The 132404-nt window shown below is 49.7% G+C and overlaps 13 protein-coding genes, 1 long non-coding RNA gene and 1 other non-coding gene across 42 annotated transcripts; 9 read left to right on the top strand and 6 right to left on the bottom strand.

Moving 5' to 3' along the window:
- Positions 1-7: 7 nt before the first annotated feature.
- On the top strand, positions 8-1657 carry CUTA (cutA divalent cation tolerance homolog). 6 transcript variants are annotated; one of them, XM_045193273.3, is made up of 6 exons: positions 20-117; positions 524-732; positions 900-959; positions 1070-1115; positions 1236-1285; positions 1382-1594. In XM_045193273.3, exons 2-6 carry the CDS (start codon positions 551-553, stop codon positions 1506-1508), a joined length of 465 nt encoding a protein of 154 aa, XP_045049208.1. In that variant the 5' UTR covers positions 20-117; positions 524-550; the 3' UTR covers positions 1509-1594. The 6 variants fall into 6 exon arrangements, with proteins under 6 accessions (XP_071075782.1, XP_045049208.1, XP_071075780.1 ...); XM_045193271.3 differs by having other exon boundaries at positions 82-324; XM_024558097.4 differs by having other exon boundaries at positions 86-252.
- A 28-nt stretch (positions 1658-1685) lies between these two features.
- PHF1 (PHD finger protein 1) lies at positions 1686-6868 on the bottom strand. Of its 2 annotated transcripts, none has more exons than XM_024557909.3 (15): positions 6628-6868; positions 5721-5895; positions 5547-5628; positions 5324-5419; positions 4812-4912; positions 4564-4712; positions 4294-4389; positions 4019-4087; positions 3766-3889; positions 3587-3654; positions 3315-3419; positions 3003-3189; positions 2821-2915; positions 2471-2548; positions 1686-2330 (listed from the first exon to the last, which is right to left on the bottom strand). In XM_024557909.3, the coding sequence occupies exons 2-15, from the start codon at positions 5877-5879 to the stop codon at positions 2042-2044; spliced, it is 1698 nt and encodes a 565-aa protein (XP_024413677.1). In that variant the 5' UTR covers positions 5880-5895; positions 6628-6868; the 3' UTR covers positions 1686-2041. The 2 variants fall into 2 exon arrangements, with proteins under 2 accessions (XP_024413677.1, XP_024413676.1); XM_024557908.4 differs by having other exon boundaries at positions 2471-2551; positions 6628-6858.
- A 961-nt stretch (positions 6869-7829) lies between these two features.
- Positions 7830-19056, bottom strand: KIFC1 (kinesin family member C1). Of its 3 annotated transcripts, none has more exons than XM_045193462.2 (11): positions 18882-19056; positions 14452-14592; positions 14228-14327; positions 13669-13722; positions 13497-13547; positions 12896-13296; positions 11527-12306; positions 10579-10869; positions 10418-10491; positions 10211-10286; positions 7830-8013 (listed from the first exon to the last, which is right to left on the bottom strand). In XM_045193462.2, exons 1-11 carry the CDS (start codon positions 18891-18893, stop codon positions 7969-7971), a joined length of 2025 nt encoding a protein of 674 aa, XP_045049397.1. In that variant the 5' UTR covers positions 18894-19056; the 3' UTR covers positions 7830-7968. The 3 variants fall into 3 exon arrangements, with proteins under 3 accessions (XP_045049397.1, XP_045049398.1, XP_024413866.2); XM_045193463.2 differs by having other exon boundaries at positions 12896-13293; XM_024558098.3 differs by having other exon boundaries at positions 14452-14589.
- Positions 19057-19395: 339 nt separating this feature from the next.
- On the top strand, positions 19396-22194 carry LOC123479501 (uncharacterized). Its single transcript, XR_006655142.2, has 5 exons — positions 19396-19729; positions 20088-20202; positions 20301-20383; positions 20585-20714; positions 20853-22194. It is a non-coding gene; the product is annotated as an uncharacterized lncRNA (long non-coding RNA).
- A 20590-nt stretch (positions 22195-42784) lies between these two features.
- On the top strand, positions 42785-44635 carry SMIM40 (small integral membrane protein 40). Of its 2 annotated transcripts, XR_006655104.2 has the most exons (3): positions 42785-43199; positions 43907-43965; positions 44591-44635. XR_006655104.2 is itself a non-coding variant. In XM_045193249.2 (2 exons), exon 1 carries the CDS (start codon positions 42918-42920, stop codon positions 43158-43160), a length of 243 nt encoding a protein of 80 aa, XP_045049184.1. In that variant the 5' UTR covers positions 42785-42917; the 3' UTR covers positions 43161-43199; positions 43907-43988. The 2 variants fall into 2 exon arrangements, 1 of the variants encoding a protein (XP_045049184.1); XM_045193249.2 differs by lacking the exon at positions 44591-44635 and having other exon boundaries at positions 43907-43988.
- Positions 44636-44640: 5 nt separating this feature from the next.
- On the top strand, positions 44641-49565 carry DAXX (death domain associated protein). Of its 5 annotated transcripts, none has more exons than XM_053914115.2 (8): positions 44641-44775; positions 46343-46601; positions 46756-47587; positions 47710-47927; positions 48083-48284; positions 48446-48920; positions 49066-49288; positions 49491-49565. In XM_053914115.2, exons 2-8 carry the CDS (start codon positions 46395-46397, stop codon positions 49548-49550), a joined length of 2217 nt encoding a protein of 738 aa, XP_053770090.1. In that variant the 5' UTR covers positions 44641-44775; positions 46343-46394; the 3' UTR covers positions 49551-49565. The 5 variants fall into 5 exon arrangements, with proteins under 5 accessions (XP_053770090.1, XP_053770091.1, XP_053770089.1 ...); XM_053914116.2 differs by having other exon boundaries at positions 44647-44775; positions 46346-46601; XM_053914114.2 differs by lacking the exon at positions 44641-44775 and adding an exon at positions 44972-45481 and having other exon boundaries at positions 46346-46601.
- Positions 49566-50082: 517 nt separating this feature from the next.
- ZBTB22 (zinc finger and BTB domain containing 22) lies at positions 50083-53640 on the top strand. Of its 2 annotated transcripts, none has more exons than XM_053914118.1 (2): positions 50083-50208; positions 51088-53640. In XM_053914118.1, exons 1-2 carry the CDS (start codon positions 50150-50152, stop codon positions 53045-53047), a joined length of 2019 nt encoding a protein of 672 aa, XP_053770093.1. In that variant the 5' UTR covers positions 50083-50149; the 3' UTR covers positions 53048-53640. The 2 variants fall into 2 exon arrangements, with proteins under 2 accessions (XP_053770093.1, XP_071075804.1); XM_071219703.1 differs by lacking the exon at positions 50083-50208 and adding an exon at positions 50348-50433 and having other exon boundaries at positions 51086-53640.
- A 154-nt stretch (positions 53641-53794) lies between these two features.
- Positions 53795-64441, top strand: TAPBP (TAP binding protein). Of its 2 annotated transcripts, XM_024557643.4 has the most exons (8): positions 53796-54052; positions 54167-54337; positions 54530-54790; positions 60347-60745; positions 61140-61481; positions 61560-61649; positions 61763-61800; positions 63297-64441. In XM_024557643.4, exons 1-8 carry the CDS (start codon positions 54016-54018, stop codon positions 63306-63308), a joined length of 1350 nt encoding a protein of 449 aa, XP_024413411.2. In that variant the 5' UTR covers positions 53796-54015; the 3' UTR covers positions 63309-64441. The 2 variants fall into 2 exon arrangements, with proteins under 2 accessions (XP_024413410.2, XP_024413411.2); XM_024557642.4 differs by lacking the exon at positions 61763-61800 and having other exon boundaries at positions 53795-54052.
- A 636-nt stretch (positions 64442-65077) lies between these two features.
- On the top strand, positions 65078-72121 carry RGL2 (ral guanine nucleotide dissociation stimulator like 2). Of its 9 annotated transcripts, none has more exons than XR_008425583.1 (18): positions 65078-65209; positions 65419-65612; positions 66872-66955; positions 67201-67379; positions 67510-67560; positions 67647-67944; positions 68187-68438; positions 68523-68626; positions 68719-68803; positions 68882-68950; positions 69145-69219; positions 69754-69822; positions 69944-70065; positions 70161-70256; positions 70338-70449; positions 70558-70871; positions 71225-71339; positions 71456-71478. XR_008425583.1 is itself a non-coding variant. In XM_024557635.3 (18 exons), exons 2-18 carry the CDS (start codon positions 65454-65456, stop codon positions 71665-71667), a joined length of 2337 nt encoding a protein of 778 aa, XP_024413403.1. In that variant the 5' UTR covers positions 65078-65209; positions 65419-65453; the 3' UTR covers positions 71668-72121. The 9 variants fall into 9 exon arrangements, 8 of the variants coding, with proteins under 8 accessions (XP_024413403.1, XP_053770081.1, XP_053770084.1 ...); XM_024557635.3 differs by having other exon boundaries at positions 69790-69822; positions 70558-70848; positions 71456-72121; XM_053914106.1 differs by having other exon boundaries at positions 70558-70848; positions 71456-72121.
- A 911-nt stretch (positions 72122-73032) lies between these two features.
- PFDN6 (prefoldin subunit 6) lies at positions 73033-74475 on the bottom strand. Its single transcript, XM_024557883.4, has 5 exons — positions 74252-74475; positions 73958-74105; positions 73671-73741; positions 73468-73592; positions 73033-73255 (listed from the first exon to the last, which is right to left on the bottom strand). The coding sequence occupies exons 2-5, from the start codon at positions 74019-74021 to the stop codon at positions 73126-73128; spliced, it is 390 nt and encodes a 129-aa protein (XP_024413651.1). The 5' UTR covers positions 74022-74105; positions 74252-74475; the 3' UTR covers positions 73033-73125.
- A 133-nt stretch (positions 74476-74608) lies between these two features.
- Positions 74609-82292, top strand: WDR46 (WD repeat domain 46). The gene is made up of 15 exons (XM_024557969.4): positions 74609-74766; positions 74863-75075; positions 75186-75266; positions 75400-75512; positions 75622-75709; positions 75829-75890; positions 76132-76236; positions 76341-76491; positions 76603-76738; positions 76930-77029; positions 80656-80969; positions 81119-81213; positions 81348-81443; positions 81578-81691; positions 81801-82292. The coding sequence occupies exons 1-15, from the start codon at positions 74698-74700 to the stop codon at positions 81900-81902; spliced, it is 1839 nt and encodes a 612-aa protein (XP_024413737.1). The 5' UTR covers positions 74609-74697; the 3' UTR covers positions 81903-82292.
- Positions 77854-77958, bottom strand: LOC112302504 (U6 spliceosomal RNA). The gene has a single exon (XR_002974561.2). It is a non-coding gene; the product is annotated as a U6 spliceosomal RNA (small nuclear RNA).
- A 223-nt stretch (positions 82293-82515) lies between the features above and the next one.
- B3GALT4 (beta-1,3-galactosyltransferase 4) lies at positions 82516-84517 on the bottom strand. Of its 2 annotated transcripts, none has more exons than XM_053914120.1 (2): positions 84501-84517; positions 82516-83945 (listed from the first exon to the last, which is right to left on the bottom strand). In XM_053914120.1, the coding sequence occupies exon 2, from the start codon at positions 83920-83922 to the stop codon at positions 82789-82791; it is 1134 nt and encodes a 377-aa protein (XP_053770095.1). In that variant the 5' UTR covers positions 83923-83945; positions 84501-84517; the 3' UTR covers positions 82516-82788. The 2 variants fall into 2 exon arrangements, with proteins under 2 accessions (XP_053770095.1, XP_024413691.1); XM_024557923.3 differs by lacking the exon at positions 84501-84517 and adding an exon at positions 84131-84207.
- A 281-nt stretch (positions 84518-84798) lies between these two features.
- On the bottom strand, positions 84799-90208 carry RPS18 (ribosomal protein S18). Its single transcript, XM_024557976.3, has 6 exons — positions 90088-90208; positions 89511-89609; positions 85440-85526; positions 85256-85357; positions 85052-85143; positions 84799-84915 (listed from the first exon to the last, which is right to left on the bottom strand). The coding sequence occupies exons 1-6, from the start codon at positions 90088-90090 to the stop codon at positions 84840-84842; spliced, it is 459 nt and encodes a 152-aa protein (XP_024413744.1). The 5' UTR covers positions 90091-90208; the 3' UTR covers positions 84799-84839.
- A 36-nt stretch (positions 90209-90244) lies between these two features.
- On the top strand, positions 90245-107978 carry VPS52 (VPS52 subunit of GARP complex). 4 transcript variants are annotated; one of them, XM_024557809.4, is made up of 20 exons: positions 90250-90575; positions 91379-91463; positions 91613-91665; positions 91854-91929; positions 92119-92186; positions 92876-93051; positions 93403-93553; positions 93838-93938; positions 94037-94169; positions 94309-94366; positions 94699-94832; positions 95518-95673; positions 96155-96273; positions 96609-96732; positions 97010-97105; positions 97191-97298; positions 97518-97583; positions 106590-106701; positions 106938-107056; positions 107258-107978. In XM_024557809.4, the coding sequence occupies exons 1-20, from the start codon at positions 90504-90506 to the stop codon at positions 107402-107404; spliced, it is 2154 nt and encodes a 717-aa protein (XP_024413577.2). In that variant the 5' UTR covers positions 90250-90503; the 3' UTR covers positions 107405-107978. The 4 variants fall into 4 exon arrangements, with proteins under 4 accessions (XP_053769758.1, XP_045049031.1, XP_024413577.2 ...); XM_053913783.2 differs by lacking the exons at positions 106590-106701; positions 106938-107056; positions 107258-107978 and adding an exon at positions 106252-106465 and having other exon boundaries at positions 90245-90575; XM_045193096.3 differs by lacking the exons at positions 106590-106701; positions 106938-107056; positions 107258-107978 and adding an exon at positions 102646-102772 and having other exon boundaries at positions 90246-90575.
- Positions 107979-132404: the final 24426 nt, after the last annotated feature.

Here is a 132404-nt window from a genome sequence, read left to right as displayed (position 1 = left end):
GAGGCAGGGCAAACGGCCACGTTAGGGCCGGGATTGGCTGGCTCTAGAGGCTCCTGTGGTGCCTCTCCTCCAGTCACGTGGTATGCGTTGTTTTCTTATCACGTGGCTGCCGCCCAGGTAAGAAGAGGCCGCTCTTCCTGGGTTTGGGGTCCTATCTCGGCGTTACGTGTGGCCTTTGATATTCAGCCCTCCTCTAGCAGCGTAGGCTGCATGAGGGGGGTGCGGGCTCCGGCAGTCCTGCTCGGCGGAGGGGTGAGTGACCAGCCCCGCCCCTTCTGGACCTCCAGGCCTGGACCACCACCACCCGTACCCAAAACCCCAGAGGTTGGCCCCTGAGGAGGGAGTAAAAACCGAGCCTTTGCCTTAATTTTTTTAGGTCTCTCTCTCAGCTTCAGGGACCTTCTCCTTCGGGGTGCGTAAGAGGGAGGGCAAAAGCCGAGTGTCTAATCCAAGCGAGGGGTTTCTGGGGAGCAGTTGCCTGGGGCATTTGTGGGGAGACACCAAATTCACCGCCTGCCCCCAGGCTGCTCTGCTCCTGTCGCTGCTTTGGATGCCGGCGCTGCTCTCTGTGGCCTCCCGCCTTTTGTTGCTGCCCCGAGCCCTGCTGTCAATGGCTTCAGGAAGCCCCCCTCCCCAGTCCTCGCCGGCCTCTGACTCCGGCTATGTTCCTGGTTCGGTCTCTGCAGCCTTTGTCACCTGCCCCAATGAGAAGGTCGCCAAGGAGATCGCCAGGTGGGGACTCCAGTGTGGAGAGAGGGTGATCTTGAAGGGAGAGTTGGGGTGTCAGAGTGACCGCCCGCTGCTTTCAGCCTGCTCCAGCTTTGGAAACCCGTCTCTGGGCTGGCAGTGCCGAGGCCTGGCCACGGGCCGCTCTGAATGGGGCTGTCTCCCCCCCTCAGGGCCGTGGTGGAGAAGCGCCTGGCAGCCTGCGTCAACCTCGTCCCTCAGATTACATCCATGTGAGTCCCGGGAGCTCGCGGTTGACCTAACTCGGGGGGCCGCCTGCGCGCTTTTTCCCCGGGGGAAGAAAATCCCTGCTCCCGTAACACTCTTTCCCCGGCCTTCACAGCTACGAGTGGAAAGGAAAGATTGAGGAAGACAGTGAGGTGCTGATGGTGAGAGTCATTTCCCCACCTGCAGAACTTCAGTTCTCGGTTCCCTCTGACCCCTTGCCCTCAAGAGCTCACGAGACACCCCCACCCTGGGGCTCATTCAACCTTGTCCTCGCCCCTTAGATGATTAAAACCCGAAGTTCCCTGGTTCCAGCTTTGACAGATTTTGTTCGGTGAGAGCTTTGCGGTGGCCGGGGTGAGGGTGGCCGCCGTGGGGTGGGCTCCTTTGAGTAGGTCTTTGAGTGACCCCGTCCCCCATCTCTCTGCAGCTCGGTGCACCCTTACGAAGTGGCCGAGGTGATCGCGCTGCCTGTGGAGCAGGGGAACTCCCCGTACCTGCACTGGGTGCGCCAGGTGACAGAGTCGGTTTCCAGCCCCGACGCAGCCCTGCCGTGATGCCTGCCGCCCTGTGCCCTCCTACACTTCCGCGCTCTGCCTTCCAGAGGACTGGGCTCCTAATAAATCCCGTCTTTGGTTCTTTCTGCCTTTTGCCTTTTCTTGTCAACATGTGTGAATTTGGTTGGGAAGGTAAGAAGTGCTTCTAGTACCTGTGCTCTCATCTTTCAGAATGACTCAGCTGCTAGATTTGTTTATCTTTATTTCAATCATACAGAACCCGGGATCCTTTACCATCCCTCCCCTCCTCTGTCTCTGTCCCCAGGGATTAAATAATTTTTAAAAATATTTTAAAAGCTGTAACAAAATAACATCAAAGGAAATGGGAAAGGGGGGTGGGGGGAAGCTCAGGAATCATGAAGGGAGTAGAGAAGAGAGAAGCTCTTCTCCACTCCCCAACCTGGATTCCGCCTGGGCAGTAGGGAGAACGACCCCCCACCTCCCCAGGTACATCCCAGCTGCAGGTGAGGTCAGAGGTCAGGGTATGAAAGTGCCGGTGTGTGTGAATGGGGAGGTGGGCAGAGGCAGGCTGTTCAGAAGATGCCCCCACCTCCCCACTCAACCAGGTACTGCACGGAACCATCAGGCCGTACTCTCCGAGCGAGGACCCTCACGGGGTCCCCTCGGGACAGGTAGCCGACCCCACCTCTGGCTCCTCCCCCAGTCCCAGGAGACAAACTGCGGCACAGGGGAGAAGAGGTTGCTAAGCGTCTAGGAAGACCTGGGGAGGGAGCTGGGACTGAGGAAGATGAGGCAGTCATCAAGTGGGGGGCACTTTTAGGAATATCTGTGGGGAAACCAATGTGAAGCTCCAGGGGTGACCTAGGGAGAGAAGACAATTGTGAGTCCAGCCACACAGAGGTAATTGCTGACCAGAAATGGAGACTAGACGTGGATCAGAGAAATGAAATAGTTGGAGACTGAGGCCGAGGGGTGTCACAGGTAAAGGGGTAAAACCTCACCTGTCTGGGGGTTCACCATCCCCAGAGGTCCCTGCAGTGTTGGCAGAGGGGTGGAAGGAAGCGAACATCCTGATGGGACTGCTGGGGTTGGGGAGGGAGAGAAGTCAGGACCTAAAGCAGGGGAACAGGACATTCTACCCAAGGACAGAGCTCAAACACTGCCCCTGAGGAATCCCCGTCCCCAGGACACAGGGGGTCAGACATTGGTTCTAGAAGTCTCTCTAGGACAAGAAGTGGGTAGCCAAGGGGTAAAGCGAAAAGAATTCTGGGTGAGAGAGTCCGGAGGATACATGGATTGGAGGAGAGGTTCTCCGGGAGCAGATCTGGTTGGAGTGGGTAGGAGCACTGACCTGGGCAGGCAGCGGGCGTCTGTGGGCCGGAAGTTGTAGCCGCTGCTGCCCTGGTAACTCTGGTTAGGGCTGGGGGGTGGTGGAGACACTGAGGCCTAGAGGTAGGAGCAAAGGACTGAGAGAGAATCCTTGATTCCTTCCCCTACCAGCATTTGCCCCATGGGATTCCCCAGTCTCTGTACCTGCAGTGCTTTCTGCAGAGAGGCCCGCTCCCTCCGCTCCTGGGGCTCTGACTGACTGCGCGCTGCTGAAGGTGGCCCCAGCTCCTCCATCTTCTCCTTCTGCCTCTTCAGGGGCTCTGGCTCCAGCCTCCGGCGCTTCCCCAGGGGACGTGGAACCCCTCCCCCTGGGCCCTGCCCTGAAGGGAAGCTGTAAGAGGCCTCCTTATCCCCCCAGCCCCCTCCCGGACCACCCCAAAGCCCTCCCCATCTTCATATATATTTACCCCCAGATTAATACCCTGAGAATTTCCCCATGCCCCCTGGACCAGTGACCTGGTAGGGGCTCCATCTCCAGTAGGGGGCTCCACAGGAGGAGGGATGCGAACATGGAGACCAAACAAACACTTCCTCTTCTTAATCTCCCTCCCTGAAATGAAACTGGGGTGAGGAGAGAAATGATACAGGTCAGTACTGTAGAAAACGGCCCCTCTTTTGCCATTCCTCAGTCTTTTCCGGAGATGACCTTCCAGGCGGATTGCAGCACCTCCCTTCCCAGGCTTCCATATCCACATCTGCGAACCTTTCTAAGCCTCGCTCCAACTTACCGGTCCTTGTGGCTGTTGAGCGCAGAGAGGAGCTTGGAAGAACGTTCTCCCTTGGGGGTGTCTGAGAGCTGGAGAAGAGAAGGGAAAGTAGGGTCAAGGAAGCAGTGTGATCCCTCCGCGCCCCTTTTCTTCACATCTCCTTATTTCACCATAACCCCCAAAGCTTCACTCCCCCTTACCTCCCCGAGGAGCAAACTGTCCCAGTTCTCAGAGGTGAAGGGGAGGATCTCACGGTCAAAATCAAAGTATTTTTTCTTACAGCAAACACTGAGGTGATACAGGACAAGATGGGCCACATCCACCCTGGAGAAGCATTGAGTTGTCAAGGTTGTGGAAGCATTACAGAAGCCAAGGGCGTCCAGAGTGGGAGGTTGGGCAGGTACAGTGAAAAACAGGGTGTTGAGAGAAGGGTTACACTGAGGTCATGCTCACCAGCGAAGCTGTAGTCTCCTGACCTTCTCAGGCCCCCCCCGACACACACAGCATTCAAACTCATAGAACCTGGGTGTGAGCAAGAGGGAGAAAACACATCAAACAGGAAAATGGTGTCGTGCCATGGAGGACTCACAAAGCAAGGGTAGGATGAACTGGTGAGGAACACTTCAGAGGCTGGGAAGAGAACGGATGAGACAGGCAGATACGGGGGGAGAGAGTAGGGCAGATCAAGAGGGCTCCCTGGGCTCCTGGAGAGCCGGCCCTGGGCTCACCTGTCCCCATAGAGGAGGGGCTTGCTCAGACATTGGGTGCAGGCCTCATGGAACCACTGCAAGCAGCTCCGGCACTGCAGCATTTTCAGGTTCCACCTGATGGGGCACGCAGGACTAGTGACCTCCAGATACTCGCTCCCTTAGCAGCCCCAAACCCTGATCCTTACCTACTGCCATACCCTTCCCTGTTCTTTCTCTTCCATTCCCTGGGATTTCCCATATCACCGCACCGCACTCCTCGTTCCTCAACCCCCACCCCTCATTACTCACTCCCCAGGACCACCACAGTAACAGTAGCTCTGCTGCCGGTTGCTCAGATGTCCAGCGTCCCAGTCCAGCCCCTTTAGTCCATATGGCAGAGATAGCTTCATACCCAGCATGGCCCGGGCATAGGGGCCCTTCTTCAATGCACCGCCCCTCTGCAGAAATAGAACAGGCAGGCCACCTCAGAGGGTGGGTAGAGGAAAGGCTTGGAGAGGGGTTGTGGGTGGGAGACTCCCATAGGAAGGTGCCTTTACCTTGGTGGCGATGGCAAAGACGCACTGGCGGCAGACCCAAGACGTGCCCTCTCCCTCTCCAGGGGCTGGGGCCCTTGGCACATGGCAGTCCTGGTGATAAGCTGAATAATGATATTGATGGTAGAGCACTTACTGAATTTACACCTGTGTACTAGGAATTGGGAGGAGAAGAGTCTTCTCTACCTCATTTAATCCTTGCTCATGGTACTGTTTGGGGGTGAGGTTATTACCCTTATTTTACAAGTGAGAGAACAAGGCTCCTAGTACGTCAGAGACTTGCCCAAAGTCATATGCTTAAGAAAGAGTATTTGAACCACCCTCTGCCTGCGAGGTTCACACAGCCCCATCCCCATCCCATGGCTGCCTCTCCCTGTGTTGAAGAGGAAGTAAGGTTACAGGGTTGAGGAGACTGGTCAGAGCAGTGGTGTGGGGACCAGTACTAGTGGGCAGGGTCAGAGGCAGCCTGTAATGTCCAGAACAAGCTGGACCATTCGGATATCCTGCCCTCTCACCGTGGCGACACTTCTCACAGCTGACCAGCCGGTTCCCAGGGACCACAGTCTCAGAGCGACAGACACAGCAGAGGAGCTCCTCCCCGGGGAGGGCAGCTATGAGGGAACACAGTGTTAGGGTGGGGGGTAGGGGGATGGAGTCTGTTCTTAAGCCCCTTTCTGTCCCCCAAGTCAGGTTTCTATTTCCCATGGGATGCACACTCTCAGGGCTCTGGGGTCTCACCAGGGCTAATGTCTTTCCATAGAACCAGGAACTGGGAGTCATCCTCAAACTGGACCAGACACACCTCCCGAGCACTGTCCACCTGGAATGGGTGAGGGCAGAGTATAAAAATGGGAATCAGAACTAGATAAGGGGAATGGGGGAAGGTGATGGGTCAGAGATCAAAGGTCTTACCTTCTTGATGGTCCCCAAGTATAACAGCCCATCTGTCCATCTGGCCAGCACATCTTGACCCTCCCAAAGTCGAGGCCTGGGGCCAGAGGTGGTAGCAGGGGAAGCTGGATCCCAAAGTGGGGGGGCACCAGAGCGGCTCAGCCGGGGGGGCTGTGCCATTGCATCCTGGGGGGGCCTAGCCAGGAGTGGAATGGGAGGTTATGAAAGCTGAAAAACACTCATTTTCTTTGCTTATTTTTCTGTCAAGGACTCAAGCAGCTGTGGCCCCAGTCTCCAAATCCCTGAGACACCTGGATAGGAAACCGCTCAACACCCTTTCTGAGCTTCCTGACTCCATCTCTCCCAACTATGGTGACTGGGTCTCCTCTCCTTAACAACCGCCCTCCTTTAGTTTCCCAGCTTCTAGAGCTCCCCTGGGTGTTACATCCTGGCCTTGAGATTTTAACAGAAACGGTGGTTGCAGAAGCAAAGGTTACTACTCAGTTTCTACTATCACCTTCTCCTGCTGTTTAAAAGGTATCATCATCGGGGTGCTCTGTTACCCAGAGATGTATTTTGGGAGCTTTTCTGGAGATGTTTTCCAGAGTAGAAACAGCTACCTTCCCGGGCCCGCGTGTCTCATTCAGAACAATCATCCGGGTGCCAGGTTATGTCGGGTCACCCTCAAATTCGGGGCTCCCTGCCCTCGGGTTAGATAACTTCCCTGAGAGCCTCGGGAGGGGGGCGTGTCCCAGTCGCGGTCTCTACTACCCATGACCGCGAGTCCAATACGGGACTTGAAGCGGCCCAGCCCGACCCGTCGCCAGGGCGGGGAGGCTCTCCCGCCCGCGCTCTGCGCGCTGACCCCGGGCTCCCAGCCGCACCACCCCCCCACCCCCACAAGGAGCACCTCCCGCCGCTTCCTTACCAGTGACAGCTGGGGCCGCCGGGAGCCGGGCAGAGGCAGACCTGGGACACCGAGGCAAAACCCCAGCGCAGGGGAGGACGTCTGGGCGTCGGGGCTGTGCAGGCAGAGGCCGGGGGGTCCCCAGGCCCAGCCCCTTCGTCCCGACGGCTCTGGGGCGTATGACGCAGCAGCCAAAGCAGCGGCAGCGGCAGGAGGAGGAGGCGGCCGGGGGAAGGAGGGGAGAAGAGGGGAGGGACAAACCGGCTCAGGGGGAGGGTGGTGGGAGGGGAGGACTGGGGAGGAGGAGCCGGAGGGGGGTTGGGGGTGGCGCGGGCAGCACCTCACCCCACTTCCCTCACCTCCGACAGGCTTGGAGGGCGCCGGGCCAGCGGCGGCCTGCCTGCGGTTGGGTGGGCAGACAGTCGGACCCGGCTGGAAAGGGAATCCCTGAAGCCCCTTCCTCCTAAGGGAGACCTGCCCTGGCGGCAGGAGGGAATTCACCCCTCGCGGCAGCTCGTCTCCAGACTGGTTCCCGCCCCACCCCTTAACTGTGCCCCCAACCTTCATGGTCACTCTTAAGTCCCACCCCCCAACCCCCTGCCACCCCAGTCCACGACCCCATCCTCCATTCACCATTCCCTTTGCCCCTGCCACGCCCTCCTCTGCCCCGGCCCCACCCTCCTGGTGGCAAGTCAGCCCTGGGCTTCTGCGCACGCGTGACCCCTCCCGCGCGTGGAACCTAGGAAGACCGAACCCCTCCTTTCTGGGGAGGTGGCCTTTGTCGGTTGGCGGGAGGGGCTCAGCAGGCATGATTCCGGCCCTGCGCTTGCAGGGCAGGGGCGCGGACCAGGAGGGCAAGCAGCGAAGCTGTGACGCCACCGAGAACCAGCCAATGGACAGCGGGCAGGGCCAGCCCTGGCCGTTCGAACGGGAAGGCAGGGAAAGGGCGGGAGGAAAGAGCCGTCAGTTAGTGGGAGGGGAGTGAGTCTGGTCCTTGGGCTCTGGTTTCCGCTTTTCCTGGGTTGGGATAGTCTGCGGCAAGAGGGAGAGCTAAGGGTCACACCTCCTACAAGTGGACGACAGGGATATGGCAGCTGAAGGCCACCCAGACTATAGGGGACGGCTTGTCAGGAGAAAAGAGGCTGTAGCTCTGCAAAACACAAATGCTGGGTAGAGTGACAGTTCCCATCTTTACAAGTAGAAAAAAAACTTTCTTGGGCAACTGCTAACGAAATCTTTATTAAAAAAACAAAAAAGAAAAACGTTTATTTGCTGGGCCCAGGTAACACAGTACACCCTCCGCCCACCCCAAAAACATCCCCCAGCCCCAACATTGTCGCCCCCGAGGATCCGGATCTGTCTTCATTTCCTGTTGGCCTGGGCAGTACCAATAACACATTGGTTCACCTGCGGGCAGGGGGTGCAGACAAGATAAAAACGTTTTCGGAGTAACCAAGAGGCTCCGTTTCCAAAGATCACCTCCCAGCCCCCAATATTAGGGTTGTACCCAGAGAATACTGACACAAGGGCTCTGAAGACAGGTTCATGCTGGTCTCAGTTATAGTTAGCTCTCCTATGCTCACTAGACACACTAGGTCTGCAAGAGGTGAAAAGGCCTGAGTAGGGATGAAGACCAGCACAGAAGCAGAGACAGAAGGAGCTTTCATTTCTAGCAATATCATGGACTAGAAACCTCAAAGCCCTCCCACCACTAATGTTTAATAAACTAAATGGGGACCAGTCCAAAGGACACAAGAGCTAAGATGAAAGAGTGCCCCACTGGACAAAGATAGAGCAATTTAAGCATACATAACCATCTGTAAAATGATAACACCTAATGAAAACTCACTGGTCACCTTTGGAAGTTGCCAGGGTATCAATTTATAATACTGAAAATTGATCAAGAATTCAGCACTTATCCTGCCTTTCCCATATGGACTGAATTTCAGAGTAACCAAATAGATGAAAAGGGGAAGTATTTTATAGAACCTGGACTAATAAATATAGAACATAGAAAATTAGAAAAATCAACATTTTAACACTCCCTGATGCAATAACAGACCTGGGTATAATCTGCTTGATAAAATCACCAGGTGAAAAAGTTGATAGGTAGTTTTTTAATGGATAGATCAGGCTGACAACCCCCAAATCCAATGATTAATATTTGTATCATTAAACATGAAAAAACTAGATATTAGTTGCCTCCTGATACGATGCAATAGAAAAGTGTACCACCCTGTGTAGTTTTCTTGCCAAGAAATTTAAACCTGGTTCAAATCTAATCAACAAAGGCAACAAAAATTATAAAGAGGAAGCAAAATCCAGAATGATTATTCTATAGGACAAATGATCCTATTTCTTTAACAAATAAAGGCCAAAGGGGGTGGGGTTATTATGGATTAAGAGATATTTAAGAGATAATTTCAATTTAATAATATGGGTGGCCCTTGCTTTGATACTGATCAGAACAAGCCTAATGTATAAACGACATTTCTGAGATAATCGGGTGAAATGTATAAACTGGATATTAAAGAATTCATGTTGTTTGGTGTTAATGGTGTTAATATAACTTTAATTGAATTGCCAGGTAGCAGGGGAAGTCCTGATCAAAGTAGAAGGCCAGGTAAGGGTGCCAAGGTGGCTGACTGCTTCCACAGCACAACAAAGGCTCAAGTCCCAATGTAGCAGAAGGGCACATCTGATCAGAGACCCTGAATAAAGCCAGAACCCATCATGAGGCTATAGCCTCAGGAAAATGAGTAACCAGAGAGAAAAAATTACCTTTCAGAGGCAGACAGTAAAGAAACTTAGTTCTAGTGGAGGGAGCATTAAGTCTCCTAGAGAATTCACGGCCATGGCCACAGCTGACCCTCATGAGGTTTGGAGCCTGAACTCACACTATGTGGAATGGCGTGAAAAACCTCTAAGTCTCTTTTGATCCAGCAATCCCATTTCAAGGAATCCTTTCCTAGATAGTTAGATGTAACTAACAAATAGAAAATGATATACATACAAGGTCAGTCAACATGGCCTTGTTTGTAACAGAAAAAGGATGGAAGGAATTCAAGGGTCCAGTAGGGGGAACTGCTGAATAAACTTGGGTCCATCCACACAGTGGAGTCCCAGGCAGATATAAAAACAATTGGATGATCTCTGTGTGCTAGTGGGCAGTAATCCTGAGGCAGTCTTGTTAAGCAAAACAAAATGCAGAATAACATATATGTAAAACAGGGGGAGAGACGTCTTTTATATAAGGAGGAGGAGAATAAGCACATGCATATTGCTTATATTCACAAAAGGAAACATTAGAATTAGTAAAATGATAAATGATAAAAATGACAGGTGGGGAGGAAAGTGGATAGGGGTGTATAGCTCTTTATGTAATTTTGACCTTTTAACTACCTATTTTTAATAACTTGATTGAAAATCCCCAAAAGCCAATAGTTAAAAATCAGTCTAGGTGGGTTTGTGCTGCAGATGACTGGCCAGTGTAAATCCTTTCTGGATGAATGTGCCCCTGGCCTAAAGGACAGAAGGAGTTGGGATGGAAAAACCCATAGTCACCCGGCGTCCCAACAGGGCCTGGGCTTGGTGGTACCCGCACCTTGGAGGCGAAGCGCAGGGAGTTGAGAGACTCAGAGGCGTTCTCTTCTAGGGGGGAAATGTTCACAAACATGAGCCTGTGGAGAGAGGAGAGGGGGCCAAACTCTGGCCTTAGTGGCCAGGTGGGACCTGGACCACGTCTGAGCCCACCCCTGACCCCAACATTACAGTTCCCACACAACCCCTTCCACCTATTCCTTTCACTCACATCTTAGCACTGCCACCTAGAGAGTTCTGCAGCAGATAGGTGAGTTTGCTGTTCCGGTATGGCACGTGTGACTCCTACAAGGTTGGGGGGACAGTGATTATGATTGGACAGGGTTCAGCACGGTTAGCCCCAGTTCCTACCTACCCCAACCCCATTCCCACCTTGTTGCTCAAAGCCATGATGACGAGCCCCAGTGTGGACAGGCTGCTGTTAATGGCCTGTGTTTCCCGAAGACGTTCCCGCTCCCCAGGACCAAGGGCTAAGCCAGGGTCTAGCCGTTCGCTCCCAGCCAGGTCCACAAAATTGAGGGGGGCCCCACACTGTAGGCCTCGTCCAGCATGCTCCCCGGAGATCTGCAGCTGGAACACACTGTGGCTGCGTGATGACCGCTCATTCTGGGCTGTGCGGGCTACAGCCCGGTTCCGGCGGGCCAGATGGAGCAGAGCCTTCACCTATGGAGGGGGAATAGCAAGGGGTATAGGTAGGCAGGAAGTCAGTACAGAGCAATGTCAGGAATGGCAATGAATGAGAGTCAGCTCCTGCCCTCTGGGAGCTTTCTTTCTAGCCAGCAAAGAGACAAATAAGTAAAATACACATGTCTGATAGTACTAAAGGGTAAAATAAAACAGAAAAATAAGGAGTATGTGAGGATGAGGTGAGGGTTGCAATTTTAGACAGGATGGCCAGATCTTAAGGCAGCAAGGGAGCAAACAATTCCAGAAGACAATCATCTAGGCAAAAAGAAGTAGCAAGCAAAGGCCCTGATACAAGACAAGAGTATGAATAGCAGGTTGAAGAACAAACCAGGGAGCCACATGGCTAGAGTGTAGTGAGCAAGGAGCATAGTAGGAAATGAGGGCTGAGAGGCAGTGGGCAGGGGGCCAGCACAGCCCTGCATTAGCAGATGCCTCTCTCCTCCCCATTCCCCAGTTATTAAGGCAGATCTACCTCACAGTTCCCAAGGCCAAACTGAATGTGGCAACTGATCCTCACATCTCCCCTTCCTTTCATCCTCCAACATTCTCCTGCTCCCTACTCCATCCACCTCCATCTCATGTCAGCCTGTCCACTCCTCCCCACTTTCCAGTCACAGTGCCATCAGTGCTTACCTCTTTCTCACAGGAGACAGGAACATAGCGGGCATTGGTGACAGTAAGCTCCTCGCTCCCTGGCCCTGCCCTGCGAATCTCACAATCACCCCCCTGTCCCTTCCGAGTCCCAGTGGCCAGGAGGTCTCGAACAGTCTCATTGTAGATCTCCACGTAGCTTGCTACAAAGCTGTAGGTCCAGCCCTGGCTGCTCAGCTCCTGGGCCACAGAGAACAGGTGCCGCAGGGCCCTGGGGATCAGCCCCTCCACCTGTGGGTCTCCCCCAGGCCCACCCTCCATTGTGAAGGTCTTGCCGCTTCCTGTCTGGCCATAGGCAAAGATGCATACTGGGTAGCCATCCAGGGCTGACTGGACAAGCATGGCAATCTCCTCAAACACTTCGTCCTGTCCACTCCCTGGTGGGAATACCCGGTCAAAGGAGAAGTCATAGCGGGTAGGGGAGGCTGGCATCCCACTCAGGGTCCCACGCCGCTCATCAGACCGAAGGAGGCTGAGGTGGGCTGGAGGATCAGAGGGCCCACCAGGGCCAGAGGGAAACAGGAGGAAACCAGGGGGTGGAGTGGGTTCCCCTGGAAGGACAGGGCGGACCCGACAGAAAACACGGATGTTGCCTTTGAGCTCCTGTAACTGGTTGTGTAGTTGCCGGCGCTCCATCTCTAGCCAATGGAGACGTTCTCCTCGCTCAGCTAGTAAGGCCACCTGGGCTGCAGCCTCCTTGCGTAGAGATGCCACCTCTGCTTGGCTGCCTGACAGAGCTGCTTCTGATGCCTGAAGCCTCTTCTGCCCAGAACAAAACAGACACAGAGGGCAAGATGCAACCAAGAATCAGAACAGGTCATGATGGGGTGGGAGGGGTAGAGGTGGGGTGGTCCATGCCTCCAAGGACTTCACAGTCTGCTAAAAAAAGATTTAAGAAAAGAGGAATCATGGTATTCGAATAGGGAGGGCAATGGGCCTATCCAGAAGGTGCATGGGAAGGTAATATCTACGCTGACACCCAAAAGGATAGGAGTAAACCAAGGGAAGGATGCACTATAGAAAGAACGTTCCACAAAGACGAAAGCGCATATGCAAAACTCCCTGAGTGAGAATTGAGTCACTTCAGACAAGTGAATTTGAGTAATTCAATCCAGTTGGTGCTCACCAAGGATTTGAATGGACATGAGAAGAGTGAGAGAGAATGCTTGGGGGTTTTTGATCCAGAAAGACAAAGAGAGAGGGTGGAGGAGCAGAGGAGACACAGACTGGGGGAACTACAAAAATGGACGGGTGAAGGAGGGTCGAGGAGAGAGGTGTGCTGCTGGACAGAGGAGGTCAGGGATTCTAAGCCCAAACCTAGAGCAGCGTTTGGTGAGAAGCTGGCCCTTACCTCCTGCTCCTCTAGCCGGGTGGCCAGTCCCCTCCGCTCCTCCTGCAACCCCAATTGTTCTTGCTGGAGCTCCTCCACCAAGCTCTCCTGTGTACTCAGGCGCTCCTCCAGCTCCAAGACATGGGCACTCAGGTTCCCTAGCTCCTGCTGGCTGTGCTCAGCCTGGGCCCGTACCCTGGACAACTCCCCTTCTAGTGTCCTGCGTTCTGCCCCCAGGGCCATGGCCTGCTGCTGGGCCTCCCTGAGCTGGTCCCGTAGCTGTTGGTTCTCCTGGTCCAAAGTCTGAGTCTTCTCACGGCAGCATTTCAGCTCTGCGTTTAGGTCACATAACTGACCCTTTAAGTCCCAGGCTGGACGTTTGCTGGGCTTCTTCCCTCCGAGCTTGGGAGGAGCAGCTGCTGCTAAGATGGGCACAGAAAGGACAAAAGTCAAGGGAGTCATGGTTCCCTATTTCTCTTCCCTCCTAGCCTTCAGGGCCTCCACACCTGATGCTGCATCCCCTTCTCCAGATAGGGAAGAGACCAAACGGATTCTCCTGGGTGCTTGCCACCTTCTCTTCCCTGTCCCAGCCTCTCCCCCAATAGTTATGTTTGTCACCTACTGCCAGGCTTCTGGGCAGGAGCAGCAGGGCCTGGCTTCTGATTCTTCAACACTAGAATATTGGGGAATTGACATCAGGAATTATAGCACAGTGACCTTCCGCTTCCACCATTCTCCCTTTGTACGCACCTCAAACCCCTTCCCAGCCCAGCTCTCGAAGACTGCCTAATTACCTGTGGCAACAGCTGTGGAACATCGGAGTCCTGTCTTCTTGGGAAGTTTTGGAGCTGTCGGGAAACGGGAGAGAGGTAAAAGGACCATCACTCTCAGGACGGCAGGTACTCAGGCCAGGGGCAAAGGAGTTTTTACTGAGGATTAGAAATAAGAAAACTTCCCTCTTCCCCTAGCTCCTAAAGATATCCTGTCTTAGGAACAGAAATTATTGAACATGCCAAGAAACAAGCTGGACCAAGAGAAGCAAAAAGAGCAGGGGTCAGGACCATATGAAAAATGCTTCTGTGTAAAAAAGAAAAATGCTGGGGAACATGTCATACTTGCTTGAATGGATACCCACAGAACATTCCTGAAAGGACTCACAGCAGTCCCTGGGGAGGGAAACTGGGTGGCTGGGGGACAGCGGTGGGAGGGAAACTTTTCAAAAGTATAACAACTTTTGTGCCTTTGAAATTCTGAAATAAGTGAAACATATTACCTGTTCAAAATAAGCTAAAATTGAACGAAAAGCAAAAGTGCGCTGGAGAGCACTGGTCTCTGTCCGCCCCCGGAGCCCACCTGCAGTCTGGCCTTGCGTCTGTGCCGCTGCCGTGTGGACGGGCGCTCTGGGTTGGGATGCCGCAAATCTGGAAGCTGTGCCCAGGCCTCGTGTCCTTTTCTAGGGAAACACAAGGAGTCCGTAGTTATCCTTCCTGATTGGTTTACACACACCATCTCCCCCTGCCCCCCACCCCCTTATCCCCACACACGTGTACCTGTACAGCTATCCAAACCCAGCTCACCTTCTCAGGCTCCAAGACATCCTCCATCTGGTCACGCCCCCTCTTAAAACTGCTTCCTGGGAGAGGCAGCCGGGAATGGGCCTTGACCAGGGGTCTCTTCAACTCTATGTTCCCCTTCACTTCCAACAAGGGGGACCTCTGCTGGGAAAAGACAGACACTTAAGACAACACTCTGGAGCCCAAATGTCCAAAGAACTCCTCTTTGTGGTCCTCCCCAGCTTAATTCTCAACATCACCAACAGGCATTAACTTTGTACCTCTTGTGCCACAGATTATGTGCCAACCAAAAAGCATGGAGAAGTGGGACACAATGCAAAACTGGGAGCAATCTCTAAGGGAGAAGCTGAACAGACATCTATCTGACTTCAGCTAACTCCAACAGTAGTACTTAAACAAACAGAGAGTCCTGACTGGTGTGGTCAATGGGCTGGGTGCAAACTGAAAGGTCTCTGGTTCAATTCCCAGTCAGGGCACATGCCTGGGTTGTGGGCCAGCCAGGTCCCCGGTTGCGGGCATGCGAGAGGCAGCCAATGGATATTTCTCTCACACATCCATGTTTCTCTCCCTCCTTTCCCCTCTCTCTAAAAATAAGTAAATAAAATCTTAATTAAAAAAAAAACAAGCAGAGAGAAATGGACACCCCTTTTAGAAGGTGAAAACTCTAGCACACTCGTACTATGGCTGTGAAATTAATAGGCCCTTTTGGCTAGAGCTGAGATTAATAAATAAGGGAGAGGGTGGAGGCTTCCAATAGATAAGGCTGAAGACTGGGCTGGAGGAGCAAGTAACATTTACTAGGAACTGTTTTAAATGCTTTATCTGTTATCAAATTAATCCTACAGCAGCCCAGAGGAGGTGCTATTATTGGCCTCATTTTGCAGAGGAGGGAAGGTACTGAGAGATTAAATAGCTAGTCTAAAGTCATCAGCCAGCAAAAGGCAGAGCCAGGGTTAGAACTTAGATAGTCTGTTCTGAGGGCCATGTTTTAACCATTAGGCAACACTGCCTTATAAGGCTTTGATGCCAAGCTAAGGGAGAGTTTAGGCTTTAGCCCTGCATACACAGAGAGCTAGACACAGTTTCTGATTAGGCATGTGAAAAATATTCAACTGGGGTGGGTAGGGCGGGAGAAAGAGGTGGTGGGAGAATGGAGACAACTACTCGAACATCAATTAAAAAAATAATAATAAAAAGAGAAAAATATGCAAAAGAGCCTATTGTAAGGAATGAGTTGTAAGTAGACTGACTTGAATGGGGAAAACTAGGTGGTTGCATGACCAACTTGGGGACCACTGAAGTAGAGGTATGAGACGGGGACAGCGGGAAAGAAAGAGCGCCTTTCCTGTAAGCAGTGCAATTCAGTGCCTGGGGATTATGTCCGCCCCATGGTTACCAGCCATTCTGATTTGACCAGAAATGAGGGGTTTCTTAGAACACAGAGATGTCAGTGCTAAAACCAGATCATTCCCACCCAAACGGGACAATTAGTCATCCCACTCCTACCCCACCACCAGGAAACCACCATGTATAGATCAACTTCTGATTTTCACCAGGGGTAGCTTAATTCCAAAGCCAGCCTCTGTCTTCCCTTCAGTTTACTTCATTCGATCAACGTGCACTAAGTGCCTTCTAAGTGCCAGGAAACGATCTGAGTCCTGGAGTAGCAGCTGTGGTCCGTGCCCTCAAGATGCTCATGGGACACTGGGGAAGGGAAGCACTTAAAGAAATGATTAAAATTTTACTTCCTAGTATCCTAAAAGGGTCCCAGAAGATGGGGTGTCCATCTAGTTGAAATGGGGAGAGTGTCAGAGAACACTTCTAAAAAGTGTTTTTAGGAGGAGTCTTGAGGCTGAGAAAGAGTAGGCTTGATGGGTTTGGGCCAAGCGTATTCCAGGTAAAAAGCAAGGAAGAGTGCATTCAACAAATGACAAATTGTTCCGTTCAGCTGAACACAGGGAACTGCATAGGGAGTGGGGAGATGAGGACAGAGGCAGAAGAAAAAAGACTGAGGTGGTCGGTATGCCACGATAGACTCCAGAGTTTACTGAAGGCAAGAGGGACCTTGTTGACTCTTAACCAGGAGAAAAATACGACTAGATTTGTACTGAAAAAGTGAACTATCCACAAAGTATGAATATAAGTAGAAGATGAGGGCTATCAGAGGCAGAGACTGCATCACTCATTCATTTAGCCAACAAGGACTTTTGCATTAAGATTTGTTGGAAGACAGCTCTGTAACAGATGCCCTTCTAGGTACTGGAGAGTAATGAACATGAAGTCTCTGCTTTCCCGGAGCTTATTTTCGAAGGCAGCCTTTCCCAAAATGGGGCACCACAAGAGACCTAAGCCCTGCGATCTATTTTCTCAGTTCTCCCAAAGATGTATACAGCTCTTAACATTCTAGGTGCCTAGGAGAGAAGTTAATTCACTAGATACTAAGGATGCCTTAGGGCATTAGAGTTTAGTCAGTCACCACAGAACTCAGTTGAGAGGGGCTGTTCTAAGAGTTCAGGGGCTAAGCAGAAATCCCTCTGAGAGAAGGCCAAAGAGGGGCTGGACTACACCGAACCAAGCAGAGTAGTTCCCTCCTTATCTGCATATCTTCCTAGATCCCTAGTGGATGCCTAAAACCTCAGAGTACTGAACCCTATACATAACGTTTTTTCCTACACCTACACAACATGAATAAAGTTTAATTTGGAGATTAATAACCATAACCAATAAAACAGAACGCTTTTAAGAATATATTAACTTTGGAGTCATTACTGAGTGAAATAAGGGTTACTTGAACACAAGCACTACAATACCCTGACTGTTGATTGAACTGAGAGGGCTACTAAGTGACTGACAGGCAGGTGGCGCACACAGCATGGATAGGCTGGACAAAGGGGTGATCATGTACCAGGCTGGACAGAATGAAATGCAACTTAAAACTTACGAATTGTTTATTTCTGGAATTTTCCATGTAATAGTTTTGGACCACCGTTGATTGTGAGTGACTGAAACCACGAAAAGCAAAACTTCGGATAAGAGGGACCACTGTGTGGACCTAAGTGCCTGGGGGCAGGGAGACAGAGGGCAGGCAGGGCGGAGATGGAGGAGTCCAGGCTGACTCCAAAATACCTGCCATGGTTCCATTAATTAGGGTCACGGGAGGAAGGGCTGGTTTGGGGTTTTTAATTAAGCTTGTTAAAATAATTGCAAATTCACATGCAGTTGTAAGAAATAATACAGAGAGATCTGAGAGTACCTGAGGCTAGTTGGGGAAGTTCAGCTTTGGGAAAGTGACTTTGGGCAACCCGTGATACAAACAGATATAATCAAGGATGTTCCCGAAGCATTACTATAGAGGAAATCTGAAACAACTTGACACTCTGGCTTCTTACATGTTGGTTTATTGGTTTACTGTCTATCCTTGTATTAGATTATGGGCATCATATGAACACATCTGTTTGGCTCACAACTCTATAACCCGAGAGCCTAGTACAATGTCTGCTACGTGGTAGGACTCAATACATTTTTAAAGGAATAAAGATGTCCATCAGTGGGAGAGTAATTAAACTGTAATACATCCAAACCGCTGGCTTCTATACAAATAAAAGGGGAGAGGGAGGGGTCATATTTTCCCCCTGCCACCTGCAGAAATGTGCACGAGGAATGCTTATTTCAATTTAATTTAATCAAATGTAGTGTGAAAACCAATTTTTTTATTTAAATGTTCCAAGGTCAAACACTGGATTTTTTTAAATAACCCATGTCCTGCAGTCTCTTTATACCACCATAGCGCGTCCACTAAAGACCTACCACCATGGAATTTGTGTGGGTTCAGAAAATGTGTTCAGAAGTTTGTTTTTATTCGGGACAACTCCAAGCGTACAGTAGTTCTTCTTCTCCCATCTATAAAGCTAGACACCATGCCTCCCAACTTTGCACAATCACCGTAAGCCCTTAGCCTATAAAAATGGGTATTCATCCGACCCCTCCTACACCCACTTCCCTGCCCCTAAAGCAACGTCTCCGTGCGCAAGAGATCCACCCCTTCCCCTACTCACGAACTTCGGCGATCCTTCCTTCTCTGCTCTCTCCTCTCCATCGCCGACCTTTCACCCTCCCCCGGTTCGTTCCAATCAGTGTGCCGCGCACGCTGTTCACTTCTCCCACCCTAAGAGTTCCCTGGCTCTGCTTTCCCTGCCAGCTACCGCCTTCATTCTGTGTTGCCCTCTGCAGCAAAACGCCTCAAAAGTGTTGCCCACGCAGTACTCACTGCGTCCAATTTCTCCCCTGAGCCATCCCACCCGGGCTTCCACTCGGGGGCGCACCGACTTCGCCCTCCGAGCAGGCTGGAGCTAGGCGGGCCGGGAGTCCGGGGGCGGGGGGCCCGCAGTGGTCTCCGCTCTCCGGGGCAGGAGACCCGCGCCGACCCTACTCACCTGCGACTCCATGTCCAGCTCCGCGCCACACGTGTCCGGGAGGTTCAGTGGGGGAGGACGGGGTGCCTCGGCTCCCGGGCCCCGCGTTCTCTAGCCCGCTCGCGACGCAGACCCCGAGCGCCCCAGGATCCCGCGGCCGCCACCTCCGAGCCACACCCGCCACTTTTGAATTCCAACGGCTGCCACCACACTCACCTCGCCCCGCACGCAGGGACCAATCGTCGCGGTCGCCACAACTGAGGGCCAATCGCAGCGCCCTCCGCCTCCCCGAGGCCACACCCGCCGGCCCGCTCCGTCCCCCGGCGGCCAGGCCGGCGCGCGCGGCGGCGGGCGGCTTGGCCACACTTCCGGCCTCGCTCCCCTCGCTCCCCGCGGCACGCTGGCCTTCCGCTCCGCTCCAGCCGCCGCCCGCTCCCTCAGGAAATGCCGGAATAAGCCCGCGAGCGCGACCGCTGCCGTGGGCGGGGCGCTGGAGGGAAGTAACCACGCGTGCGCAGACCGGGACCTGCGGGGCTAGGGTCGGGACGAGCGCCCCCTAGCGACCGCAGCAGGGAGCGCACCCGTCCCGCTCGAGGGATTGCGGTTCCATTCCGTGGCGTCTCCCCGCGGAGTGGAACCGGCGCCCTCGCGAGTTTGGGAGGGTGGCGGCGTCAGCCCAGTCCCGGGTTGTTGGGGCGTTTCTTAGAAAATGTGGGTACTTTTGGTGCAGATTGACGCTTCACGGAAGCTCGTCAGTGCGGGTTCGAGGCCCAAGGAACACCTCCGTACCTGGACGCCGTTTACTGGTGCTAGAGAACCGGTTTAGGGCCCTCAGTGCCCCGAACCCACAGAGGCTTTACTGCTTCCATGTATGGGGTATTTCATGCTTTTTTTCAGACGAATCTGCACGTGCATTATCTCGGTGTAATCGTCGCTAAATTAAGTGCTTTTCATATCTTATTTGCAAGCTAGATGAAGGTTAAGAAAGGTAAAGTACGCCAACTTGAAAAAAGTTAATTGAAGAGTCAAGCGTTTATTTGGGAATCTAAAAGTTCCAATTCCTGAAGCACAGGTTCAGGCAGAAACCCAAATAGTATCCTAATTACATGGGGAAAGCAAGGGATTTTCTTCATGAGAGAAAAGGAATAATTATATAAAAAGAAAAACTCTTACAAGCTGAGTACTCTTGGCCATACAGAATGGCTTACTGGTTCTCCCTTCAGATAGGCCTGTAAATCATCAGCCCTTGTGATCAGCACGGCCGCTTTCCTGCTGACTCCATGTTCCAGGGGTGTCCAGCCCCCTGCCCAGGATTGCTATGAGTGGGGCCCAACACAAAATTGTACGTTTACTTAAAACTTTTTTTTTTTTTTTACTCATCAGTTTTCGTTAGTGTTTGGGTATTTAATGTGTGGTTCAAGACAACTTTTCTTTTTCCAGTGTGGCCCAGAGACGCCAAAAGGTTGGACATCCATGCTTAAAACAATTGGGATTTAGCCCAGTCCGAAGTTTCAAGGAACAGGGTGAGCAATGCAGGTCCTCTAGAATGATTGCTCTGACTCCATTTAAAAATGGCTCCACAACAAACAAAAAGTGCTCAGGAGGATGTGGAGCAAGGGGAACCCTTGTGTGCTGTTGGTGGGAATGCAGATTGGTGCAGCAATTATGGAAAATAGTATGGAGTTTCATAAAAGAATTAAAAATGAAATTCCCTTTTGACCCAGCAATTCCAGTTCTGGGAATTTATCTGAAGAAACCAAAAACACTAATTCGAAAGAATGTATGTACCCCTATGTTCTTTGCGGCATTATTTACAACAGCCAAGATTTGGAAGCAGCCCTTGTCCACGCACAGGTGAGTGGATAAAACATCAATGGCACATTTACACAATGGAATACTACTCGGCCATAAAACAAGAAAATTTTACAACATCCTTTGGTATTAAAGAAAAAACCCATAATCTAAAAAAGTATCTCTTCAAAAATCCTACAGCACACATCACAATACTGGTGAAACGTGGAAAGCATTCCTCTTCAATGAAGAACAAGTCAAAGAAGCCTGCTCTCAATAATGCTAGTCAATACAATAATGGAAATTTTAGCCAGTCCACGAAATGACAACAAAAATATATAAGGATTGGAAAGAAACAAGAATATCAGTATTTGCAGATGAAATTATTGCATGTATAGTAACCCCCAAAGAATATTCAGATAAAATTGATAAGTGAGTTTAGCAAGGTTGCTGGGTACAAAATAAATATACAAAATATAATGCATTTCTATTAGCACCCATCAGTTAGAAAGTATAACTTTAAAAAAATATATTTACCATTTGGTTACATGAATATACTAATATACATATATGAAAGTCAACCTGTACACTGAATTTGTGCACTTTATGTTATACTGCAATAAAAAGTTTTAATAAATATACCACTTGCAATAGCAACAAAATATGAAGTACTTAGTAATAATTTTAACAATAGGTGTTCAAACCCTTTGAATGATAAAGCTTTACTGAAAGATATTAAAGAGAATGTAAACTAACAGAAACATAGACTATGTACTTGCAGAGAAAGGCTCGATATTGTAGAAATGTCACTTCTCTCCAAGACCTTGGTGTTGGGTTGAAGAGGATAGTAGAGTTCTTAATGCCTGGTCTGGCTAGAGACTCTCATCTGCCCATCTCAGGAGCAGGTTGAGTGGGACAGAGATCTTTTTCTCCAACCCAGAGATCCCTCCTACAAGCCTGAGAAGATTTTTTACCTTGGAAGTAATATTCCTGAACGTTGTGTGTCCCACCCCCCACCCCTGGTTTTCTCCCTGGCTTCTCTGGCAGATTCCTTTTCTCCTGCCCAATCTTTTGCAGGCTTTTCCACAGGTGGCAAGGCGTGCAATGAAGTTACCTTGATTATGTATGAAGGACATCAACCCTTCATCCCCCCATCTCACTCGACAACATCTTGTGTCCACTCTTGTGGAAGATGTCACTTAGGCTCTAGTCCTTGCAGGGTTTGGGCTTCTTCTACCTTCTCCCACAAAGTTGATTCTCACTGCCTTGGCCCTCAGGCCCCTTAATCTCAAAGTAGGAAAGCATTATCCAGTTTGGGGGCTCCTCTCCCCAGCCTGGGACATAGGATTTAGAAAGATTTGCACACTTCTCCCAGCCCAACTGATCCTTGATGAACTAGAGCATCTTCCTCCCAAGTCTCTCTCGTAGACCCGTTTGGAAGTTCACACAAAGACACCTTTGCACATTTACACGTTTCTTAGCTTATAGGGCTATTTTTCAAAAATTATTTTAGAGCAGGCCCTGGCTGGTGTAGTTCAGTGGATTTGAGTGCGGGCCTGTGAACCAGAGTGTCACTGGTTCGATTCCCAGTCAGGGCACATGCCTGGGTTGCAGGCCAGGTCCTCAGTAGAGGGTGTGCAAGAGGCAACCACACATTGATGTTTCACTTCTCTTTCTCCCCTCCCTTTCCCTCTCTTTAAAAATAAATAAAATCTTTTTTTAAAAATCTGGAAAAAAAATTATTTTAGAGCAAATCCCAGAGATTGTATACTTTGCCTAGAAATCCCTGGCTGATGTGGTTTAGTGGATTGAGCGTCAACCTGCGAACCAAAGCATTGCCAGTTCAGTTCTCCAGATCAGGGAACATGTCTGAGTTGTGAGCCAGGTTCCACCACACATTGATGTTTCTCTCCCTCTCTCTTTCTCCCTCCTTTCCCCTCTATCTAAAAAGAAATAAAATCTTTAAAAAAAAAAAAGAATTTTAATTAATCTGGAAAATACATATTTATGATATACATACATATATAATGGTATTGTGAATGGATATACGTATATACCATTATTATATATTATATACCAGCAAAATGAACAGAAATTCCTCAATATCACCTAGTAACCAGTCAGAGTTTAATTTTTCCTAATTGTCCCCAACTATTTGGGGGGGGGGGGTTGCTTTACAATAAGGATCTGAACAAGACCCACAGATGACGTTCGATTGGTTTGTTTCTTCCATCTCTTTGTCACAGCACCCCCCAACCCTGCCCCACTACTTAAAAATTTAAAATGTCTCTTATTTATTGAATAAATAATGCATTGTATTGTGCTACTTTCTGAGTTGAATCTATTGTAATTTTGTGGTGTCATTTAATGCACTCTCCTCTGGGAATTCAATTGCATCTCCGCGCTTCTCCATCAGCCTTTTATCCCCTAAGGAAAGAAGTATTTGGGATGAGAGAAAAGCCTCCAGAGTGTCTGAGCGGAGCAGACAGTGAAGACCAACTCAGCATGGTGACCACACAACTCGAAGTGTCAAGGCAGAGGGGAGTGTTTACATTTTGAACCATGTGAACATATTACACAATAACACAAATAGAATTAAAAGGAAACGAGAAGAATGAAATATGTATCCCCATCAAATTGGTACTCCCATACATTGTTGCTGATAGTATAAATTGGTATTTCTTTCCTAGAAGTTTAGGAAACTTGAAAGAACCAACACCTGTTAACAGAGCATTCAAATTTAAGAATTTAGTTTCAGGGAATAACCATAAATGTGTATGAAAATTTACAAAAGTAAAGTACTGGAAACAATCAAAATTTCCACCAATGGATGGAAGATGGAAGGTAACAAAACTGTGTTACATAATGCAAATTTAATTCATGTATATTTATAATATCACATATATGACATCTTGTATATAACGTAACTAAGGAGATACATGTACACACACACAACACATCTGCAGTTGGTGATTCAACCAGGAGCCAAAACTTACATGGCCCTCCCCTTAGGGAACTTACAGTCAAATGATGAGACAAAGAGTAAACACACAGCCACAACATGCAGTGTACAGTTGTGAAGTGAGACGTATTCCTTGAAAGAAAGGCATTTGAGAACATGTGGAACGATGCAGCCCCTGAAATTAGTGATTTTACAGACTCCATAGTAACATATGTGGCACAAAAATAATTAGAAATTTAAGAAGAATGCACTTAAACCTTGGTTCAAATCAGTTATAAATCATGATGATATCTCATGGGAAATGTGGCAAGAAAAGAAATTTGTAGACATGAGTTCTTTCAATGCAGGGTGGGTACGGGAACAGGTATAGATACTATGTATCATTATAGACTCCGGGTCAAAATGGACCAACATTTGGTCAAAGAGAAGAAGCTTTTTTAGGAATTGGTTTATGCGCCCTGGCTGGTGTGGTTCAGTGGATTGAGTGCCGACCTCAGAACCAAGGAGTTGCTGGTTCAATTCCCAGTCTAGGGCACATGCCTGGGTTGCAGGCCAGGTCCCAGCACACATTGATGTTTTTCTCCGCCTCTTTCTCCCTCCCTTCCTCTCTCTGAAAATAAAAAATTAATTTAAAACAATTGTCTTAGGCATGCTCCGTCTATCGTAAAGGTAACTACCATTTCATTTAAAAACGTGGAATAAAGTCAAGTAACCTCTGTGAAAGGCTACTTCTAACTCCAGAAATTATAGCCTGAAGTGTAAGGCTTTGATTATTTGTTATAGGAACTTTCATTTGTGAGAATTTTTTTATAGCAAATTGTGTTTGCTCACTTCAAGTTAAGACTACGCAGTATTTGTTATATGAAGTTACACTAATGTAGCAACCTTATATTTATAACCCACTATTTAGGACCTCACTGATCTGGCTAAAATTAATCATATCTGTGTATTATCTTGCTAAGTTAGATTCCAAATCTAGAGTTTCCCTCCTTGAGGGTTGTACAATTTTAAAAAAGGTATTGTTTTCTTTGTTTGCTTTCAAAAACACACTACTACAGGCTTTGGGTCAAGATGGCAGAGTAGGTAACTATGATACTCACCTCGTCCCACAGCCACATCAAAATTACAACCTACCTGTGGAACAACAATCATTCAGAACTGCCTGAAATCTAGCTGAATAGAAGTCCTCTAACTAAGGTTATAAAAAAGAAGGCACATCGAGACTGGTGGACTCCAAACAGGCTGGCTCCATAGCCACGCGTGGCAGTTTTTTATTGTCTTGTTGAAAAATCCTATTTTTGAATTCCAATAGACTTATATTAGCTCTTGTCTTCTCTTTATATTCCTCTGAAACAATCCTAATCTCCTCACAAGATGCCCACTTCCACCTGACTTCCTCACTCCAAAGTCCAGGGAATTTTTATCTAGTCCTTTAAGTGTGTGTGTGCACACGTGTGTCGGTGTGCATGTATGTATATGTGGGAGTATGTATGTGTGCGTGTGACATATTGAGAAAAATGAACTCTCCAATTATTCTTCCAAAGCTGTTTTCTTATGTCATGAGTCTTTGGCTTTTAAAATCCCAGAGTCAAATGTTTGACTCATTTGTAGTTGGGATTCTACTATGTCATTCCTTTCTTGAGATAGTAGAGCCAGACCCTGTTTTCCTGTGATGAGAATAGGGACAGGGTTGCAGGATATATAGGATGATAGGTAACTATTTAAAAATCTGTATTTCCAGGAGCTAAGTCTAAGATAGAAAAGAGGACAGTGAGAGTGACCCACCCAAACTGCCCCTGAGCTGTCCCAGCGGCTGGCTCCCCCTTCGACTTTGAGTCATCACCCTGGCTCTGAGAACCTCCAAAGGCAGGAAAATGAAGCCAAGATATTTCTGAGTCTCAGCCATATGGCCAAAAATATGTTTTGTACTTTCATATACATTACCTCATTTTATTCTCAAAGCAGTCCTTGAGGGTAGGTATTAACATTCTTACTCCTTAATAATGAAAGATCACAGACTGAAACAGGTTGCATAACTCCTCCAAAGCCTCACAGCTAAAACCTGAAAGAAGGGGGATTCAAACCCTGTCCCCGGTGATTACCAGCCTCACTATCCTTTCCCTACAAGGTGCCTCTTGAAAGAACGTGCCAGCACTATGTGGGGAGGACTCCGTAACGAGGAGTGTCTTTTCCTTTAGGAATTTATTTTGAAACAAGCTTAAAATAAGTTTACCTAACCTAGCATAAACTAAAGGGGGGTCAGATTGAAGTTCTTCCCAAGAAATATCACTATTTTTGTGAGAGTGAGGCCCTGCTCCCCTGCCAAGTGTTACCAGGAGCTCAGCCTGGGATGGGCCTAGAACCCAATCTGGAGGCACTATTTGGGGCATTTCCCACTCTTACCTTTAAACTTAGGCTTCCGAAGGCTGTAACAATGGATAACTAAAACAATGTCTATGGTTCGTATTTTTAAAAGAATTTTAATAGTTCTAAAATGCACATTTTCTTTTGTATCAGCATCTGGTTTTAGCCCCCTGCACGTTTAGCTCTTTTCAAGCACAGTAAAAATGACACCAGGCCTCCCCGGTCCATTGAGGGAACACCTCAAACACCGAGAACCTAGAGTTCCTCTTTTGGTTCAGTTTGGGGTACCTGTGGATGCAAACAGATGGCCCCAAAACTCAGTGTCTTAAAAGGTAACCATTGTGTCGTTTCTCACAATTCAGCGGGTCAGGAACTCTGGTAGGTGATGTCCACTGGGCTGGATGTCACTCATGTGTCTAGAGCCTCAGCTGAGAAGGCTCGAGTAAAACTGCTCAACTGAGCTCACATGTCCTGGGCTTCGTTCTTTGTCATGAAATCTCAGGGTCTTTCCTGCCCTGTGGCCTCTCCATGCAGTCACTCCCACAGGATGGACAGACTTCTTACTTGAACACTCCAAGTTCCCAAGAGAGGAAAAATGGACACTCCCAGGGTTTCTTAGGCTCAGAACTGGCATATAGTCATGTCCGCTGTACTTAATGGTTAAATTGGGTGACAGGATCAGCGCAGATTCGAGGAGAGGGGACTACACAAGGTTGTGAATATTGGGAGGCATCCGTCAGGGGTTCCTAATGTAACAGACGACCACAGGTCTCAAACCGCATCAGCCAGCCCCGCAGGAGTTTCTCTGCCCTGGTTCTAGACAAGCCCACACGAGGCCTTACATGTGTTCATACACATCAGCTGTACCTACCATGAAGTATCTGCCACGTTCCTCCTCCCCTGTTCTGGTTCAACACCCATAGTTCTCAAAGCTGCTCAAGGAAGCTTTGCTGTTCCCGCAACTGAAACCTACAGAAGATGCCATCAGCCAGTCCTTAGAGTATTACATTAGTGCTTGGATCTGTGACAAATTTGGACAATAAACCACACCTTGGGAGCTGGGCCCCACAGCATTGTGGGGACTTGTGTCTGGAGTCCCTGACATCTCTCAACAAATAGCTCCTTCTAGTGATGAACACCGGCCTCCTAACCACTGGCACTCAAACCCATACTACAGCCTGGGGTGGTGCTGAGAAGACATCATGTTATCCCATAACATGTAAATCTCTTTCCCATACGTGTAAGTCAGAAGGTCAGTGCTCTCAAGCTTCTAAAGCAATACAAGCAGAAGGTGGAAGGGGCAGATGTCTTCGCCAGCCAGAAAAATGCCCTGTTACTCAAAATAATTGTGTGACAATCTTTTTCTGACAAATTATCGAAATGGCATTCTCCCAAGCTGTTAGAGCTGGAGATTAAATGTCACAAATGTCTGTGATAACGTAGCAGGTCATGAAAGAATGCAGAGGGAATCTTGATGAGGAACTTTTTCCTTTTATTTTTTTAAATACATTTTATTGATGATGCTCTTACAGTTGTCCTAATTTTTCTCCCTTTGCCCCCCTCCACCCAGTACCTCCCACTCCCTTAGGCAGTCCCCACACCATTGTTCATGTCCACGGGTCATGCGTGTAAATTCTTTGGCTACTCCATGTCCTACACTGCACTTTACATCCCCAGGGCTATTCTGTAACTACCTATTTGTACTTCTTACTCCCCTCCCCTCTTCACCCGTTCCCCCAACACCTCCTCCCGTCTGGCAACCATCAAAATTCTCTCCGTATCCGTGATTCTGCCTCTGTTCTTCTTGTTTGCTTAGTTTGTTTTTTAGATTCAGTTGTTGATAGATGTGTATTTATTGCCATTTTATTGTTCAAAGTCATGAAAAGCAGGGGCCTACAGCCAAGATTGCTCTAACCAGAAAATATATCATCTAGAATTGAGGGGCAGATAAAGAGCTTCCCAGACAAGAAAAAACTAAAGGAGTTCATCATCACCAAATCATTATTATATGAAATGTTAAATTTAAGAAAAAGAAGAAGCTCAAAATTATGAACAATAAAATGGCAATAAATACACATCTATCAACAACTGAATCTAAAAAACGAAGTAAACAAACAAGAAGAGCAGAGACAGAATCATGGATACCGAGAGGGTTTTGATGGTGCCAGATGAAAGGGGGTGTGGGGGAAGGGGTGAAGAGGGGAGGGGAGTAAGAAGTACAAATAGGTAGTTACAGAATAGCCCTGGGGCTGTAATGTACAGTACAGGAAATGGAGTAGCCAAAGAACTTATACTCATGACCCATGGACATGAACAGTGGTGTGGGGATTGGCTGAGGGAGTGGGGGGAGCTGGATGGAGGGGGGACAAAGTGGGAAAAATTAAGACAACTGTAATAGCATAGTCAATAAAATATAATTTAAAAAATGAAAAAAAGAAAGCTGAAAAGCAAATGTAACTAACTGAGTAGGTCAGAGAAAGCTGAGGAAAACAAAGAAGCAACGAGGTTTACAACACAGAAGCTGCAAAAGAAACTAGTGACCCTCGTCACCCATGGAGGTGAGGATGGAGCTAAACACTGAATATTTGATTGAGAGTCTACTTAAGAAGTAGTTAAACGTCAGGTAGCTCTCCTCTGAGAGCAGGTGTGTGACTTCCCCTCTTGCACCAGAAGAAGTCTGAGAATTTTTACCCTTGAAGGTGCCAGTTAGAGAGCCTGTGGGTTGGGGGACGCCAAAGAGCAGGGGTGTCCTGAACTAGGAGGGTGAAGCGAAAACAAAGTTCCCCACTGAAAGTTGAGATTCCCAGCCTCTCCTCTCACTTAGCTCACAGAACCCTGGCAGCCACATTGGAACCCTTCAGACAAGTGGCTGTCTGGAAAACATGAGAAAGACAAAAAGAAAAGGCCTCAGAGTACAGATGGGAGTTCCCAAGTAACAGTCCCACTAAGTGGCTGTAGCAGACATCACTCTCCCCCGCCCCATATCTCCTGGGCAGTCCCACGTCAGTGTATTCCTGCTGACTTCCAACTGCCGGTATCTGAGTCTCTTGCCTCAAGTTTCTCTCCAAAGACAGGGAAAGCTACTCTGCCCAGGCATCAGCCAGACTGAGTGCTAGAGAATGAACACCCTCCTCCCCAGGAGCAGCTCTCAACCAATGACTGTCGGTATTTGATGCATAAATACCTCAGCCACCTTGTCCTTGCATGCAATAACTCTGAAGTGTGTGTTTGCACCACTTTCCAAAAATCTTTCCGTAGGATTAAGCCTTAGTCATTCTCAGTCCTACTTAGCATTATGACTGCCTTCTCTGCTTGCCTCACTTCTCTGCTCCCTGACCTTTGTTTCTCTGAGTACTTCCATTCAAATACATGTCTCAGGTTCTATTTTAGGGGAACCCAAGTTAAGACAATCAAGTTGGAATTCCAAAGCCCCACACAAGTGAACAGAGCTTGTAAACAGCCTTTTAGTTCCCCACTCTTAGGTAGAAGCAGACAGCCAAGGGCCACCAAAAATTTAAGAAAAAAAATTTAACTTGAAATCTAGAGATCAAATAAAACAAAGATAAAGGAATAATTTGGAGGAAATAGAGACTACAAAGGGAGAAGAAAACTTACAAAAAATCTATTAGTAATATCTTCCAGAGAGTCGATATTACATTTAAGAAATATGAAAGGAATACTATAAAAATAATATTCAGAGGACAGCCCTGGCTGGTGTGGCTCAGTGGATTGAGTGACAGCCTATGAACTGAAAGGTCACTGGTTTGATTCCCAGTCAGGGCACATGCCTGGGTTGCAGGCCAGGTCCCTAGTTAGAAGAGTGTGAGAGGTGACCTATCGATGTTTCTCTTATACATCGATGTTTCTCTCCCTCTCTTCCTCCCTCCCTTCCCCTCTCTCTAAGAAAAAATAAATAGAATCTTAAACAAAATAAAAATAAAAAAATATTCAGAAAACAAAACAGCCTTGAAAACTAAAAAATAACATATGACAGCAGAAATTAAAACATGCTAGAAGATTTGGAAGATAAAGTTAATGAAATCTCCCAGAAAATAGAGCAAAAAGAAAATAATAAGGAACATGGGAGAAAAAGAGGATTAGAAAATTTAGAGAGTGAGTTCAAGAGGTCCAATATCTGATTTGGGAAGTTATGTAAAGAGAGAATGAATAAAGAAGTTGAAAGGATATTATAAAAAATATAATTTAAGGTCCTGGCTGGTGTGGCTCAGTGGATTGAGCACTGGCCTGCACACCAGAGGGTCACCAGTTCAAGTCCCAGTCAGGGCACATGCCTGGGGGGCAGGCCGGGTCCCTGGTTCAGGGAGTGTGAGAAACGACCAGTCGATGCATCTCACCTACTGTTGTTTCTCTCCCTCTCTTTCTCTCTCCCTTTCCATCTCTCTAAAAATAAATAAATAAAATCTTTTTTCAAAAAATAAAAATATATATAATTTAAGAAAATTTCCCAGAACTGATATTTCTAGAGTTGAAAAGGCCCAGCACACTGAATAAAAATATGCTAGTTCCACAGTTCCATCATTTTGAAATTTCACCAGTGAGGACAAAGAGAAGATTCTAAAAACTTCTGGGATGAAACTGGTTTTATGTAAAGGATCAAGAGCCAGAATGTCATACACGGAAAGCAGGTGCACGTGGAACAATGCCTTCAAATTCCTGAGGAAATTTTTTTTTAATCTAGGATTCTACACTAAACAATACTATTAATTCAGTATAAGAATAGAATAAATACATTTTCAGACATGCAAGAACTCAAAGCATTTACTTCCCATGTACCTTTTCTCAGGAAGTTTTTAGAGGATGTCCTGTGGCGCAACAAGGAGATAAACAAAAAGGATGACTTGATATGTGTGAAACAGAGGGCCAGCACAGGAGAGCAGGGAGAGAATTCCCAGGAAGACGGTGAAGGGAAACCCCAAGGACCACGGCGGTTCAGCGGGCCGGAGGGCAGCCAGTGCCCCTGGAGCTGGTCAGAGGCGTCAAGAGGGAATTTCATTCCGATGTGACAGACTGTATCATGTGTTTGAACAAACTGAGAAGAGATACATAGTGGGGGATATCTGGGGGTTGAATTAATGGTAAAAAACATAGAAACGGTCCACACATAGGCAATTATCAGACCCAGGGGAAATGAGAGTTTACGCAGTAACATTTGTGCAGTCATCACAGGCAAACGATGAATGTCCATCTAACCAAAATGAGTTTTGTTGGACTGACAGGGAGAGGAGAAGGGGGCAGATGAGGCAGTGGGGGAGGGGTATGTTTCTTTTCATAACAAGCCCCATAGAATTATGTAAATCTTTAAACTACAGCCTCGGCTGGGTGGTTCGGCTGGCTGGAGCATCATTGCATACACCAAAAGGTTTCAGGTTTGATCCCCAGTCAGGGCACACACCTAGGTTGCGGGGGGTGTGTGTGTGTGTGTGTGTGTGTGTGTGTGTGTGTGTGTGTGGTGGGGAGGTTCTATCCCCAGTTGGGGTGCATACTGGAGGCAATTGATCAGATGTTTCTCTCACATCTCTTTCTCTCTCCCTCTCCCCGCTCCCTTTCTCTCTCTCTAAAAGCAATAGACATATCCTTGCGTGAGGATTAAAAATAAATAAATAAATAATAAACCATGTGCCTGAATAACTTTGATAAAATAACAAAATTGTGGGATTAATAGCAAAATAAACAGCTAAGTAAAATAAAGGCCAGAACCCCTAAACAGGAATGGGGGTGAAAATAGGGGTCAGTGGCCTGTTGCGTTTTATAAAACAGCCTCATTAAATTATGTGACTCTTTGTTTTTCAGGTTCTTCGTCGAGACTTTTTTATTGACATGCAGCATGCGTGCCTACAGTGTACATGTCATAAACATACAGCTTGGTTTTTTTCACGAACTGAACTACTACCCAGATCAAGAAACAGAATGTCGCCCTTGTTGGCCAGCACCATTTACTTCTTTCCAGTCACTACTCACAAGGGTACCCCTGCCTGACTCCAACATTGTATCAATAGATTGAGCTTGATGATTTTGCATTCTCTATCATCGGAGTCCCACAGTATGCCATCTTTTACGTCTCACTTCCCCATTCAACATTATGTCAAGGAGACCCATCTAGTTGTTGTCTGCAGCTATAGTTCATCCGCTCTCGTTTCTATCGTATCCCTCTGTGAGAACATGCCACAGTTTATCCATTCTACTCTTAACTGCATCTGCGTAGTTTCCAGTCTAACGCTACTATAAACAGTGCTACCAAGAATATTTTAGTAGATATTTTGATAGATATTATAGACATATTTTTGTTGGGTATACATACCTAAGGCTGGAATTGCTTGGTCATAGGAAATATGTATGCTCAAATTTATGTAATGCCAGAAAGTTGTCCAAAGTTGTTGCACCAATTTTCACTCCCACCGTCAGTGTGTGAGAGCTTCAGTCGATCCGCATCCTTGCCAATTGTCGCTATCGTTAACCTTTTTCATTTTAGTTCATCTGGAGATATGCAGTGGTATTATTGTGTTGTGGTTTTAATTAAAATTTCTCTGATGACTAATGGAGTACTTTTTCATAGGTTTATTGGCCATTTGAATATCATCTTTCATGAAGTGTCTCTCCAAGTTGTTTGCTCAATTTTTCTATTGTGTTTTCTTCCTCTTATTGGTTTGTAAAATTTTTTCACTTATTTTCCTATCGGTCTCTTGTTGTCTATACATATTGTAAATGTTTTCTCTGATGCTTTGGGTTGCCTGTTTTACTTTTGAACTATGTTACACAAATAAAAGCAAGAACCAAAATATACACCCTCTACAATTGAGGTTCAAAGTAAAGGATGCAAAAAGACAAATTATGTAAGTACTAAACAAAAGAAAACAGAGGAGCTATATTAATACCAAACTAGACTTAACAATAAGGACTATCACAAGGGATAAATAGGAACAGAATGATAAAGAAATCAATTCATGAAGAACACATAACAGTTGGAATATTTATGCAACAAACACAGGTTCAAAATACTTACAACAAAACTTATAGAACTAAAAGGCAAAATAGGTAAATCCACAAACTATCATTTAGAGATTTCGACACTCCTGTCTCAGTGATTGATAAAACAAGTGTACAGAAAATCAGCCAAGATATAGAGACCTGAACACATTGTCAACAAATTTGAGCTTCTGGTCAAGATGGCAGCATAGTAAATATGGTATTTGCTTCCTCCACGAGCACATCAAAATTACAGCTAAACTACAAAACAACCTGGCTAAGTGGAAGTCCTGCAACTAGGGAGTTAAAGAAGTCAAATAGAGACTGGTCGGAAGGGTATAGATGGAGAACAGGCTGCTCTCACACCTATGTGTGGTGGGTAAAAATCAGGAGGGTTATCTTGGCTGCAGAGGTCCCCCTGAGGTGCGAGGGATCCCAGCCCCACACCAGGCCCCCCAGCCCAGGGTTCCAGTGACAGGAAAAGAAGTCCTCAAAACTTCTGGTTGTGAAAACCAGCAGGGATTGAGGCTAAGTGAGACAGGGGGTTTCTGGAGTCCCAGGAAGATCATCTTAAAGGGCTGGTTCATGGACTTACTCAGACTCACTGAGAGCTCCAGTGCTAAGGCAGCAGCTCAAAAGGCACCAGAGATATATGGGGAGTCCAGCATCAGGGCGAGAGCTGGGGGATGGCTTTCGCCCAGACAGAAGTACTGGCAGAGGCCATTGTTCCTTTGATGAGCCCTCCCCCCACAAAGTCAGCAGATGGGCACCACGTTAGAGACACCATGAATCTGGCTCACACTGTTTTCCCTGCCCTGATTCCTTGAAGCCCCGCCCCACCCCACCCAACATTCAGGCCCACCCAAGCTGTCCACAGTGACGCTTCTATACAAATAGCCTGTCTTGGCTCAAGCGTCAGATTTTCCTAACATCTATCAAACCAGCAGCATCTGCCCTCTGCAAGCCCTATACCTCTCACTAAGTGGCCTCAGGCCTGGCACTAGCAGTAGTCAGCCTTGGTTCACAGCTCGGCCGCTCCCGGATACCTCTAAGCCAAGCACAAGCAGCAACCATCTGCAGATTGCTTTGTAGCTCATGCTGGGTGGTCCCAGGCAGAACACAGGCAGCAGCTGACCTTGACCTGTACCTCCCTGGAGGTCCCAGAGCCAGTACACCCAGTGGACAGCTTCAGATCACATCAGAGCGGCACCCAACTACCTCTACAAGTGACACACTCAGGGAGCAGACTCAGCAGGAACCAGAGCCCTGCCAAAGTAAACCCTGCACTGTGGGGTGGGTCCCTGCACAGCTGGTTGTTGGTCAAAGCCATCCTTGCAGCTGATCAGCCTGGGGACAAATCACTTCCACTGTTACGCCAACAGCAATCAAGGCTCAACTATAAGAGGAAGGTGTATACAGCCCGTGAGGGTGCCCACCTCCAGTGCCCGGTTTGGGTGATCGGAGAGGCTGTGCCATCGAACCCTACAGAACACCTACTACATACGGGCACTCTACCAAGGCAGCGAGACATAGCAGCTCTACCTGTACATAGAAACAAACACAGGGAAGCAGCCAAAATGAGGACACAAAGAAACATGCCCCAAATGAAAGAACAGAACAAAACTCCAGAAAAAGAACTAAACAAGATGGAGACAAGCAAGCTACTAGATGCAGAGTTCAAAACACTGGTGATCAGGATGCTCAGTGCACTGAAGGGAAGAGCAGATGAACTCAGAGAGAACTTCAAAAAAGAGGGGAGAAACATAAAAGCAGATCTAGGAAGCGTAAAAAGGTACCAGTCAAAATGAAGAATACATTAATTGAAATGAAGACTACATTACAGGGAATCAACAATGGAGTATAATGAAGCAGAGGATCAAATCATAGATGGTGAAGATAAGGAAGCAGAAAACACTCAATCAGAACAGCAAAAAGAAAAAAAGAATATGCTCCAGCTGGTGTGGCTCAGTGGATCGAGTGCCGGCCTTCGAACCAAAGGGTTGCCAGTTCCATTCCCACTCAGGGCACATGCCAACAACAAATTTAAAAACAAAAAATAACCAGAACTGCCAGAAAAACCTTGCAGGCAAGAAGGGGCTGGAAAGAAGTATTCAAAGTCATGAAAGGCAAGGACCTACATTCAAGATTACTCTATCCAGCAAAGCTATCATGTAGAATGAAAGGGCAGATAAAGTGCTTCCCAGATGAGGTCAAGCTAAAGGAGTCCATCATCACCAAGCCCTTATTATATGAAATGTTAAAGGGATGTATCTATGAATAGTAAAGTGACAACAAACTCACAACTATCAACAACTGAATCTAACCCCCCCCCCAAACCAAAAGAAACTAAGCAAACAACTAGAACAGGAACAGAATTACGGAAATGGAGATCACACGGAGGGTTATCAGTGGGGAGGGGGTCGGGGAGAATGAGGGGAAAGGTACAGGGAATCAAGGAATAAGAAGCATAAATGGTAGATACAGAATAGACTGGGGGATGGGTAAGAATAGTGTAGGAAATGTAGAAGCCAAAGAACTTCTATGTACGACCTATGGACGTGAACTAAAGGGTGGGGATGGAGGGGGTGGGATGCTGGTTGGGGGTGGTGCAGGGCAGAGGGGAATGAAGGGGAGAAAAAAAATGGGACAACTGTAGTATAATCAATAAAATATATAAAAGAAGAAGAAGAAAAGAAAATTAAAAATATGAATAAAAATTGCGATGAATACATTATCTGTCAACCATTGAATCTAAAAAACAAAATAAAGCAGAACAGGAATAGGCTCACAGGTACAGAGAACATTTTGATGGTTGTTAGATGGGAGGGGTTTGGGAGGCTGGGTGAAAAAGTGAGGGAATTAATAAGTACAAATTTGTTGTTACAGAGTAGTCATGGGGATGTAAAGTATGGCGTGGGGAACATCGTCAGTAATATTCTAACAACTAGGTATGGTGTCAGATGGGTGTGAGATTTATTGACATGATCACTTAGGAATCTGTGTAATGTTTAATCACTGGGGTGTACACCTGAAATTAATATAATAATGTATGTCAACTGTAATTTAAAAATGTAAAATATTTTTAAAATACAAAATAAATTTAACCTAGTTGACATTTATATACCATGCCACCCAACAACAAACCAACGTTCTTTCCAAGGACACATGGAGCATTCATCAAGATCATCTTATGGGCCATAAAACAAGCCTCAATGAATTTAAAGTAATTGAAATAATCAAAAGTGTGTTCTCTGACCACAACTGAATATAACTAGAAATCAATAATGAAGCAATATCAGGAATATCTCCCAAAATATTTGCAAATTATACAACACGCTTCTAAATAATCCCTGGGTCAAAGAGGAAGTCACAAAGGAAATTAGACAATATTTTAAATTGAATAAAAATGAAAGCGCCATGTATCAGAATTTGTAGGACACAGCCAAAGCTGTGCTTACGTGGAGATTTAAAAATTAAATTAGAGCCCTGGATGGTGGGGCTCGGTGGACTGAGCGCCAGCCTGCGAACCGAAGGGTCGTTTGTTCAGTTCCCAGTCAGGGCACGTGCCTGGGTTACAGGCCAGGTCCCCAGCTGGGGGCGTGAGAGAGGCAACTAGTGGATGTATCTCTTGCACATCAATGTTTCTCTCCCTCTCTTTCTCCCTCCCTTCCCCTCTCTCTAAAAATAAATAAAATCTTTACAAAATTAAACTAGAAAACAAGAAAAGCTTTAAATTGGTAGTTTAATCTTCCATTTTAAGAAATCAGAACAAAAACAGATTAAATCCAAAGTAAACAAGGAAGGAAATAAGAAAGATTAGAACATAAATCATCTAGTTGAAAACAGAAAGACAATAGAAAAAAAATCAATGAAACCAATAGCAGGTTCTTTAAAAATATTAAAATCAGTAAACCTCTAGACAAACACAATAAAAAAAATTTCTGCCTTGGGACTTCCCACTAGCTACCCCCTCTGCCTGAAACGCTTCGACTGGTTCATCTTCTTACTTCAAGTTACGCTCCCGAGGCCTCTCCAGGCCACTCCATCAGGCGACTCAGTGTCTTCCTACTTTCTCTCTCTCTCTCCTGCTGTTTATTACTGCAATCTGTCATTTTTTACCTTTTTTTTTTTTTTTTAAAAAAGGGGGGTAAGTTTCTTTTTTAACAAAGATTTTATTTATTTATTTTTAGAGAGGGGGGGGAGAGGGAGAGAAACATTAATGGGTTGCTTCTAACATGGACCAAAATCAGACCCGACCCCCAACCCAGGCATGCGCCCTGACTGGAATGGAACCCACAGCTCTTCATTTTGCAGGACTACGCTCAAGCAACTGAGCCACACCAGTCAGAGCTGTCATTTTTTACTTTGGAGGCTGTGTATCTGTGGACTTGTAGATTGTAATCAGGTAACAGTTTTCCTCTTTCCCAAACTGCCCCTTGGCATCTGCCCTGTGGGCTGGTTCTTCCACTGCCTCTCAGTCCTCAGCAAGGCCACAGTGCATTTGCTGCTCAATCTCTGGAATAAAAAGTTCTGCAGACTTTGTTTTAAATTCAGTTTCTTCTCTCTGCCAGCAAAGACTGGCTTGACATGGAAAGCTGTGATACAGAAGCAGTGAGGCTGGCTTATCAGAGGGTTCTTTCCAGCCTCCCTCGGTGTCCTGTCCTTCACATCGGAGCCAGGTGCAAGGAAGTAAGAGGGTAAACATTTAACCAGCACAGACCAGAAGTAGTTTCAGTTCCTCTGGCTGTTGCAGGTGTTCAGATTGGCTCTTGCTCTTGCAGGATGTTTGTGGGTGACAGAGAGCCCCCAATTGCTGGCTCTCTCTCACCTGCACTCTGTATTCCAAACCTTGCCTTTGTCTACCTGTTGAATTGGCTGCAATTCTCTACCACTTTATGTAATCCTAGCCCTTTGCCACGTGCCTTGGCAGCTACTCCATCAAAAGGTGGGGTTTGTTTCTACACTCTCCAGCCTGGATTGGCCCTGACTTGCTTTGGTCAATAGAACAAGGTGGAAGCAGTTGTGTGCCAACTCTTGGCCTCAGGACACCTTGTACACTGCTCTCAATCCTGGGAGCCTGCCAACAAACAAGCTCAGGCTAGTTTTCTGGATGACAAGACGTGGCCAGGCACCTCTTACCATCCCAGCAGCTGGTCACGAACATATGAGTGAGCCTTGCCGAAATGAAAAGAATTGCATACATGAGCCCAGCTCATAGTGCTAATTCACAGAATTGCAAGTAATTAAATGGTGGTTGTTTAGACACCGAATTTTGGGATAGTGTGACACACAGCAATTAGCTAATTAATACAGTCTATAAGAAGTTATCTGTGCCAGCTGGATTCTGGTCATAATGTACATGACTTTGTTTTAAATTTTTTGTGTGTCTTTATGGTTATTTTTTTAAAGCCAAATAACAGGACATCATTATTTGTTTGGTCTTCCATGCTGACTTTTTCTTGGCATGAGCTCTTTGACTCCTACCTTGTAAGGTGAAGATTATTATTATCCTATTCTTATAGTTAATTGAGTCAAAACATCACCCAGCTAGCAAGAGGCAGTGTTGGAATGGGGACTCAGCCTGGTTCCTCAGCTGACGCTATGAAACACCAACTACTCTGCCCCCTGTCACACTGAGAAATATTTCCTGGGATATATGTAAGCCAGGCTGAGGAGCGTCAGTTTAAAATAAGGTATCTATATACCATGCCTCTAGCCTTTACTTCCCCGAAGTTATTTATACGTAAGAGGCAGCACTTTCCAATGTACAAAAAGATCTTTCAAATCAATAAGAATAAGACTGACAACTGAAAGAAATTGGGCAAAGGACATAAATTGTTTATAAGAAAAGAAATTCAAATGGTTTTTCAATCACTTGATTGAAATTGAAACGTGCTCAATTTTATTCATAACTTATTAAATGTAAATAAAAATAACAGTGGCATAGTATTATTCGCCCATCAGACAGGCAAAGATAAAAACGTTTGCTAACACACTCAGTGGGCAGGGGTGGGAGGAGGAGTTGGTGTTGTCACACATTGTTGGGAGGGGACACTAGTGTAACCTTTACAGATGGCAATTTTACAACAGCTACCAAGATTAAATATTTACACATTCGTTCATCTAGCAGTTCTACTTCCAAGACATACATCTACACTGATATTTTTAAGAATCCTGAGGGAGCCAAGTATAAACAAGGCCAACCGAGATATCTGCACATACAGTCGTTCTGACCATAAGGTATATACAACAATATTCATTGCAGCATTACGTGTATTGGTAAAACATTGGAAATAACTCAACTATTCATCAATACATGAATGGTTAAATAAAAGTGTCATTTATCCTTACAATAGAGCAACATGATGGTTAAAAGGAGACAACTCTGTAAATATTGGTTTCAAAATATAAAGTATAAAAAAATAAGGCAGAGAACAATGAGTATGGCATATAACTATTTATGCATTTTTCAAAAGTATATATGAATACTGCTTGTATATGAAGATGCTATTGCTGGGAGCATGAAAGATCCATGTGTTGGGGACCCTGAAACTTATACAATTGAGGTGGCCCTCTTTGAAAATAAAAACAAAAAGCACAAACACAAAATTAGGTACAAGGCCTGGGAAGGAGTCTGAGCGAGTGAGCAACTATCGTGTAGAAGCATCATTGGTATCACAGTCAATTGCCTCTATCTGGAAAGATGCAGGAGAAACCTGTACAGAATTTGGCTTCTGGAAGGTGAACTGGGTAGCTGGGGAACAGGGAAAAACAAGGGATGTGACTTTATACTTTTGGGGCTTGGCACATTTGGAGAGAGCAAGGAATTTCAAACCTATTTTAAAAAATAATGTTGCCCTGGCTGGTGTGGCTCAGTGCATTTAGTGCTGACCTGAGAACCAAAGGGTTCGATTCCCAGTGAGGGCACATGCCTGGGTTGTGGGCCAGGTCCCCAGCAGGGGGCACGTGAGAGGCAACCATACATTGATGCTTCTCTCCCTCTTTTTCTCCCTCCCTTCCCCTCTAAAAATAAATAAATAAAATCTTAAAAAAATAAAATGGCAAAGGTTAAAGACAAAGAGAATCTTAAAAGCAGCACAAGGACTTACTTACCTACAAGGGAGTTCCCATAGACTATCAGCTGATTTCTCAACAGAAGATTTTCAGGCCAGAAAGACTGGCAAGAAATACTCAAAGTTATGAAAAGCAAGGACCTACAACCAAAATTACTCTACCCAGCAAAACTATCATTTAGCATCAAAGGACAGCCCTAGCCAGGTAGCTCAGTTGGTTAGCGTGTTGTCCCAATACACCAAGGTTGTAGGTTTGATCCCCAGTTAGGGAACATACAAGAAGCAACCAGGGAATGCATAAATAAGTGGAACAACAAATCAGTGTTTCTGTCTCTCTCCCTTCCTCTCTCTCTCAAATCAATAAATTAAAAATTTAAATAACCAAAGTACAGACAAAGAGCTTCCCACAGAAGAAAAAGCTTAAGGAGTTCGTCATCACTAAACCAGTATTATCAGAAATGATAAAGTGTCTTATTTAAGAAAAAGAAGAAAAAAGATAAAAATATGGATAATAAAGTGACAATACATATCTATCAATAATTCTTTAAAAGTAAATGGATTAAATGCTCTAACTAAAAGATACATGGAGGCGGAATGGATAACAAAACAAGACCCTTACATATGCTGTCTATAACAAATCAACTTCGGATCAAAAACACATACAGACTGAAAGTTTTAAAGGGATAAAAAAAGATATTTCATGACAAAGGAAACAAACAAACAAACAAGAAGCTAGGGTAGCAATACCTATACCAGACAAAAATAGCCTTTAAAACAAAAGCTATATAACAAGAGACAAAGAAGGACCTAGCAATTCCACTTCTAGGGTATTTATCCAAAGAAACCCAAAACACTAAATAGAAAAGATACACATATCCAAGTGTTCATAGCAGCATTATTTACAATAGCAAACATATGGAAGCAACTTAAGTGTCCATCAATAGACGACTGGATAAAGAAGAATTGGTGCACATATATGATAGAATATGACTCAGCCATAAAAAAAAGAATGAAATCTTGCCATCTGCAACAGCATGGATGGACCTGAAGGGTACTGTGCTGAATGGAATAAGTCAGAGGAAGACAAATGCCATACGATTTTACTTATTTGAGGAATCTAAATAACAAAATTAATGAACACACAGAAGAGGAACAGACTCATAGTTACAGAAAACATCTTGAGGGGTGTCAGATGTGTGGGGGTTCAGGGATGAGTGGGTGATGAAAAATGTGAAGGGATTAAGAAGTACAAATTGGTAGTTACAGAGTAGTCATGGGGATGTAAAGTAGAGTTTAGGGAATGTAGTCAATAATTTGTAATAACTATGTATGGTGTCAGATGGGTACTAGATATATTGGGGTGATCACTTACTAAATTATATAATCTCTAATCACTAGCTTGTACACCTGAAACTAATATAACATTATAAGTAAACTGTAATTTTAAAACAAAAATTATTTAAAGTAAAAGAAAAAAAAAAGAACCACAAGAGGAATACATATTGATTAAAAAGCCTCAATAGTGGGACTTCTGGCCATGATGGAGGTGTGGGCAGATACATTTTGCCTCCTCACACAACCAAAAAAAAGGACAACCAATTTAAAAACAAAAAATCACCAGAATGGCCAGAAAATTGAGTTGTATGGAATCTGACAACCAAGGAGTTGAAGAAGAAACATTCATCCAGACTGGTAGATTATTTCAGGCAAGGTCATCTTTTCTTAGGGGAAAGAAGGGGGTCTCATCAGGCAGATTACCACCTTACTAGTGTGACCAGGAAATTCCAGACTGATTCATTTAAAATTCCATTCCTGGGAGAGACTGAAACTGCAGTTAAATTAGGTATTAATTCTTGGTGGGGATGAGCAAAAGTGACTCCATTTTGGGTCTGGTTCTTTTTAATAAGAGCTATCTCAATATAATGGCCTCTTTGTTTAACTTAACACAACTAATAAATTATTAGTTTGGACCCTGATCCTAGGTTTTTTGTTTCATAATGTGAACCCCTGTGGACACAGCAAATGATGAGTTGACTCTAAAACAAAATTGTGACATCATTTGTACCATTTTGGGTCAACAAAATCCACCCAAGTAAACAAGATCTTCCTGTTAAGGTCAAAATGAAGTTTAGTAGGAGACCCTAAAAGATCCAGGTTTGAAGTCCACTACCACATACACACTGCCTCTGATGTCTGCTCCACCACCACCACTTATCCCAGGGGCCCCAGGCTTCCATTTCTCTCACCGAACTTCTGGCCAGTGCCTGGGGAACAGGGTCCAGAAAAAGCCTTCAATCCCTGTTCTAAGACAACTTCTTGGGGAATATTTCCCAAAACAACTCTCAGACCAGGACCTCTCACGGAAAAATCTCTCTCTTCTTTCTTGGCCCAACTGGTAAGTCCCAATCATACACTCTTGCTCTGCTGACCAATCATGGTCTTTGTTTCTTTCTCCTTCTTCCCCCCTCTCCCCCCTTCTCCTTTTTCTTCTTCCTTTTTTTTTTTTTTTTTTTGTTTAGTGTTTATAAACCTCCCCTTGGATTCCCGCAGCTGCTTGTTCCCACCAGCCTCTTTAGGAGAGTCCCACCCACCAATCCTGACCACCGACTGTTAATCTGGAATGGACTTAGATCTTTGACTGACAGCGCCTCAAGGTAGCCAACCAGATCGTTTACATTGCATTGGATAATTACATGATTGTTCCAAAGGCTCAGAGGCTCTACTCTCCAGTTTCCCTCCCACTGTCTCTCTCTCTCAGGAATTAGGGTCAAGCCAGGCAGGTGCAGGACTTGCAGCCACCGCATCCCTTAATCCTGGCATTGCTGAGCAAGGGCTTCCATCCCAGCCTCCCTGATCCAGCCAGGGGCCAGACCATAAGTTAGGATGGCAGAGGAGGAAGGTGGTGTGGACGAGGAGGATGTGTTCCTGGCTTTTGCCCAGCGTCCTACTCCTCCCAGGGGCACCCTACGTCGGGCCTTGGACCAGGCCTTCTTTATCTTCCTGGCCATTTTTCTGACACTACTGATGCTGGAGGCTCTTTATAAGCTGCTGTGGTGTCTACCATGGGCAATGTTTGGGGACTGGCTCCTGGGAACACCTCAGAAGGAGGAGGAGCTGGAATTGTGACCACCTTTTCTGAAAACATCCTCTTACCCTGCTATGGAGGTGAGAGGGGAGATGGGGGCAAGTAAGACTGTTGGGGACTTCGGGGGGCACATTTGGATAGCTTGGAGCAGCCTATCCTCCAGGAAACAATTTAGAGGAAATTTGTACTCCTCACATATTTTTAAGGAAGCACCTAAATTTTTTTCATCATAAACTGAAATTATTTCAAGGATGTAATTCCTGGCATATTAAAAATATTCACATTTTTAAATAAAACAATTAAATCACACTTTTGAATATCCAGGGGAACTGAAATATCAGAGTGAGTTGACACCTACTATCATCGGTTGAAAAATACATAAATATGTTCTGAACAATTGGGAATCGTTCTTTTTCTTCTTTTTCTCCTTTCTCTTTGAACTCCTCTTACCATCCACTTCCCCAGAAGCAATTTGATGCTTCTATACTTGAAAGTCTCAGGTGAAAAATATTTTTCTTTCTTGTGACCAAAACTCTAGTTTTAAAAAAATTTCTTCAGGGTTATCATTACAATGATTATGACAGCAGAACTGATCAAATAGCATGAAGATTGCACACAATTTTTATAATTGTTAAAAATAAAAAAAAAACATTTTTAATGAGTAGACGAGGTGGTGTTTATGGTGCCTTGGGGAAAGAAATAGGCTACATATCTGTTTATTTAAGACAAGGTGAGATTATTTCCAGATCTCATGGCTGAGAACGGCACTTTTTCTTTTTTTCAACAGGGAGAAAATGTACGGTAGATGAGAAAAGGAAGAAAAGGTGCCCTGAACCCCTAGGGCAGGTATTTACTCAGGAAGACTATTTGGGGAAAGTTGAGGATCTGGAAATTCAACCCCTCCCATGTCCCAAGCCCCAGTGCTCTTTGGCGAGTGCGCCCTGTCCCCGCTTTGAGGCGGCAGGTCTAGACGACCGGGGAGGAGCGGGGAGGAACTCTAACTGGACGGGAGGCCCAGGTGCCGGTCTGCGGGGCCTGGGGCTGTGGGGGTCTCTGCAGACCCAGCAGGTGCCGAGAGGCCCTCCAGCTGAGGCCGGCGCACGGGCCCAGGAGGCGGGGAATCTCGGCCCGGAGCCGTCGCAGCCGCTCCGCCTTCTCCACCCGCCCACCTTCCGAGCCAGCCTCGCCCGCTCGAGGCCCCGCGGCCTCCGCAACCGGGCCGAGCTGGGGAGCAGGTGGGCGGGCGTCAACGTAGGCTCCGGCCGGCAGCTCAGCGGGTGGGGGCGTGACCCGCAAACGCCGGGGTTCAGGGCTTCATCCCCAGTCAAGGCACGTGGAAGAGCCAACAAAATCTCTCTCTTTAACATCAATAAACAAAAGGGGCGGGGGCGGGGAGAGAAAATGTCCAAGTGTTTCTAAAACAAGCGAACCGAAACCGAAGCCGGCTTCTTCTCTCGTCGTCTTTCCTCAGCTCCCCCAACGGCACAGGAGACGAGACCCGACGTTCTTCCCGAGGCTGAGGTCGTCCCGCGGCGCTCACATCGGCAGTTCGCGCAGATCCCCGCAAGGTCCCCCCACGCGGCCGGTCGGCAGTTCCGTGGGAGAGCACGCCGTCAGCAGCCATAATAATAGCACCACCGTGTTCAGCGCGCCGACGTGTGTGCCTGGGTTTCGATTTCGCGGTTGGGAGGCGCAGGCCCCGCTAAGCAGACGCAGCAAGGGCGCGGGCGGCCGGGCGAGGGCGGGAAGGGCCGGCGCCGTCGAAGAGGCGCTGGAACCCGGGACCGGGGCAGGCGGGAAGGCAGCTCGGGAGAGCTCGCCGACGGTCCGTCGGAAGGAAAGGGTTCCAGTCCCCTCACAAGTGAGTCCCGCCCTGCGGCGCGCCGGGCGCAGCTTCGCAGGGCCCAACTCCTCAACGGCCCCGCTTCCCGCCCCTCGCCTACTAGCAAACGGGGCTCGGCCCTCCCGGCACGCGGCCCGGCGGCGGTTGGCTGCTTGAGAGGAGCTTCCCCGGCGGCGCCCTGGGCTCCGGCTGTCGGTGCCGTACGGCAAGATGGCGGCCCCCAGGTGCTTCAGGACGCGCCGAGGGAAGCGGCCCGTCCCGCACAGGCCGGGCGGGGAAGAGCCTAACACGGTGAAGGCGGCGGTGGAGGGGCTCAGAGGCCCGGCGCGCGTCAGTTCCGGCCGCGGTGGGGCCCGGGCTCCGTACGACAACATGGCCGCCCTTAGGGTCCCGCAGGCGGAAACTCTGCAGCTTCCGGCCCAGAGCAGGGCCTGCGGTAGGAGGGGGAAGGAAAGAGGAGGGAACCATGCGAGCTTCTGATGTCCGCGATGAGGGGCGCCTCGAGAGGCCGATTCTGAGGTGCGGGCCGGACGGGGCGGGGGTCGACGGCGGGGGCGGGGATGACAAGGGAGAGGTGCTGGGGGGCCCCGGGCGCTACGTCTGAGGGGCCGGCTGACGTGCTCTGTCCCCCTGTCCCTCGAGGGGAGAGGGGCGGGCGGGGGCCGGCCTGGGGGAGGGGACTTGGCGGGAAGCTCTCGGTGGGGAAGGGGCCAGACCGAGGGCCGGGGCCCGAGAGGACCCGGGGGAGCCCGTGGCGGGGCGCACGGTCAGTTACCGGTCAGGAGAGAGAATGGGGACGGTCAGGGTGGGGTTGAGGTGAGACGCCGCCGGCCCGAGTCCGCCGTCTGCGAGCCGTCGGGGCGGGACGTGCAGATAACCCAGACGGGGCAGCGTGTCGTTAGGAGGGAGTCTGGCTCACTCGGGGAGCCCGGGAGTCGGGGTGCTCTTCGGGCCGGGGTGAAGGTGTGACTTTGACGTGCTCGAGAGCCAAAGGGGGAAACACGTGCGGCGGCGCTGACGGGCGGTAGTGTCGGGGCCCGTGCGGGGCGACGTCCGCGAAATCTGGGGTGCAGGTGAGAAGCGGGCCCGGGGCCGGGAGGGGAAGTCAACTTGCCGGCCGGGGCAGCGCTGCGGAAACCGCGGATGAAAGGCCGGATGCACCGAGGGGTGGAGCTGGCGGTGGGGACTTCAGGCTCCGGGTGCCTCGGGCTCCCGCGCAGGGGCCCAGAAGACGCGGTGCTGATAGTCGCCGGAGATAGGCAGTGAGGACTGTCGGGCAGGGCGGGGTGTTGCTGAGACCCGAGAAGATGGGGAATGTGTGAGAGGAAGGGATGGGGCTCTGCTGGAGGGGGCCCTTTCTAAGGCCCCATCCCCTTCTAGCAGGAATTACGAAATCCCCAACACTTGCTCCCTCTGGGGGATTTGATCCCCCATGGCCACCGATAACAGCATCATTGTGCTGGATGATGATGACGAAGATGAAGCAGCTGTTCAGCCAGGGCCCTCCCACCCACTCCCCAATCCGACCTCACCCCGGGCAGAAGCCCCTGGCTCCTCTCAGTCCCATGGGGCTGGAGGGAACAGTAGTTCGGGCGGCAAGAAATGCTACAAGTTGGAGAATGAGAAGCTGTTTGAAGAGGTGAGCTTTAGGGGAGAGGCTTCTTGGACCCCAGGGAGAGGGGTGGCTGACTGGCTCTGCTGTCCTTTCTTCCCCACTAATCCCACCTTGCCTTCTTTCTCTCAACCCCTCCCCTTATCTCTTTCCCCCTCCCTTCTTGCCCTGAACCCTCCAGTTCCTTGAACTGTGCAAGGCGCAGACAGCAGACCACCCTGATGTGGTCCCATTCCTCTATAAACGGCAGCAGCGTGCCCACCCACTGTTCTTGGCGTCAGCGGAGTTCTGCAACATCCTCACCCGGGTCCTGTCTCGGGCCCAGAGCCGGCCAGCTAAGCTCTATGTGCACATTAATGAGCTCTGCACTGTTCTCAAGGCTCACTCAGCCAAGAAAAAGCTGAACCTGGCCCCCGCTGCCACCGCCTCTAGTGAGTCCTCTGGGGATAACCCTCCTGCAGACCCCTCCTCGGACGCCACAAATGCTGAGACCACTGGCTCCGAGGCCCCAAGGACCCGTGGTTCCCGGCGGCAGATCCAGCGCCTGGAGCAGCTGTTAGCACTGTATGTGGCCGAGATTCGGCGGCTGCAGGAAAAGGAACTGGATCTCAAAGAATTGGATGACCCAGACTCCACATACCTGCAGGAGGCAAGGTTGAAGAGGAAGCTGATCCGCCTCTTTGGGAGGCTGTGTGAGCTGAAAGACTGCTCCTCACTGACAGGCCGCGTCATAGAACAGCGCATTCCCTACCGTGGCACCCGCTACCCAGAGGTTAACAGGCACATCGAGCGGCTCATCAACAAGCCGGGGCCTGATACCTTCCCTGACTATGGAGATGTGCTGCGGGCCGTGGAAAAGGCGGCTGCTCGCCACAGCCTTGGCCTCCCCCGACAGCAGCTCCAGCTCATGGCTCAAGATGCCTTCCGAGATGTGGGCATCAGGCTCCAGGAGCGACGCCACCTTGATCTCATCTACAACTTTGGCTGTCACCTCACAGATGACTATAGGCCAGGTAGGGATTAGTGAGATGCCCATCAGTAACTCCTATATGTCAGATGTGCAGTAGAGGGGGCATCTCTCTGGTCCCTTCTAGGGTTTGGACTGAGTACTCTGACTTTATATCTTCCCACACAGGCATTGACCCCGCACTGTCAGATCCCACCCTAGCCCGGCGCCTGCGGGAAAACCGGAGCTTGGCTATGAGCCGGCTGGATGAAGTCATCTCCAAATATGCGATGATGCAAGATAAGAGTGAGGAGAGCGAGAGACAGAAGAGAAAAGCCCGGCTCCCCCAAGCCACCTCTTCCCACTCTGCAGACCCCCTCCCCAAAGTCTCCTTGGATTCTGGTGAGGTGTGGAAGGGAAACACTCTTCAGAGAAACCCTGTTTTTCCCATGCACTGGCCAGCGGGGAGTCCAGGGTGACTGATGGGGGAGTTTGTGGGAGGAACGCAGAAGTGGACCCTCTGGGGCAAGGGATTACTTAAAGGAACTCCTTTGTCCCTCAGGGCCCTAGTGGAATGGTATCCCAGGAATGCCCTGCCTCCTCCAAGGCTGAGACAGATGACGAAGAAGATGAGGAAAGTGATGAAGAGGAAGAGGAAGAAGAAGAGGAGGAGGATGAAGAGGAGGTCACAGATTCTGAAGAAGAGGATCTAGAACCAATTCAGGAAGGTCAGGAGGATGATGAAGAGGAGGAGGAGAAAGGAGGTATGTCAAGGAAAGTCTCCTCATGTGTCAGTTCCCTCTGCTCTTTGGGCACGAGGCACCTCTTTGAGACCCTTCCTTTCCTCCTCTTATGCCAAGTGTTTTCTCAGCAGCACTCTTCCCTTAGTTCTCATGCTACCCCTCCCCTCTTTCTACTTTTCCAGGTAAAGATGGAGGCAAAAGCCCCATGTCCCCACCACAGATCTCCCCTGAAAAGAACCTGGAACCTAGCAAAGGGATCGGGATGTCTTCGGGGGATCAGCAAAACAAAGGACTCATAGCATCAGCATCTTCACTGTCAGAAGAGCCCCTGGCCCCTTCCAGTATAGATGCTGAAAGCAACGGAGAATACCTCGAGGAGTTGCCCCTGGAGAAAGAGAGCCCCGTGTCTCAGGTCTTTGAGCTGGAGATTGAAGCCTTGACTGTGGATAACACCCCGTCCCCTGAGGAAGGGGACACTTCCTCCTCCAGGAAGCAATCAGAGGACCCCCTTACCACTGTCTTGGAAAATGGTGCAGCCATAGTCACCTCTACTTCCTTCAATGGAGGTGTCTCGCCTCACACCTGGGGAGATTCTAGTCCCCCCTGCAAGAAATTTCGGAAGGAGAGGCAAACAGGAGCAGGGCCATTAGGAAACAGGTAATAACAAGGAAGAAGAAGAGGGAAGCCCAGGAGGGACCGCAGGGGGCTTTCTGAGCGGAGTACGGAGGAACTGAGTCTGCTGGGAGAGACTGACACTCCCCCTCCAGCCTCACGCTCCCTACACTTATGTCTCTGTCCCTAGCCGTGTGGAAGGACAAAGGGCAGTGCGTGAGAAGACTGGGAAGAAGACACATACCCTGCCCAGCCCACCTTCCCCTTTGGCTTCCATGGCCCCAGTCGCCGATTCCTCAACAAGGGTGGACTCTCCCAGCCATGGCCTGGTGACCAGTTCCCTCTGTAGCCCATCTCCAACCCAGTTGCCCCTAAACCCCCAGTTAAAACCATCCAGGCCTGGTACTTACAAGGTAAGAGGGTACTTACAAGGTTTTTTCTCACTCCATTCTCTTTCACTGTCTGTTAATTTTCAGCTGCTCTGTCTGAACATTGCACTCACCGCATCCTCCCTTCCTTTTTCCCACCCTAGTCTTTAATCCGATGAGGCCTTCCCTCTGCTTCTCCCCCCATGTGCCAGACCTCTCTGACTCTCTGTCTCTCACCACCTTGCAGATGAGCGTGGCCACACAGTGCGACCCAGAAGAGATCATCGTGCTTTCAGACTCTGATTAGCTGCCTCCCCACCACCCCCGACTCCAAAATGTTTGGGGATAGTATTTGGAGGGTGGTGGGAAGCAGATGACTGAGGAAGGGATGGATTGAGCTAATTAATTCCCTTTGGGTGGTGTTTCTTTAAAAAAAAAAAAAAAAACTTAAGTTTTACACAAAACATTAATAAACAATAAAGTTCTTATTGTAATCCTGTCTTGTCTTTGTCCTTCTCCTCTTCCGGATTGACACCAGCTGTTCCCTGGCTCAGGGTTAGCCGGCCCCAGGGTAGCCCTGGGTGCTCCCTTTCTAGCTCGCCTGTAGCCCCGCTGTCCCGGAGTTTCCTTGCCCTCAGGCTTTCCCCTTGCTAGGCACTAAAAAAAATGCTTCAGCGCTTTACTTTCTCACTTTGAGCGGTGGGAGTAAAAAGGCCAATCAGGAGCCGAGTCAAGGTTACTCGGCCAATCGTAGGCCTGGAAAAAGAGGGCGGGGCTTCTGGGGTACTGTCAGGAGCTGGGAGATTTGGGCGATTAGATCCTGTAAACCCGCTGATGGCCACAGCTCCAAGGCCAAGACCCAACACTAATGGAAAGAGGCAGGCTTACAGAATTAAAGGGGAATAAATGCTTCGGCCAAACCAAGTGCTGAGTCCTCAGCGGCGAGGAGACCTGGTACCTTTAAGGTGGAATGAACCGACTATTTTTTAAAGGAGAAGTGGTCGAGTCTGCCGAGTATTGCCCAGCGGCACGGGCGGGGTGCCTGACTGTGCCTTTAAAGCCGGAGAAGTAGGAGGTGGAGCGGAGGCGGAGGGAGGAGGGAGTCGGCGCAAGATGGCGGCGGGAGGGGCTCAGGCTGCGGCTCTGGTGGCCGAGTGAGGGGCGGGGGGGGCCCGGGGGCGCGCGGCCCGGTAAGCGGAGACGCGCGGGGTTGTGGGGCGCCTTCCGGGTGGGAGAGAAGGTCGAAGTAGCTCTTGGGGCGGAGCAGAGGGGGGCGGGGGTAGGCAAGGGGCGGGGCCGAAAAGCTACAGAGGCGGGTCTTGAAAGGGGCGGGGCCGAAAGGGCTTGGGGGCGGGTCTTGATGGGGGCGAGGCTAGAGTTAAGCTGGGGGCAATGGGGCGTGACCGGCGAAAGAGCCCGAGGCATATAGCCTAAAAGGCACTGGACAGAGGGTGGTTTTAGGTAACAGAGCAGAACCCCCCTGCCAAGAAAAGGGTGCAAAACATCAAAAAGGTAAATTTTGGAAAATCAGGCTCTCTGGCATATTGGAAATTCCAAGAGGAGGCACCCCATTTCCAAAGAACACCTATTTCCCTAACCTCCAAAGAAACCTCCACTGAATTTGGAGTCAGGACACCTGAGCTTGCTGGTGCTGCCACTTACTGGCTGTGACCATGAATAATCTCTTTGTCTTTCTTAGCCTCAGTTTCCTCATCTACAAATGGGGTTGAGAGGAACGACAGCATTGTGGGAGTTACTGAAATAATGGGTGTGAACACATTTTTTAAACTGTAAAGGGCTGTTTCATTATGAAATGTTCTCTTCTCTTTTTTTTCTTCCCAGAGACCCCCCCCCCCCCAGCCGCCCTCCTTCTTCCCTTGTTCCTGTGGCTGGGGGGGTACTCCCTCCCTCCACACCATGGAACCATCTCCTTTGTCTCCAAGTGGGGCAGCACTTCCCCTGCCTCTGTCGCTGGCCCCGCCCCCACTGCCCCTGCCTGCAGCTGCAGTGGTACACGTGTCCTTCCCTGAGGTAACCAGTGCCCTCCTGGAGTCACTCAATCAGCAGCGGCTTCAGGGCCAGCTCTGCGATGTGTCCATCCGAGTGCAGGGCAGGGAGTTCAGGGCTCATCGTGCTGTCCTGGCTGCCTCCTCCCCTTACTTCCACGACCAGGTCCTACTCAAGGGTATGACCTCCATCTCGCTGCCCAGCGTCATGGACCCAGGCGCCTTCGAGACTGTCTTAGCTTCAGCTTACACTGGTCGCCTCAGCATGGCCGCTGCTGACATTGTCAACTTCCTCACAGTGGGTTCTGTGCTCCAAATGTGGCACATTGTGGACAAATGCACTGAACTCCTTCGCCAAGGCCAGGCCTCGGCCACCAGCACGACTGCTGCAGCCACCTCGGTCACTGTCCCTGGTGCTGGGGTCCCCTCAGGAAGTGGGGGTACTGTGGCCTCTGCCACCATGGGCTCTGTGCGCTCCCATGCCTCTAGTCGGACCAGTGAGAACCAATCACCCAGCAGCAGCAACTACTTCAGCCCCCGAGAGTCCACTGACTTCTCATCTTCCTCCCAAGAGGTGTTTGCAGCTTCTGCAGTGGGCAGCAGGGAGCGGCGAGGAAGTGGCCCTACATTCCCAGCCCCTGTGGTTGGCAGTGGGGGGGCTACGTCTGGGAAGCTGCTGCTGGAGGCAGATGAGCTGTGCGATGACAGTGGGGATGGGAGGGGTGCAGTGGCCCCTGGGGCTGGGCTCCGGAGACCCACCTATGCACCCCCTAGCATCATGCCACAGAAACACTGGATATATGTGAAACGGGGTGGAAACTGCCAAGCACCAGTGCCCCTGGTTCCCCAAGACCAAGATCTGGAAGAGGATGAGGAGGAGGAAGACCTGGTTTTGACCTGTGAGGATGATGAAGATGAAGAGCTAGGGGGTGGCTCTGGGGCTGCAGTGGGGGGAGGACCTGAGGCTACCCTTAGCATAAGTGATGTCCGGACCCTGACTGAGCCTCCGGGCAAGGGAGAGGAACAGGTCAATTTCTGTGAGTCCTCCAATGACTTTGGCACCTATGAGGGTGGGGGTCCTGGGACAGGGCTTGATGATTCGGGGGGGCCTACCCCTTCCTCCTATGCCCCCTCCCACCCACCAAGGCCCCTGCTTCCTGTAGACATGCAGGGCAACCAGATCCTAGTCTTCCCATCTTCTTCGTCATCCTCCTCCTCACAGGCTCCGGGCCAGCCGCCAGGGAATCAAGCTCAACACGGGGCTGTGACCCTGTCTGGCACATCTGCAGGGGGCCTGGGTGTCCCAGCTGGTGCTGGAGGGACAGGCAGCGGGGATGGCAATAAGATCTTTCTGTGCCACTGCGGGAAGGCCTTCTCCCACAAGAGCATGCGAGACCGGCATGTGAACATGCACCTCAACCTTCGGCCCTTTGACTGCCCCGTGTGTAACAAGAAGTTCAAGATGAAGCACCACTTGACCGAGCACATGAAGACTCACACAGGCCTCAAGCCCTACGAATGCGGCGTCTGCGCCAAGAAGTTCATGTGGCGAGACAGCTTCATGCGCCACCGAGGACATTGTGAGCGCCGGCACCGCCTGGGTGGCGGTGTGGCTGGGCCAGGACCAGGAGGGCCCACAGGGCCAGCTTTGCCACCCAGAAGAGAGTCCCCTGGGGTGGGTGTGGGCAACAGCGAGGAGGTGAGTGGGGCCACGCCTCCGTCCAGCCGTCGGGTGTGGTCCCCACCCAGTGTCCACAAAGTAGAGATGGGCTACAGTGGGGGCGGAGGAGCAAACTGAAGGGGCAGGCTACTGGGAGTGGTTTTCAGGTAAGCGAAGACAGGGAGCAGCAGCCGGGGGCGCTGCGGCTCTCAGGGGACCTCCCACCACAGTTCCTGTCTTCCTCATCTCTGTGGACTTGTACATATTACGGAGGGGGAGCCGCACTGAGCCGTCCACCATCTATTCCACTCCTCAGCCTCTGCCCCTCACAGATTCCCAATGAGCCCTGCCTCCCCCTCAGAGGTGTACACTGAAGCCCCAGCTCCAGAATAGGGCGCATGTGGTGGGGGAGGGAGAGGACGCCTGTTGAGCCTCCTGGGGCCACAGGGTCCAGGGTCAGGTGGTCGTAGTTCGTATCTGTGTTTGTGTTGTTGTGGGGACCAGGCCTGGGAGCCCCGCCCTTGTCCTAGAACCCACCCCGCACCCTCCCCCAATGATGTGCCCCTAATGTCTACCCTAATCCCTCCTCCCCTTCCTTGGGGTCCCTCAACTCTGTTATTGGGGAAGGAGTGGAGATAGGGAGGGAGGAAGTCGTAGGAATACAAGGTTTTTATTTTAAATCTTATTTTTTTTAAACAGTGATTAAAATATTTATTGGTCATTTCACTTGGCTTCCCGACAACCCCTGTGTGTTTGCTGGGGACCGGGCGCAAGCGGGGGAACGCGGAGGAAAGCGGAGCAATGGTTCTGGCAGAAGTGGATCTGGGGGGAGGAGGCAGGAGGAGGAGCCTGGAGCTGGGGGGGGCGGGGCTCTGCACCCCGGGCGCTGGGTGGTGGTTCAGGAGGGTGCGGCGCGCAGAGGTCGTCAGACCAGAACGCGAGGATGTTCCGGCGTCTGGAGGGGCACCCGTGGAGGAAGCGCCTACCGACCGCACGCCCTCACCTAAGCCAGGCGGGGGTTTCCTCCGCCTCTGCTGCGGGCCTTTGAGGAAAGTGAAAGTGAAAGCAGAGAGGCGAGGCTTCAGGGCCGAGGAGATCGTGGCGCCATGAAGCTCCTGTCTCTCCTCCTCGCTGCGGCTTTAGGTGAGCCAGCCCCGCGGGGGAGTGGGGGGAGATGGAACCGGCCGAGCGCCCCGCTCGGCGGTGGGAGGAGATCCGGTCGGCTGACCTCTGAGCCTCCCCTTCGCTCTCACCCAGGCTCGGTGACCGTGGTCTCCGCGGGGCCGGCAGTGATGGAGTGCTGGTTGGTGGAGGATGGCGAAGGGGGCCGCCTGACCAAGAGACCCGCTGCGTTGCTGCTGCGCCAAGGCCCTGGGGAGCCACCTCTGCGGCCAGACCTCGACCCTGAGCTCTACCTCAAAGTGCACGGTGAGTCTTCCCGGGCTCGCCCCCGGCCGTCAGCCTCCGCGAAGCCTCTCCCGCGTCAGCTCGCGCAGTGACCTGGGCCTCGGTTTCCCCTGTCAGATGCATCTGGATTGCTTCAGAATCTTTCCCTAACGGGCTGCGTGCGCATCTGACGCTCCCCGCTCTGCAGCTGCAACCCTTCCCGCTCACTCGCAGATCCCACGGGCGCCCTCCAGGCGGCGCTCGGGCGGTACCCTCCGGGGGCCCCTGCACCGCACTGTGAGATGAGCTACTACCTCCCTCTCCCCGCCTCGGCGACCTGGGCAGGCGGCCTGAACCCGCAGCACAGCTGCCCGCGGGCCCTGGATGGGACTTGGCTCATGGTCAGCATGTCCAGCCGGGTCATCAGCCTCTCCAGCCTCCTGCGACGACAGTTGGAGTCTCAGAGGGACCCTGCATTCATCACCATGGCAACAGGTAGCTGGAGGTGGACAGTGGAGCTGAAGGGGTGGCTTCTAAGCATCTAGGCTCGCCGGCGACTGCAGTGTGGACTTGAGCGAGTTCTGTTTCCTTATTTGCAAAGCGAGTGGGTTCCAGTAGAAGGAAACTATCTCTACCGAGTCTTCTAGCCCCAACCAGTTAAAAAACCAAAACCAAAACCAAAAAAACCACCTGAGGTTTGGGGCGGGGCTTTGAAGAGAGGCGGGGTTTCCAAGGACCTGACTTTGTAAAGCAACACTGTTGGGAGGGGCTCAGAGCAGAAACGATTTTCTCTTTCCTCAGATTTGTATCAGTAGCTCTCTCCAGTGTGAGGAGTATCTCCCAGAGCTGCTGGCTTCACTGGGGTGGGGCAAGAATTTCCTTATCTCTCGAGTCTGTTTTTCCAGCTGTAAAATGTGGATGCTGTTTCCCATCTGCCTTTACGTTGTTGTGACTATTCAAGGGACATCCTTTCTTAATTTATCAGTGATTCAGTAAATACTTATTAGCACCAAGAACCCAGTAGTTCTCAGTCCAGGTCCAGGCTGCAAATAGAAATCCTCTTGGACGTTTCTAAAATACACTGTAACCTGAGTCGCACTCCAGACAAATCAGAATCTCTGGGATGGCCCTGGGCCCTGTATGGGTCACAACAGTGATAGGATGTAGATTCTGCTCTCAAGAAGGTTCTAGGCAGATTTGTCCTGGATAATTGTAGAGTAGGAAGTCACTTGGACCCTGAAAGAAGTGCAGCCAGGGGAATGCCCAGGTCTTTGCATCTCACACCCACTGGAGGGAGAAACTAGTTGCTGTGCCTCACCTGCCCTTTCAAGCACTTCTGCTTCATTAGAGATTTAAGACCATGAAATTTGTTGTTTTAATGCAAAATTAAAAATGGAATCTTTCCAGGGTCACAGATCATTGATAATTTTGCTAATGTGTATTTATACATTTCTTACCAAATATAGGATATTTTTATTTTATGTGTTTTTTAAGATTCTATTTATTTTTAGAGAGAGGGGAAGAGAGGGAGAGAAACGTCCTTGTGGTTGCACCCCCACTGGGGACCTGGCCACACAGCCCAGGCCTGGGCCCTTTCAGCTCGCAGGCTGGTGCTCAATCCACTGGGCCACACCAGCCAGGGCAAATATAGGATACTTTAAAATGTTTGTTGACAAATATACCTTATTAGCATATATTGAATGACATTGAATTCTCATCATTCTTTTAAAACATTGTTAATGGTGATGTTTCTCCCTTCTCTCTCAAATCTTTTTTTTTAAACTTTTTAATTTAATTTATTTTTAGAGAGTAGAAGAGAGAGAGAAAAAGAGGGAGAGAAACATCAATGTGTGATTGCCTCTTATACACCCCCTAACCCTGGGGACCTGGCCTGTGACCCAGGCCTTGTGCTCTGACTAGGAATTGAACTGGTGACTGTCTGGTTCACATGCCAGCACTCAATCCACTAAGCCACACCAGCCAGGGCTTTCTTTAAAATCACTAAAACATATCCTCAGTTGAGGATTTAAAAAAAAAAAACATTGTTACAGAAAATCTCAAAGATACACAACAGTACAAAGAATAGTATAATGAACTCATGGGCCTATCACCCACTTGCAGAGTTGTTACATTTTGCCAGTTGTTTCACTGATCTTCCCCCACCTTTTCTTTTTTTTTTTTTAAAGTGTTTTAAAGAAGATTCCAGGCATTATATTAAAAATTTTACTCATAAGTAATTCAGAAAGCATCTTTTTCTCATGAATTTTTCTTCTTTGTTCAACCCCTTCACCCCCCAGCTTCCTCCACTACAGCTGTCAGTCTGCTTTCTGTCTATGAATCTGTTTATATTCTGCTTCTTAGTTCATTTTGCTCATTGGACTCCACACACGAGTGAAGTCATATGGTGCTTGTCTTTCTCTGACTGGCTTATTTTACTGAGCATAATGTTCTCTACGTCCGTCCATACTGTCACAGAGCTTATGATTTCCTTTTTTATCATACCTAACAGAATAAACAATATAATTCCTTAATATCATTTAATTCCTAGCCCATATTAAAAATTTCCTAATTGTCTAAATGATGTTATTTTATAGTTTATTTGCTCAAATCAGAATCAAAGACAGGTCCATGTATTATATTTTGTTGTTGTATCTGCTCAGGCTTAAACAACAAATTCATTTCCTCACAGTTCTGGAGGCTAGAAGTCTAAGGTCAAGTCAAAGGTCAAGGTGCTGGCAGGGTTGGTGTCTGGTGAGAGCTGGCCCTTTGTGGCTGTGCCCTCACAGGAGAAAGAGACATCTCTGGTGTTTCTCCTCTTACGAGGACACCAGCTTCGTCAGATTAGGGCCTTGATTTTTACCTCATTTACCCTTTCTCACCTCACAGCCTCTGTCTCCAAATATGGTCACGTTTTGAGTTAAGCCTTCAACATGTGAATTTGGGAACCAGGGAGACCAGAGACATTCAGTCCGTAACAGTTTTGTTTCTTAAATCTCTTCTAGTCTGTAATTACACCCTCTCCCCTTTTAAATGCTATTGATTTGTCATTTGTTCTATAGAATGTTTCCCACATTCTATATCTGGTCAATCATTTCCTCACTGTGTCATTTCCCTTGTTCCTTTTTCTCCGTAGTTCCTTTGGAGAAACTGATAGATCTAGAGGCTTGATTACTGGATTTTCAGTAATATTTAAATTTTTAAAAAGATTTTATTTATTCAGTTTCAGAGAGAGAGAGGGAGAGAAACATCAACGTGTGGTTACCTCTTGCGCTCCCTCCACTGGGAGTCCCAGCCCACAACCCAGGCATGTGCCCTGACTGGGAATCGAACCGGCAACCCTTTGGTTTGCAGGCTGGCAGTCAACCCACTAAGCCACACCAGCCAGGGCTTCAGTAATACTTTATAATAGTTGTTACCATTCACTTTTTTTTTTTTTTTAAACAGAAAAGCAAAAAACCTACGTAATACAGGTTACAAAAACGGAAATTTTCTTACTGCCCTGGCTCTGCTGTACTTACATTGGCAGTTTTGCAGAGTGCAGTGTGCGGGCTGCAGATCTAAAACTGCTTCAGTACCTCCACTGAAAGAGCAGCTACCGTGCGGATTAAACTCTGAAGCCTCTAGCTTTTGTTACTAACCCCGTGGCTTGTTCTTAACAATTCAAAAGTATGTTTCTGGATTTTGACAAACTAAGTGACATTGTCTACTTTTGTTTATTCTGTTGAATGAAAGTAATTCCATGAGGTTAAGAGAAGTTTACCCTTGTAGGCCCCAGAAACTAGGATTGAAAATCACATACAGATAATCACGAGGGAAAAATATTACTTCTACCTGGAAGACCCAAACATTTCTGGGAGGAAGTAGCAGTGGAACCTTGAGGGACACGGAGCTATAGATGTTTGGGAGCAAATGAGGAGGGACGTTGGAAACTGAAGGAATCCTATGACCAAAGTAAAGAAATTCCCAATGATTAGAGTTCTACTAGTTGCAAGAAAGGGATTCCGTGTGGCTAGTTCTTAGGGTGCAATAGAAGCCTTGAAAGGTAGGTTGGGGGTTGAATTATCAAGTACCCTAAACGCTAGGCTTCACTGGTGATGGAGAAGCACCAGAAGGTTGTATGTGTATGTGTGTGTGTGTGTACACCATTTTTCCACAGAGCCTGTTATTTTACTTGATTCTTACAAAAGCTAGGCAAGGATCAGATCATTGGAGTAACGAGGAAAATATAGATCGACTAGTTTCCCCAAGATACCCAGTTCGTGATGATAGTAATGGAAGTAGTAACAGCTAACGTTCATCGAGCATTTTCTATATGCCAGGTCTTGTTCTAAGCACTTTTTAGGCATAATCTCAGTTATTTCTCTCAGTTGCCATGGGAACTACATACTTATGTGGTCACATGTCACAGATGAAGTATGAGACATAGGGCAGTTAGGTAATTTACACACAGCTTGTAAGAAGTGGGGCAGAAATTGAACCCGGGCCATTTAGTGCCAGCCTATGACTTTAGTTGGCTTCCACGGTAGCTGGGGTTTTAAACAAGCAAGTGACCAGGTCAGACTTGTAGCCACAGTGGCTACAGCGCAGAGGATGAACTGAAGGAGAGAAATACAGGCTAGAGAGACCGAAGAGGGGGCTACTGTAACTGTCCGAATGTACGCTGATGAGAACTTGAGTTAGGAACAGATCTGTTCAGGAGACAGAACTGGGGCCTGGTGGGGACAGCACATAGCATATTATGCTTGGCAGTTAGCTCATCTGTCTCCCTTATTAAACTGTAAGCAATTTGAGAGCAGGGACTGCCCACCTTGTATACCAGTCTGCCTTCTACCTGAACATCCTAAGTGCTCAATAAATACTAGTCGAATGAATAAAAGGAAGGTGTCTTGTGACTCCAAGTGTTGATCTTTCATCAAGGCAGGAAAGACGGACCTTGGAGCAGGGTGGGGAATATTGCAGAGATGCTGTTGAGTTGGGCCCTGTTAAGTCTGGCAGTTGGTTCGAGGCAATCACAGCAAATACCTTTGTAGACTTACTGTGTTCCAGGCACTGTGCTGAGTGCCTTTCCTATATAGGTGTCTTTGTTATCCAGAGTCAGGGACTGAATGTAGCTGGGTAGCAAGAGTGATTAAATTATTTAACCCTCTGTACCACCCCATGAAATAGGTACTGTCATCATCACTGTTATTTTTATTTGGAAGATTAGGAAGCAGAGCCATGGAAAAGTGAAGTAACTGGCCCAAGGCCCCATAAATAGCTTCAGAGCTGGGATTAAACAGGGCAGCCAGGCTCTAGGCACTTAATCATCACAGTTGCTTCAGTAGAGCAGAGGTCTGTTTTCAGGTCTAGGCCAGTACCAGAACCTTCCAACCTTGGTAAGTACTCTTTATAGCACCATAGGATCAACAGTCAGGAATCATCATTGTCTTTACTAGCAAACCAAGAAAGGCCTGGATCTTTTAAGGTTGGTGCTGGAGACTGGGCTGATCCAGGCTGTGTCAGAAATGCACTCAGCCCTGGCTGATGTGGCTCAGTGGATTGAGTGCCAGCCTGTGAACCTAAAGGTTGCCGGTTCGATTCCCAGTCAGGGCACATGCCTTGGTCTCCAGGTCCCTAGTTGGGGGTGTGCAAGAGGCAACTAATTGACGTATCTCTTGCATGTCCATGTTTCTCTCCCTTTCTTTCTACCTCCCCCTTCCCCTCTCACTAAAAATAAATTAAAAAGAAAAAAGAAAAAAAGAAATGCACTCAGATCCTATTGTCCCTAGAGCTCAAGAGTACTGTGTTCAGAGCAGCCTGCAAGGGCTGTGCTTAATTTCCTGTCCCGATTCACCTCTAAACCTCTCTGCTCACCTTCAGCCTCACTGGGTCCCACCCAGTCCCAGAGCAAAGGCTATTTGCAGAGATGGCTGGGAGATGGTGAGTCTCAGAAAAGGTGTCTTCTGAGGGGCGGGTAAATTGGAGTTCAATCCACCCTATAACCATTTCTCTATTTTTTTTCCTCCTTTCTCTCATGCCCCTCCCACTCCCTTCTCTCCCCATCTGCCCCAGCTGTGCTGACTGTTGTCTCCCACACCCCTACCACTCACATCCGACTGGGTCAAGATGCTCTGCTGGACTTGAGCTTTGCCTACATGCCCCCCACCCCAGAGACTACTGCATCTCTGGCCCCAGGCCCTCCCCCCTTTGGGCTGGAATGGAGACACCAGCACCTGGGTAAGGGGCACCTGGTCCTGGCTGCAACTCCTGGGCTAAGAGGGCAAATGCCAGCTTCCCGAGATGGCGCAGTGGCATTTGCCACTTGGGATGATAATGAGCCATGGGGTCCCTGGACCGGAAATGGAACCCTGTGGCTGCCTTCAGTGCGGCCCATCCAGGAGGGCTCTTACCTGGCTACCATACATCTGCCATACGTACAAGTGCAGGTCACCGTGGAGCTTGCTGTACAGAGTAAGTTGGGGTCCTCATGGATAGAGGGTGGGCATTGGGATTGTGGAGACACTGTGTAGGGGGAGGGGTGGTGAAGGGGATGCAGGGTGAGCAGGGGTAGATAGATTGGGGTCCCTGGGAGCTAGAGGCGCAATGGGTGGAGGCTCCCTGAGAATCTGAGGGGCTTTGGGATAAAAGTTCCCAAATCTGAGGGAATATGGGTCCTTGAGAACCAAGGCTTTGACTTGAGAAGTCCTGTGATGTACTGGTGGGGAGACAGTGGCTCCCCTGTCCTGGGAGACAAAGATCTACCCTCCCCCTTAATTTTGGGGAAGCCAGAGGGCAAACTGAGGGACTCTGAAGCAGGACAATGTAGACTGATTCACTCCATGCTCCTTTCTTTCTGTCATCCCAGAGCCCCCCAAAGTGTCCCTGACGCCAGCACCTCTTGTATGGGCTGCCCCTGGGGAGGTACCCCCAGAACTGGTCTGCTTCGTGTCCCATTTTTACCCCCCCGAGGGCCTGGAGGTGGAGTGGGAACTCCGAGGTGGCCCGGAGGACAGCTTTCAGAAGGCCAAGGGACAAAGCTGGCTGTCAGCCCTGCGCCACCACTCAGATGGCTCTGTCAGTCTCTCAGCGCACCTGCAGCCGCCCCCTGCCACTGCTGCTCAGCATGGGGCCCGCTATGCCTGTCGCGTCCACCATCCCAGCCTGCCTGTCTTGGGGCGCAGTGCTGAAGTCACTCTTGAGGTGGCAGGTAACAGCCAAAGCGATCAAGAAGGGGGTGGGGTGCTGGGGAAGATATGGGGGAGCTTACTCTTGCCCTTCCCACCAGGTCTCTCTGGACCCTCCCTGGAGGATGGCATAGGCCTCTTCCTTTCTGCCTTTCTGCTCCTAGGACTCTTCAAAGCACTGGGCTGGGCAGGTAAGTGTGAGCTGACACTGGAAGTCATTTCCTGCTTACTCCCAGAAACCTCACACCCATCCCTCTGCCCGCCCTACCACTCCCCATCCCATCCCTTCTCCATCTCTCCACAGCTGCCTGCCTGTCTACTTCTAAGGAGTCAAAGGAGAAGGTAATAGCCTCCGCCTTAGCCTAATCTTTCCCTTCTCATTTCATCCCCTTCCCCCTACTCCTCACTCATGGGGGGAGACTGCTGGCATGGTGGGCAGCACCCTGCCTTGGAATTCACAGACTTGGGTTAAATTTTGCCACCTTAAACATGCTACTTAACCAACATCTATGTTTCCTTGGGTGTAGGTATTTTTAAAAAGTAGGCAGTGCTGTCTGATAGAAATACAATGCAGTACTCTGGGGTGGCTCAGTGGGTCGGGCGTCATCCCACAAACTGAAAGGTTGGTGGTTCAATTCCTAGGGACATGCCTGGGTTGCCAGCCAGGCCCACTGATCGATGTTTCTCTGACATCAATGTTGCTCTTTCCCTTCCCCTCTCTCTAAAAATAAATTTAAAAAAATACATAATGTAAGCCACATCTGTAAATTGAAACAATCTAGTAGTCACATGGAAAGGAGTTGATGTAGAAAGCATCCAAACCTGTAGAGAATCTTTATGAGTTTGTTTGAACCAATACTGACAATTGCCAGGGAGCAAGATCTCAAATACTCCTCAAAATGAGTTTGCAGCTTCTTTTAAGCATTTGAAATTGAGGGAATATATGAGGAAGATTACCCAAAAGTAGGAGAAAGTAAGGTGGGATTGTATTACAGGATAGTTAACAAGACTACGTGCTCTCTTGAGGGTGGTTATTATTTCATTGCCTGCTAACCCAGATGCACAAAAGCAATGGACAGGGCTGGCTTAAGGCAAAGGTAAGCCTTTTACTGAAGACATTATGTGTGGGGCCTGACCATCCACCATGACCTGCCCACTTAGAAATTCATGATTAGATCACCCTGTGAGGCTACTTCCCATAGGACTTCTTTTTTGTCCAGAAAGTAAAAAAGAAACAGGTAAAATTAATTTTAGTAATATACTTTTTCAACATGTAATCAGTATAAGAAATTGTAGTGTTTGTTTTCATTCTAAGTCTTCAAAAACGTGGGTTTTTTTTTAAATCCTCATCCAAGGATGTGTTCACTGATTTTTAGAGAGTGAGGAAGGGAGAGAGAAACATCTATTGGTTGCTTCCCACATGCATCCTGGCTGGAATCAAACCCACAACCTTCTGGAGCACAGGAGGACGCTCTAACCAACCGAGCCACCTGGCCGGGGCAACAGGTGTTTGGTTTAAACTCAGCCCATATCAATCCGATCTAGCCACTTTCAGATGCTCAGGAGACACCTGTGGGTAGTGGCTGCTGCATTGGACAGCGGAGCCTTCGGAACGCTTTTGGGAGGATTGGAGGAGACAGTGCATCTGCTTTGGGAGACGCAGGAGCATGATGAGCATTTGGCACAGTGTCTGCCAGGCAGAGAACAGAAAATGTTAGCTTCATTATTCTCCCTCCGTCTGTGCCCATGATGGCTCCTTTCTCTCTGGATCAACCATGAGCACTTCATCCTAATTTCTAAAACCCTAATTCTTCACCTCGGTTTTACTTCTTTTCCAGAAAGCACAGTGAGGGCACTCACCACCATCCTGGGGAAGCCACCGTCATGTCTGGCCTGAGCTACCGTGGTAGTTCCCCCGCCGCCCCCCAGACATGCCATCACCTGCTCCTACTCCTTCCAATCTTTCTCCACTGAGCTGCCAGAATGTTTTGTTTTGTTGCTGCTGTTGTTTTTTACAGACACAAATCAATGGCATTCACCTTCTTAGAGTTCTAGAGCAGTGGTTCTCAAAATTTTTGGTCTCAGGAGTTCTTAAAAATTACCAAGGACTCTAAAGAACTTTTGCTTATGTGGGTTATAAACTAGAGACATTTATCATACTGAAACTTAAAACAAAAGAGTTTAAAACAATGCACAAGCACATTCCATTAGCTGTGAGGGGGATGCATGTAAATATACATCATGTCGCTTCTGGAGAACTCCACAGTACATTTTTGAGGCGGGTGTGAAAAAGGCAAATAACATCTTAGTATTATTATGAAAACCGTGTTAACTTCGTATACTCTGTGAAATAGTCTCAGGGACCTCTGAGACAGGGCCCACACTTGGAGAATCTGTGCTTTAGAGGCCAAATCCATTCTTCTTGCCCTTAGCGCACGCATTTTCCGCTGCAGCCACTGCTAACCTCTTCAACCCCGCCTGGTACCCTCCAGTCCTCTCTCAAGCCTCACCACACCCAAGGGCTATTCCTTTCCTCCAATGGTCTCCTACCCACCCTCCCTGGGTCCAAGAGCTTCGCTCCCTTCCCCTGGTCCACCCTCGCCTTCCCTGGGCTCCAGGCCAGGCCAGCCTCGTCTTCCCCTCAGACCCCCGCGTGTCCTATTGGTGCGGTTCACCACCTTTGTATTGAAGTCGTTGTTAAAGCCTGTCTCCCCTCCCGGACTCTGCTCCCGCAAGGCAGGAACGAGTCTGCTCACTGCGGTATCCCGGGCGCTGGACCTGGGTCTGGGGTCCACGGGAGGGCGCTCGGTATAAGATTCCTTTTCGTTCTAAGTATTCAAAAACAGGTCTTGGGTGAAATAACTACTGGACGAAGGATGCTGCGGCTCGACTCGAGGACCTCCGAGGGGCAGGGTGGTGGGCCAGACCTATGGGGGAGGGGGTCTAATCCAGGGAAATAAAGTTGTGTTTTGATGCTTCAAAAGGCATGACTCTTCCAGTCACTTCTGGTACTTTCCAATTACCCCGACCTCCCGTGGACACCCAACCCGCTCGCAAAACACTGTGGGGTCGGCGCCACTATTGGCGGACCGGACGCCCCCAAGCAGCAGGCCTTACCGAAAGAGCGGAGAGCCGGGGCGGGAGGCGCTGGAGCGCCCATCCTGGAACCGGATACAGCGGCTTCCTGGTCCGCCCCCTGGCGGCGGGGGGGCGGGCTCCGAGGGCTCTCCGGAAGACCCGGAGTAGATTCGGGCCAAGACACGCGTGGGTGGGCAGTATAACCCCGCGGGGTGGAGTAACTGGGTCTCACCCGCCTAAAACGCGTCCCGCGGGAGTTTTAATCTTATCCGGGGAGGGGAATGTCAGATTCTGCTCCGGCTCCTCCCCAGGGCTGGAGACTACACTATACTCATCCAGTGAGGGCGACACGGGTTCCAGGATCCCAGAGTCGGAGGTGGGGCTGGGCGGGGGAAGGGGGGGCGCAGGACGGCGGAGCTGGGGCCCCGGGCTCCTGGACGTCCAGCGCTCCTCTAGTCCGCGGCCCTGACTCCTGTCCTCACTTCCTTCCCTTTTTGGCTCCTGCACTCAGAGCGGACGGACGTAGGGGGGAGCGGAAAGGGCGGGAGGGCCGGGAGCCTGGAGGGGGGAGTACAGGGGCGTCCGAAAAGCCGGGGAGGGGACTCGGCTGGGGGCCGGAGACCGACGGAGACAGCGGCCCGGGACCTGCGCTGCCCCCACCCCTCCCGAGCAGGTCAGAGCCAGAGCACCTTGTGACCCTGCCTGTTCCCGTACTCGTGACCCCCTCCACCCCCAGATGCACCAGGGCCCTGCACCCCTGTGTTGCCCCATCCCTAGCCTCCCAGAAGGACGCCCATCGGATCACCTGGACACCCACCCGCCTCTTCCCCCGCTCCCCAGCACCCACCAGACCCCATCGGTCTCCCTCCTGTCTCTCCCCAGGCGCTCCATGGCCCAATTCCGCTGACTCCCCGGCCATGCTCCCGCGGCCCCTGCGGCTGCTTTGGGACACGAGTCCCCCCGGGGCAGTGGTGCTGAGCAGCTTCAGGAGCCGAGACCCCGAAGAGGGTGGGAGCCCAAGTGGCCGAAGCGTGGGCGAGGGGCAGGAGGAAGAGGAGGAGGAGGGAGAAGGCGAGGTGAGATGCGGGTGATGGGAGGTTGGGGGTTGTATTTCGGAGACTCCACCTTTCTCTCCGTGTCTGTGTCCCTGAATTTCTTCCTCCCTGCATCATTTATTTCCGCCCCTCATGCTGGTGTCCGCCTGTCCCCAGCTGCCGGGAGCCCCGGCATTTCTGTGGTTCTCCGAGGCAGTGTGACTGAGGGCCTCGCCGCGCTGTTACTGCCAGGAGCGCCGGGCCGGTTGTCCTGCGGGACTCTGGCCCTCTACGCCTACGCTACCTAGAGTGTGCCAGCCTCTCTGGCTGTGCCGTCGCGGTCCCTGTCTCCCTCGTTGGTTTTGTTTGGCGGGGAGGGGTTTGTTTCCACAGTAACCGGCTCCTCTGACTCTGGGATTGGGGAGGGAACCCTTCGATTTCTTGACCCCTCCCGCCCTCCCTCCCGGCGCTGGGTGGAGGCGGGAAGCCAAGGTTCTTGGATCTTGGAGGGACTATCCCAGGCTGAGCTGGGGGTGGTCACTTGCTTTCCTCCGGGACTAATACTGGTGACCAGGAGCAGAATTTGGGGATTCAGGAGGGACCAGAAGTTGGATTTGGGACCCCGAGGTCCAGAGGCTGGGTGAGGGCAGAGTGACTGGCAGGGCTAGTTTTTCGGGATTGGTTGGGGGAGGGCCTGGGGCCACGTGACTCTCAAGAGTCTACCACACCCCCCGCCCCCCGTCGTCCCCACTTCCCCTTCTCCTTTCTGTACTGGGATAGGAGCCGCCACCTTGCGGGGGACGGGGGGTTCCCTGGGGATCAGGGGAAAGAGGGCTAAGGGAGAAAGGGAACTCTTGGGGCTTGGCCGGTTCCTCGGGGAAGGGCGGGGCACACGGCTGTGCCTGTGACTGAGGTTTCAGCTTCTCAAGGTCTCTGCCTCTGGTTTTCTGTCGCTCTCCGTTCCCCCTCCTACTCTTTGCACTTTGCTTCTCTGCTAGGTTAGGGTGCGGCTCTGGGGGGAAGGGGCTACGGTGGTCTCCAGGATCAGGGTTCCTGCATTCTACCCCCCATCGCCCCCTCACTGCAACCCCCTCGACTCCAACAAGCTCTGAAGTGTTTTGGGTGGGGCTGTCTGGGCCTCAGCGGGGGAGACCTGGGGTCACCAGCCCCCCGGGCCCCTCGTACTCGCTGGTACTGTCCCCTGCCGCCACAGGTTAGGGGCACCGAGGACCTGGGGGTGAGGGCCGGGGCAATGGGAGGTGGTGTGGACCTGTCTGACCTTCCCTTCCTTGCTCCTGCAGGCCCCTGTGTGTGTCTGGGATGAGGAGGAGGATGGTGCCACCTTTACTGTCACGAGCCGCCAGTACCAGCCTCTTGATCCCTTGGTGAGATCATAACTTTGGCTTCTCAGCTTTGACCCATCATGGGCAGAATGGCCAACTTTCTGGCCTGAGTGCTAAGCTACAGGTCTGAGAATCCGAGCTCTGCTGTGTGGCTTTGGTCAAGTCTTTTGCCCTCTCTGAATATTAATACAGTGATCCTGGGTCATCTCCTGAGTCTGGGGTTTCCCCCAGAGATCTAAGGGCAGAGCTGAAGAAAGGGGCAGTGACTGGCCCTCTGTCTCCCCCAGGCCCCGACACCTCCCCCACGTTTGTTCCGAAGGCTTCGAGCTGGCACTCTGGAGGCTCTGGTCAGACACCTGCTGGATGTCCGGACATCAGAGGCTGATGTGACCTTCACAGCAACCTTCCTGGCCACCCACCGGGCCTTCACCTCCACACCTGCTCTGCTAGGGCTTATGGTTGACAGGTCAGGTTCATAAGGGACCGCAGGTCATAGAGGTATCTGGACTTTCTGGAGCCACAATATCCTATGAAAGTAGTTAAAGCCACTGGGGGTTTGGCAGTAATGGACAGACAGAGTCACGTTCCCTCCCCAGGCTGGAAGCCCTTGAATCCCATCCTACTGAAGACCTAGAGAGAACAAAAGGGTGAGTGACTCCTGATTCTTAACCTCAGGGTCCCCTCTGCGCATCCTGTAGCTTGACATCTGACCCCTGGCTGATCCTCCTCCCAGGGTAGCCATCTCTGTGCTTTCAACCTGGCTGGCCTCTCACCCTGAGGATTTTGGCTCTGAGGTCAAGGGTCAGCTTGACCGGCTTGAGAGCTTCTTGCTTCGGACAGGGTATGCAGCAGGGGAGGGTGTTGGGGGGTGCAGAGCTGACTTCATCTGCAACCTCCGGTCCCGGGTGGACCCCCAGACCCCCGACCTTCCTAAGTCCCTGGCCCTCCCTGGCGATCCCCCTGCTGACCCCACGGATGTCCTGGTGTTCCTCGCTGACCACTTGGCCGAACAGCTGACCCTGCTAGATGCGGTGAGACCCTGACCTGTGATCCCCATGTCCCTTGCCCCCTTCCCCTGACTCCAGGCCCTTTCCTTGCTTCCAGCCCTCCTCCTCTGTCCACCCAGTTTGACTTTTCCCTGTTTCCCTTTCGTTGTTACCCTTCAAGTTCTGTGCCCCTCTGGTTCCTTTGCCACCTGCGATACTCACACCCTTAGTATTGGAAGGCTGACTCTCTTGACTATGAACTGTAACCTCTGATCTCTGTTCCACAGGAGCTGTTTCTTAATCTCGTTCCCTCTCAGTGCCTGGGGGGCCTGTGGGGTCACAGAGACCGGCCGGGACATTCCCACCTCTGCGCATCTGTGCGAGCCACTGTCTCGCAGTTCAACAAGGTGGCAGGGGCAGTGGTCAGCTCTGTGCTGGGGGCTACCTCAACTGGAGAGGAGCCCGGGGAGGTGACCATACGGCCGCTCCGTCCGCCCCAGAGGGCCCGGCTTCTGGAGAAGTGGATCCGAGTGGCAGAGGTAAGAGAGAGGACTGGCCCTGTTTGGGCACCATGGTGTAGAGAGAGGTCCCACAGCTGTGGCCTTCCTCTGTGACCCCCACAGGAGTGCCGACTACTCCGAAACTTCTCTTCAGTTTATGCTGTGGTGTCGGCCCTGCAGTCCAGCCCCATCCACAGGCTTCGGGCAGCCTGGGGGGAAGCAGCCAGGTGGGGAGGACGGGGCACTGGGTTGAGGTGAGGACTGGGAGAGCGGTGCTGAGCCAGGCCCCTCCTCAGACCTGCTGCTTCCTATCCCCCAGGGACAGCCTCAGGATCTTCTCCAGCCTCTGCCAGATTTTCTCTGAGGAGGACAACTATTCCCAGAGCCGGGGGCTGCTCCTTCGGGTGAGGCCCTGCTCCCGGCATTCCTGGCCATCCCTGCCCGCCCTCCCACCCCATGTCTCCTTGTTCTGTCACCCCCAGGAGGTGAAGGCACAGCCGTCTCTGGAGCCAAACTCTAAGAAGGCCCCAAAGTCTGGCTCCCGGGATGGGGTGAGTGCCTGGTGGGGGGTTGGTTTGTGGAGGAGTAAGGAGTGTGTGGTGGGACCAGTCTGAGGGACAGGAAAGGGAGGCACAGCAAGGTGAGGACAGTTCGCTTTGTCCTCTAAGGCCGTGGGGTAGGAAAGTGCAAGGCTGGAGAGCCCTCAGGTCAGCGGCAGGGGTATCTGACTGATCTCTGACCTCAGGGTGTGGTCCCATACCTTGGCACCTTCTTGAAGGACCTGGTGATGCTGGATGCGGCATCCAAGGATGAGCTGAAGGTCAGTGGTGTGTGTGTTCAGAGAGATGATGGAACAAGTGGCCTCAGGGGCAGGCAGGCCTTCCAGGAAGGGGCTGCAGGCGTGAGCACTGAGGTCCCCCCAGGGCTCCAGCCCGAGTGCCAGCGTTCTGGTTCTGTTGGTTCGGCAGGTTGCTCACCCTTCTTGGGCCTTAGTGATCTGTAAATGGGAAACTAGTGACAGAGTCTCCATCCATCTGCTAGGAAAGTTAAGTTAATTTTTGGTGAGTGCTTAGAACATATCTGACATTTAAGCGTATACAGAGTTTGTTAAGTAAATGAACACTGGGACTTAAGGAAAGTTCCTAATCCTCTTTGAGCCCTGATTTTTCTCTTCTGTAAAGTGAACACAATTTCTACCTGAGATACTCAGTTTAGAGGGTAAGGTAGGCTGCTTAGGGAGTGATAGATGGGCAGAGGGAGGGGTGGAGGAGTCAGAGGCGGGGGGCAAATGTGTGTGGTTGGATGTGGAAATGCCTGTGTTTGGGAGGGGGCACAGTCTCTTTCTCTCTGGAAGGGTTGGGACTCTCACCCCACCCCCTTATCCTTGCAGAATGGATACATCAATTTTGACAAGCGGAGGAAGGTGAGGGGAGCGCTCTGGGCTGGGTGCTAGACATTCCTATTCCCAGGAAAGAGGAGGGGGAGAGGAAAAGTCCCCGAGGGTTCTTAAGGTTGGCTCCCATAGTCTGAGAGTCCCTTCCTAGGAGTTTGCTGTCCTCTCTGAGCTGCGGCGGCTTCAGAACGAATGTCGTGGCTATGACCTCCGACCCGACCCTGACATCCAGCAATGGTTACAGGGGCTCCGGCCACTGACAGAAGCCCAGAGGTGACTGGCTGGGGGAGGTTGGGACTTCAGGGCTTGAGCAGAGTGTGGGGATTGGTGTGCCACATCCTGACCTCTGCCATTGCCCTTCTCCCCAGCCATCGAGTGTCCTGTGAGGTGGAGCCGCCTGGTACCAGTGACCCTCCCGCCCCTCGAGTGCTTCGGCCAACACTGGTCGTCTCACAGTGGACAGAGTGAGGGAGTCAGCGGTTGGGGGGCAGTCTCTTGGGGATTTGCCTTCTTCCTCTGACCCTCCCAATCTTCTGCCACTCCAGGGTTCTGGGCTCTGTTGGGGGTCCCTCCCCCCTTGTCTCCTGGGACCGGTCTAGTGTTGGGGGAGACGAGGTTCCTGGAACCCCCGCTCCTCTGTTGACCCGGCTGGCCCAGGTGAGCTGTGCTCCTGACCTCTGATCTCAGCACTAACCCTGACTCTGTGAATATTTCTTCCTTGACCTCCCTGCCTTCACACCAGTACCCCATGTTGCTTGTCCCCAGCACATGAAGTGGCCGTCTGTGTCATCTCTGGACTCCGCCTTGGAGGGCACTCCATCCCTGCCCAGTCCAGCTGGCCCCAGCCACCTCTCCCCGCCAGCATCCTCCCCTAGGCCTTCTCGAGGTCACCGCCGCTCAGCCTCCTGTGGTTCCCCACTTAGTGGGGGTGCGGAAGGGGCCTCCAGGGGGACTGCAACCGGGGGAGGGGGGTCTGGGCCAGGGGCTTCCGATTGTCGAATCATCAGAGTCCAGATGGAGCTGGGGGAAGACGGCAGTGTCTACAAGAGCATCTTGGTGAGGGAGCCATGGGCTGGGAGGTGGGTTGAAGGATGTTGACTTGTGGGGCTATAGATGAGACTAATTTAATTTTGACCTTTGGTTTTAGTGGCCAGATTTTCTTATTAGCCGTTGCACCTTGAGCTTTTGGTGGCCTTCTTAGATATTCAGAACGAACAGCTGTTTTCCCCACAGGGCTGCAGCCCTGTCTCACGTGGCACTGTGTGGGTTGGCCTGTGGACAGGGAGCCACCACATAGGGTTTTCCTGTTCACTCTAAAGTATTGGACACGGGCAGCCTTTTTTGGTTGGAGATCAGTGTCTGGGGTTGGAAGGATGGGAAGCAGAGGTCATTCTGGCCAATTTATTGCTCTTTTGGTCTCCTATCCTGCCAGGTGACAAGCCAGGACAAAGCTCCAAGTGTCATCAGTCGTGTCCTTAAGAAAAACAATCGTGATTCTGCAGTGGCTTCAGAGTATGAGCTAGTGCAGCTGCTACCAGGGGAGCGAGGTCAGAGGCAGACTGGGGGAGGCAGTGGTGCCCACCAGTGGGAATACTCCTATACCTAGGTGGTTGCAGGGGGAACGACTTTATTTGTGCTTGACACCCCATCTCTGAACCCACAGAGCTGAGCATCCCACCCTCGGCCAATGTCTTCTATGCTATGGACAGAGCCTCGCATGATTTCCTTCTGCGGCAGCGGCGAAGGCCCTCTGCTGCTACACCAGGCCACACCAGTGGCCCCTCCGCCTCAGGAACTCCCCCGAGCGAGGGAGGAGGAGGTTCCTTTCCCAGGATCAAGGCTACAGGGAGGAAGATTGCCCGGGCACTGTTCTAGAGGGAGCTCTCTTGGCTCACATAGCTCTCGGTGACTATATCAGATGTGGGTAGCCCTGCTGAACAGTAGCAGTTACATTGCATTGGGAAGAAACCCAGAGAGGTGGCTGACCATCCTGGGGCAGTGAAGTGCCACTGGTTTATCAGACAGTCAAGAGGGCCTGCCCTGTGGAATCTAGTAATCTTGGTAACCAAGTTGGATATCCGTGTATAGCTCCCCACTTTCCAGGAATGCAGCACATGGCTAGTGCTAGAAAAAGGGGTCTGATTCCTGGCCACATCCTTGCATGCCGAGGACCAAGGAAAAGGCCACGAGTATGGGGAGAAGAAATACCTAGAGGCGCTGAGCTCCAGGAGGAGAGGATGGCAAGAAGTAGGTTCTAGTAGGAATTTATTTTCCTATTCTGGGGGTTCCTGTCACTGTGACACTAAAATAAACCAAAACACTACCTGAATCTACGCCTACCCGCGCAGTGTGTGTGGACCAGCCACTGGGAGTGGGGGTGGGGGTGGGGGCTGTCTGACACTTAGATGCCATGGAACACAAAGAGGCAACGCTTTCCATCCCCATGAAGATCTGAAAGTGAGGTGTGGCTGAAAAATGCTTTCCTCAGAATTTAAAAAGAGAGGTTTCATTTTCAGAGAGAGGGAAAGAAACATCCCTTTCTCGTGTGTGAGAAACACGGATTGTCTCCCTCACGCCCCCAGCTGGGCCCTGGCTTGCAACCCGGGCATGTGCGCTGTGACGCAGACCTGCGCACGAGGACACCGAACCCCTGAGCCCTGTCAGTCGGGCTCCTCAGGGTGGTTTACTCCTCCCTAGCAACCTCTCTCACTGGTTCCTTTATTTGCTCTTAAATTTTTCTCGTTAGTTGTCACCCATGTCAAGGACCCAAATAAAGTGATCTGTACAAAGAACTCTCCTGGCTATAAATTTGTAAAGAACAATTTTAGGACAAAGAAATGGAGGAACTTTGTGGACAAGGTACGAACTGGGAGGACTCATGTCCTGTGTTAGGATTTTAAGTCAGTCCAAGCTACATTCATACAATTCTAGGGACAGAGAAAAGAACTAAGGTGCCAAGGCTATTCGGAGGTAACAAGAAACCATAGCACAAATGGTCACCACCTTTCATCCTGGGGTCTCAAGTTAGAGAACTGTGAGTTTTTAAACAGATCTTCCCAGCAATCGTTGAATTGTAAATGACCTGATGTTTCTTATAGGGGAATGCCAAGAAACAGGTTTGAGATATTTCAGATTTTAGTCTCAGGATGGACTGTTGTGTCAGATTTCAGTTGCAAGAATTTGAACCTGAGGTAACGGGGGGCCAGGGGAAAGGATGGAGACAATTATGACAGAAGTGGCTGGTCAGAAAACAGCCAGGTATTTTCACATTTTATTAGCTACACTATAGACCCTAGAGCCGCCTGGTGTCCCTCCCTCCCCCCAGCCATGGGGTCAGGCCTTCCCCGGAGCCCCTGCCTTCGCCGCCTGGGCGCGCTGGAACTCCTGCTGCAGCAGAGCAAGGGTCTCCCTCTGTTGCTCTGACTGCTGCTCCAGGTCCCGGAGCTGGGATTCGTATCTCTTACTGAGAAGAGGCAGAAAAGCACATAAGAAACTAATGAGACTTACTGAGGATGTTGAAAGCAGGGAAGATTGGGGGACAATAAAGTTTAAAAAAAAGATCAGTGGACAACTTGAGATGGCGGGGAGGCAGGGGAGAGGTGCTCTACAATGGTTCCTCAACATCGCTACTCTGGCGCGGCCAGGCACGTCACAGGGTGCGGGAGGAAGACTCACATTTCAGCTGTGATGTAGTCCAGTCTCTTCCCCACCGTGGCCCGAGCCTCCCCCAGGTCCTGTTTGACCAGCACAGGACCCAGAAGTTTAAAGACCACGTTGGACCCATCCAGCAGGGCCAGTTCCTGATGAGGGGGTGGAACACCTATGGTCAGAATCCTTGCCAGTACTGGTCCCCGTCGCCCCACAAATCCCAGTCTCACCTCCTTCACGATATTATTTTCTGTTAGCTGTGCTTCAAGCTTCTGCCGCCCTGACATAGATTTACTCAAGTCTAGGGGGAAGGGAGTGTGGGTGAGAGGAAAGACTCGATTAGAGACATCAGACGTGGTACCCGACCCCCACAATCCTGAGTCGTCAAAAAATGGAGCTGAGGAAGTGGACAAGGATGGGGCGGCGGGTCAGGGAGTAGGGAAAATATGATTTTGCTATGGCTTTGCGTTTGCAGAGACAGAAGGGGTTGGGGAGAGGCTACACCCACCCTGCTTACCCTTCTGTAGCTGTTGATATTTCTCCACTTCTCCTTGTAGCTTCTTCTGGATCAGCTCGGCCATGGTGGAGCCGAAAGTGTGCGGGAGCGGGAAGGGGGCGCTGGGTCTGGCGCTCTGGAAGGTACCCGAGACCCCCGATGGTCTGGCCTGCGGAAATGACAGCACTCTAGGGAGGCAGCCTCTCGGGCTGCCGCTAGCTTCTCCCCGTCCGGACGTCGACGCGACCTAGGCCGTGGGGGCTGGCGGTTTAAACAGGACCCCAAGCCTCTCAACCAAAACCTGGCCCTACTCACGTTCTCTCTCCAGTATTCAGAAACCCGGAAGTAAACACAGAATGGTGGGAAAAGACTGTGCCGGAGGCTACCCTCTAATGCATTTCGGGAGTTGTAGTTCAGAAGCGTTTAATACGCGGTGTTCTGCGTAAAAAGCAAACAACAACAAAAAAAAAAACGTTGAAGGTGTTGGGCAAGAGCGGGAAACCAAGATGTATAAAGAAACTGTACGGGTTCCTGGGACCTGGTTCCCGACTTGTCTTTATTTCGTTATTCCTACCAGGAGGGCGGAGCCACGGTCCACCTCGCCCCGCAAGGGCGAGCGCGGCCTCACGCAAAACGGCGACCCAAGGCGTCACACCTCCGGCGGCGCTGATTGGCTGAGGGATTGAGGACTTCCGGCAGCCCGGGTCCGACGCCGTACGCTGAGACGAGTTTGCACGTGCGTCGTCTTCAGGGCGCGCTAGATGGAGACTCCCCCCAAACCAGGCAAGGATGTCCCTCCCAAGAAAGACAAACTTCAGACCAAGAAGAAGGTAGAGATCTTCCTAGGGTGGAAGGGAAGTGTTCAGCTGTGGGGTCGGAGGGGCGGGCACGGATGGTGGAGCATCAGGGCGCCTTATCTGCCATAGAAACCGCGGCGATACTGGGAGGAAGAGATCACCCCGACCGCTGCTGGAGCCTCTCCAGGGCCCCCTCGTAACAAGAAGAGGAATCGAGAGCTCCTCCCTCAGAAGACAAAAAACACTCGCACCCCAAAGAGGTCTCGCATATCCAAGAAGCCCCAGTTCCTGAATAAACCCCGAGAACGGAGTAATCCGAAGCCTCAGGGGAGCTTGTCCGGGGTGAGCAGGGGGCCTGATAGGGTGGCGGGGCAAGTTCCCTAGTGCTTTGAGGGTGCGAAGGTTGGGGTCAATCCAAGCCCGTCAACGAATTGCCTACTCCCCTGCCCTAGGCCCAGGACCCATTCCCGGGCCCCGCCCCCGTCCCTGTGGAGGCGGCTCAGAAGTTCCGTCGTATTGACAAATCCAAAAAGGTGAGGACCAGCCCGAGAGAGGGGTTGCAAGCAGGGAGTGTCGGGATGGTCTAGATGGAGGTGGGTCCAGGTGGCTCTTCTGTGGCCCCACACAGCCTGGTTCTTCCACTCCTTTCCACCATCCATGTTACAGCTACCACATTCTAAGTCCAAAACCCGAAGCCGGCTTGAGGTGGCTGAAGCTGAGGAAGAGGAAGTAAGTGTTAAAGCTGCGCGTTCTGAGCTGCTGCTTGCCGAGGAACCTGGGTGAGTGGCCTTTCCAGCCCCTACTTTATAGGACTACCCTTTCTCATTTCATTGTCGATACACTCACTTCACTAGGAAACTTTACTGCAGCCCCAACACTCACTTGCAGGTTTTTGGAAGGTGAGGATGGGGAAGACACAGCAAAGATAAGCCAGGCTGACATTGCGGAGGCTGTGGACATCGCAAGTGCGGCCAAGGTGAGCCTGAGGATGGCAGAGGGGCCAGGCAAGAAGGCAGGGGGGGCTAAGAGGGGATTACTGATGCGAGCCAATTATTGTCATTTCTTAACTCTTTTTTAAACTCTTTCCTTTCCCAGCACTTTGACTTGAACTTGTGGCAGTTTGGACCCTACAGACTGAATTACTCTCAGACTGGGAGGTAAGGTTGAATTCCAGTGATACTTGAACTGGGATGTGGTCATGTGTCCTTAACCACTTTGGCCATACTGGCGTGTGTTTGGGTCATTGATGCAGGGAGTGTCCGGAGATTTGCTTACACGTTGGGGTGAGCACGTATGGAGATACTTCTCTCAGGAGAGAAGGGGCTGGCTTTTGCAGACCTCAGATGGTCTGAGGGTGTTCCCCGCGTTGACACTCTACTTGTTCCCCACCTCCAACAGGCACTTGGCTTTCGGAGGGCGCCGGGGTCATGTGGCCGCCCTGGACTGGGTGACAAAGAGGCTCATGTGCGAGATCAATGTCATGGAGGCGGTGCGGGACATCCGGTCAGTGGCCTCTCTGTCAGTGGTCAGTGGGAGTGAGACAGCCCGTCCCTCACTGAATGACGGTTGTCACCCCCTTACCCACTGAGCCACTCCTCTTCTCCCAGGTTTCTGCATTCAGAGGCACTGCTTGCTGTTGCTCAGAACCGCTGGCTTCACATCTATGACAACCAGGGAATTGAACTCCACTGCATCCGTCGCTGTGACCGTGTCACACGGCTTGATTTCCTGCCTTTCCACTTCCTCCTGGCCGCGTCTGTGAGTGGCCTTGCAGCGCAGAGAGTGGGTGGCAGCCCCTGAAAAGACCGCTCCTCTGGGACCCCAGTAAAGGGAGAACAGGGCACTCAGGACTTCCTCTCTCTCTCACAGTCAGAGACGGGGTTTCTGACCTACCTGGATGTGTCAGTGGGGAAGATTGTGGCAGCTCTGAACGCTCGGGCTGGCCGGCTCGATGTCATGACCCAGAACCCTTACAATGCCGTCATCCATCTCGGACACAGCAATGGTTGGTCCCTGGCTGTGCTTTGACTCTAAACCGTCCGAACTGGCCTTTCTTCTACGTTTGCACTTCATGAGTCTCTTAAAGTTGCCCTTTTACCTTTCTCTCTTGGCTCCTCTTGGTCTTGAGTCCCCATCTTTCCGTAGTTTAATATCTTTGGTGCTTGTTAGCAACTTCAGCTCTTCTCTGACCTCTAGGTACTGTGTCCTTATGGAGTCCAGCCATGAAGGAGCCATTGGCAAAGATTCTCTGTCACCGTGGTGGGGTCCGGGCAGTGGCAGTAGATTCTACAGGCACGTAAGTCAGTTGTTTGGGCATGAGGTGCTGGGGGTCACAGCTGGGCAAAAAGCACAGATTCCGTAGTCACGCTGCCTGGGTTTAAATCCTGGTGCCACACTGATAAGCCAGGTGGGTGTGGGCACGTCGCATGACCTGTGCGCCGCACTTGTCTTAACCTGGGATGATGTGTGAGTGTCTAGGGCAGGGGTCAGCAAACTTTTTCTTTTTCTATAAAGAGCCACACAGTAAATATTTCAGGCTTTGCTGGCCAAGAGGCAAAATCAAGGATGTTATGTAAATGCTTAATAAAAGAGAACGTTATCACACATTTTTAAGCAATGGAATTCAAAACATATGACGAATATAATAGTTTTCAAATACAGGCCTACTACTGGGAAGAATTGGATTCCTCTTTTTGAGGATATTTTGCTTAATTGATATTCAAAGTTAGTGTTTCAAAATATAGTTAGAAAAAATAAAGTACAGCTGTTAATACAATGAAAAAAACAGCTTGTGTTCCAAGTCTTCAAACCTGACTGCCAGTGTTTACCTGTTAGTGCTGATCTGTGGAGGTTCTACATACTTTATCTTTGAAAACATCTCTGACGCAGGCAGGTAACGAGATGGGTGGCCTTTGAGGTGCTTGGAGCGCGGGCGGGTTACCGCTGTGTGACCGCGCCTCCAGCGTCAGTGTGAGGCGACCATGCCCAGCACCGTGTTGGTCTTGGCCATTCTGCTGTGCGGCACAGAAGCAGTGAGTGGATGTGGTTGTGTTCCAGTAAAACTGTGTTTGTGTACACGATTTCATATACGTTCCTAAGCTCGAAATGTCCTTTTTTTAAAAAAACATGGAATGCTTCACGAGCTTGCGCGTCATCCTTGTATAGGGGCTGTGCTAACCTCTGTATCCTTCCAACTTTCAGTGCATGTGCTGCTGAAGTAAGCACTCAAAATATTCTTCTTTTGGTTTTTTTCCAACCACTTAAAAACGTAAAAACCATTCTGAGCTTGTGGACATTACAGAAATAGGCAGTGGGCCAGATTTGCTTGGCCACGGTTTGCCAACACCTGGGCTTAGCTCCTAAAGCTGTTGTAGATATTTAGCGAGGTGCCCAGTGAATAGGGAAGAGCACTGGCCTTTGTCATCGTCATTAAAAATGATTGTTCTCTGCGGGTCTGGCTGGTGATGTGGGGTGGGGTGGTGGGTCTGCTTTGAATTTCTGTTCTTCCTGAGAGAGTGCCTGCATTTCACAGCTCTGATTTGTATGTATGTCTGTGTCTGGTGGACAGTTTTTCATACCAATTCTTGTGTGTTCTCTTAATCCCTTCCATTCATCAGGCCTTCACTGGGCACCTGCTGTGGACTGGGCTCTGTGCGAAGGTTCTGGGGTATAAGGATGAATTGGTTCGTTTCACTGTCTTTACGAAAACAGGTGGCAGTAGTTTACAGGAGTGATTGGTTGGGGTAGGGGTGGGATGGCATTGTCTCGTCTCACTTGTCTTCTGTCACCCAAACAACGTGTCGTGCATCACTGGATCCGACACCCCACTCCCAGGACTCCTCCTTGCTCCTTTTCTGCCACATTTTCCTGTCACACACAATTTGACTTCTTTGACACCTCGAGCTGGCTGCACAGCCCCATGTTTCTTAGCCATTAGGAATCTCAGGAATCAAAACCACTGTTTACTGAGTGCTTTCTGGGTGCCCAGGTTCTGCTGTTCATGACCTCCTGTGAAGTCCTGATTGCCTGTCCCCTCAAGGCCCCTCCGAGGTCTGTTTCTCTTCCTCCTGCTGTCTCAGTGGGCACGTGTGGTGCTCACAGCCAGGCGCCAGCTTCCAGTTTTTCCTCCTGCCTTGTTCTGCAGGGTGTTGCCAGAATCACCTTTCCCACAAGTTGCTTTCCTCCTCTTACACTGATGCTCAGGATTCTACATTAAGTATAAACTACATGACTTTATTTTTAAGTTGTTTTAAAGGGAAAAGCCTAGAGGCCACCAAGGTATGAAAGCCTTCCAGAGCCTCAGACCCCTCAGACTCCTGGAGTTGTGTCTTTGGGGGCAAGTGATTGGTTCCGCCCTTTGACTCCATAGCAGGGCCTGCTTGGCTCTAGGAGAGTGAAGAGGCCTGCCCTGGTGCTTCTGGGCCGCTGGACCTGAGCTACAGTGTGCCTTCCCGGGGCTGCCTGGGTCAGTTGCTCCTGTTCCCTGGGGCTGATCAGCCAGTTTACTGAGGTTTGGTCAACACTTTGATGCTAAACTGCTCTGGTCTTTGATCTTAGGTTCAGCCGTGCTTCTCCCTGGTCCTCCTCAGGAGCACCTCAGACAGGCCACAGGGGCTCCAGAGATGAGGCTTACTGTCTTCCTGAAGAGGCTTTCTGGAAGCTTGCATTAGGATTGGATTCTCAAAGCTGAACTATCCGTGACAAGTTTAGTAGTGTGGTGCACAGGTGCCCATTAGGCCAGTGGGCTGGTATTTGCGCAGGGGTCCCAAAGGTTCGTGAGGAGCCAGCATGTGCCCCGGGGTTGTCGGTCACTGAAGGGTGTGACCCTGTGACCTAGGAACCCTCAGTGACCCCTGGTTTGCACCAACGGCCCTTTGGTGGGGTTGGGGCCCTGACTGTCTTGTTGGGACAAGTGTCCGGCTGGGCCTGTTCGGCCCATCACAGGGCATGCCTTTGCTCTTAGGGACTCCTCAGTGCCTTCCTCCTGGGCGTACAGCCACAGCTAAAAGGAGGGTTCTTGGCCCTTTGGCAAACATACATCTCCTGGCCTGGCTGGTTCCTTTTCGGCCTCCCTCCCTGAGGGACAACTTGAACATAGGTAGAACTCCAACCTCTGAAAATAAACAAGTTATGCAGTGCTGGATTCCTTGAGAAGCTCTGGTCAGCACCCCTGCCCTCCCTCCTTCAGGGAAAGAGAGGGTGAGGTAGGGCCGTCTAGCACTTGACTTCATTACCTCCCGAGGTTTTCTCAGGTTTGTGCAGTCTTCAGTTGTGGCTTGTTACTGGCTGAGGGCACTGGTGGGGCACTGGGACCTCAGTCTGACTCGAAAGAACCCCTGCACCTTGTTCCCTCCTCATCCTCCTGGCTGTGTTTCCCGCTGATCCTGAAAATAAACCTTTGCCTCCGTCTCACCAGCTCCTCTCTGATCATTCGTTTGTATCTGCTGTATCTGTTTCTTGTGTTCTCTTGAGTTACTGGGATTGGCCTACACCCCAGGTGTCCCAGGCAGTCCTCCCTGACCACCGCAGTTGGTCCTTCTGGACCCTTCCCTTCGCTGAGCTGCCGTGCTGCCCGTCTGCTGTGGGACCTCACGGTTAGGTAGACACTGTCGTGTGCATCCTCCCTTTGGTTCACATCTTGAGTGGGTTAGAGGGCTAAAGAAAAAGGCCTGCCTTGAATTCTAGCTCAACCCCCCACCCTGATTTCCTTCCTGAGCTTCAGCTTCTTCACCTGTGAGAGGGAAAGAAAAATAGTGCAAGAGTTGTGTGACGCATAACCAAGAGGCTGTCTGGAGTGTCTGGTGTGATGGTCGTGGTCACTGTCAGTCCTTTTCTCCCCAGCCGGACTTGGTGCCCAGACTTGGCCACGGGCCTCCTCAGGAACACCTTACTTAGATTAACTGATCCCCCTTCTTCCACCAGGTACATGGCCACCTCTGGCCTGGACCACCAGCTGAAAATCTTTGACTTGCGAGGGGCATACCGGCCTCTGAGTGCTCGGACCCTGCCCCAGGGAGCGGGGCACCTGGCCTTCTCCCAGTGGGGACTGCTGGCTGCAGGAATGGGTGACGTGGTCAACATATGGGCAGGGCAGGGCCGGGGCGGCCCACCCTCCCTGGAGAAGCCTTACCTCACTCACCGGCTCTCAGGCCACGTGCATGGCCTTCAGTTCTGCCCCTTCGAAGATGTGCTGGGGGTGGGGCACACTGGAGGCGTTACCAGCATGCTGGTCCCTGGTGAGTGGGCCCGGGGCTGGGGCCTAAAGCGAATGGACGCTGGATGGATGTTTGAGTGGGCCTGAGCCAGCCAGGAGCAAGGGGCTTGGTCAGGCTGGAGTGCTGATCCGGGTTCCTATTTATGGCTCCAAGTTCTTCCCTCTCTCCAGGGGCTGCTGAGCCCAACTTTGATGGCCTGGAGAACAACCCATACAGGAGCCGGAAGCAGCGGCAGGAGTGGGAAGTGAAGGCCCTTCTGGAGAAGGTGAGGAATTGGGGGTGGGGAAAGCTCCTATGCTGGGGGTCTTCAGAAGAGTGGGATTTAGCAGTCTCCCTGGCTTCAGTCCCTCTTTGGGGTCACCCACCTTACTCATTCCTGTCCCTCTCTGACATCTCCAGGTACCTGCAGAGCTCATTTGTCTGGACCCACGAGCCCTGGCAGAGGTTGATGTCATCTCTTTAGAGCAGGAAAAGAAGGAACGGATAGAGAGGCTGGTGAGGAGCAGAGCCCTGAGTACTCAGGCACACCCTCTACAACCGTGTCCCCAGAAGTGTGGCCCAGCAGGTGGATGCTGCCACAGTTCCCGTCTCTAAGCCATTACAGACTTCACTCCCGTCCCCTCCCCCAGGGCTACGACCCAGAGTCCAAGGCTCCCTTCCAGCCAAAGCCAAAGAAGAAGGGCCGAAGCTCCACGGCAAATTTGATGAAGAGGAAGAGGAAGGTCATGGAGGAAGAACACAGGGTAAAGGAGCATTTGGGGGGTGGGCCAAGCCTCCCATGGACCCTGCTTGTTTATGCCTTTGACCTTGCTGGCCTACCACTTCTCACTTTGCCTGTCTCCCCATCCCCAGGACAAAGTCCGGCAGAGCATTGAGCAGCAGTCACTGAAGCAAGAAAAGGTGGCTAAGCCCGTGGGGGGCCGGCCATCTGCCCTGGACAGATTTGTGCGCTGAGCCAGGCTCCAGGGTGGCCTGAGAACAACGATCTCTCCCCAAGAGCATCCGTGGGGGAATGCCCTGTTTCTTGGGATAAGGAGGGGGACAGGTGCCCCTTCCCCAGCTGGGAGTGAACAACTGGCCCGTGGGCTGGGCTGGTATTAGAGGAAGGGGCCCTGGCTGGTGTGGCTCAGTGGATTGAATGCCTGCCTGTGAACAATAGGGCTGGGGATTTGATTCCCAGTCAGGGTACATGTGTGGGTTGTGGGCCAGGTCCCCAGTAAGGGGTATGTGGGAGGCAACCACACATTGATGTTTCTCTCTCTCTTTCTCATCTCCCCTTGTCTAAAAATAAATTTAAAAGAGGAAGGGGAGCTTTTTGAATAAATGTGTCTGGATTGTTCTGTGGCCCTGCCCCCTGCCTTTGCCTAGACTGGGCCTCCAAGGTATCATGGTGTTCTGCCTCTACCCCCACCCCATGTCTTGTGGTCACTATGGCCTTACCTTTGCTCTTTAGGGACCTTTCTCCTAGAGGCTGTCCCCTCTTCCCCATGCCTCTGGAGATATGCTTCCCATCAGCAGGGCCTAGCATCCTCCAGGCTCCCCAGGTTTGTGTGCTGGGGCTCCTGGTGAGGACCACACTGCACTTGAGGTAGAGAGACAGGTTTAATTATTAGGGGGCTTGTGCCCTCTCCTGCCAAGGATGTTTTATTCTCCAGATGGTTATATTTGAAGCTGGCAGGCCTGGTCCCAGGTTTGCCCTATATCCTCGGTCTTCAGCAACAGACTGAGCATCTGGCGTAGGGGAACTGTTCAGTTGTAGCCAGTTGCCGTGGGCCTGGGAGGAGGGCTGTGGGGGTGCTGGCTGGACTCGGCTCCTCATTCCCACAGACCCCAGATGTCCTCAGCTGTAAAGCCAGGCTATTACCCGACACCGCAGAATGCCCAAGACTCCCTGGAGCCAGGAGCAGAAGGGTGCAGTCCTGTCCCCATCAGAGCCACCCACCAGCTTCCAGGCTTCCTGCATCTTCCAGGGGTCCAACCTGTGGGATGTCAGCAGGAATTTCCCATAGCAGCACCGGTCCAGGGGGTAGTGGGTGGCACCAGCCAGCCTGACACAGTGGGTTGGGGTGAGGCCTCCTCGCCGAGCACTTATCCCTACAAAGACGTCCTCCAGCGGCAGAGGAGGTGACCGGCTGGCCACTTTGAGGATGAGCTGCACAGCGGAAGCGGACAGCACATACCCTGTGCCTGAGGCATAGGGTGGAAAGGGGCCCCAGGTGGGAGGCCACTGCTCCTCTGAGAGCTGGTGCTTGCCCCCTGGTCTGCGAGAGGGATGCACCCGCCAGTGCACACGGCCCAGGTACAAGAGAGGCACGAGCTGGCTCCCCAAAGTGGGGCTGTCTCCTTCCCACTCCTCATCTCCAACCTCGGCCTCTCTGCCCCTCTCCCATCGCTCCCAACGGCCCCCTCGCCGGACCAGCTCCGATACCAGTTCCGGGACGTTGACAAACACATCATCATCGGTCTTGAGGATGTAGCGGGCCATGGGGCAGTGTTTGTAGGCCCAGTTCAGCCCGCTGAGGGTCTTGAGGGTAAGGTTGCGGTAGGAGTCCTGGAAGGCCGCCTGTAAGATGTCTCCCTGGGCTGCAGACTCCCGTGCCAGGTCGTTCTCATGGGAGCCCCAGGTGGGACGTGGCTCTCCCAGAAGAAAAAGAGTCTGCACCCTGAGCCCGCGGACCTCGCGCTGCCCGCCCCACGAGGCCCGAATGGCGTTTCTTTGGTTCAGGTTCTCCGGGGCCGTACACACCAGGATAAGCAGGAAAGGAGGGGAGCCAGGGCCACGACAGGCGTCCTCGTTGGGGATCAAGAGGCGGGGCAAAGCCAGAGGTGGCCCTGGCGATGCTGGTGCTGGGAGCAGGGAGGCTAGCGAGAGGCTCAGCAGCTCCTCCCCGAGGCCTGAAGGACCGAAGAGGGTCCAGACAATCACCAGCAGCAGAGCGACAAGGAGAAGGCGCCGGAAGAGGCTGAGGCGCATGGTGTGGCGCAGTCAGAGGGAACCTGGGAGGAAAGATGGAGGGCAGCTGGAGGGCGTAGAGCGCAGCTCCCAGCAGCCTGGGTCCCTAACCGACCACGCCTAGGATGGAGCCAGCAGAGCATGCGGGCAGTACTAGCCCCGGAAGGTGCCAAGAGGCAGACACGGGAGATGGCGTGGGGGAACACAGCAACAGCAGTGGGGAAGTTACCTTGTCGCAGCCCCGCGACTCTGAAACCCGGCTCCATGGCGCGCGCGGCATCAGTGGCTCCCCCCGCCCACCCCTGGCAGCCCCGCCCCTTTCCCAGGAAGGGGGTGGTACTGCGCATTCTCAGAACACCAGCCGGAAGCTGACCCCCCCACCCCCTACCCCCGGCAGTGGGGCCTCCAGGGACAGGGGAGGAATTTAATTGGATCATTGTGCCTCGCTGCAGAGGCCTTCCTCCCCAACAGCATGTGCATCTCTGGGCGTGCAGCCTTTCCATCCTGATTCTACTTCCAAGAAATCTGCACCCCACCCCCAACTTGCCGAAGTCTCTTACATCCTTTAGAAACCCAGGGTGGCCAAAACTCGCACTCACCAGAGCTGCAACTAGGCTAAACTACCTGCACGTGCCACACCACTCCACACCCAAGCCCCAGGAAGAACTGGCTGGGCTCCTCCTTAAGGCTGAGTGTTTGTTGCCTGCTCCAACTTCCTCATACCTTAGGGGTAGGGGGAGGGAACCAGACCATTGCTTTAACCAAAGCAAAGTACATTATTTGGGCAGCTGGGTGGGAACCTCAGCCAAGAGACTTGGGGAAGCGACCAAGGGTCCTTCAGGAGAGCTGGCATTCCCTATCAGTGTCCTCAGAAGGCAGAAAAATCACAAAGCAAGCCACAGGTGCATAAACTATTTATTAACAGAAGGCCTAGAGATTTATTTCTTCTTGGACACACCCACAGTGCGACCCCGGCGGCCTGTGGTCTTGGTGTGCTGGCCTCGAACACGAAGACTGCAGGTGAGAAAAGAGAAGGGTCACGGTCATACACATTACACAGAAAAGATCTGGGAAAAGAAGACAGAGCACGAGAAATCTCTGGGAGCCTAGGAGCAGGAAGGGAAAGGAGAGCCCCCCCACCCGGACTCACCCCCAGAAGTGGCGCAGCCCTCTGTGGGCCCGAATTTTCTTCAGCCGCTCCAGGTCTTCACGAAGCTTGTTGTCCAGACCGTTGGCCAGGACCTGGATTTGGAACAGAGGGTGAGGGACGTTTGTTGTGCCACCCAGCCCCTACGACCAATTCTATTGTAACTGGATGCCCCGCCTTTTTTTAAGGTCTCATCTCAATACACACCTGGCTGTACTTTCCATCCTTCACATCCTTCTGTCTGTTCAAGAACCAGTCTGGAATCTTGTACTGGCGCGGGTTCTGCATAATGGTGATCACCCGTTCCACCTGGCGGGCAGGACAAGGGTCAGGCCCACCTGGCACCCCTCCGAGGTAGGCCCAGCCCACAACCCCCTTCCCTTGCCCTCACCTCGTCCTCGGTGAGCTCTCCTGCCCTCTTGGTGAGGTCGATGTCTGCCTTCCTCAGCACCACATGAGCATATCTTCGCCCCACACCCTGAGGAGGTTTTGGAATCGGGGTTGAGTTTTTTCTTCCTTTATAGCTCCATTATTCAAGAGCACAAAGGTAGGGCCTGCACTAACCTAGTGCTGTACACTTTCCCAGATGACCTGTACCTCACCTACTTTTCCAGTTAAGAGGTCTAAGCATTAAGCAGAAAGGACAAAAATAGTTTTATTCAAGAGCTGGGCTGGACCAAGAACAGAGGACTTGGGGGTAGATAACCCCTGGGAAGCAGGAACTTTTCATTCAGCGTATCTGCTTGTCGATAAAGACTCTGCAGCAGCGCTCAGGAGCAGAATCTTCTGACTTCTGCATCGTGGAGGACACAGGACCTGGCCGTCAAAGCAGAGAGAGCTTCGAAGCAGCAAAACTAGGGTCTTTTGGTCAACAGATAATCAAAGGGTAGGATTGTCAGTTGCTTGGAACCGCTAAAGATAATTCTTTGGACAAATCACTGCAGCCCCATGGTCAAACTTCAAAAAAAAATTTAATTTATTGATTTGGGAGACAGGGAGAGAGGAAGGGAGAGAGACAGCCACTTGTTGTTCTACTTACTTATGCATTCACTCATTGGTTCTTGCGTGTGCCCTGACCGGGACAGAACTCACAACCACGGCTTAGAGGGTGACGCTCTAGCTAACTAAAGTGTCTGGCCCGGGGCCCTCATAGTCAGTTTTTCAAGATCACAAACTAAACTCTGTCAGTGCCCAGAGATGACCAGGCCCTAGGGAACTTACTGCCCAAATCAAACTTAACCACCCCCAAACCCCTAACAACTATTCCTTACACTGGTGGCATCATGTAAACACCAGCACCGGTACTCATTGCCACCCGAACCATCATTTGGATAGTAAAGGAGGGAGGGTTGGGTCCAATCCCCCCCCATCCCCCCCATGTATTTCCATCCAGAGTCTCAGAATGTGACTTTATTCAGAATCAACCTTTGGAAATACGGTTAGAATGAGGTTACACTGGGTTAAGGACAACCTTAAATCCAATGACTGTGTCCAAAGGGAAGGCCACATGACATCACAACGAAGTCAAGAGGCTGGAGCGACGCAGGTACGAGACAAGAACATTAAGAATCGCTGGTGGCCACCAGAGGACAGAAGAGGCAGGACAGGGTTCCCAGGGCCTTCAGAGGGAGCACGGCCCCGCTGACACCTTCATTCTGGATGTCTGGCCTCCAGAACTGATAGAGTAAGTTTCTGCCGTTTTAAACCAACAAATCTGTGGCAACTTGTTACAACAGCCCAAGGAAATGAAGAGATAACAGTATTTCCTCTCTGGAAGAAAGTGACCCAAGAAATCAACTGACCGGGATGATTCAGAAGAGATTAGGGTCTAAGTTTCTCAAATTTAAATATATGCAGAGGAAATAGTATTTCTGAGCTTTACTTTAAAATATGTGTGGATAGGAAAGGGCATACGTAAAACAATACTTCTGGTTTTAGCCAGATGACACATCCGCAGGGATTATAATTTTCTTCCCTTTACTTTCTTTAAAGATATTTTAATTTATTTTTAGAGAAAAAGAGATGGAGAAAGAGAGAAACTTCAACTCGTTGCCTTCAGTACACACCCTGACCGGGGACTGAACCCACAAACCAGACATGTACCCTAACCGGGAATCAAATCCGCTCAACCAATTGAGCTACACCGGCTAGGGCCTCTTTATTATTTTTATTTTTTACCTTTACATCCATGTGACAGAGAAACATCAATCGGTTGTCTTCCACACACACCTTGACCAGAGACCGAACCCACAACCCAGGAATGTGCCAACCAGGAATTGAACTGGCAACCTTTCAGTTTGTAGGACGATGCCCAACCCACAGAGCCACTCGGGTCAGAGCATGTTCCCTTTACTTTTAAATGTCTAAAACCTTCCATAATTAAGTCTTTAAAAGTTGCCATTAATCTAAGATTTTTGAAAGCTGTTAACTGAGTTTAGGTAATGGCTTGCCAATTTCCTAAGACCCACAGATGCCCCCATTTCTGCCCCAGGATAGCCCCAGCTTTCTCCATCCAAAAGACTACACTACAGGGGACCGACACTTATCTTTGTAGTCCAAGGCCTGTACCATGTAACAGGAAAACTGATACCACTTAATATTACTGTCTGAAAGTATTTATGTAAGTGCCACTCACAGGGACACTGGCATTGTGGCAGGAGGAGAGAAGAGTTCCTTCCAAACGAGGCCAGTGGGTACTTCCCAGTCATTGTAACCAAACCCGGTCTCCCCTCCTTCCGTGTTTCTAAGTAATCCAGACAGCAGTTATCCCTGACTTAGAGGAAGCACAGAAGGACTAGCCGGCTTTAAAGAACACCCGTCAAAGGTCTACAAGTGGACATACAACCACCAGGAAGGGATCAGGGCATAGGACAATCTTGCAGGATCTTCATTACTTCTCAGTACCCTCTTCTGCTTGTGTCGTCTTCCATTCCGTTCTCTTCCCCTCCCCTGGCCAACTAACCTTGCTCCCCCCCCCTTTTTGGCCTGCAACCCAGGCGTGTGCCCTGACTGGGAATCGAACTGGTGACCCTTTGGTTCACAGCCTGCGCTGAATCCACTGTGCTACACCAGCCAGGGCCTTACCACTTCTTTAACGGCATCTTTTGAGGCACTCCTCCCCACACTCTGCCTGCCTTTCCCCCATTCCGGATCCTTAATAAAAGACTACCTTCAAGCTTTCGTTCTCTTACCAGAGGAAGAGCTGGCTGCTTTTACTGGCTCTTCACAAAATTAGCAAAAACCTCACACTTATCTATAGGAATAATCTTTCCCAATGATAAGCAGGACATCAGAATCCCCAAAGATTTGTCGAAATGTTCATTCAGTACCTGTAAATGCTTTGGTTAAATGGTTTTAAGTCGACTACAAAGTTATGACATGGATTTAACTAAAATAATATAAAACCGCCTAATTTTGAAGCAGCAGTTTAACAGAAGCACCCCTTCAACCACGGTCACCTTTCCCCCCTTACCATCTCACTTCAGGCTCGTACCAACCCTCGGAAAAGGCACTACTGTGTTTTACACAACCTTACTAGTTTCCCAGAAGGAAGCACGCGTCTTACATGCAAATTAAGAACAAATACAAGTCGTGCTCCCTGCAGCACAGAACTAAAACCCATGGGAACTCGACGAAGCTTGGATTTAGTTTTGAATTAACGACTCTATACCTGATACCACGCATTTCCTACCACTGCCTGAGCACCCACCACGCACCAGCAGCGGGGGCTGCGGGCGAGGCACGAGGGGGCGCACACACACAGCAGGAAGGCCAGTCATTCGGCCACCGCCACAGCTAATCACACATACTCCAAACAAAAAACCACCACAAAACAAAGGACAGACAAACTTAGGCAGCCCCTCCGGAAGGCCACGAGTTCATTAGGCTGGCGAAGGGAGACAGCCAGGCTCGCACTCACTCACTGATTTTACGCAATAGGCCAAGCACTGGTACCGGCCTCGACTGGAAAGGGACGACGTCGTCCGCCTCTGGCATCCGGGCAAACGGCCTGCTGGTGCCGCAGCGCCACCCTTCTTCACACCTGGGATCGGCGGGCACTTCTACCCGCCCCTCAAGACGCACAACTGCCCGACTCAGGGGACAGACATCGCAGGACGGGCTGCTGTTCCTGATGCACGGAGGGAAGGGGCACAGACCAAACACAGAATCATCTCAAGACGATGGGCTGGGGGTCCAGGAAAATTCTAGCGAGTGCAGGCCGGCCGACGGCCAAACCTACTCCCCACCCCCTGGGCGAAATACCTTGGCTTGACCTGAGGCTGTTCTCTGGGTTTCCTCACTTAGGTTTCGGGGTAAATGTGGCAGGGGGCTCGGGGGGACGACCCAGCAGAGCTGAGGTGACCTGGTGGGGGGTTGTGTTTCCTTGCCCTCGCCTCACTTACAGCTTCGGTCTTTACAACCTGAGCTGTATTTGCATTCTCCACACCTTACCCTACTTTACCTTAATTGCAGTGATGGCAAAGGCTATTTTTCGTCGCCCATCGATATTGGTGTTGAGTACTCGCAAAATGTGCTGGAACTTCTCAGGAATCACTAGAGACTGACAGAGATTGGGGGGGAGAAAGCAGATACTGTGAATTATCATCGTAACCTCAAACAGGAACGTTAACCTGAGTCACACAGGGAGAGGCGATCCCCCTTCAGGCTTTCACAATACGGCAAATTCATTAATTCTGCAGACAGCAGGCACGTTTAGTGCTCGGGCTTAGGAAAAGTGCAGCCTCTGGGAGAGGACCAGTCTCCTGCCCGTTTCCGAAAGTGCACTCTGAGAGGCGGAGGCCGGAGGTCCCCATGCACGCCCAAGCCTTTCCCCGCTTTCGAGGGATCAGGGAATGATTCTTTTTCTGGCCCCATGCCCCAGAAACGGGTGTCTTTAGTCGTTCCTTCCCAGGAGCGCGATCCGAGGTTCCACACAGAGAGCTGCAGGCCCTAAACAGGGTGTTTCCGACTCCCTGATAGCAGACTTTCCCTGCCCCGGTTCCGATGTCGCCGGATCCCCGGACAGACTCGAATCTTACCATGGCTGAAGTGCCGTGTTGGCCTCCTGTGGAAAAGAGAGCGGAAGTTACGAAACAGCCTTATATAGCTAGCAGGCGGAAGAGGCGGGGCTATCTCGGTGCCGAGCTTCCGGAAACACTGGAGTCCACGGGACGACTGAGAATCTGAGCTGCTGTGCCACAACTTCCGGCGCAGGCCGTGACGGCCCCTCCAGTTGTGGGTTGTGAGAGCAGCGAAGGCTCTGGGTGAGACTATGAGTAAGACCTGCAGTTCTCATTGTGCTTGGGCGAAGTGGTTGGACCTCAAAGCGAAAGCTGGAGTCGATTTAACGCAAACATCTGGGAACGATTTCGCGCAGTGCAGGACGCTCCACTCGTAGTTCCGTTCGCGGGAACGGACTCGCGCGACTGACAGCTGCCGGAAGTGAGGCTGCGCGATGGCGGTCGCTGCGCCGGAGCTGGTCCTGCGGCCCGGAGCCTCAGATATGGAGGAGGAGGAGGGTCCGTTGGTGAGAACGCAGGGCTCTTTCTTCTCCAGGATCTCGTTCGGTCGTCTTCGCGTCAGAAAAAGTTGGGCTGGGTTTACCTATCAGGGTGGGAGCTCGGCTGCTACAGACATACTCTTCCTAGCCCTCCCTGGGTTCGAACCTGAACTTGAGTAGGGACCAGACTGGTCGACTTAGGTTCCTGGGGCACAATTTCAATTAACCCTCAGATTTTGAGGCAGGATAGAGAAGCAGTGCCCTGTAAAGGTTAAGAACATTGCCTCTGGAGCCAGGTTGCCTGTGTTTTAATTCAGTTCTGCTGCTTACACGCTGTGTGTCCTTGGGCCAGTCCTCTGTGCCATCACTTACCATACCTGTAAGGTGAAGAAAATAATAAGATCTACCATATAGGTTGTTGGGTAGATGAATGAGTATATTTAAGATGGCACCTGCCATGTAAGTAAACACTTGTGTGTAAGCTGATGTTTCCAGAAAAACTGGAGCTTCCCAGAGGGATTGTGATAGAACACCTAAGTTAGCAGGAGTATTGGGGCTCCTAAATTCAACTGCATATTCTCCTCTGTCTTCTGCAACTCCTAGTTTTTCTCCTTCAGACACCTCCATTCTCTGTAGATTGCCTGGCTCCTTGTCCATCAGCCCTAAGTTGTAGATTGGGTACAATGTGAGACTCTTGGGATTTTTACTCAGTACCTATAGCTCCCCAGTAAATGTTCCTCCCTCCCCCTTGAAGAATTAGGGATTATCCCGTTATAGTTTGTTCTTCCTCTCTTTCCCTGTATCCTTTCTCATTAACTTATCCCTCCCAGGGGGATGGTCCTCGTCTTCAGGAGCCATTGCAACTTGGGGAGTTGGACATCACCTCTGATGAGTTTATCATGGATGAAGTGGATGGTAAGTGATGGCTTGGGGTGGGTACAGAGTGCCTATAATCTGAGAGGCCTGGAGCCTGGAAGTAATAAGGCAGGGATTGGTGTGCAGATGTTCAGTGTGGGGACAGGGAGCTATGGAACTTAACCCTTATAATAAACTTCTATTTCCAGTTCACATTCAGGCAAATCTGGAGGATGATTTAGTAAAGGAAGCTCTTAAAACGGTGAGGCTTTCCACCAGCCCCTCTCCCCTAAAACACATACCCTCTCCATAAAGAAAAAAAAAATAGGAAACAGTCTCATGCCCTTATTATGTCATCTTGGTGTCTTACCCTCTAGTCCTTCACTGATTCTGTTCCAGTGTCCCCTTACTGTGACTTTCTCCTGACCTGTCATGTTTATGTTCGCCCAGGGTGTGGATCTCCGTCACTATTCAAAGCAGGTAGAGCTGGAGCTGCAGCAGATTGAGCAGAAGTCCATTCGGGATTGTATCCTCCAGCAGAGGAGAAGGGTGGTGCTGTTAAGATTGGGGATTTTGTGGCACGTGGTACAGACAGCCTAGCTGGGGATGCCATCTTCTCTCTGAGGGTTCTGGCACCTCGGGGAGAAACGAGAGGTCCTGCAGGTCTGAGGACCTCCATCTTTGCAGTGACGTCCCTTGACTTTCTGTGGGTCAGATATCCAAGAGAGCGAGAACATAGCATCTCTGCACAACCAGATCACAGCCTGCGATGCTGTCCTCGAGGTTAGTAGTAAACGTGACATGTAGCCCCTAGAATAGCTTTGAACCAGTCCTGGCTGGATAGCTCAGTTGGTTAGAATGTAGTCCTGATACGCCAAGGTTGCGGGTTCAGTTCCTGGTCAGGACCCATACAGGAGCCAGCCAATGAATGCATAAATAAGTGGAACAACAAATTCACTTTTCTTACCCCACTCCTCCTCTCTAAAGTCAACCAATTAAAAAAATAGCCCTGGCTGGTGTGGCTCAGTGGATTGAGTGCTAGCCTGTGAACCAAAGGGCCACTGGTTCCATTCCCAGTCAGGGCACATGCGTGGGTTGCAGGCCAGGTCCCCAGTAGGATGTGTGCAAGAGGCAAACACACATTGATGTTTCCCTCTCTTCCTTTCCCTCTCTCTAAAGATAAATAAAATCTTTAAAAACAAAAAACAAACTTGAACCAGATCATGTTCTCTGGTATCATTCTTTAGGTCGCCGGTCTCAGGTGGGGACAGTTAGGGTCACTTGCAGTATAACCTTGGCAGCCTTTTTTGTTACTGCCATAACTAATGTTACTTGCCAGTGACTTTTGGGGTACCGCTTTCCTTGTCGCCTGCTACCCTCATGGGCTAATAGATGGTGGAGACTTCACCAGTGCACTTAGGTGGCCCGCTTGTCCCGTGGCCCTCCAACAACCTCTTCTGCCGTTTCCCCAGCGCATGGAGCAGATGTTGGGAGCTTTTCAGAGTGACCTCAGCTCCATCAGCTCTGAGATCCGGACGCTGCAGGAACAGTCAGGAGCCATGAACATTCGGCTTCGAAATCGCCAGGCAGTTCGGGGGAAGCTTGGGGAGCTTGTCGACGGTCTGGTAGTGCCCTCTGCTCTGGTCACGTGAGTTACTAGTTTGAAGGGTTACAGTGTCTATAGGAGGTGGATCAGCTGGGCTGACCAAACTACTTACCACACCGGTTTCCTGGCTCCAAGTTACCAAGCACCTTCCAGAAACTGATGGGTTGACAACTCTTTCTACCCTTAAGGCATGTGTTAGGCATCAAAGGTTAGGAATCATGCAGGGTCAGGTATATAGTGAGGAGGTCCAGGAACAGAAAGTTGTTCATAAATCCTCTCTATGATAGGGTGTAGGAAGGGAAGGGAGACAAGCTGGATGTAAGGGAGATGATCTGGAGTCTAGGGATGTCTGGGTCTCCCTCCTACCCAATCCCACCCCTCCCTGCTACCCAGGGCAATTCTGGAGGCGCCAGTGACAGAGCCCAGATTCCTGGAACAGCTGCAGGAACTGGATGCCAAGGCAGCTGCAGTCCGAGAGCAGGAGGCTAGAGGTACAGCGGCCTGTGCGGATGTCAGAGGTGTGCTCGACCGACTCCGGGTCAAGGTGAGGGGTGGGGTGATACCCCAGAGACTTAGAACCAGCATCCTCAACACCTTCACCCTTGATTTCCCTGGCAGAGCTCACTGTAGCCTGTCCCCGAGAACTTTACCCCGCCTTACCCTGCAGAACCCAGGTTCACATCTCTAGGTTCCCCTGAGAGTCTGAAAAGACACTGGAGAGGTATTCTGCACACTTCCTCCCCCATTTGACATGGTCACTTCCCCCAGCGCCCCTCAGCAGCAAGCAGGCGGCAGCTTCATGCCCTGTGTTTGGCCCTCCGTGTCTAGGCAGTGACGAAGATCCGCGAGTTCATCCTTCAGAAGATTTATTCCTTCAGAAAACCGATGACCAACTATCAGATCCCCCAGACGGCCCTGCTGAAGTACAGGTCTCCACGGGGGGGTGGCCTCTGAGCTTTGAGCAGCCAAGTGTGGTGTCTGGCTTCCTGGGCAAGTGGGGAGACTGACTGGCCTCTGGCCCCTCCAGGTTCTTCTATCAGTTCCTGCTGGGCAATGAAAGAGCGACAGCGAAGGAGATCCGGGATGAGTATGTGGAGACACTGAGCAAGATCTACCTGTCTTATTACCGCTCCTACCTGGGGCGGCTAATGAAGGTGCAGGTGAGGTCGCGGAGGGAGAGGCGTTCCTGGGCACCTGGGCTGGGAGGAAGGGCCACCGCTGGGCCAAGGGGACACTGTAAGAAAAAAAACTTTTTGGTGCTGTGGGAAGAGAGATTTACCTCTTTTCCTTTTTCTCTAGTATGAGGAAGTTGCTGAGAAGGATGATCTAATGGGAGTGGAAGATACAGCAAAGAAAGATATCCTACAGCCGAGGAACCCTCACGCTGGGCCTGGAGAGCAAGGGAGCTTCTGGCTCCAGCTTCCAAGGCTTCTTACCTTTTCCTCTGGGACCAAAACCTTTGAGAATGTGATGAAGGCTATGGCCGTCCTTTCCAGAAAAAAAGCATTTTAGTACTTAGTTTTGCATATGATGTTGGGGTATAGAGGTTTCCTGAAGCCCATTCACAGATGTCAGGTGAATTCTGGGAAGGAGGGGCATCTAGGCTACGTCCAGCTGCTGGAGACCCTGGAGTCTGAGTCTGGTCTATCACAGCTGTGATCTTACTGTTTTCCCTGACTCACCCTTCACGATTCTTTTCGAAGCCGTCACTTCGAAGCAGAAACACCATCTTCACCCTGGGGACCCGTGGCTCTGTCATCTCCCCCACTGAGCTGGAGGCCCCCATCCTGGTACCCCACACTGCCCAGCGGGGAGAACAGAGGGTAAGAGGGAAAACAAGCTTCAGTCATGAGCCAGATGCTGAGATGGGTGGGCTGGGGGTTTGTGGGAAGGTCAGAGTTTCCTGCAGGACTTAAGGGCATGTGGGGGGAGAGACTCACTGAGGGGAGTGACGTGTCCTGAGGCAGGTGTGGAGGTAATTGCAAGAGTAGCCAGCAGGTGGGGGTAGGCTGTTTCCTTGTACCCCTTTTCCCCCTTCAGAACCCACCCATTCAGGATGCTCTTTCTCTCTTTGTTTCTCCCTCCCTCCCTCCCTCCCTCCTCTCCCTCCTTTTCTTTCTTTCAAGATTTTTATTTATTGTTAAAAAATTCTCTTCCAAGGACATGTTTATTGATTTTAGAGAGGGAAAGAGAAACATCCATGTGAGAGAGAAACATCAATCAGTTGCCTCCCCTATATGCCCCATCTGGGGATGGAACCGGCAACCTAGGTACATGCCCTGACTGGGGCTAGAATCCACCACCGTTTGGTGTACGGGACAATGCTCCAACCAACTGAGCCACCCAGGTAGGGCCAGGATGCTGTTTCAAAGTAACCCAGGCTTGGGTTAGATGGGAAGGCTCTCCTGAACTCTGTATACCCTGGTTGGTTGGTTTCCCAGCCATATCTATGGGGAATCAGTGTTGGGATTCATTCTTCTCTGTCTCTTCTTTACCCTCCCACCCTAGTATCCATTTGAGGCCCTCTTTCGCAGCCAGCACTATGCCCTCCTAGACAATTCCTGCCGGGAATATCTGTTCATCTGTGAATTCTTTGTTGTGTCTGGCCCGGCTGCGCATGACCTCTTCCACGCTGTCATGGGCCGCACGCTCAGCATGACCCTGGTAAGACCCCTGGCTCTTGTGCTCTTAGACCCCGTGTCCTCAGTCCTCACTGACACCATAGGCGCCTCGTAGCTCTGGTGGTACCGAAACCAGGACCCTTTGCTCTAGAACGTCTAAGCCTGTGTCTGCGGTGTGACTCCCCACTAAACCCTCAACGCTCAGGTCCCCAAGACTCCGCCTTACTGCTGATCCACACCCAGGCAATAGCACCTGAAAACTGAGGGGCCCTAAACCTTGGTGCTCAGCCCTGAATTCCATACTGGGCTTGTGATCATAGAGGCTGGTGAACAAGGCAGCAGGACCACCCGAGTTGTCAGTGGTCAGAGAAGGAGGCAGCATTTCCCTTTTAGACATCTCTCCCCTTCCTCCCGCCCTTCTCCCAGTGCCACATTCCCCAGAGGAGCAAAAGCATTTGTCTTTAGCCACTGGAAAGGACAAAATAACATTCTCTTTCAATCGTCTACCTGTTCCTAAATCACAGAAGCACCTGGAGTCCTATCTCGCTGACTGCTATGACGCCATTGCCGTGTTTCTCTGTATCCACATTGTCCTCCGATTCCGCAACATTGCAGCCAAGAGGGATGTTCCCGCCCTGGACAGGTCACTGAGTTCTGGCCCTTGAAGCCCTGTTGGCCTTGAATTCTTGGTCATACATGACCCTGCCCTGACCCTTAGGCTCCTACTGAGTTGATACCATTGACGCTATTCCCATTCACCTGCCAGGAGGCAGCATGCCTGGTCTGACTCATGTTTCACATCCAGTCCTACCAGCACCAGTCACCAACTGTTAACCTGAAGGCTGCCCCAGAATTAGATGGGTTTCCCACACATGCCTCCTCACATAAACACCACCCCTCCCCCCCCCCCCCACCCCACTGCCATCCTTGACTTGACATTCCTGGCCAGCTGATTATTGATTCTGGTTAAGCCCACAGGTACTGGGAACAGGTGCTTGCCTTGCTGTGGCCACGGTTCGAGCTGATCCTGGAGATGAATGTCCAGAGTGTGCGAAGCACTGACCCTCAGCGCCTCGGGGGCCTGGATACTCGGCCCCACTATGTGAGGGAGGGCAGGGGTAACGGGTTCCTGAAGGGTAGGGCTCCGAGCTTCGGGGGTGGGGGGGGGGTTGTCTACGTGGTTATGTTGGGCCCAGCAGGATGTTCAGCCGCATGGTGTGAGGGGCAATCCAGGCACGAGGGAACACTCAGCGTGGTTGGGTGTCCTTGGTAGGATCGGAGACAGGAGTCACACAGGTTGGTGGCCCGGCTCCAGGAGCTGGGAAGCTGTGTCGGCTGAGTCAAAGGCCTGGTGTGATTTCCCCCACCTTCTCTCCCAGATCACACGCCGGTACGCAGAGTTCTCCTCCGCTCTCGTCAGCATTAATCAGACAGTTCCCAGTGAGCGGGCAATGCAGCTGCTCGGGCAGCTCCAGGTGAGGGCAGCCCCAGCACAGCCGCGGGGTGCAAGAGGGGCCATGTCTCTCCACCTTCTCCTGTCACTGCCCTTGGCTTCTCCAGGTGGAAGTGGAGAATTTTGTCCTCCGAGTGGCAGCTGAGTTCTCCTCGAGAAAGGAACAGCTTGTGTTTCTGATCAACAACTACGACATGATGTTGGGTGTGCTCATGGTAACAGACGCTCCTCCTTTCCTTTTTCGCTGCCCCAGGAATTTGGGTTCCCCCACTGTTGTGCTAGCTCTGGGGGCAGGTTTATGTCGGTCTTGTTCAGACGTGTACTCTGGCGTCTGGTACATCGTCTGGCTAAGATGGTAAATGTGGAAGGAAGGGGATGGCCTGCAGGGAGGGCTGCTCCTCCCCAAACTCGAGATCCCCCTTCGGCTCCCCTAGGAGCGGGCCGCGGACGACAGCAAAGAGGTTGAGAGTTTCCAGCAGCTGCTCAGTGCTCGGACACAGGTAGGGTGTGCGGAGAAGGGAGGGCAAGTCCTGTGTACTGTTTCCTCTGTGTGTGTGGCAGTTAGTGGACTCCCTCTGCACAGAATTGGAATTATAACTCTTGGTTCACAACATGCTGTCATTACTGGTCTATTTTATTTTCTGTATTTTTGTATTGTTTACCTTTTATATTTATTTATTTTTAATTAGTGGAAAGTTTTATTTTTTTACATTTCATTGATTATGCTATTACAGTTGTTCCAATACTTCCTCCTTTGCCCCCCCCTCTACCTGGTACCCCACATTCCCTCCAGTAGTCCCCCTCCTTGGGGGGGGGGTGCTATATGTACTCATGTCCATGGGTCATACATATAAGTTCTTCGGCTTCTACATTTCCCATACTGTTCTTAACCTCCCCCTGTCTATTCTATACCTGTCCATTTGTACTTCTTAATCCCGGCACCTTTTCCCCCACTCTTCCCCTTCCTGCTCCCAGCTGATAACCCGCCAAATGATCTCCACATCTGTGAGTCTGTTTCTGTTCTGCTTGTTTGGTTAGTTCTTTTTTTTTAGATTCAGTTGTTGGTAGTTGTGACTTTATTGCCATTTTAAATGAATGTGCATAGTTTTGATCTTCTTTTCATAGATAATAAGTTCCTTTAATATTTCACATAATAATGACTTGGTGATGATGGACTCCTTTAGCTTTACCTTGTCTGGGAAGCACTTTATCTGCCCTTCCATTCTAAATGGAAGCTTTGCTGGATGGAGTCATCTAGGTTGTAGGTCCTTCCTTTTCATCACTTAGAATACTTATTGCCAATCTCTCCTAGCCTGCAAAGTTTCTTTTGAGAAATCAGCTAATAGTCTTATGGGAACTAGTTTGTAGGTAACTTACTTGCTTTTCTCTTGCTGCTTTTAAGATTCTCTCTTTATCTCTAACATTTGGCATTTTGATTATGACGTGTCTTGGTGTGGTCCTCTTTGGGTCCAACTTGTTTGGGACTGTCTGTGCTCCCTAGACTTAAATGTCTATTTCCTTCAACAAATTAGGGAAGTTTTCTGTCATTATTTTTTCAAATAAGTTTGCAGTTTCTTTGTGTTTCTCTTCTCATGGCCCTCCTGTGATTCAAATGTTGGTACCTTTGAAGTTGTCCCAGGGGCTCCTTAGCCCATCCTCATTTTCTTTATTTTTACTTCTTGCTCTTCTGACTGATTTTTTTTCTTCCTTATGTTCCAAATCATTGATTTGATTCTCGGCTTCATCTACTCCACTGTTGATTCCCTATAAATTTTCCTTTGTTTCACTCAGTGTTACCTTTGTTTCTTCCTGGGTCTTTTTTATGCTGTTGAAGTACCCAGTGAGTCCTTGAGCATTTGAATAACCCGTGTTTTAAACTCTGCATCTGATAGATTGCTTATCTCCATTGCATTTAGCTCTTTTTCTGGAGTTTTGTTCTGTTCATTCATTTGGGCCATAGTTCTTTGTCTCCTCAATTCGGAAGCCTCCCTGTGTTTGTTTCTGTGTATTAAGTAGAGCTGCTTTGACTCCTTGTGAAAGGCCCCTGTAAATTGTGTGGGGTGGAGCCTTCAGTAATTGCCGGGTGGGGTGGGCTGGGGCAATCTGCTTTCCTGACCACTTTGTGGCTCTGTGTGGGGGGAGGTCTCAGAGAGGGGACAATGTTGCCACCCGGCTTCTGCAGCTTTGCCCAGCACTCACCCTGTTTTCATTCACTTCACCCACTTTCCATATGCAACTGGCACCCTTCCAGCTGTTGCCCAGGTGGTGAATCCCAGAGTGGGTGGGTTTGCATAGGTTCTAAGTCTATGTGGGCCCTTTAAACAAACTCTCCTGAAAATCTGGCAGTTTCTTCCCCAGTCCCCACTGGTTTTTGTTTTTGTTTTTTAAAACATTTTATCTATTTATGTCGAGAGAGGAGGGAAGGGTGGGAGAAAGAGGGAAACATCAATGTGTGGTTGCCTCCCATGTGCCCCCCACTGGGGACCTGGCCTACAACACAGGCATGTGCCCTGAATGGGAATCGAACCTGTGACTCTGTTTTGCAGGCCAGCACTCAATCCACTGAGCCACACCAGCCAGGACCCCCACTGGTTTTTACAGCCAGAAGTTATGGGGATTTATCCTCCTAGTGCTGGAACCCTGGGCTGTGCAGTCTGACATAGGGCTGGGATCGCTTGCTCCTAAGGTAGCCCTCCCCATTTTTACCCACCACACATGAATGTGGACCGCCCATTCAGCCACCACTGCCTCTGGGTACCACACCATGTCTCTGCGCCTTTCTTCCTGTCTTTGCAACTCTACCCCTCTCACTCATACGGATGAATGTGCCTTCTTTAAATCCTTGGTTGTTGGACTTCCACACAGCTTGATTTTCTGATGATTCTGATGGTTATATGTTTTGAGAAATAGTTGTAATTCTCTGTGGTTGTGCGAGGAGGCGAAGCCTGTCTTCCTATACCTCCATCTTGACTGGTAGTCCTCACGCTCTTGCTTTTAAAAATACAGCTTATAATTAAGCCCTGGCCCAGGTAGCTCGGCTGATTAGAGCACTGTCCCAATACGCCAAGGTTGCAGGTTCAATCCTTGGTCAGGGGACACAAAAAACTTAACCAAGGAATGCATAAATAAGTGGAACAACAAATCGATGTTTCTCTTTCTCTCTCTCTCTCCCTGCTCCCTAAAATTAATTTAAAAAGAGAAAGAAAGAAATCCTTTTTTATTCCAAGGTCAGAAAAATATTATACTAAATTTTCTTCTTTATATTGTAGAATTTGCTTTTACTTTTAACTCCTAAATTTACCTAGAATTGATTTTTGTGTGTGATGTGAGGTAGGAATCTAGTTTTTTCTATATGGATAATGATTAGGTTGAAACCATTTATAGAAGACTTTCCCTACTTGCTCTGCAGTGCCCCCTTCGTCACATAGCAGAATTCCACAAAGGTGTGTGTCTTGCCTTTATTTTATCCCATTGATCAACTTGTCTACCCTGCAAAATAGTTTTAATTATACTTTATACATATAAAGTATAATAATTCTCCTACTTTTTCATCAGTATCTTATTGGCATTTTAAAAATTATTTCATTTTTTAAAGATTTTATTTATTTATTTGTAGACAGAAGGGGAGGGAGGGAGAGAGGGAGAGAAACATACATGTGTGGTTGCCTCTTGCATGCCCCTTACTGGGGACCTGGCCTGCAACTCAGGCATGTGCCCTGACTGGGAATCGAACTGGCAACCCTTTGGTTTGCAGATGGGCGCTCAATCAATTGAGCCACACCAACCAGGCCTGGCATTTTTTTTCAACCCCTCACCTGAAGATATGTTTATTGATTTTAGAGAGAGAGGAAGGGAGAGAGAAAGACAGAGAGAGGAACAACTATGTGGGAGAGAAATATTGATCGGTTGCCTCCTCCTATACACAGACTAGGAATTAAACCCACAACCTAGATATGTGCCCTGACCAGGAATTGAACCTGCTGCCTTTTGGTGTGTGGGACGAAGCTCCAACCAACCGAGTCACCTGGCCAGGGCTGTGTGTGTTTTTATTGGCTGGATAATCATAGTACTTAAATACTTGCCTAAGGCTGTAAGAAGTCAAATAAGTACATCCCAAGAAAGGCAGGAAGAAAGGAATTATACTCATTATTAAATTCAGAAGGCTAAATGCGGGGACACACTATGGGTGGAGGCGGTGGGAAGAGGGCTCGTTGCCCGCCCTCTGACACTTGCCCAAGGTGATGAGACAGCTGGATGTGATCTGGGCTCCTTTCTGGCTCTGGTGCTGTAGGCTGGGGAGAACAGCTTGGGGTTCAGACCCCATTTCTCAGGGGGAGCTCCCTGGCTGCTGAAATATCCCTCCAGAACTTCAGCTGCCCCCTGTGGGAGCCCAGCCGGCCCGCTCACACATCTGCACTGGCTATGTGGCGAAGTGGTTTCTTCCGTCTGTCTGTGGTTATAAGGCTTCTCTCCAGCGAGTGTTCAGCTGGTTTTTCAGGATGATTTCTCTACAGTTCTGTTCTAATTCTAGATTGATCCTGGGAGGAGTTTACTGTAGCTTCCACTTAGTCCTCCGCCAGCTTGGGAACATAGATTACCTTGCATATTTAGCTTAACATGTAAACTTAACATTTAACCCCTCTCTCAAGCAAAACTTGAGCTCTGAAACATTTCAAATGTTTTAATCCTCCAGTCACTCCTCCTTCTTCTGTCTTCCATGCTAATTATTGACCAGCATTTTATTTCTGTCCTACTTTTCGTTGTTGCCATTGTATAGTGATATAATTTATTTGGATTTCCATGAGTTTTTCCCAGTTAATTTCCTCACCATTCCTTTTTAAAATTCAGGTGATCTTTTGGGGATCCTTTTCCTTCTTTCTAAAGCTACTTTTGAAGAAATTCCTTTGTGAAAGTTTATTGGTAAATCCCATTTTTATTTTCCTACAGATGTTGTTATTTCTTTTTTGTTAGGAAAAGATAGTTTTGCTGACTTACTGTCAAATTCTAAGTTAACAGTTGTTTTTTCTCAAAATTTAGAGGATAATTTTTCACTGTTAGCTTAAAGTTTTACTCTGGAGAAGTCTGCTGTTTTAATGTTCCTTTGAAGGCAGTCTGTTCGGTCACTATGAAGTTTACAACAATGTCTAGATGTGGGTTTCTCTTTATTTATTTTTTGTTATCTTGTGTTTCTTGGGTCTTTTATCTTTTTCATTAATTTGGGAAAATTCACAGCCAGTATCTTCTTCTTCTTCTTTTTTTTAAAGATTTTATTTATTTTAAGAGAGAGGGTGAGGGAGAGAGAAGGAGAGGGAGAGAAACATCAATGTGTGGTTGCTCCTCACGTGTCCCCCACTGGGGACCCGGCCTACAACCCAGGCATGTGCCCTGACTGGGAATCGAACCAGCGACCCTTTGGTTCCCAGGTTGGCACTCAATCCACTGAGCCACACCAGTCAGGGCTCAGTATCTTTTTAAACATTGCTTTTACTCCATTCTTCTTCTCTCCTTCTGGAATATGATTAGTTGTGGGTTAAACTGTCCCATTCTGTTCTCTCTTTTTAGTAAAATAAGCATGTAATTAGATGACAAGGAAAACCACTGTCCTCACCTGCCCAGTCAGGTGACCCAAGGAATGTCAGCTCTGCCTTCAGAAGTGTAATTTTCACTAAAGAACCTATACGCATGACCCACGGATATGAACAGTGGTGTGGGATTGCCTGAGGGACTGGGGGGTATTGGGTGGCGGGGGACAAAGAGGGAAAAATTGGGACAATTGTAATGGCATAATCAATAAAATATAATTAAAGAATCTGAAAAAAAAAAAAAGAAGTGTAATTCTCTAGACCCCCTGAGCTCACAAAATGCACTTACAAACTAATGGACTCTGTTGAGAGCAGCTGAGGCACCGTGGAATTTGTCAGGGTGGGGAGCCAGCTGTCGCCTGTCTCCTAGTCTTTTTCGGTGGGCTTCTGCCTCATACCGTGTGGGACGGATTGCTAGCCAAAACCCGGTGTGCACTGTTTCCTTCTGGTCACCCCTCCCCTGTGAGAATATATGCTCTCTTTTGCTGGACAGAGAGCATAAAGAAAATTTAGATCAAGTCTAGATCAGTGCTGTCCAATAGAAATCTAATGCATGCCACACTGTGAGCCACTGAAGTAATTTAAAATTCTTTAGCAGCTACATTTTAAAAATTTAAAAAGGTGAATGAATTTAATAATATATTTTATTTAAACCACTATATGCAAAATATTATCATTTCAAAATATAATCAACAAAAGTTAGTAATTATTTATTTAAAAAATTTTCTGCCCTGGCTGGTGTGGCTCAGTGGATTGAGCGCCGGCCTGCAAACCAAAGGGTCACTGGTTCGATCCCCAGTTAGGGCACATGCCTGGATTGCGGGCCCAGTCCCCAGTAGGGAGTGTGTGAGAGGCAACAACACATTGATGTTTCTCTCCTTTTTCTCCTTTCCTTCCCCTCTCTCTAAAGAAAATAAATAATGTTTAAAAATAAAATAAAAAGTTTTCTCATGTGAAGTTTCTAAAGTCTGGTGTGTTATTTCATGCTCCCAGCACATACCAGTATGACTAGCCATGTTGCAAGATCACCTATGTGACTTACGGTGCTGTGTTAGGGCAGGTCATCTGCGTTAGCTGAACTTCCTTTTGCATTCTACTCCCTGTCCCCCACCGTTACGTTATTAAGAATGTAACAGGCCTGCGCTCAATGCACGGAGCTACACCAGCCAGTGGTGTGTCTATTTTCTTCACCAGATTTCCCATTGTTATTTTTTCACATAGGTCTTCAATCCATGTCTCTCTTCTCCTTCTGGAGCCCCGATTCTGCGGATGTTGGTGTGCTCGAAGTTGTTTCAGAGGCTCCTTGTACTGTCCTCGTCGTTTTGAGTTCTTTCTTTATGCTGTTCTGATTGGGAGTCTTCTGCTTCCTTATCTTCCAGATCTCTGATTTGATCCTCTGCTTCACCCACTCCACTGTTGATCCCTGTAGTGTAGTCTTCATTTCAGTTAATGTATTCTTTATTTCTGACTGGTTCTTTTTATGGGCTCTATCTCCATTTTTATGTTTCCTATCTTTTTGTCGAAGTTCTACTGAGTTCATCTGCTCTTCCCCCAAGTTCATTGAGCATCCTTATCACCAGTGTTTTGAACCCTGCATCTGACAGATTGCTTGCCTCCATTTTGTTTAGTTCTTTTTTCTGAGCTTTGTTCTGTTCTTTCATTTGGGACATGTTTCTTTGTCTCCCCATTTTGGCTGCTTCCCTGTGTTTGTTTGTATGTATTACCAAGAGCCGCCACGTCTCCTGGACTTGGTAGAGTGGCCTCATGCAGTAGGTGTTCTGTGGAGTCCAGTGGCACAGCCTCCCTGGTCATCAGGTTGGGCACTCCAGGTGTGCCTTCCGTGTTGGCGTGTACACCCTCCTGTTGTAGTTGAGCCTTGATTGCTATTGGCACTCAGTGGGTGGCATTTACACTCCGTCTGATCAACTGTGAGAACAGGCTGCGACCTCTGTGGAGGATCTGCTGTACAGGGGCTGACCCCACAGAGACAGACTTACTTCAGCCGGGCTCTCTGTGCCCACTAAGTCTGGTGCCCTTGAACGTGCCCCTTGTAGAGGTAGTTGGGTGTGGTGCTTTGATGTGGTCTGAAGCTGTCCGGGTACAGCAGCCCTGGGGACCCCCGGGAGGTGCAGGCCAAGGTGCGCCGCCTCCTGGGCCCTGCCCACGGCCACGCGGCACAAGCTACACAGTGATGTGCAGACACTGGTGCTGGGCTTGGCGGAGCCCGGGAGAGGCCGTGCTGCGAACCGGTGTGCACTGCCTCTAGTGCCAGGCCTGGGGCCGCTTAGTGAGAGGGGTGCGGGGCACACCTAGGTCAGATGCTGCTAGTTCGAGGGATTTTAGGAAAGTCTAAGGCTTGATCCAAAACAGGTCATTTGTTTGGAAAAGCCACTGGAAGTAGCGGTGTGGGCCCATCAGTTGCGTGGGGTGTGGAGGGCAGTTCTCAGGGAATCACCAGAGCAACGGAACAGTGTCAGCCAGGTTGATGGAGACTCAGATTGTGGCCCTTTTGGGGGAGGGCTCGGGACAGCAGCAAAGCTCCCTGTCAGCACTTCTGTCTGGGAGAAAGCTGCCCCTCTATGTTTTGCCCAGATTTCAGACTACTCAGTTCTTCTCCCTATGTCCCTGGTGCTTCATTGCTGGAACTCACAGCAAGTAAGTCCTTGTGCAGGCCCTTCAAGAGGAACTGCTTGGGGCTCTGGAAGTTCCCCGTCTCACTCAACCACAATCCCTGCTGGTTTTTATAGCGAGAAGTTATGGAGACTTGTCTTCCTGGCTCTGGGACCCTGGGCTGGGGGGCCCCTTGTTCCCCAGGGGGAACCTCTGCAGCTGACATACACCTCCTGATGCACATCTCACTCCTGGGGGTGGGACGAGCCCGTTGTGTGTCTCCACCCCTCACACCATTCTCCTTGGGGCTTCTTTATATCCTTTACAGAAGCCGTAGAGCTTCTGGTCAGCCAGATTTCAGGCAGTTCGGAATGATGGTTGTTCTAGTTTGTAATAATAGTTTAGTTATAATTCTAGTTTAGTTATAATTCTGACGTGGTTGTGGGAGGATTCGAGTGACTGCATTTACCTATGCCACCATCTTAACTAGAACCCCTAAAACAAATTATTTAAAAAAATAATTTCTAAACAATTCCATGTCGTTTGAGCTCTCTTCATTCCTTATCTTGGTAACTGGTCATCTTTGTGTCTGTATCTTTTTTTTATCTTAAGGTTTTCTCTTGTTAGGTCACATTTTTAAAAATATTTTTTAAAATTAATTTTAGAGGAAGGGGGAAGAGAGAAACAGAAACATCACTTTAGTGTTCCACTTATTTATGTATTCACTGGTTACTTCTTATTTATTTATTTATTTATTTATTTATTTATTTATTGAGAGTGGGAGGGAGAAAAAGAGGGAGAGAAACGTCATGTGTGGTTGCCTCTTGTACGCCCCCCTACTGGGGACCTGGCCTGTAACCCAGGCATGTGCCCTGACTGGAAATTGAACCGGCGACCCTTTGATTCACAGGCTGGCACTCAATCCATTGAGCCACAGCATTCAGGGCTGGTTGTTTCTATTATGTGCTCTGACCAGGTATCCAATCCACAACCATGGTGTGTTGCTTTAACCAACTCAACTAGTTGGCCAGAGCCTGTGCCTGCATCTTTAACGTCTTCCAACGTTTCATAAAGAATGTACAACTGCCTGGCTAGGTAGCCCAGTTGCTTAGAGCATCTTTGCAGTACAGGATTGGGAGCCTTGAAGATTTCCCCTACCTCTTGTGTGACCCGCAGTTTCTTAAGGTACATGACCTTTGCAGGGCTTAGCTGTTCTGCTGTGGGCGTGTTCTAAGGACGTCATCCGTCATGATACCAGAATTGGAAAAATCTGCTGGCACCAGGACACTCAACTGTGTGTGTGTGTTTCTCCAGGAATTCATTGAAGAGTTGCTGTCTCCCCCTTTTGGGGGTCTGGTGGCCTTTGTGAAGGAGGCGGAGGCTTTGATTGAGCGTGGACAGGCTGAGCGACTTCGAGGGGAGGAAGGTACGAGAATGGTGTGGTTGTAATGGGGTCTGTGGTGAGATGATCGGAAAAGAAAAATGAGAGAATGTGGGTTACACGGGGAGTGGGCAGGGCCAGGAGGAAGGGATTGGGAGAACACCAGAAAAGATGGGTTGGATGGTGAGGATGGCTGCACCTTGGGGAGGACTTCGTGGGGTCAAAGATCGTTCATTTAGCCTCGTCCCTGTCTGACACTGTCTCTTTCCTCCTGCCATCAGCCCGGGTTACTCAGCTGATCCGTGGCTTTGGTAGTTCCTGGAAATCATCGGTGGAGTCTCTGAGTCAAGATGTAATGCGGAGTTTCACCAACTTCAGAAACGGAACTAGTATCATCCAGGTGACCTGCAACGCCCGGCCCCGACGCCCGCCCTGCCCCCATCACTCATTTATCCCCCTTCCCTGGGCTCAGCATCCAAGGGACCCTTGATCTTCACCTCCCAGCTGTGCCCAAAGTTCGGGATACTCCCTGACCTGATTCTTAATCACCCTCCTTAGCACTACCCCACAGCCTCACCCCTCCTTGACTTTCTCTGACCAGGGAGCACTGACCCAGCTGATCCAGCTTTATCATCGTTTCCACCGGGTGCTGTCTCAGCCCCAGCTCCGAGCTCTCCCTGCCCGCGCCGAGCTCATCAACATTCACCACCTCATGGTGGAGCTCAAGAAGCACAAGCCCAACTTCTGACGTGCCGGACCCTGGGATTCGCCAGCCCTCTCCACGGACCCCTGTACCCCACCCCACACCCTTCTTCACCTGGCGTGCCCCTCCAGTTCTCCCCTTGCCTCCCTGGTCTGTGACCCCTCACCCTGCCTTCGTCCCAGGACCCTGCCTCATCAGAGTCGGCTGGATCCCTTTAGCTCTCTGAATCTCCCAGTGTCTTCAGGGTGCCCAGGACCGCCTTTCCCTGGGCTTCCAGAGTGACATTAATCATTCTCCAGTTTTGTCTTTTGTCACTCCTCTACTCCTTCCCCCTAAAAAACCTCAAAACACCAAGGCTCGCAGTCTCCGGCTCACTCAGCTCTTGTCAGCACACCCTTCGGTGTGAAGCCTCAACTCTTGGAATTAATTGCTGGGACGGGGAGACTGCCTCCAAGTCACTGATTTATCTTTCTTTTTTCCCCTGTGCAAAGTGATTTCTGTTCTGTAGCTTTTTGACCTAACGTCTCAGCAACTTGAACACTAACCAGTTCCCCTCCTGGCTTGAGAGAGACTCCAAGGTCAGTCTGCAGAGAACAATAAATATTAATATGACACAACACTCCTCCCATTTTCTTTCTCCTTCCTCCTGGGACCTGCAATTAGCCCCATTTCTGCTCCAGGGTCACCTCCATCTCCAAATACATGCTGGGCTTACATCCCTTCTGGTGGGTCTTGAAAAGTAGGAACATCTCTAGCTGCTTTAGGCCAAAGTGACTGCGTTGGTTTTAGGGTGGAGGTTGTTTCATGAGTAACCTACCTGATGGAAGAAGGTGGCCCCCGGTTAAAATGGCGGATGCAAGGGCTGGGTACACGGCTGTGCAGCGTCGGGCACTGTTCCAAGGGCTGCCTTGGGCCCCCCACACCGGCTTTCCTTGGATCCCATGCCTTTGATCTGACTGCGTGTGCCGCTCCTTCAGCATCAGCTCCCTACCTGCTCGCGTTGTGACTGTCCCAGCCCCTTGCAGAGGGCTTGTAGCACCCACGGCGGTTGGGGCAGGAGTAAGCCAGTTGCAGGGTGTCCCTCTCATCCACTTCTGTGTTTGACTTAAGTCTTCCTGCTGCCTCCGCCTATACACTTCATCCGAACTTAGACTCGACTGGAGAGACACGGGTGCCTGTAGTCCTACGAGTAAGACGTGGGCAGTCGGGCGACAATCTGGTAATTTGGCGATGTTTCCTTTGATAACCATGGCCCTGCGTCCTAGTCACTCCATCCCAGGTCTTGGAGAACCGTGGAAGGAAGGCGGTTTCCACTCTCCGCGTATGCCCTCCGGGTGCGGGCCCAGCCGGCCCGGGCTGGCAAAGAAGGTGTCCTCAGGGGCGCCGCACGCGGTCGGACCGGTGGGTGCTCGAGTGTCCCGCGCAGGGCAGTGGCGCGAAGACCCGCTAGTTCCTTGGCTGGGCTCCAGCGGTCGCGGCTGGCGGCCTCGGGGAGGGGGCGAGCTGGAGGGTCTCCGTCTCGCTCTGGCTTTTCCTTGGGTTCCACCCCCATCCCCGAGAGCAGCGCTCCTGCTACTGAGGTTTGGCCACGCCTCTGAGCGTCTGGGCCCGCACCGCGTAGTGCGGGGGAGGGGGAGGTGCTGTCGGCGACTGAGAGGGGCTTGGGATTGGCCCAGACGCCTCGGGCGGAACCCAGGCAGCAACCTTAACTGACCCCACCTGGCTCCACCCCTGCCTTCCGCCTCCCGCCTCCTACCTATCGTCTCCGCTTTCCTCTGCCCGACTCTCTGCCCCTGGCCTGCCCCGCTGTAGGCGGCGGTATGCTGGGCTCCCAGAGGCCGAAAGCTCCTCCCGGTCGGCGGCCCCAGCAATCCTCTGTTTCGCCACATCCTTTCCTGCTTCTCGTTACTTACCCATCAATACCCATACCCCACGTCTAGGTTTCCACCTGGGGGGATCCAGTTGTTCTCATGTTTGACCTGACTCCAGCCTCAGCGTGAGGAGAACAGGGGAGGCGCAGGCTGCTTTGACAAAGAGCGGGCTCGCAGAGAAAGGGTCACCGATACATTGCGAGGGAGACTGTCCCTCCCCCGCCCTCTCACTGGCGACTTCACTGGCAGTCGACTAATGCTCCAGTGGAAGAAGGCCCGTGCAGGCAGGCACCTTGGAGTTTCGCAGTTTCTGACCTTCCATTCTATCCAACCCCGAACCCAAATATTCAGACTTGGCTGATAAACAAGGTTTTTTGCAGGCCACAGAGGAGCAGTGCTAGCGTGTGAGGAGGCTTGTGATTCTGGAACCCGGAGGCATTCAAATTACACTGGAGCACACAGTTTTCAGGGACACTAAAGTCTCCCGGGGATCCGTACGAAAATCTCCGACCCAAAGTTCCTCGGCGTGGGATGAACAGGAGACAGAATTGCGTGAACGGGAGCCGCGATACCGCTGCCGACGTCCAGGGGGCAGCATCGACCAGGAGATGGAGTTCTCGGCTGCGGGGCTTCTCCCACGCCTCCGTGCTGAAGCACCAAAGGACTCTCTTCAGCTGAAAAACCCTTAGACGGGACCTGGTGATCCCCAGGCTGTAACTTTTGGGAAATATCACTGCCCCTCAACTTTTCCCTCACTTAGTTCGTCTTGCTGATGATGGACACACTGGCCTCACTTATCTAGAAGTATCTGGGGTCACTCCCCAGGACAAGGTTGTGTCAATACCCTGCTTCCTTTTGCTAATCTACAAGAACCGTGTCTGTATCTGGTACAAGGGGCCCTATTCTCACCTGGGGTCGTATAGGAAGGACTTGGAGGTATACAGCAATCCCACGCCGTTCAGGGATGTCGATCTTTTTTAACAAGTCATTTTTCCCTTTGTCCACAGCTGTGCTCTGAGTGATTTCTTAATTGGGGTCTCTGGGAAGTATTTACTCTGTGTTCAACAGCCCTGTTTCTGCATAACATAAGGGTGCTCATCTCAGCATCAATTTCAGAGCTAGAGAATATGGAGCCCTGGCTGGGGTGGCTCAGGGGATTGAGTGCCAGCCTGCGAACCAAAGGGTCGCCAGTTTGATTCCCAGTCAGGGTAGATGTCTGGGCTGCAGGCCAGGTCCCCAGTAAGGGACGTGCGAGGGACAACCACACACTGATGTTTCTCTCCCCCTCTTTCTCCCTCTCGCTCAAAATAAAAGAAATAAAACCTTAAAAAACAAAAGAATATGGATATGTACTCCAAGGACAAAAGAAATGAGAGACATCCTTTTTTCTTCCCATCCTATCCATATGGACCCACCCACCCTCCACTTAATAAAGGTGGCCGTTCTGATTTCAGGGAAGCAGACATTAGGGGAAGCAGGCAATTTGGCTGGGTTCCAACAGAGATTTAGGGCAAAGATTCAAGGACAAAAGGAGAAAGCAACACCGAGACAAAACCTTGAGGGGAAGAAGAGAGATCAGCCCTCTTTGTCCTGGGAATAATGGATACAGCAACACATGTTGCACTTTAGAGTTTACTGAGTATTTTCAGATATGGTATTCACTATACCAAAACACATTTACTGATCCCCTCCTCTGTGTTCCGTGGGCCCTGATCTCACGGAGCAGGTACTTCTTCTCGCTGGATCCACACGCCCGCCCTGTAGGGAGCTGTTTTTCCTGTTTCGTCTGCTTGAATTTGTAGCGAGCCCCACACCACACAGCCACTCCAGGGCTTGGACGTTCTGTGCCCCATTCACCCTTGGTGCTGTGCCTCCGGGCTGGGAGTCATGGAGCGGAGGAGTCAGCTGGCTGTAGAGAAATAACAAATTAACTACAAGAAGTAAGAATAAGTTATTGGAAGGATATTTACAGAACTGAAGGGAAAGCTAAACAGGCAGGCTTTGGAAAAGGACAAAAACCTGGACAGTCCCGGCATCTAGGCAGCAGGGACCAAGAGTCAGAAGGTTCATGGGCAGAAAGCAACACGTCCTTGACTGAGCTCCCTTTCCCCTCAGGCATTTCGCTGGCTGTATTGCTGGGCTCTTACCCAGGACCCCAACAGATCTGTGAACGAGGGTGGAAAAATAACATTTTATTTTCACTAACTTCAAACTAAAATGTAACATTTCTTCCAAGGACAAATGTAAGCGACAAGCCAGCACAGAATTAGCAGTACCTGTGACTGTCACCAATAGGAATCACAGACTTTTTTGTGTATTTAATTGTTTATGTGATTACAGCTGTTCCTGCTTTTTCTCACATTGCCCACCTCCCCCCAGCCAGAATCACACTTTTTTTTAAATCACTTTTCACTTGCAGAAATTTCAAGATATCATACGTGCTCATCATTACCTTGTAGTCGACCCACCACTAGATCTTAGCGCCACACATTTGTTCCTTATTTTGATCACTGTGCTTCAGTGTAATTGTTTTCTTTTGTAACCCTGTGTATTTTATTTTATGCAGTTGAAAAAATATTCTAAGCCTCCACAGACTCCGCCAGGCTGCCAAAGGCGTCCGCAGTGTAAAAAGGGTAAGAATCCCTAGGCCTCTGATGAAATGGTAGTTTCATGTTCTGTCTTTTGTTTTTAAAGCCATGGTAATTGGGAAGGTGTTCTTTATGTTTGAACTAAACGTCTGCTTCTGTAATTTTCTGCCCATATTTTCTTGCCTCCATGATTACTCAGTTCAGTTATTCATTAGTTCATCATATATTTAGGAAAAACCTTTCTTGTACAAAGCATTGCTCCACAAAACTGTACTACTTACTAGCTTCAAAACAATCCTCACTTGCCTTGGGTTCCCATGGGGAGTCCTAGGCTAGGAGAGGAGGGGGACTATACTCAGATGGGCACTCAGGCTGCTGTTTACGAGGGAGGGCACAGACCAGGGAGGGGCACCCTGGGACAGGCGATAAGAGGGCGTGTTGTCTGTAGGGAATTTAATATTCTGTTTTTTAAAGTATACTTTATTGACTGTCCTATTACAGTTGTCACATTTTTTTTCCTCCCCTTTATTCCCCTCCACCCTGCACCTCCCCCCTCCCACCTGCATTCCCCCCCTTAGTTCATGTCTATGGGTCGCACATATATGTTTTTCAGCTTCTCCATTTCCTGTACTATTCTTACCCTCCCCCTGTCTATTTTCTACCTACCATTTATGCTTCTTATTCCCTGTACCGTTTCCCCCATTCTCCCCCCTCCCCCTCCTCACTGATAACCCTCCATGTGATCTCCATTTCTGTGGTTCTGTTCCTGTTGTAGTTGTTTGCTTAGTTCATTTTTGTTTTTGTCTTTGTTTTTTTTAGGTTCAGTTGTTGATAGTTGGTGAGTTTGTTGTCATTTTATTGTTCATATTTTTGATCATCTTCTTTTTCTCAGATAAGTCCTTTTAACATTTCAAATAATAAGGGCTTGGTGAGGATGAACTCCTTTACCTTGAGCTTATCTGGGAAGCACTTTATCTGCTCTATTCTAAATGTTAGCCTTGCTGGATGGAGTCGTCTTGGATGTAGCTCCTTGCCTTTCATGACTGTGAATACTTCTTTCCAGCCCCTTCTTGCCTGCAAGGTTTCTTTTGAGAAATCAGCTGACAGTCATATGGGAACTCCTTTGTAGGTAACTATCTCCTTTTCTCTTGCTGCTTTTAAGATTCTCTCCTTCTCTTTAATCTTGGGTAATGTAATGATGATGTGCCTTGGTGTGTGCTTCCTTGGGTCCAACTTCTTTGGGACTCTGTGAGCTTCCTGGACTTCCTGGAAGTCTATTTCCTTTGCCAGACTGGGGAAGTTTTCCTTCATTATTTGTTCAAATAAGTTTTCAATTTCTTGGTCTTCCTCTTCTCCTTCTGGCACCCCATGTGATTCAGATGTTGAAATGTTTAAAGTTGTCCCAGAGGTTCCTAAGCCTCTCCTCATATTTTTGAATTCTTCTTTCTTCATTCTGTTCTGGTTGAATGTTTATTTCTTTCTTCTGCTCCAAATCATTGATTTGAATCCCAGTTTCCTTCCCTTCACTTTCGGTTCCCTGTATATTTTTCTTCATTTCACTTTGCATAGCCTTCACTTTTTCCTCTATTTTGTGACCATACTTAACCACTCCTCTGAGCACCCTGATTACCAGTGTTTTGAAGTCTACATGTGATAGGTTGGCTTAGTTCTATTTTTGGAGCTCTGTTCTGTTCTTTCCTTTGGGCCTTGGGGCTTCCAAACTTACTAAAGCCCTTTCAATTATATGTTCATGAAAGTCAGGGCGTTGCCCTAGGAGTCCTCACCCAAATGCTTAGTGACATTCCGCAACCCACTGCACACATGTCAAGGAAAGTGGATCACACTGTCCAGGGGTGGCCAGCCTGCTTGTGAGCTGTGACAGCCACCTGTGAGCTCATACAGGAAGCTGAAAAGTTTTCCTTGGGACAGCCTATCACCATTTATGCAGCCCACCAAGTGTTGAGCCCGCTGAAGCAAAAGGGAAATTTGTGGCTCACTGCTGGAAGAGTGGGCAGGTACGGAGCAATTCTTGACAATCTCAACATTTCCCTCAAAACTATAATTAAGTTAAATCCTGCCTCTCTTCTCCCGGAGCCTGACTCGGCTGCGCTAATGCATGCCTGTGCTGAGATCATTGATGAAGTGCATTCTAGGAGAATTGATTTACAGGACCATTCTCCAGAAGAGGCAGACTGGACTCTATATGCAGATGGCAGCAGTTATATGGACAAAGGAAACAGAAAGGCTGGGTATGCAGTTGCTTTTAAAAAATATATTTTATTTATTTAATTTTAGAGAGAGGGGGAAAGAGGGAGGAAGAGAGAGAGGGAGAGAAACATCAATCAGTTGCCTCCCAACGCCCCCAGCTGGGTACCCGGCCTGCAACCCAGGCATGTTCCCTGACCGAGAACCAAACCAGCAACCCCTTTGGTCCACAGGCTGGCGCTCAATCCACTGGGCAACACCAGCCAGGGCTGGGTATGCAGTTATGACTCTTGAAGGAGTAGTGGAGGCCAAGGCCTTGCTGCCAGGAACCTCTGCTCAGAAAGCTGAACTGTTTGCAATGAGGGCACTGGAATTGTTGCACAAAAAGAGAGTGGATGTGTGTACCAGCTCAAGGTGCAATTTCCTAATTTTGCATGCACTTGGTTCACTCTGGAAGGAAAGAGGACATTAACCTCCAATAAAAAGAAGATTAAGCATGCAGCTGAAACTTCAAAATTGTTAGAAGTTGTCCAGGTACCTTTACAGGTGGCAGTTAGGCACTGCTTGGGGCATCAGAAGGAGGGCACAGAAATGGCTAGAGAAACAGTCTGGCTGAATGGGCAGCGAAAGGGGCTGATAAAGGAACGTTTCTAATGCCCTCTGGTACCTGTTCTAGACTTGTCACAATTTGACCCCGAATATTTGACTGCAGACTTAGAGAAAGCGAAGAGTTGGGGTTCTGATCAAGAAGGTGCTGATAGCAGATGGAGAAAGAATAAGAAAGGAGCTATACTGCTTCCTGAACATTTAGTAGAGCCAGTCATGAAGCGTTTGCATGAGGCCACTCCCTCTGTAAGGGACTCATTAACTGCCTATATTAAACCATGGCTCACAGGTCTTGGAATTTCTAAAGCCATATGGGAAGCTATAGCTAGAAGTATTGTTTGCCAGAAGAAGAACCTCAAGACAGACCCCCATCAGAGGAAAGAAGGGGACAATACCAAGGACAGTCCCCATTTGAGGACTGGCAAATAGACTTTACTCCGATGCCAAGGGTCTGAGTGTAGAAATATTTGTTAGTCTTTGTTGATACCTTTTCAGGATGGGTGGAAGCCTATCCTACTAGAACCGAGAAATCCTCAGAGGTAGTGAAAGCCCAGATGAAGGAAATAATTCCTCACTTTGGCCTCCCTGGCAGCCTCCAGAGCGATAATGGACCTGCTTCTGTTTCAGAAGTTACACCCTCACCGTGAGCAGGGCAACAGGTAAAGCTCAATCCCAGTGAAGCGGAGTTTCTTGACACAGCTTGACTGTATTTTTCTTCAAGCTGTGATTCATCTTCTCTACCTTCTCAGAAGCCTGAGCTCTCCACACCTTGTGGAGTCCCCACTTGATTCCTAAAAATTTACTAACCTTCCTCACCACCCCAACCACGGCGAAGCTGGCAGGAATAAAACCTTGGATTCCTCACACCAGAGTAAGGAGAGCACTGGGGGAACCATGGACCGCCAGGCCTCAAGAAGACCTGGAAGTCATCTTTCGGAAAGAATGCCTTATATTCTTTTCATTACTTTTTAAAAAGTTTAACCCCATGTTATGGAGAACTTGTTCCTTTCAAATGAGATGAAAATATTTGGGTATATTTAGGAAAAATGTTCTAAACATCTCTGAATTTTGTCTCGCAGGAGGAACTTAAGTTGAACAAACTTCCATTACATGTCTTATAGGTGTTTGTACTCCCCTGGAAAGCCTTCAAAATTATACTTTGTTTAAGCTTATGTCAATAAGAAAATAACCCAGTCTGATATTTATAACTGGAGACCTGTGGTAACTCTAAAGGACAGGGAAGTGTTTTCCTTAAAAGTCACTAATGTAGCCCCAGCTGGAGAGTGTGCAGCTTTTAAGTCAACTGTGCTAAAAACTTTTGTGCTTTATCATAACTTGTTGTTGCCTACAATGTGCCCTCTTGATGTGGATCTGCAGTTAAGTGTGTTTCTTAGCCCCCTTCCAGATGGTCTACTGCTAAGAAACGGGCTCAGCAGCAAAATGAATCCTTCCCTATGAAACTGATCTCATAGAAATAAGCTAGTTTAAACTAACTGTGGGGGGATGATGGACTCAAAAGTTGGAAGATTTTAGTTTTAGGTAATAGTCAATAAGTTTAGTGGTCAATGCATGTAAAAAGCTGTTGTCTCAGGAACTGAAGGTGGGACCCACCCTGACCCCAGGAGACCACAAGAAGTTCCACCTTTGTGCCCCAGGAGGCCTGCAGGCAGTGAAGATGGTGTCTGAGCCGCTGTACTCCTGGGAGAGAACTCCACCGCCCAGGACACAGACAAGAATCACTGGTCAACAGGTGAAAGGATGCTGCAGCTTTTCATCTGAGCAACCTTTTCCCTGAATTCCAAACCCCTTACTTAAACTTTTCTTCTCTCATAAAAAGGGTTGGTTTGAAACGGAACGTAAGATGGTCTGTTAGGGTACAAACCCGCCATCTTCTTGGATTGCCGGTCGTCTGAATGAAGTGCCCATAAAGATTCAATCCCTGTCTCCATTTATCGGTCCTGGTAATGACAGGCAGCACAAACACCAGCTTTTCCGGTTTCCTTCCTATTTTATTGAGGTCATCTCTTCTTTATTTCTCCTTGCTTTGATTGTGTTTGATATGCTAACCTTTTTCCAGTGTCTCAAGATTGATACAGAGAGATCTGATCAGACCAACTGGGAAGGAGCGGGGAGGGGAGGGGCTGTGGGCGGAGGATGCCCAAGGCAGTGATGAATAGCCTAGGACAGGATTGTCTGAGAAGCTGAAAGCCTCCAGAGCACATGGAACTATGGGTGAGAAGATTTGAAATAAAAGAACATCTCAGTCCCTGGGATGGTCGCTGGCTAGCTCTGGTTCTCAGGCTCTCTCCCTTGAGGATGTTTGGATGATGGTGCTGCAGCTGCCTGCATTTCCCAAGGGACAGGGACAGTATTCTGGATGGAAAGGAACTCCGGGCACAGCCTAGGATTAGTCTGGCCTGGCAGAGGGTGGCAGGGTTATTCTTCGGGTGTTCTAGGGGTGCTCTGAGGCAGAAGCCTGCCATTCTTCCAAAATTGTGTAGCTTTTGTATCTTATGTTGTTTTAGTTTGTAAACTAACCCTACAGAAATAAGAATTAAAACTAACAGGGGGAATGCTAGGAGAACTCAGGTGTTAAAGAGTTTGGCCTTCATTGATAGGATTAAGTGACCAACGCATGTGGAAAGCTGTCATTTCAAAACTGAAGCTTTTGAATAAAGACTCCTTTTCTTTATCACCAAACCTCTGGAATTCTGCCGAGGGGGTGGCGGCAGGCAGCGGCACCCCAATTGCTGTTCGGTAATAAGATGATTCTCGAATCACTGGCTTTTAGCCCTGTCCTCTTTTCTAACATAAGGATTTAATTATGTAAATTTCCCTCTGAACACTGTTTAGTTGTATTTCACAAGTTTTGATATGTTTTATCTCTATCGTTGTTCAGTTCAAAAGATTTTCTAATTTCTACCGTATTTTCCTTAATCCAGGGGATATTTAGAAATAGATTGCTTGATATCTAAGCAGTTTAGTACTTTTTAATCATTCTATTACTGACTTATACCTTTCCAAGAACATGTATGGAATGGTGTCAATCCTTGGGCATTTTTTGAAGCTTGTTCTGTGACGTGGCTGGCATGGGGTAATTTTGGTAAATAAAATTTGATATACAAATATCATGGATTCTTTTGCTCTTGGAGGAAATGTTCTATATTTGTCATAAGTCAAGTTGTTAATTGCGTTCTTCAGATGTTCTGTGTCCTTAGTGGTCTTTCGTTGTGTGTGTGTTGTTTTTTAATTGGTTGTTGAAAAAGGTATGCCAGGATCTTCCATTATGAATGTGGGTTTTTGATTTTTTCATTTACTTTTATCAAATTGCCTTGTCTAATTTAATGTATGTTTTGCATATATGTTACCTTGGGTTTGGGGAAGGGAACGAGTCGAGTATATGGAACCGGGATATCCTATTGTCCCGAGAATGGAATTAGGACTAGGGTTCAACTTACCTTTAAGTTCGGGATCTAGGTCAGAGCCAGAGGAGGTCAGCACTGCTGCTGCGGGGGGAAGTCTGGTGGGAGAAACCCAGGACACAGCGACAGGGATGGCCATGGAGTGCTCCGGGTCCAGGGGCCTCACCCGGGTTCCTGAGGGTCCTCAGGACAGATCCCATGTAGGAGATGGAGGGACAGAAGCTCCTTGAAGAGAACATGGATAGGCCAGGCCTCTAGCCAGTAGTCAGGAGGGAGAGGCCCCTCAGTCTGCACAGGGACGACCTGAGAAGACATTGTCCTCCCATTTACATCCCAGGACCCCACGCAGGGCTTCCCGGTCAGGACAGAGCAAGGGATCACTCCATGACCTCTGGTTGACCTCATTAATGGTCCGGAAAATTCCCACAAACAGCCCCTGTAGGCCTTGTCACCAGCTCCCCTTTCTGCCCCTGTGCTTGAGGCCCTTGGCATTTGCTTTGCTTTTGTCAATGCATGATTCCTATTCCTCATCTCCAGCTGTACCCCGTTCTTCAGGAAAACTGGATTTCCTGGCCACTGCAAGATCTCATGAACGAGCCTGAGGTTTTCTCTGGTCCCATACTTCTTTGTCCTTCTCAACTCTCTGACGACTCCTGTAGTTTTACTTGGAAGCGTCACTGTCTCCATTCTTGTTCCTGAGTTTTCTCTGATTCTTTTCTCTGCAGCCACAAGCCCTAATCCAGGGCCTGTGGAGAGCGGACAGCTGGTCTGAGCTGCAAGGCTGAGGTGAGTAAGGAAGTCCCAGAGTGTGGAAATATGTTGTTTTCATTTCCAGCCACTATTAAAAAGCCTTGGATGGCCCTGGCTGGTGTGGCTCGTGGATTGAGTGCTGGCCTGCGAATCAAAGGGTCAATGGTTTGAGATTCTCAGTCAGGGTACATGCCTGGGTTGGGGTCCAGGTCCCCAGTAGGGGGCATGTGACAGGTAAGCACACATTGATGTTTCTCTTCCTCTCTTTCTCCTTCCCTTCCTCTCCCTCTAAAAAATAAATAAAATAAATAAAATCTCTTTAAAAAGTCTATTACCTTAAAAAAAAAAAAAAGCCTTGGATGGGATTGAGTTGGACCTACCACACACAAGATAAACTAATTTAGGACTTTTTTTATATCTGCAAAATCCCTTCCTAGCAGCACCCAGATTAAAACTTGATTAAATAACTGGAGAGAATGTGATAGCTACCAATTAGGGCAGTGATTTCAAGGGTCCCTGGACCCCACATTCCCAACTTCAAAATGTGAGGTTGTTATGTTTCTACAGATGAGCCCTTTGCCACACCCCACACTCCAATTCACTGCCTGAGTTAGTGTGAATGATTCAATGATGTCTTTTGGGCTTGGCATCTGAGGTCTGTCTCTCCCTCGGGAAGAGTGGTCTGAACAGAGGGTTGGGGGAAGACACAGGTTTCAGCTGGTCGAGGGTGGAAGGGTAGTCATACCTTGCTCTTTCTGAAGCACAAACAGAATTTGGATGCCAAAGCCTCTGTTGGCCTCGGGGGAAACTGAGGAAAGCCTCTTATCCTCCCAGCCTTTCCTCCTTTTCTCCTGAGGTCTCCTCAACCTGATACCTATAACCTCATCCTGTGATTGACCAATGATGTGATGCAACCCAACCACCTCCTGTGGAGGATCTGAAGACAAAAAAACAGCTTCCCATGAGGGGACGGGTAATGGGGGGAGGTAGAGAGGGGAGGGGGTGGTACACGGTGATGGCGGAGACCTGACTTAGGACGGTGAACACCCAGGGCAGTGTACGGATGACGAGGTGTAAGGTGGTGCACCTGAAACCTGTAGGATTTTGTTAACCAGTGTCACCCCGATACATTCAATGAGAAGGAGGACAAAATCAAACAGACGAACAAACAAAAATCAGCTTCCTCTGTATTCCTCAAGGACACAGAGTCCACACCAGGTGTGAGCTCGTAAGGGAAGGAGCTCCCTAATTTGTCCAAACTTGGAACACTCAGCTCAAAGGTCTTCTCAGATGTCCTGAACAACGATTGTTCCAGCCACAAGATGGAAACTACATTCGGTCACGACCACCTACCTGCCCGTGGTGCATCCAGTGGCCCAGCTCTCCTATCAGGGCCTCCCGTCCAGCTGCTTCTGGTGCAAACAGCTTCTTCTTGCAGACTTCACACTTCTCGTTTTGAGGCATATAGTTCTCCTTCAGCTCAGCCTCTGCCACCTTGACATGTAATTTGTAGCTTCTAAATGTCATCTTTATCTAAAAATGTTAGTGCAAGATCCGCAGACTCCCTCTTCGAATGAGAGCAAAGCCCACCTCCTTTCAGATTTCTTTGTGAAGCTTGACCTTAAATTCTTCTGGGAGAGGAGCAACCAAGGCAGCGAGCTGGTGGCTTTGGCGTGTCTCTGCACCGCTGTGCTGGTGCTGCTGCTGGTTTATGGAGTTCCCTCAGTCTGGGCCCAAGAAAACAAGGCGGCTGGGTTTGTGTAATGTTACTGTAAAAGTTTAAAGCTAGTTCATCCTTTGTTTTGATCTTCAATTCATTTTAAAGAAAATGAACTCAAAAAGTGACTTAACGGTCCCTGTATGAAGTAATCTTTTGAGAGGTGTACTCAAGAAATTTTTTCAGTATTGGCTGAATTTGGGCATGCTTTAAAAGTAATCATCACACAAGAATAAACTCAAAATGGATAAAAGACTTACATGTAAGTCACAAAACCATAAAAATATAGGCAATAAAATGTCAGATATCTCACATAGCAAATTTTTGCTGATATAGCTCCTAGGGCAAGGGAAACAAAGGAAAAAAATAAACAAATGGGAGTACATCAAATTAAAAACTTCTGCATGGCTAAAAAAAAAATCATCAAAATAAAAAGAGTACCCACTCTCTGGGAGAACATGTTTGCCAATGGTACGTAAGATAAGGGCTTAACCTCCACAATATGCAAAGCACATACACGACTCCACACCAGGAAGACAAACAACCCGATTAAAAAATGTGCAAAGGACCTGGCTAGACACTTCTCCAAGTAGGAAATATAAGGGAGATCCAAAACCCCCCTCCTGGAATTATCTTCTGGTGGGTGTGCCCCTTGTAGTGCAGGCTTCCCCCACTAGGTGAGTGTTCTAGGAACCCAACTGTATCAGTGCACCAGCTGGTGCTGTTGTGAGAGGCTGCGCTGGGCTTTAGTGAATTTTTTTTTTAAGACTTTTTCAATGTGTTTCCCCATTTCATGATGGGTGATTTACAAGTGCGCCTGCCCACACTGCCCTGAGTGTTCAGCAGTTTTGACCAAAACACAGCATGACCCACACAACCCTCCCTCCCTATTCACCCCGATGTCCACCAGAGCGACTTCTTTTTGTTTCCCCAGATGAAAAAAGTCCTTAAAGGGAAACGTTTTGCCAATGTGGAAGAGGTGAAACAAAAAACAGGAGAAACACGAATTGAAAAGAGGTGTCAAAATGGACGAGATCAAAAACTGTTCTGAGCAGTGGGAAAAATGTCTCAATAGGTGTATTGCATCAAAAGAAGAGTACTTTGAAGGTGACTGAAGTTTAAACTGACTAGCTTCTATGTGTAAGAGTAAATACACAATTTTTTATAAATAAATGCCGCTTTGGGGGACCCCCTTGTACAGATGGCCCATAAACATGTGAAAAATGCTCAACGTCACTAACCACCAGAGAGATGCAAACTAAAACCACAATGATATCACCTCACACCTGTCAGAATGTGTACCCTCGATAAATCAGCAAACAACATGTGTTGGCGGGGGGTGGAGGAAAGGAAACCCTCATGCACTGTTGGTGGGAAGGCAGACTGTGCAGCCACAGTGGAAAACAAGATAGAGTTGCCTCAAAATAATTAAAAATGAGACCCCCTTTTGGCCACATTCTTAACTACCACTTTTTCTATTTTTAAGATTTTATTTACTTGATTTTAGAGACAGGGGAAGGGAGGGAGAAAGAGAGGGAGAGAAACATCAATGTGTTGTTGCCTCTCATGTGCCCCCTACTGGGGACCTGGCTCACAACCCAGGCTTGTGCCTTGACTGAGAATCAAACCAGTGACCTTTTGGTTCACAGGCCTCTACTCAATCCACTGAGCCACACCAGCCAGGGCTTAACCACCACTTTTTACAGCTTCCAAGAGACCGGCTGGATGAGATCCAGCCTGTCCCCCTCCCTATTTGTGTCACTCAGCGGTGAAAATCTAAACTCTGCCGTCCGCCCGCCCGATGGCATTGTTGTCTCCACAACACACTGTGATTTCTGGCTGCGACCAAACCCTCTACTTGTCCCCTACCTAAACTCCTCTTGTGCCCTCTAGTAAACAGCAAATCTCATAGCCTTAACCTCCCCGCAGAGCCTCCCTCCACTCACGGGCTTTCACTGGAATTTAAGTCTCCCTTGAGGGCAGGCTCCCTCTGCAGGGCTCTCTGAAGTGAGGGCTGTTTGTTTTCTTATAGGTGAGGCTGCTTCCCTTGCTCCAGACGGTTGCTTCCAGACTACTCCCCCTCCAACCGCCACTTCCTAGCTTAAAATAACCCTCTGCCTCTGAGGCTCAGCCACTGGGCTAGTCGCCCTCGTCCCTCCCCTTTGGTACTGTCTGCCATCTGCCTGACCTCTCCCTCACACGGACACCCGGCAGACTGTCTCTTCCCATCTCATCGTCCACACAGAGGACCCATTCCCTATCTGACCTCTCAACAGCTTGGTGACTTTATCCCCTGGACCTTTTCTACTCCAAACCGGCCACCCCATTCTCTCTGTCACCTTGTCATCTGAAGCAGCCCCTCCCTGAGGATCAATCATTCGAGCAGCCTGCCTTAGGCCCCGTGTCCTAACTGTCCATCCACTGGTCTGTCCACTCCTCTCACAGCCATTTTCAGTCTCCTGGGACCTCCAGATCAATGCTGTGTCCCTTTGTCCAAGCCAGCAGCCCCCCCCCCCCTTATCCAGCTTCAACTGCGTGGCCCTTCATGCCAACAACTCTCTTGACAGTGCCCCAAACTTCTGGCCTCTCTCTATTCTCATCCCTTGCAACTGTCCGGCAAACCTCAGTCCTAGGTGAGCCCAGTGATTGTTTTCTTCAGGAATTTACTGAGAGCTCACAAGTGGAGGAAGTCACACAACCAGGACATGGTTACTACTCCTCATTTGTGGTCATTAACCCCTCATTGCTTTGTGACCCAACCACATCATGCTGGTTATTGGCTCCTTTAAACTCCCTGACCCTGGCCCTGGCTGGTGTGGCTCAGTGGACTGAGTACCATCCTGTAAATCAAAGGGTTGCCGGTTCAATTCCAAGTCAAGACACATGCCTGGGTTACAGACCAGGTCCCCAGTAGGGGACGCATGAAAGGCAACCACACATTGATGTTTCTCTCCCTCTCTTTCTCCCTCCCTTCCCCCCTGTCTAAAAATAACTAAATAAAAATTAAAAAACAAAACACCCTGACCCTGGAACCTGTGTCACAGAGCAAACTGAAACTAACAGAGGTGAACTCCCTCAATCACCTGTTGTTACCCAGTGTGTACTGCACCTGTGCCCCCTCCCTCTCCTGTTAGAGTAGACCAATCTCCAACTTTCTGTGCCTCGCAGTTGCCTGGAGGCCGTGTAAAAACATGCTTCTGGTTCAGTGGGTGAAGGTGGGAGGAGGGGCAAGAGTTTTTATCTGTGACCAGTGCCCGGGTTATGCTTAATGCTGCTGGCTTGGGGATCCCACTTTGAGAACCACTGAAATACAGGAGCTAGTTTCTCTAAATGTGTTCTGCACCCCATTTCCTCCATTACCCATTTCCCCTCCTGAATCCATAACCTCTCCCTCTCAAAACCAGACCAAACCAAACTCCAAACCTACCTGCCTCCCTCCACCGCGTTTCTCCCTCTGACTGCCCCGTGCGCCTGTCCGGCGCCTCATGCAGCCTCCCTCTCATGTACACAGTGCGTGCACCTCCACGGGGTCCTTTGAAAAGACATATTCTCTGGTCAGCCCATGTGGAGAGCAGTATGGAGATACCCCAAAAAGGTAAAAATGAAACTGCCTTATGACCCAGCAATTCTACTTCTGGGAATTTATCCGAAGAAACCTGAAATGTTAATTTGAAAGAATATGTTCACCCCTGTGTTCATTGCAGCATTATTTACAATCACCAAGATGTGGAAGCAGCCCAAGTGCCCATCAGTAGATGAGTGGATAAAACAACTAGGGGACATTTACACAATGGAATACTACTTGGCCGTAAAAAAGAAGAAAATCTTACCTTTGCAACAGCTTGGATGGACCCAGAAAGCATTATCCTAAGTGAAATGCGTCAATCAGAGAAAGACAAGTACCATATGATTTCCCTCCTATGTGGAATCTAACGAACAAAATAGAAACAGACTCATAGATAGAGGACAGACTGACAGCCGTGAGAGGGGAGGGGTGTTGCAGGGCTGAGTGCAACAGTTGACGGGATTAAGCAAAAACAAGACCAAACGAAACCAAACCCTCCCAGATACAGACGACAGTGGGCTGACCATCCGAGGGAGAGGGCAAAGGGGAAGAAATGGTGATGGAAGGAGACTGGACAGAGCACAACATACAGATGATGAACTATGGAATCATACACCTGAAACCTATATAATTTCATTAACCAAAGTCGACTTAATAACTTCAGTACAAAATAAAAATAAAGAAGAAAAGATGTATAAAAGACACTATGGGGTTAAGTGGGGAGAATCTGAGTATATTCTGCATGTGGGTAATATTTGGGACAAGTTCTTGTGGTCAGGGCATCGTGGTCATGTGGGAGGAAGCCCTTACTTTTGGGGGGTGTATGTTGAAGTATTAAATGTGAAGCATCACAATCTCCTAGGTTTCCACCTAGTTCAAGATCGATGTATAAATCTGTAAGTGATAATTGTTAAATCTAAGCAAAGTGGTGGATATACAAATGATCATTGTACTAGAGTTTCAACTTCTCTGTGCATCTGAAACTTTTTATAAGAAAAAGTCGGGCGCCCTGGCCAGCATGGCTCAGTGGGTAGGAGTGTCGCAGTGTAACCACAGGGCCACTGATGCGATCCCCAGCCAGGGCACATGCCCAGGTTTCGGGCTCCATCCCTGGTTGGGGTGCGTGCAGGAGGCAGCTGGTGAGTATTTCTCTCTTACATCAATATGTCTCTCTCTCCCTTCCTCTCTCAAGAATGAGAATAAAATAAACCTTAAAAAATTGAAAGTTGGGAAAAAATTCCTTCTTCCCTCACTTCCACTCACTCCTCAGCTTTTTCAGGCTGTGTCCGCCTCTCTTATGCTTTTGCAATGAGCTTCCTGTCATTACATCCATTTTTAAAAAATTTTCCCCTACTTGAACTCCCACCAGTATTTAATATTACTGACCAGTTTTTTCTTGAGACCCCGGCTTTCCCTGGCTTCCAGCACTGAGCACTCTTCTGGTTTTCTTCCTCTCCCTCCGGCTACTCCCTGTTCCTCTGTTGGCTCATCCTGCTCTATCCACACATCCTGGAGTTCCCCTTCTCATGCTACACAGTCCCTCTAGGGGATCACACCTACCCATGGCTTCAGGTGCTACAGCCTCTCTGAAATTTATATCTTCCCTCTTGTTAGGTTGGAGTCACTCAAGAACCCAGACAGATGCAGTGAGCTAAGGAGAGCAGGGTTTATTAGCGGGAATAAGAGGGAAAGTGGAGTCAACCAAGGGAAGTTAAGACTCGTGGAGGAGAGTGGAGCCAACCAAGCGAGGTTGGGACTCCTCCGGTTGTTCTTAGGTCAGGGTTTTTAAGCGAAGGGTATCAGAGTTTAATTGCCTAGCGCTGGTTGCTGAGTGCAGGCTCAAGTTAAAGCTGCAGCCTGTTATGCCTCGTAGGCCGACCCCAGACCCTCATCTTCATCTGTTTTTCCTGGGTAGGGTCTGCAGGCAGCTTCCCATGGTGCCACTTTCTAGCCTGGTGATTTTCCATTCCTCCTAGGCCTGCCTAGGTCTGTCATTCCTGCTTTTCCTTTTATATAAAGAGGCGGGGAGAGGTCGTATAGGGATGAGGGGCATCCTGTGGGTCTTAAGGCTACTTCCTGCTGAGTAGGGGACATTGTGTTTATGGAGCAGTTGGAAGGGCTTTTCCCAGCATTGGACACCTAGAGGCACTTAACAGGAGAATGTTATTGACCTTGGAGGTAGTTGTAGCTTGAGGCAAGAACTGATTAGCAGAAGAGGGAGGACAATAGCTAGGGGGCTCTGAGGGGTGAGGAAAACTGGGAGAGCAGCCAGGCAAACCAGGAGTTGTCATAGGCAGCTTTAGTCAATATGCTTTTTGAGGACTTGTTCAGGTCTTATTAAGAGCACAGGTGCCACCTACTTTCGCTGTAAGAAGGCCCAGCGCCCTGCTGTTTTGGAGGACACCCATATCTGCTGGGCTGTTAAGGGCCTGCAGGTCACCTTGGAACCACAGGTCCAAGATGAATGGAAATGGGGTACAGGTGGACACTTAGAGTTTGTAGGAAGGAAAGTGCCTGGTGAGGCTCCAGCTCTGTGTATGGGGACCAGACTTAGGTGGGTTTGATATGTTCCAGGGGAGGTCTCAGGTGGGCATGTACTGGTACTGAGGTGGCTGACTTTGCTCACACCCCTCAGGAATCGGAGATAGCACAGGGGTCTTGTCTTGAGAGTCAGCCAGCTGATGGGTAGGTTTTAGCCTGGAAAGGTGAATCCAGGGGTCACCCCTAGGAGTTTGGCGGCCGTAGGTGTGGTAAGGAGAACAAGGTGTGGTCCCGTCCAGACAGGGGTGAGAGATCTGGACTGTGGGGATTCTAGGTAGACATAGTCCCCTGGCGTGACGGTGGTGATGGGGGCCCTTTGGGTGGCTCCTGGGAGGGGGGGCCGCAGTAGCAAAGTCCCTAAGGAGAGCTGGAGTCTGGGTTAAAATAGGCAGATGATTTCCATGTTGAGAGGCAGGGGGCGGGAGGTTTCCCATTATGGGTGGCCTGCCGCACATTAGTTCAATGTGGCTTGGGGGCGAGGGCCTGCTTTTTGGCTTTCAAGTCCGCCCTATCGTTGCCCTCAGAAGTGGGATTCTTATGGCTCTGGTGGCCTTTGCAATGTACAACAGTCATTTGTTTTGGCAGTTGTGCCGCTTACAACACTAGTAGTAAGATGAGAGTCTTAGCAAGGTCTCGCGGTTGTGGCTTATTGGCAAGGGCCTGCCCAAGGAGGTGAGGGCTGTCTCTGACACCCTGTGGAAGGGCGGTCCATGGGAGCTGTGTGGCTGTTTCCGTAGTGGGGTCCGGTCCTGGGACTTATGACGGAGTGGAATGGTGAAAAGGGCATCCTTAAGGTCTAGGCCCCCCGTAGTGAGTTGTGGTGGGGGATATTCGGGACAAGATTGAGTAGGGTTAGGGACAACTGGTGTAATAGGCAGGGTGGCCTCGGTCACTGCCCGCCGGTCTTGGACTAAGTGATAGAAGCCCTTGGGCGTCTTGACTGCCAGGTTAGGGGTATCGGTGGGAGAGGCCGCCTCCCTTTCTTCCCTTTCTCTTTTTGCCTTTCCGCCTGCTCTTCTTCTTCTTGCCCAAAGACAGACCTAGGCAGGCCTAGGAGGAATGGAAAATCACCAGGCTAGAAAGTGGCACCATGGGAAGCTGCCTGCAGACCCTACCCAGGAAAAACAGATGAAGATGAGGGTCTGGGGTCGGCCTACGAGGCATAACAGGCTGCAGCTTTAACTTGAGCCTGCACCCAGCAACCAGCGCTAGGCAATTAAACTCTGATACCCTTCGCTTAAAAACACTGACCTAAGAACAACCGGAGGAGTTACAGTTTCCCTTGGTTGACTCCACTTTCCCCTCTTATTCCTGCTAATAAACCCTGCTCTCCTTAGCTCACTGCGTCCATCTGGTTTCTTGAGCGACTCCGACCTAACACCTCTGATCCCCAGACTTGTGTATCTGACCCTACCTGGCATCCTTACTTGAATGTCTGAAAGGCACCACTAACAGCCTAATCAAAACTGAATCATGATCCCCCCCCCAAACAGTTTCATCTTCAGACCCTGAGCGCAGGGTCCATGCCATGGCCCACAGACTTTACGGGGCCTCACCTAGCACATACTACATTTATTAAATGGCACCTGCGCACCTCTGTCACTTGGGATCAGTTCCTCAGTGCTGGCACAACACAACCTGAAACCCTGAACATCCGTTCTGGTCATTAACACTGCTCTGGCCCCAGAGAAATACTCTTGCCCAATATTCTGGAAATGGAAGATGTCCACAGCTGGACCCTGTGAGAGCTGAGGTCCCGCATCTGCCAGGTCGTGGCATAAATAGCTTTGGACTGTGCAGAGGATTTAAGCAGTGAAAACACTTAGGTAAGAGAAAATACAACTTGATTAATGGCTTTTGTCAAGTATCACCTGTCAAATAGCACGATAAAGCATCATTTCCCAATAGTGTAGAATGTCCGTTTTTCTTGTTGTTCTTTTGTGTTCTAGGGGCATCAATTTATGCTGTATTGCACACTCATCCTCAGCCCTCCCAGAATGCTGGCTGTGCGAGCTTCCAGACCTGGCTCACGAATGGCGTGGTGCTGTGTGAACTCATTAATGGACTGTACCCTGAGGGGCAGGCCCCAGTGAAGAAGACACAGGCCTCCCCCATGGCCGTCAAGCAGATGGAGCAGATCTCTCAGTTCCTGCAAGCAGCCAAGCGCTACAGCATCAACAGCACTGAAATCTCCCAGACTCCGGACCGCTGGGAAGGAAAGACACGGCCCGTGTGCAGCAAATGCTGATGAACCTGGGTGGGCTGGCAGTAGCCCGAGATGATGGGCTTTTCTCTGGGGATCCCAACTGGTTTCCTAAGAAGTCCAAGGCGAACCCTCAGAACTTCCTGGACAACCAGTTGCAAGACGGCAAGAGCGTGATTGGGTTACAGATGGGCACCAGCTGAGGGGCGTCTCAGGCAGGCACGACTGCTATGAAATGCCATGCCAGATCCTTTGACCCTCCCCCAGCCTTGCTCCTGCCCTCCCTTGGATGGTTAATATATAATATATAATATATATTCTAGCAGTGACATTCCCTGAGTGACCCCTGCAGCTCTCAAGCTCCCCTCTGCCAGGGTGGGGGCCTGGCCTGGCATGTCTCTTCTGGGAGTGTCCAATGGTGGCCTCTCCCCCTGTGCTAATTAATACATTCCCTTCTCCAAACCCACAAAAACTGGACCAACTGGCCCCTTTTTAGCTTGGGACCAAAATTTAGGGCCTCTTCCTCTCCCTTCATACCTCTTCTCCCATGACCTCTATGCCCTCAATCCATTCCTTGGCTGGGGATCAGCGATGCTGCCTTCGGGCCTTCCACAAATATGCCTTGCCCACAGCTGTGGCTGCAGGGGCTTAATTTATAGGGAGGGGTCTGTGGCAGCTGCCACCCCTGCCACAGCTGGACTGGGCTCACCGCCATTGGAGGCAGTCTGCTCTGGCACAGGCCCTCTTGGCTTCTTGTTTTGCATTCCCTTCACTGTGGCTAATGGGTGGGGCGGGGTGAGGGGAGAGGGAAGGGAGGACTGCCCACTATGGGCTGGGGCTGAAGAATCTGAGTTTGCTGATTTAAAAAAAGAATCTCATCTTTTGAAAAAATTTTACGTTGTTTTGAAGTCATAATAGTTGCAAAGAACAGTTGAGGAACATTTTGCAATATTAAATAGTTCTTACTACTGTTAAATTTGTATGCATGTAGGACTAGATATAAAGTTTGTGAAGTATGACATTTATTTTCTGTATTGATAAGTGAGTGGACAATGAATATTAGATTATGAATAATTTGATTTCTATAAAACTTTTATAAAAAATTTTAACAGTTAGCAAACTACCCAGCTTTACTTAACTTTGATTAGTTTTAAATATAAATATTTATTAATTATAATTTGTATTTTTTCAACAGACAATTTTGAACACTTCAGAAGAAAATAACTTTGGTAAACATTTAAATAATTTTTTTACATGTATATGTACTTGTTTTGGTGGAACTACATTTAATTTTATAAACTTTGGCTAAAGTTATATTTTATTTTTAACCCTTGATTGTTGAGAATGAGCACACATTGAGGTCGTGACAGAAACAGAAACCGTGAGGAGGATTCAAAGAAATGAGGCTGAAAATAAAAAAGAAGTAGAATATTTTCAAGGAAGTAATCTACTTAAATTTTTAAAAACTGGGAAAAGAATACATATTAGAGCTCCATATCTTCATTATTTTGATCAGTAATGAAATCGATAAAGGATATGAAATTACAACTTCCAGCCAAGAAGGAGGCATAGGTAGATACACTTTGGCTTCTCACACAACCAAAAGAAGGACAACAAATTTAAAAACAAAAAACAACCAGAACTGCCAGAAAATCAAGATGTATGGAAGTCTGACAACCACGGAGTTAAAGAAGAAACACTCATCCAGGCTGCACCACACAGCAAAGTGGGTTGTCCTGCCCTGGTGAACACCTAAGGCTCTGCCCCTTATAATGTAACAGGCGCACGGAGACAAAGAAATATGGCCTAAATGAAAGAACAGATCAAAACTCCAGGAAAAGAACTAAGCGTTGAAGAGATAGCCAACCTGTCAGATGCAGAGTTCAAAATACAGGTAATCAGATTGCTCACAGAAATGAGTGAGTATGGTCTTAAAATTGAGGAAAAAGTGAAGGCTATGCAAAGTGAAATGAAGAAAAATGTACAGGGAACCGACAGTGAAGGGAAGGAAACTGGGATTCAAATCAATGATTTGGAGCGGAAGAAATAAATAAACATTCAACCAGAACAGAATGAAGAAAGAAGAATTCAAAAATATGAGGAGAGGCTTAGAAACCTCTGGGACAACTTTAAATGTTCCAACATCTGAATCATAGGGGTGCCAGAAGAAGAGGAAGGTCAAGAAATTGAAAAGTTATTTGAAGAAATAATAAAGGAGAACTTCCCCTGTCTGGCAAAGGAAATAGACTTCCAGGAAGTTCAGGAACCTCAGAGAGTCCCAAGGAAGTTGGACCCAAGGAAATGCACACCAAGGTACATTGTGATTACATTACCCAAGGTCAAAGATAAGGAGAGAATCTTAAAAGCAGCAAGAGAAAAGGAGACAGTTACCTACAAAGGAGTTCCCATATGACTGTCAGCTGATTTCTCAAAAGAAACCTTGCAGGCAAGAAGGGGCTGGAAAGAAGTATTCACAGTCATGAAAGGCAAGGAGCTACATCCAAGATGACTCTATCCAGCAAGGCTAACATTTAGAATAGAGCAGATAAAGTGCTTCCCAGATAAGCTCAAGTTAAAGGAGTTCATCCTCACCAAGCCCTTATTATATGAAATGTTCAAGGGACTTACCTAAAAAAAAAAGATCAAAACTATGAAAAATAAAATGACAATATAGTCACAATGATCAACAACTGAACCTTAAAAAAAAACCAAAACAAAAACAAACTAAGCAAACAGCTAGAACAGGAACAGAATCACAGAAATGGAGATCACATGGAGGGTTATCGGTGGGGGGGGGGAGGGGGGAGAATGGGGGAAAAGGTACAGGGAATAAGAAGCATAAATGGTAGGTACAAAATAGACAGGAGGAGGTTAAGAATAGTGTAAGAAATGGAGAAGCCAAAGAACTTATATGTACGACCCATGGACATGAACTCTAAGGGTGGGGAATGCTGATAGGAGGGGAGGTTCAGGGAGGAGGGGAATAAAGAGGAGAAAAAAATGGGACAACTGTAATAGCATAGTCAATAAAATTTGCTTAAAAAAAAGAAAAAAAGAGCCCTGGCTGGTGTGGCTCAGTAGATCAAGCACCATCCTGTGAACCAAGAGGTCGCTGGTTTGATTCTGGTCAGGACACAGGCCTGGGTTGCGGGCCAGGTTCCCGGCTGGGGATGTGCAGGAGGCAAGTGGTCAGTGTATCTCTTGCACATGATGTTTCTCTCCTCTTTCTCTCCCCCTTTCCCTCTCTCTAAAAATACATAAATAAAATATTTGAAAAAAAAAGAAAAAAGAAAATTAAAAATTCCCAACAAGTTACAAAAAAAAAAAGAATATGAAATTATATGGATTTTATTTGAGCCGTTCAAGTTCTGGAATATAAATTTCTGCTTGTTTTAGAAAATCTACAACCCAAGCATGCAGAATAAATCCCTGTCACTTCATATTCTTTATTTGTACTCTTGTCTTGGGCCCCTCAAATATCAGGGTTCTCTCTCTTCCCCTCAGGAGGCTGGCCCCCCAGGAACCCAGCCTTCACGTTTGCAGGGGTAGCAGCCTACAGCCTCAGCAAGGGCCTGCT

Source organism: Desmodus rotundus, chromosome 11 (genome assembly GCF_022682495.2).
Source record: "Desmodus rotundus isolate HL8 chromosome 11, HLdesRot8A.1, whole genome shotgun sequence".
Classification (NCBI taxonomy): Eukaryota; Metazoa; Chordata; class Mammalia; order Chiroptera; family Phyllostomidae; genus Desmodus; species Desmodus rotundus.
The sequence above is the reverse complement of the archived record's forward strand: the minus strand, read 5'-3'. Positions and strand labels throughout refer to the sequence as shown.

What these genes read in the sequence shown, in the direction of transcription:
- CUTA (XM_071219679.1), top strand. Translation starts at nt 211, where the DNA reads ATGAGGGGGGTGCGGGCTCCGGCAGTCCTGCTCGGCGGAGGGGTGAGT. An exon ending in CCGTACCCAAAACCCCAGAG is followed by an intron (nt 325 to 523) that starts GTTGGCCCCTGA and finishes GCCTGCCCCCAG; the next exon opens with GCTGCTCTGCTCCTGTCGCT. An exon ending in AAGACAGTGAGGTGCTGATG is followed by an intron (nt 1,116 to 1,381) that starts GTGAGAGTCATT and finishes ATCTCTCTGCAG; the next exon opens with CTCGGTGCACCCTTACGAAG.
- PHF1 (XM_024557908.4), bottom strand. Translation starts at nt 5,879, where the DNA reads ATGGCACAGCCCCCCCGGCTGAGCCGCTCTGGTGCCCCCCCACTTTGG. An exon ending in CCCCTCCTCTATGGGGACAG is followed by an intron (nt 4,088 to 4,293) that starts GTGAGCCCAGGG and finishes GCTCACACCCAG; the next exon opens with GTTCTATGAGTTTGAATGCT. An exon ending in GATGGTGAACCCCCAGACAG is followed by an intron (nt 2,331 to 2,470) that starts GTGAGGTTTTAC and finishes TTCTCTCCCTAG; the next exon opens with GTCACCCCTGGAGCTTCACA.
- KIFC1 (XM_045193462.2), bottom strand. An exon ending in CCCGGCTAGAGGAGCAGGAG is followed by an intron (nt 12,307 to 12,895) that starts GTAAGGGCCAGC and finishes TGTTCTGGGCAG; the next exon opens with AAGAGGCTTCAGGCATCAGA. An exon ending in CTAGGTGGCAGTGCTAAGAT is followed by an intron (nt 10,287 to 10,417) that starts GTGAGTGAAAGG and finishes CTCTCTCCACAG; the next exon opens with GCTCATGTTTGTGAACATTT.
- SMIM40 (XM_045193249.2), top strand. Translation starts at nt 42,918, where the DNA reads ATGGCAGAGGAGGAAGGTGGTGTGGACGAGGAGGATGTGTTCCTGGCT.
- DAXX (XM_053914115.2), top strand. Translation starts at nt 46,395, where the DNA reads ATGGCCACCGATAACAGCATCATTGTGCTGGATGATGATGACGAAGAT. An exon ending in AGAGGAGGAGGAGAAAGGAG is followed by an intron (nt 48,285 to 48,445) that starts GTATGTCAAGGA and finishes CTACTTTTCCAG; the next exon opens with GTAAAGATGGAGGCAAAAGC. An exon ending in GCAGGGCCATTAGGAAACAG is followed by an intron (nt 48,921 to 49,065) that starts GTAATAACAAGG and finishes CTCTGTCCCTAG; the next exon opens with CCGTGTGGAAGGACAAAGGG.
- ZBTB22 (XM_053914118.1), top strand. Translation starts at nt 50,150, where the DNA reads ATGCTTCGGCCAAACCAAGTGCTGAGTCCTCAGCGGCGAGGAGACCTG. An exon ending in GGAGACCTGGTACCTTTAAG is followed by an intron (nt 50,209 to 51,087) that starts GTGGAATGAACC and finishes TTCTTCCCAGAG; the next exon opens with ACCCCCCCCCCCCCAGCCGC.
- TAPBP (XM_024557642.4), top strand. Translation starts at nt 54,016, where the DNA reads ATGAAGCTCCTGTCTCTCCTCCTCGCTGCGGCTTTAG. An exon ending in CCTCCTCGCTGCGGCTTTAG is followed by an intron (nt 54,053 to 54,166) that starts GTGAGCCAGCCC and finishes GCTCTCACCCAG; the next exon opens with GCTCGGTGACCGTGGTCTCC. An exon ending in ATTCATCACCATGGCAACAG is followed by an intron (nt 54,791 to 60,346) that starts GTAGCTGGAGGT and finishes CATCTGCCCCAG; the next exon opens with CTGTGCTGACTGTTGTCTCC.
- RGL2 (XM_053914106.1), top strand. Translation starts at nt 65,454, where the DNA reads ATGCTCCCGCGGCCCCTGCGGCTGCTTTGGGACACGAGTCCCCCCGGG. An exon ending in GACCTAGAGAGAACAAAAGG is followed by an intron (nt 67,561 to 67,646) that starts GTGAGTGACTCC and finishes TCCTCCTCCCAG; the next exon opens with GGTAGCCATCTCTGTGCTTT. An exon ending in AGTGGATCCGAGTGGCAGAG is followed by an intron (nt 68,439 to 68,522) that starts GTAAGAGAGAGG and finishes TGACCCCCACAG; the next exon opens with GAGTGCCGACTACTCCGAAA.
- PFDN6 (XM_024557883.4), bottom strand. Translation starts at nt 74,021, where the DNA reads ATGGCCGAGCTGATCCAGAAGAAGCTACAAGGAGAAGTGGAGAAATAT. An exon ending in ATATCAACAGCTACAGAAGG is followed by an intron (nt 73,742 to 73,957) that starts GTAAGCAGGGTG and finishes CCTTCCCCCTAG; the next exon opens with ACTTGAGTAAATCTATGTCA. An exon ending in AAAATAATATCGTGAAGGAG is followed by an intron (nt 73,593 to 73,670) that starts GTGAGACTGGGA and finishes CCCCCTCATCAG; the next exon opens with GAACTGGCCCTGCTGGATGG.
- WDR46 (XM_024557969.4), top strand. Translation starts at nt 74,698, where the DNA reads ATGGAGACTCCCCCCAAACCAGGCAAGGATGTCCCTCCCAAGAAAGAC. An exon ending in CTCAGGGGAGCTTGTCCGGG is followed by an intron (nt 75,076 to 75,185) that starts GTGAGCAGGGGG and finishes CCCCTGCCCTAG; the next exon opens with GCCCAGGACCCATTCCCGGG. An exon ending in ACTTCCTCCTGGCCGCGTCT is followed by an intron (nt 76,492 to 76,602) that starts GTGAGTGGCCTT and finishes TCTCTCTCACAG; the next exon opens with TCAGAGACGGGGTTTCTGAC.
- B3GALT4 (XM_053914120.1), bottom strand. Translation starts at nt 83,922, where the DNA reads ATGCGCCTCAGCCTCTTCCGGCGCCTTCTCCTTGTCGCTCTGCTGCTG.
- RPS18 (XM_024557976.3), bottom strand. An exon ending in GAGAGCTCACCGAGGACGAG is followed by an intron (nt 85,358 to 85,439) that starts GTGAGGGCAAGG and finishes CCTGCCCGCCAG; the next exon opens with GTGGAACGGGTGATCACCAT. An exon ending in GGGCTGCGCCACTTCTGGGG is followed by an intron (nt 84,916 to 85,051) that starts GTGAGTCCGGGT and finishes TCTCACCTGCAG; the next exon opens with TCTTCGTGTTCGAGGCCAGC.
- VPS52 (XM_024557809.4), top strand. Translation starts at nt 90,504, where the DNA reads ATGGCGGTCGCTGCGCCGGAGCTGGTCCTGCGGCCCGGAGCCTCAGAT. An exon ending in GCAGAAGTCCATTCGGGATT is followed by an intron (nt 91,930 to 92,118) that starts GTATCCTCCAGC and finishes TCTGTGGGTCAG; the next exon opens with ATATCCAAGAGAGCGAGAAC. An exon ending in ACGGCCCTGCTGAAGTACAG is followed by an intron (nt 93,939 to 94,036) that starts GTCTCCACGGGG and finishes TGGCCCCTCCAG; the next exon opens with GTTCTTCTATCAGTTCCTGC.